We start from the raw sequence: 131201 nt of genomic DNA on the forward strand, positions 1-131201 counted from the left end.
AAGTATGAATGTGCACACACACACACACATGCATGCAGACCCATGATCTTTGATCGAGGCTGATGCCAATGTTGGTAGGGGCACATTCTTGACTTTCCAGGCTGGGCTTTTTTCTGACTGAAGACGATGTCAACAACAGGATCCTCCTAGATCTGTCAGTGTACAGGTACACAAACACACACACCCACACAAGCACGCACACACAGGCATTTGAGCGAAGTGACAAATGTTATTAAAGCTAGTAAACGTGTCTCATTGTGGCCTCCCACAGACACATGGACACCTCCTTGATGGATGTGGACGTGCAGCCAAAGTACGTCAGAGTCACCATCAAAGGAAAGGTACACCCTGCCACGGACCTGGACAAATTAAGGCCTGGGGGCCGCATGCGGCCCGTTGAACGTTTCAATCTGGCCCGCCGGACATTCCCAAATATTTTTTTTTAGATCTTTTAAGATGGAAACTGGAGCTGCCATTATGATGTGCAGTGATGTTTTAAAACTACTGCAAGTCTTGAACTATACAAAGTATTTTAATGGTTGTGCTTTTGCATTACTTGTTACTAAGGTAATCTAAGTCACAGCAGCTCAGACGAGGCACCTAAGCAGTGTGGGTGGAGAACATTTCCACAGAGTGTTTCCAGAGTGGCCAGCCTGAAATGCGGCTGTCAGGGACAGAAGCGGAAGGATATTTTTACAACCAAATTCTAAAGCTTAGTTATATATCAGTTACATGTATATCAGGTTGTAGGTGTTTTTTGTCTTTTTTTTTACACTTCGCGTTCATGTTTTGCTGTTTGTTGCATTTTTGTTGCATTTCGCCTGATTGTAAAATATGTCGATCGAGAGGGGGTGTGACGTTCATATGTTGTCAATATTCAGGTTTTTATCGTTAATAGGTAATATTGTAAATCCCACATTCTTTATTTCCATCTACATTCTCGGTGTAAGGCGGTCTGTCATAAGGTTTTTAACTCTCAATCAGACATTGAATGGGACATAGAATGGGACGGCGTGGCGCAGTGGGAGAGTGGCCGTGCGCAACCCGAGGGTCCCTGGTTCAATCCCCACCTAGAACCAACCTCGTCACGTCCGTTGTGTCCTGAGCAAGACACTTCACCCTTGCTCCTGATGGGTGCTGGTTAGCGCCTTGCATGGCAGCTCCCTCCATCAGTGTGTGAATGTTTGTGTGAATGGGTAAATGTGGAAGTAGTGTCAAAGTGCTTTGAGTACCTTGAAGGTAAAAAAAGCGCTATACTAGTACAACCCATTTAATTTATTTATTTACATTATTGTATTAATGTTCCTAAAAATAGGACCCGAGCACATATACTGTACAGCAGATTTTCACAGCTTATATATATATACCGTATATATAGAGAGATAGATAGATATACTGGCCCCCAGACAAATTTTTGTCTCTAAATTTGGCCGCCCGAGTCAAAATAATTGCCCATGCCTGCCATTCAATCAATCAATCAATGTTTACTTATATAGCCCTAAATCACTAGTGTCTCAAAGGGCTGCACAAACCACTAAGACATCCTCGGTAGGCCCACATAAGGGCAAGGAAAACTCACATCCAGTGGGACGTTGGTGACAATGATGACTATGAGAACCTTGGAGAAGAGGAAAGCAATGGATGTCGAGCGGGTCTAACATGATACTGTGAAAGTTCAATCTATAATGGATCCAACAATTGTATCATTATAATCATCATCACCATCAACATTTTCTTGGTGTAATGGCGATAAAGTTTCTCCAGCCACATCACTGTTGTCATAGAGATAAAGTTACCCCTGCAGCGTTACTGTTGTCATGGAGATATAGTTGCACCAAAAGCATTACTGTCGCCATGGAGATAGTTACCCCAACAGTATCCTATGTTACAAACCAAGAGCAGGCATGAGCAGGTATGCTAAGAGCCAAGTATACAGTAGAAACAGTTAGTCTCAAACAGAAGAAATTAGTGCCTAGTATAGTGTAGTTTAAGAAGATGGAACCACGTTACAACAGAAAAAAAGCGTCTAATAACAGGAATTTAACTTGTAGATTAGTAAGAGTCTAATATGAACAACATCTGTTGGTCTGTCAGCATTGTCACAGTCAGTAAGAGGAGGGCAGATCGATCCATAAACTGGAAGTGGTTACACCAAGGTAATACAGTATATGATCAATTCTAGAATGATTAGAATAGATCGATTTTTTAATTTTCTTAAAATAATTGTAATTGTTTTTGTTAATGTTTTATGAACTCAGAGACTTAAGTTCCTGTACACCGAAGGATTTTGAGGGCAAAATGAATACATCGAGTAATAGTTAGGTGTTTTTACTTTTGTTTAGTTATTTTGTAATATTAAACTTGTTTTGCTCAAACAATTGCATGTAATAAAAGAGAATAAGGAACTAGTTTGAATATTGTGTTGATATTGTTAATCCGTCAATAACACTTACTATAAATAAAGCTAACATTTTACAGTTAATACATATGATAATCACTAATCACTAATAGTGATTAGTATCCAAATTGGCAGCATGCCTAGTCATGGAGATAAAGTTCGTCCAGCCGCATCGCTGTCATCATGGACATAAAGTTACCCCAGTATTTTGTCATGGAGCTCAAGCTACCCCGGTAGCATCATTGTCGTCATGGAGATAAAGCTACCCCAGTAGGATCAATGTTGTCATGGAACTAAAGCTACCTCAATAGCATCACTGTCATCATGGAGATAAAGTTACTCCAGCAGCATCACTGTTGTCATGGAGATAAAGCTACCCCAATAGGACACTGTCATCATGGAGATAAAGTTACTCATGTAGCATCAACATAGTCATGGAGATAAAGCTACTCCGGTAGCATCAATGTCGTCATGGAGATAAAGCTAACCCGGTAGCATCACTGTCGTCATGGAGATAAAGCTACCCCAGTAGGAGCAATGTTGTCATGGAGATAGAGCTACCCCAGTAGCATCACAGTCCTCATGGAAATAGAGCTACCCCGGTAGCATCATTGTCATCATGGAGATGGAGCTACCCCAGTAAGATCACTGTCGTCATAGAGATAAAGCTACTCCATTAGCATCAATGTCATCATGGAGATTAAGCTACTCCAGTAGCATCACTGTTGTCATGGAGATAAAGCTACTGCAGTAGCATCACTGTCGCCATGGAGCTAAAGCTAACCCGGTAGCATCACTGTCCTCATTGAGATAAAGCTACCCCAGTAGCATCACTGTCGTCATGGAGATAAATCAGCATATCAATTGTCATGTGGACGATTGGTCACAGGTGAGGACACATCAGGGATTCACAAAAACGCCATGCAGCAGGTTTGGGTCCAGAACAATAGAAAACCAGATGGCTGGTGCTAAGTCATCAAGTTGGTCGCTGAGTCAGCAGACCAGGCCACAGTGATGGAGGGGTCTCAGCTGAGGTCATCCTTTCATGACACGGCAGTGATCGGGCACCTCACCTCCCTACCCGCCCCCAGCGACCTTCCCGCCTGATTAAACAGCTCATAAATTCAGCTGCTCTCGTTCATCCCGAGCAAATTATAAAGTCCTTAGCTTGCCAGTGTCATGCTACCGTAGGACAGACACATGCTTTATGGAGGGGGTCAGTACGGGGGCACTGGAGGGCTGATTTTAGCAGAGACAGACACAAATTTATGGAGGTTCCCCTTGAACCATTGGTCACTTCATCCTGCAAGTGGTCTCGCTCAGAGAAGTTCTATCATAAAAATTGTATTTAAAAAAAAAACGCTCAAAAATCGTCTTCTTCTGCAGATATTCCAGTTGCTTCTGCCCTCTGAGGTCAAACCTGACAGCTCCAAGGCTCAGAGGTCTCAAATTACGGGCCACCTGCTCATCGACATGCCAAAGGTGCGAACACACGCTCGTCACTCTGGGGGAGGGTGGGGCTTTTTGCAGGGTTAAGATGTTGTTTGACAAGGTTGTGTTATCACTTGTCATTTTCTGAGTTCATCTTATGTTAACATCGCTAGCTAACATGCGCTTCTTCTTTGGGACATGTAGGCTCAAGGGGAAATCAAGGCGCCAAAGGCCGCCGCACGTCCGTACAGAGACGACCACCGCCAGCGCAAATCGTCCGATGACAAAAAGAGGTAAAGCCATGCCGCCAACTCACCCTACACTGCTTGAAATTGTCTTTTTTTTTTTAACACAAACACACACTGATGGTGCAAATAAACACACATATTGAAAGTAAACAAACTAGTGATAGTGCAAGTAAACACAATTCATGATGAAATAAACACACCCATCATGAAAGTAAACAAACTGGTGATGGTGCAAGTAAACAAACTTTATGGTGAAAATAAACTCACCCACCATGAAAGTAAACAAACTGTGAATAGTGCAAGTAAACACATATTGACAGTGCAAATCAACACACTGATAGCGCAAATAAACACACACTTTGCAAATAAACACACATTGATGATGCACATAACACACCTTGCAAGTAAACACACACTGACTGTGAAAATAAACACACCTTGCAAGTAATTACATGCTGATAGTGCAAATAAACACACTGTGTAACACACACTAATAGTGTAATCAAACACACTTTGCAAGGAAACACAATTCATGATGAAATAAACACACCCATCGTGAAAGCAAACAAACTGGTGATGGTGCAAGTAAACAAACTTTATGGTGAAAATAAACTCACCCATCATGAAAGTAAACAAACTGTGAATAGTGCAAGTAAACACATATTGACAGTGCAAATCAACACACTGATAGTGCAAATAAACACACACTTTGCAAGTAAACACACACTGATGATGCACATAACACACCTTGCAAGTAAACACACACTGACTGTGAAAATAAACACACCTTGCAAGTAATTACATGCTGATGGTGCAAATAAACACACTGTGTAACACAAACTAATGGTGTAATCAAACACACTTTGCAAGGAAACACACTGATGGTGAAAATAAACACACATCTTGCAAGTAAACACACAATGATAGTGAAGAAAATACACACACACTTTGGATGTAAATATACACTGATAATGCAAGTAAACACACACTGATAGTGAAAATAAACACACAACTTGCAAGTAAACACAATGATAGTGAAGAAAATATACACACACTTTGGATGTAAATATACACTGATACTGCAAATAAACACACACTGATGGTAAGAATAAACACACCTTGCAAGTAAACACATGCTGATGGTGCAAATAAACACACACTGTGCAACACACACTGATGGTGCAATTAAACACACACTTTGCAAGGAAACACACACTGATGGTGAAAATAAACACACACTGTTCAAGTGAACACACTCTGATGGTGAAAATAAACACACAACATGCAAGTAAACACACAGTGAAAATATAGACGAAATTCGGATGTAAATATACATTGATGCTGCAAATAAACACACACTTTGCAAATAAACACACATTGATGATGCACATAACACACACCTTGCAAGTAAACACACACTGATTGTGAAAATAAACACACCTTGCAAGTAAACACATGCTTATGGTGCAAATAAACACACACAGCGCAACACACACTGAACAAGCACCTTGCAAGGAAACACACACTGATAGTGAAAATATACACACTGCAAGTAAACACACACTGATGGTGAAAATAAACACTCACTGTTAAAAGTGAACACACACTGATGCTGCAAATAAACACGCCCTGCAAGTAAACACCCACTGATAGTGAAAATAAACACACAACTTGCAAGTAAACACCCAATGACAGTGAAAATATACATACACTTTGGATGTAAATATACACTTATACACTGATGCTGCAAATAAGCACACACTGTGCAAGTAAAAAACATGGTGATAGGAGCATACGCGCGCGCGCACACACACACACACACACACACACACACACACACACACACACACACACACACACACACACACACACACACACACACACACACACACACAGAGAAGATGCAACTCAGCAGCATCACATGCCATCAACATGGCGGTGATGGGGTTGCACATGTTGACATTACATATTAGTTACATCAACTGATAGTGATGATGAGGCTTTGCCCCCTCTCCATGGCCCTGCCTTTATAAGCGTTTTACAAGCAGGACGGCTTCTCGTCCTTCAGCCGGGCTGCCTCCAGGGTTTAAATGAAACATTTGATCAAAAATTGGCGCTGGTCGAGGTGACGGCAGACTTATTTATAACAACCTTTGACCACGGCCTTATTCATATTCATACCCGTAGTGACCTTTCCACACAGGTCAAGAGCTTGTTTTTTATTTTTCACCAACAATAACCAGCGAGTCATCAATGGGTTGGGCGGGGCTAACTTTATCAGTGGTTCCTGGTAAGTGGGCATGAAATGGTATACCACTCATGAGGCCGTAAGTGTGAATGTTGTCATGGTGAAATGGGCCATTTACAGGCTTGCTAGGTTGCAACCACGTGACATACAAAAAGCATAATTTCTTTACGTCATGTTGGTATAAGAATCAAGCTCTTTGCAAAGCAAATGAACTGATGAAGGTCTATGTCTTTGTTTTAGGCATTATCTTTCTTAGTTGGGATATCATTTTTACATAACAATTGTAATAATTTTATTTTCCTATGTATTAACTACCTTTGGTTTCTGATGAGTAAATATTTTCTGAGGTTTTAATCCCCTCACAGTCCACCATATTATTTCTCCAGCACATGACGGTGTCCTTCGGGACTGATTAGGTGATGTTTGTTCACGCCATATTCATCCTTCAACCCCTGACCCCTTACCCCCTCTGCGCCCCCTGACCTCTGCAACCTTCTGACAAATGACTTTGTCAGTATTGCAGCGTCTGCACTCCATCAAGACAGACTAAACCTGTGTGATGTCATAATGCCTCAGTAGCTGCAGGACAAAACCAGCTTCTCAGGCAGCCATATTGTATTGATGACTTCATCCATTTCAGCATCATGCTATTATGCTGTCAAGCTACAACACATTATCACATGCACAAGCTACCATGCAGTGATGCTATCATGTTGTTGAGCTACCTTGCTATCATATGTTTGCATACATATTCTGTATATCTGTACACGTATGTATGTGTGTATGTGTGTGCAATAGGGTTGTACGATTTACCGCAATATTAATGAATCATATTCGCTACTATACCACCTCTATCTATTTGTATATCTGTACACATATATATGTGTGTATGTGTGTGTAATAGGCTTGTACTATATACCAGTATTAGTATACTACCGTGATATTAACCGCCTCTAAAAAGTACCAGTTTATGTGTGTGTAAATGTATGTATGTATATATGTGTATATATATACAAACCCCGTTTCCATATGAGTTGGGAAATTGTGTTAGATGTAAATACAAACAGAATACAATGATTTGCAAATCAATTTCAACCCATATTCAGTTGAATATGCTACAAAGACAACATATTTGATGTTCAAACTGATAAAACATTTTTTCGTTTGCAAATAATCATTAACTTCAGAATTTGATGCCAGCAACACGTGACAAAGAAGTTGGGAAAGGTGGCAATAAATACTGACAAAGTTGATGAATGCTCACCAAACACTTATTTGGAACATCCCACAGGTGTGCAGCCTAATTGGGAACGGGTGGGTTTCATGATTGGGTATAAAAACAGCTTCCCAAAAAATGCTCAGTCTTTCACAAGAAAGGATGGGGCGAGGTACACCCCTTTGTCCACAACTGCGTGAGCAAATAGTCAAACAGTTTAAGATATACGTTTCTCAAAGTGCAATTGCAAGAAATTTAGGGATTTCAGAATCTACGGGCCATAATATAATCAAATGGTTCAGAGAATCTGGAGAAATCACTCCACGTCAAACCAACATTTAATGACCGTGACCTTCGATCCCTCAGACGGCACTGTATCAAAAACAGACATCAATCTCTAAAGGATATCACCACATGGGCTCAGGAACACTTCAGAAAACCACTGTCACTAAATACAGTTTGTCGCTACATCCATAAGTGCAAGTTAAAGCTCTACTATGCAAAGTAAAAGCCATTTATCCACGACATCCAGAAATGCCGCCGGCTTCTCTGGGCCTGAAATCATCTAAGATGGACTGATGCTAAGTGGAAAAGTGTTCTGACGAGTCCACATTTCAAATTGTTTTTGGAAATATTCGACATCATGTCATCCGGACCAAAGGGGAAGCGAACTGTCCAGACTGTTATCGCTGCAAAGTTCAAAAGCCAGCATCTGTGATGGTTTGGGGGTGCATTAATGCCCAAGGCATCGGTAACTTACACATATGTGAAGGCACCATTAATGCTGAAAGGTACATACAGGTTTTGGAACAACATATGCTGCCATCTAAGCACTGTCTTTTTCATGGACGCCCCTGCTTATTTCAAGGAGACCATGCCAAGCCACATTCAGCACGTGTTACAACAGCGTGGCTCCGTTAAAAAAAGAGTGCGGGTACTTTCCTGGCCCGCCTGCAGTCCCGACCTGTCTCCCATCAAAAATGTGTGCCGCATTATGAATCGTAAAATACGACAGCGGAGACCCTGGACTGTTGAACGACTGAAGCTCTACATAAAACAAGAATGGGAAAGAATTCCACTTTCAAGGCTTCAACAATTAGTTTCCTCAGTTCTCATACGTTTATTAAGTACTGTTAAAAGAAAAGGTGATGTAACACAGTGGTGAACATGCCTTTTCCCAACTACTTTGGCATGTGTTGCAGCCACGAAATTCTAAGTTAATTATTATTTCCAAAAAATCAAAAATAAAGTTTATGTGTTAGAACATCAAATAGCTTGTCTTTGTAGTGCATTCAACTGAATATGGGTTGAAAAGGATTTGCAAATCATTGTATTCCGTTTATATTTACATTCACGGTCTGCCTCACAATACGAAGCTCCTGCAGTCCTGGGTTCAAATCCAGCCTCGGGATCTTTCTGTGTGGAGTTTGCATGTTCTCTCCGTGAATGCGTGGGTTCCCTCCGGGTACTCCGGCTTCCTCCCAGGCTTCCTCCCACTTCCAAAGACATGCACCTGGGGATAGGTTGATTGGCAACACTAAATTGGCCCTAGTCTGTGAATGTGAGTGTGAATGTTGTCTGTCTATCTGTGTTGGCCCTGTGATAAGGTGGCGACTTGTCCAGGGTGTGCCCCGCCTTCCGCCCGATTGTAGCTGAGATGGGCGCCAGCGCCCCCCGCGACCCCACAAGGGAATAAGCGGTAGAAAATGGATGGATGGACAATCTACCAATTCATATGGAAACTGGGTTTGTGTATATATATATATATATATATATATATATATGACAGCACGGTGGGTAAGTGATTAGTATGTGTGCCTCACAATACGAAGGTCATGGGTTCGATCCCCGAGTTCAGGGTCTTTATGTGTGGAGTTTGCATGCTCTCCCCGTGACTGCATGGGTCCCCTCCGGGTACTACGGCTTTTTTGAATTGGTCTTAGTATACGAATGTGAGTGTGAATGTGTCTGTCTGTTTGTGTTGGCCCTCCGGTGAGTTGGCGACTTGGCCAGGGTGTACCCCGCCATCCGCCCGAGTGCAGCTGGGATAGGTACCAGCAAGCACCGCGACTCTGAGCGGGACAAGCAGTAGAAAAAGGATGGACGGATAAATACATTAAATATGTGTGTATATGTATTTATGTATATGTGTGTGTGTATGTATGTATATATATATATATATATATATATATATATATATATATATATATATATATATATATATATATATATATATATATATATATATATATATATATATATATATATATAGTATACCTCCATGACGTGCAGCAGGTATACAGATGAGTCTTGGCCAAAAGAGTTAGCCCGTCTATGCTGTGCCATGCGTCGGCTTAGTGGTGGTTTTGTTTCTCCAATATACAAATATGCATTCATCATTTCACTGGATATCAAACACTAGATTGTTTTTGTGGGTGTGAGGTGTCCCTTCTTTAAGATGCACCAGGGTGGTTCCCGGTTTGAAGCGCACTGAGATGTTGTGTTGGTTAAATTTCTCCTGAGTTTCTCATATAGGCCTTATACGTATGATATGACCATATTTTTGCATTTGTCACTTTTTTCCTCTTCATCCACTCTGTTCTTGGTATTTCTGGAACACCAGCTGGGGTAACCACAGGTTTTGAGGGCTTCCCTCAAATGCTGGCTGGTGGCAACATTATCAGCTCTGTGGTGTAGGGTTCTGATAACGCTCAGTTTGTGTTCTAGTGGGTGGTGTGAGTCAAAAAGTAGGTATTGATCAGAACGCGTGGGTTTTCAGTAAACCCCAACATGGAGGCCCCTGTTCTCTCCAATGTGAACATCACAGTCTAAAAAAGGCAACTTGCTGTCTTGGACATCTTCACCTGTGAACTTGATGTTTTTGTCTTCTGAGTTTAAGTGCACAGTGATGGCTTGCACTTACTGGCTTATGATTTTAACCTATGTGTCATCCACATATCTGTATCATTGACCTGGTCCTGTTCCCTTAAATGAGCTCAGCACTCTCTTTTCAATGTCTTTCATGTAAAGATTTGCCATTATTGGGGAAACACATGATCCCATGGCATAACCATGTTTTTGTACACTACCATGCTATCATTCAAACACGTCATCATCCCATAATGTTATCACGCTCTTTTTTTAGGCTCTGACTTGTCCACATAAATACAATTTCACTCATTCACTTACAAACGTTTGTACTTCGACATTTTGTAGGAGACGTGAGCGGTGACCAGGTCATAACTTTCTGTTAGTCTGAGTTGAAGTCCCTTCCCTGGAACGCCTGCGGGGAGTTATCTGAATGTGTCCATCCGGCCGTGCAGAACATCTCATCCAGCACTGGCCTGTGATTGGTTTAGTTTGTTTCTTATCTGAGCGCGAGCAGATAGGATTAAGATGGGACCTGTGACATAACGCGATGTCCAGTCTTTGCAGAGTGGGTCCCCGGCGACCCGGCTGCAGACGCTAAGCAGAACAGGCTGATGCTGTCACAGAGGGCGCTTGCAACTCAATTAGCTCGCCAGGGCCAAGATCGCCCGCTTTAGGCCCCACCTCCACAAATGCACCAGCAACTTTTTTTAAGGCCACAAATGTCACCAGCATCACCATGTGACTGGTCTACGCCATGTGATGCCATCTTTAAACCATCAAACATCCTTCAACGTAGTCAACTGAAGGTTCTAGATGAAAAACAGCCATGTTTGAAATTATTTTTTGTTGTCTTTGTTGGCCATAATCGTCTGAATTATTACCATTCTCACCATGGAGATCCTTTATAGATAGAAATGCATTTTTAGCAATTTGAATATGTTCATGAAGCTGTCTGTCTGTTTGAGCTGCTCACATTGACACCATCCACCCCCACAGCTACACTAATGACTATTTTTGAGAAATACATGTATCTGCCTGCAATGGAAGTAATTTTTGTTGTTCTGTTGACATACTGTATGCTCATATGTTTGTTACATTGTTGCTTATTTGATGTGTATTTGAATTTTATAATGGAATTATATATACAGTACAGGCCAATGGTTTGGACACACCTTCTCATTCAATGTGTTTTCTTTATTTTCATGACTATTTACCATATAGATGTTCCGTCATCTATTAACATCAATTTCTGTCATCTATTATAATGATGTTCTGTCATCTATATTATTGATGTTCTGTCATCCGATGTGCTGTCATCTATAATATTAATGTACTGACATCTATTATGATGATGTTCTGTCATCTATAATATTCATGTTCTGTCATCTATTATAATGATGTTCTGTATGTATATACATACGTACCTATGTATATATATATATATATATATATATATGTATATGTGTGTGTATATATATGTATATATATATATATATATATATATATATATACACACATGTATGTATATATGTATGTATATGTGTGTGTGTGTGTGTATATATGTATGTATATGTGTGTGTGTATATATATGTATGTATATGTATATATATATGTGTATGTGTATATATATGTGTATATATAGCCATCCATCCATCCATTTCCTACCGCTTATTCTCTTTGGGGTCGCGCGGGGCGCTGGCGCCTATCTCAGCTACAATCGGGCAGTAGGCGGTGTACACCCTGGACAAGTCGCCACCTCATGGCAGGTATATATATATATATATGTATATGTATACATATGTGTGTGTGTGTATGTATATATATATATATATATATATATATATGTATGTATGTATGTATGTATGTATGTATGTATGTATGTATGTATGTATGTATGTATGTATGTATGTATGTGTGCGTGCGTGTATATATGTATACACGTGTGTGTGTGTGTGTATATATATATATATATATATACACATATATATATGTGTGTGTGTATGTATATATGTATATATATACACACTGTATGTGTGTGTATGTATGTATGTATGTATATCTATACATTGTATGTGTGTGTGTTTGTGTGTATGTGTGTATGTATGTATATATATGTATTTATATATATGTTTTTTAATTGTTGTGCTTGCTACCATATTTGATCTTTCCATGTATATATTGCCCTTTGGACCCCCTGTCAAAAGCTTCTTCTAGCTTATTTGGGGGACCCTTTCACATACCAACATATTTAAATGATGATCAGTTTACCCCAGGGCAGCTGTGGCTACTGATGTAGCTTACCACTACCAGGTGTGAATGAATGTTGAGTCCCACTTCTCTGTGAGCGCTTTGAGTGTTTAGAAAAGCGCGATATAAATCTAAGTTATTATTATTATTATTATGTATGTATGTGTATATATATGTTGAAAAATTAAAAAATAATTCAATTATAATTAAAGATTTCTACAGATAGAAGTAATCATCAACTTAAAGTGCCCTCTTTGGGGATTGTAATAGAGATCCATCTGGATTCATGAACTTAATTCTAAACATTTCTTCACAAAAAAAGAAATCTTTAACATCAATATTTATGGAACATGTCCACAAAAAATCTAGATGTCAACACTGAATATTGCATTGTTGCATTTCTTTTCACAGTTTATGAACTTACATTCATATTTTGTTGAAGTATTATTCATTAAATATATTTATAAAGGATTTTAGAAATGTTGCTATTTTTAGAATATTTTAAGAAATCTCACATACCCCTTGGCATACCTTCAAGTACCCCCAGGGGTACCCGTACCCCCATTTGAGAACAACTGGTCTGGTGTGACAGTGTTCATTGGAACCTTTTGACATTCCAGAGAGAAGAATGTTCCAGAGAGGCTGGAAGTGGATGCCAGCAAGGTATTGGACCTCGCCAACATTGTACCACGCCTCAATGCCACGGAAGGTCCGTTGGAAGCGACACCAAGGAAACAAATCCCTGTCCCCTCTGAGGACTTTGTGGACGATTTCGACGTGCCGCCACTCATTTAGCCCACTCCCTCCTGTGCAAACTTACTATTGTACAGTCATGCTATCATGCAAACATCCTAAATGCTATCATGCTTACTTACTACCACGCTAACATACTAAATGCTGTGATGCGTTCATGTTATCATGCACAAATGCTGTAATTCTGTCATGCTATCATCGTGTCCGTCTGTCAGGTTATCATACTAACGTCCTAAAAGCCATCATGTGTTCATGCAACCCCATCCATCCATCCATCCATTTTCTAGCCACGTTGCTATTTTGTAATGTTATCATGCTAACATCAGGGCTGCCAAGTTTCAGAAAATACACCCCAAAAAATGGGGCCTTTTTTAAAAAACGGATTTGGCCTGTTTTAACGTCCATTTATACCTTAAGACTGATGTTTCTCACCATGAACAGCTGTCCCTGCACTGTGCCCACTTAATCCATCCATCCATTTACTACCGCTTATTCCCTGTGGGGTCGCGGGGGACGCTGGTGCCTATCTCAGCTACAATCGGGCGGAAGGCGGAGTACACCCTGGACAAGTCGCCACCTCATCGCAGGGCCAACACAGATAGACAACATTCACACTCACATTCACACACTAGGGCCAATGCTAGACTTAATTAACCAGAAAGCGTCTGTTCTACATCTCCATCCTCAATCCCTTCTGATCTCTCTTCTTCTTCCAGTGTTGCCAACTCCTCAGTACGGACAGTAGTTATTGGCTGTCATTAAAGTGGGTAGAAGTTGATGGATGACATTGGCTTATTTGCATCATTGATGAACAATGCTCACTGTAAGAGAGGAAAAACGTGGTTGTAGACATCATTTATTTATTTGTACAATTTCTTTGACAGGGACAGTACAATTAAACATTGCTACTCGTAGGTAACCAATGTCAAAGTACATAAAGCTTCTTCCCACAAATATGCAACCCTTGTCCCTGGTTAGGTTTCTAAAGGAAAGGGAGTAAAAAAGTGAAAATTATGATAGGATGAATATTTTTTTTTCTGTTGATTCTTAGTTTAGTTGTATTTTCTGTTTTTCTTTGTTCTACATTATTAAATGTTAGGAGTATCAAATGTGACCAAAAGACTGATATTCACAAACAAACACAAACTGGCTCAATAGTTAACTTTTCCCCACCCCAAATGTGACAATGATGAGATATTCACATTAATCCCACTGTGTCAGAATAATTGTATCTTAAGTTATCACAAAACTTTGTGTTACATTGAGTTCATCTCTCCCTGCTAGAGGACAAAAGCTGTCTTTGATTCTATCAAAAAAAGGCTTGTAAAACTCCACTGTGTAGGATGGGAAGCAACATGATGATGTTCTGTTTCTTTGATGTACTGTAATCCATAGAAATATTTTGTCCTAACCCGAGAACTACAAAGAGAGGAAGCAAGACTAGACTCCCCTCCATGCGACATTTTCTTTGACTGTTTTACGACCTTTTCTTTGAACTGTTTTGTAATCAAAGGCGATGGCTGTTTACGATCCCCCTTAGAAACGCTGTTGCCATGTGATCAGGGAAAGTCCCCCAAAAAACGGGGGCGAACAATCTTTCATCAGAGTGTGGAACACTGTACAAGGGTACAGGCGTATGCGTTTCTCCTCATTGACCCAAATTTAATTCTGTCTCTGTTTATTTCTTTGCTTCTTGTCTTGTTTAATAGATGTCCTCAGTGTTTGAACCTGACACACTCCAATTAAGTTAATTGGAGTCAATTAAGTAACGTTTCTGACAACCTTTTTCCAAAACACCACATAGAATGTGGGACATAACAATACAATGCACACATTAATTTTTTCAAAATGATTACAAAAAAGTGGGACCCCAAAAATGTACTGTGGGACCCCATTTTCATGACTTGGTGGGGTTCCTGCGGTCAAACACTGATGGATCGTGAAAAACAGCAGCAGGCGGCTGTGGCCTGTGGGCCGTTTCTAATACTAATCAAATATCATCCCGAGTGCCATTGATCATTCATCCGCGGGCCAGATCTGACTTTGACACCCCAAGAGTAGCAAATTGGGAAACATTAGCGTGAGAAAAGCCAAGTATGGCATGTGGCGTGAGAAAGTGTTAAAATGCGTGACTCACACTCAAAGCGTGAGACCTGGCAGCCCTGCAACACACTATTGCACTGTCTTACTAGCATGTATCATACCATCATGCTATTCCATCATGCTGTTATGCTATCATGCCAAATGCTATCACGCTGTCACTATATCATGCTAAAGTACTACTGTAATGCCATGCTATCATGCTATCATACTGCAAGGTTGACAAGTTTCAAAAAAATGACGAGTGAAATTTTAGTGTCATGATGTGTTGAAATCTTTTTTTGCTGTTGCCTTTTTAACGTTGTTTTAAAATTGATTTATACCTTAAGACTGCTGTCCTCACCTCCAGCGGCTCTCCCTGCATTGTGGCCATTGTTTTGATTGAATACTATTTTTCATTGGTTCTCAAATTGGATTCCAGGGACTCAGGATTCCTTTATAGCGGTCTAAATTGGCCCTTACAAGGCATGTAAATCAGTGTTAGGTCCATTTGGTTCCATTTATACCTTGCAATTTAGAGTTTGAGAAATACTGCTGTTGGAGGTCTAAATTTATTTAAAAATCTTTAACACGCACGCACACATACAGATCGAGACTAATGTTGTAGTTTCATCCAAGTTAGTTGTAGTCTCTTTTTCAAGTGTGAACAGGCCAAGAGAAAAAGGCAAATAACTGTTACACAGCTTAGCAACCGATACAGGACAATGATAGATTTACGGCAGCAGACACACAACAGCACACATTCACTAGGAAACTCAAGGAGAAACAGTGAATCCAAATTGGGTAGTTGCTTTTTTTTTAGCACAGGAGAATGTTGAGTGGGTTTTAAATGTTGGCGGCGTTGTATGTGAAAGATAGTTTCAGATAATTTGAGATGCCAAGACCCGCCTTCTTTCTATGTGTCAGAATAATTGTATCTAAGTTATCACAAAACTTTGTGTTGCCATGAGTTCCGGACGAGAGGACAAAAGCTGTCTTTGATCCTACCAAGCATAAGGCTTGTAAAACTCCACAGTGTAGGATGGGAAGCGACATGAAGGCATGGGTTTCTTTGATGTATTGTAATCCACGAAAAGATTTTGTCTTGACCCTAGATCTACAAAGCGGAGAGGAAGCAGGGCCTGACCCTTTTCTTTGAATTGTTTTGTAACCAAAGGCAGCGGCTGTTTACGACCCCCTTCCTTTATAAGCAGCTGTTGCCATGTAATCAGGGAAAGTTCAAATAAAAGAGGAGGCCTACAATCTTTCATCAGAGCATGGTGGGAGACTGTCCAAGAGTACAGCCCCGACGTTTCTCCTCAATTGAGCTAAATATAATTATTTCTCTGTTTAATTCCTTGCTTCTTTGTCTGTTTAATAGATGTCATCAGGGTTTGAACCCGACACTATGCTTTCTATCTATACTGAAATGGAGTGTGAACTGAAATGGTGTAAATAGTAAATGGGTTATACTTGTATAGCGCTTTTCTATCTTCAAGGTACTCAAAGCACTTTGACACTATTTCCACATTCACCCATTCACACACCCATTCACACACTGATGGTGGGAGCTGCCATGCAAGGAGCAAGGGGGAAATGTTTTGTCCTAGGCCACAATGGATGTGACTAGGATGGCGGAAGCTGTTGATCGAACCAGGAACCTGTTTGTCATGACCTAATTCTTGCAATAATATATTCCTCTTACCTAGTTCCATCACCTTTTTGCACTTCTTTGTTTTTGTTTCCTTATTCCAATTATACTGCCATTTTCTTTTCATTGACTTCGATCTTAACTTTACTCTTCACTTCTGCTTTACTGTGAATCATTTCCATGTTTGTTTCAGTGTTAGTTGTTGCCTCTTTCTCATACCGATCTGTTAGATCAGGAATTCTCAAACTGTGTGGTACACGGGCTCCATCTAGTGGTACGCCAAATAATCACTTGACCAAAAAAACTGAAATGCTGACTATCGGTCCTGCTAGATACCGACCTCTATTTAATAATACAACTGTAACATTTGACAACCAAATAATTAAACAAGGTGACTCGGTAAAAAATCTGGGTATTTTCTTCGACCCAACTCTCTCCTTTGAGTCACACATTAAAAGCGTTACTAAAACGGCCTTCTATCATCTCCGTAATATCGCTAAAATTCGCTCCATTTTGTCCACTAACGACGCTGAGATCATTATCCATGCGTTTGTTACGTTTCGTCTCGATTACTGTAACGTATTATTTTCGGGTCTCCCCGTGTCTAGCATTAAAAGATTACAGTTGGTACAAAATGCGGCTGCTAGACTTTTGACAAGAACAAGAAAGTTTGATCACATTACGCCTGTACTGGCTCACCTGCACTGGCTTCCTGTGCACTTAAGATGTGACTTTAAGGTTTTACTACTTACGTATAAAATACTACACGTTCTAGCTCCATCCTATCTTGCCGATTGTATTGTAACATATGTCCTGGCAAGAAATCTGCATTCAAAAGACTCCGGCTTATTAGTGATTCCTAAAGCCCAAAACAAGTCTGCGGGCTATAGAGCGTTTTCCGTTCAGGCTCCAGTACTCTGGAATGCCCTCCGGTAACAGTTTGAGATGCTACCTCAGTACAAGCATTTAAGTCTCACCTTAAATTTATTTAAAAAATCTTTAACACGCAAACTCCATTTGTATACTCTAGCCTTTAAATAGACCTCCTTTTTAGACCAGTTGATCTGCCGCTTCTTTTCTTTTTCTCCTCTGCCCCCCCCCCCCCCCCCCCCCCCCTTGTGGAAGGGGTCCAGTCCGATGACCATGGATGAAGTACTGGCTGTCCAGAGTCGGGACCCAGGATGGACCGCTCGTCGGGACCCAGGATGGGCCGCTCGCCTGTGTATCGGTTGGGGACATCTCTACGCTGCTGATCCGACTCCGCTTGGGATGGTTTCCTGTGGACGGGACTCTCGCTGCTGTCTTGGATCCGCTTTGAACTGAACTCTCGCGGCTGTGTTGGAGCCACTACGGATTGAACTTTCACAGTATCATGTTAGACCCGCTTGACATCCATTGCTTTCGGTCCCCTAGACGGGGGGGTTGCCCACATTTGAGGTCCTCTCCAAGGTTCTCATAGTCATCATTGTCACTGGCGTCCCACTGGGTGTGAATTCTCCTTGCCTTTATGTGGGTTCTTCCGAGGATGTCATAGTCGTAGTGGTTTGTACAGTCCTTTGAGACATTTGTAATTTAGGGCTATATAAATAAACATTGATTGATTGATTGAGAGAGTAAAGTGTTTTATTTCCCTATATTCAAACGCAGTGTCACTGTTCAAACTGTGTGTAATGTTACAGTGGTCGAAAATATCAAATGTACTTGTTTGTAATGAATACTTAAACCTTTTAGGCTACTGCGTTTTAATATAGGCCATTATGGGGCTACATGGAAAGCCAAGTGTTTTCTTAGGTGGTACTTTGTTATGTACAGAGGAGGGAAGGAGGCGACAACCAGGGCACAACTGCGGTTCACAAGGTGTATTTAAACCTTTGATGAGACATGGCGTGTGTATGCTACTCTAAGTGAATGAGTGATGACTATGTGTAATAATAATAATGTAAATGTTACCAGGGGTTGTTGTCTGTGACTGTTGGTTGTATCCTTTGTCGAATCCAGAGGGGCAAGGCGAAGAGGCAGTTCGTGAGCAGGCAAGATGTCGGGGGCAGGAGCGAGGCAGCGTGGTCTGGGTCTGAGCAGGGAGGTCGTGGATCGAGGAAGGCAGTTAGGAATCCGGATGGATGTCGAGAGGCAAGGTACGATCACGGAAGACGGGAGTCACTGTGGAAAACACAAGGGACATGCACAAGGGAGACTCGGAGAGAGAAAAGAGCAAAACACAGGGGAGGGAATGCCAGACGTAATGCTTACTGAGAAGATAGCGACGTTCTGGCAAAGGTTCCTCGGGTCTGCTGGCTTTTATGCTGCTCCCTCTCATCAAACCCAGGTGTGTTGATTCTTGACCGGATGAAGGCTTGTTGCTGCTCGGGCGTACTGCACTCAGCACGAGTGAGGGCGAGTCTGAGTGCACTGTCAGCAGAGGCCTCTGTTGGCGCACTGCTAGCGGACACGCACGCAGCTCCAGCCGCAGAGGAAACGCGGGTTCGACTCCGCGTCGTGACAGTCTTATGCGAGGCCCCCGACGAGCGCCGGGAAGCATCAGGATTGGTATGGTAGAAATCCTCCAGAAGAGAGGGGTCGACAAGATAGGAGGCAGGAACCCAAGATCTGTCCTCTGATCCATATCCTTCCCAGTCAACCAGATAAACAAGCCCCCTACCTTGTCGACGGACCCTGAGGATCTCCTTGACTGTCCAAACCTGAGGTCCTTAGTGAGAAGCATCACTTGTTGTCCTGGTTTATAGGACGGGGCTGGAATGCGATGACGGTTGGCGTTGCGACACATTTTCTCGGATGCTCTTTCCAAAGCTGCACAAGCGAATCTCCACACCTTCTGACACCGTCTAATATGAGCTCTAGTAGAGGGAACAGCGATCTCCAGTTCCAGCACTCAAAAGGGGACATACCAGTAGCGGAGCTCTTAAATGAGTTATAAGAAAACTCCACCCATGGCAGAAACTTGCTCCAGGGCGTGGGTTGATGACTGGCGACACATCGGAGCATGGTCTCCAAGCTTTGATTAGCTCTTTCAGCCTGCCCGTTGCTCTGGGGATGGTATCCAGATATGAGGCTGACCGAGGCCCCGATACCCTTGCAGAAGGCTCTCCATACTTGCGACGTAAACTGAGGACCTCGGTCAGAAACGATATCCACCGGTATCCCATGTTTTTTGATGACATGCAGTGTGAGGAGGTCAGAAGTCTCTGATGCAGAAGGTAACTTTCGCAATGGAATAAAGTGGGCTGCCTTGGAGAAACGGTCAACAATAGTAAGGGTAGTGGTGTTACCTCTGGAAGCTGGAAATCCAGTGACAAAATCCAGGGCGATGTGCGACCAAGGACGGGCAGGAATGGTGAGCGGGTGAAGAAGACCAGCAGGAGGCCTGTGTGACATCTTACTACGGGCACAAGTTGAACAAGCAGCAATGAACTCACGAGTGTCCTTGGCCATGGATGGCCACCAAAAACGTCTTCGTAGTAGTGATAGTGATCGGTGAAAACCAGGATGGCATGAGAACAAGTTGGAATGTCCCCAATCCAGGACCCTGGATCGTAGCTCCCGATGGACGAACAGTTTGTTGGGAGGTCCACCTCCCGGTCCTGGATTGGAACGTAGTGCTGACTTAACCAGGTCCTCCACTTTCCAAGTAACCATCCCAACTAAGCGAGTGGAAGGAAGGATGGGTTCCGCCACTGCCGGACTGTTGGGTTCCTTCAGGAACAACCGGGACAATGCATCAGCCTTAGTGTTCTTGGATCCCGGTCTGAAAGAGAGCACGTAATCAAAGCGAGAAAAAAACTGCTGCCACCTTGCTTGGCGATTGTTGATTCTCTTGGCAGCCCGAATGTGTAGAAGGTTGCTGTGGTCAGTCAGAATCTGAAATTGGTGTCTAGCTCCTTCCAACCAGTGTCTCCATTCCCCCAGGGCCTCATGGACCGCCAATAATTCTCGGTTCCCAGCATCGTAGTTCTGTTCGGCTGGGGTCAGACGCCTGGAGAAGAAGGCAACAGGGTGAACCAAATTGTCAATCTTGGACCGTTGAGAAAGAATAGCCCCAATCCCCGAGTCTGAGGCGTCAACTTCCACCAAAAAGGGAGTATCAAGGTCGGGATGGATTAGTATGGGTGCAGAAACAAAACGCTCCTTTAACTCCTCAAAAGCCTTCCTCGCCAAAAGAGTCCAGGCAAAAGGTACCTTTGTAGATGTAAGAGAATGGAGTGGAGCAGCAACTCTACTAAAGTCTAGAATAAATCGACGGTAGAAGCCGGCGAAGCCAAGAAACCTCCGAAGTTCCGTCCTAGAATTAGGTCCTTTTTTTTTCTTTTTCTTCTTTGTCATGAAAAAGGGATTTTTTGTGGTTGGTGCACTATTTGTAAGTGTATATTGTGTTTTTTATGTTGATTTAATTAAAAAAAATGAAATATATATATATATATATATATATATATATATATATTTATTTTTCTTCTTTTTTTATATAAAAAATTCTTCTGCGGCCCGGTACCAATCGGGCCACTGCCCTAGAGAAATGTTATCACACTTCCAGCTTCATTTATTCTATAGATTACCTAAAGTGTTGAATATATTCAATTCCGTCTTGTTTCTGAAGCTATATTTTCTATGCTGATTAATGCATTGCTGCGGTCTGAGCACACATATTGTCAGGTACAAACACTGATGAAATCTATTATTCAGACAAGAAGCAAGGAACCATGCAGAGACAGAGTTCAATTTAGCTCATGAGGAGAAAGCATGGAGCTGCACACTTAGTCACAGCTCTAAGGTTCAGCTCCCTCGTCCCTCTATTTATTCAGGAGTTCCAGAGTCAACATCACTGAGGCCGCCTCTAAAAAGAGTGATCACAAATATTATGCAAAGCAGGTCCAATTCGCACAATACATGACGGAATGTGCTGGGGGGCCTTGTGATGTTGCCTTGTCTCCGCTTCGTCTGCGTTCTGTCGTCTTATCTTCGTTGAGGTCCTTGGATGTTAGTGGGCTAAAACCACGATAACATCTGCGGCTGAGGCCACCCCTCAGACAAGAAGTTTCGTCCTTGCATAGATTCGAGAGTCTAACTTGAGCACAATAACTAAAAACTATACAACGGACTTTAAGCATACTAAAGTTTGTGTGATAATATATACATGATTATTTTAACACATATTTACTCTGTCCAATTAACTGCCATGTTAATTGTTCTTAATTCATTGGTAAAAATTATAAATTGTCACTAATTATTGTATTCAAAACTATGTTTTCTTGTGGTATAATCTGCATTTTTTTTTTAAGTTTTAGATGCATCTGTGTATATTTTTACATATTCTGAATACTTTTCCTCAATACATTTTTCTATCTGATAAGGATTCAGACTTCCATTTTTTAATAATTGCATATCCATGTCTGGGATGTCGTACATCCACTGCGGCATTCGGAAATGGTCCAAGACCACATAATGCTGGCCCCACCATGGACTGGATTCTCACTATTATGTAGGATCCTCTATGGACTTGACTTTCAGAATATTATGCTAGACCCACTCGACGTCCATTGCATCCGGTCTCCCCTAGAGGGGGAAGGGTCACCCACATCTGCGGTCCTCTCCAAGGTTTCTCATAGTCATTCACATTGACATCCCACTGGGTCGTGAGTTTTTCTTTGCCCTAATGTGGGATCTGAACCGAGGATGTCGTTGTGGCTTGTGCAGCCCTTTGAGACACTTATGATTTAGGGCTATATAAATAAACATTGATTGATTGATTGATTGCTAATACCAATTTCTATTAGTCATCCAAAACTCTTTATCTTCTGTCTTCTTTTTCTTGGCAACTTAGTAGTACTTGATGATATCCTGCCACTATCCCTTTTCATCTCGATCCAGTCTTAAACGAGATGATGCATTACCGCCAAAATATTCAAGTTGACAACGGTAACGGATCGTCGCAAAGACAGTGTCCTCTGTACGTTAACAATGAGCTGGCAAAAACTCAGGCAAGACCGGCCTTATGGTGCTTCTGATTGGTTTATATTGCTGGTTGGTTAGATTCAGGCTGAAGGGACTGATGAGGTTGGTTAGCTTACTTAGTCACAGCAAGCCAAAGGCCAAAGTTTATTATCATGAAAAAAATAAATATCCAGGAGTGAATGGGGGAACAAGGCGGCACGGTGGAACAAGGTTGGTGCATGTGTCTCACAATACGAATGTACTGAGTTCAATCCCGGGCTCGGTATCCTTCTGTGTGGAGTTTGCATGTTTTCCCTGTGATGTACAGGGAATTCCTTCTTTAGCTGCCGTCTTGTTTGATCATATATTGCTGCCTTTGCACCTGTCAATGTTTACTTATGTATGCACATTAAATCAACAAAAAAAAGGACTTTGGAGCAATGTTCACAGACTCCAGTATTTGGCTTTCTAAGTTTTCAGGTTCTCCCCATGACTGCATGGTTACTCCAGCTTCCTCCCCCCTCCAAAGACATGCACCTGGGGATAGGTTAATTGGCAACACTAAATTGTGTGAATGTGAGTGTGAATGTTGTCTGTCTTCCGCACTTCTTGTCAGGATCCCCAGCAAGAACATTCAGAAGCTGCAGTACATACAGAATAGTGCTGCTAGGATCTTGATGAGAGTGCGGAAATATGACCATATCACACCAACTCTCAAAGTCCTTCGCTGGCTTCCTGTTCCACTCAGAATTGAATACAAAGTCTCCCTACTAACCCGCCAGTGCCTCCATGGAAATGACACCCTCTACCTCAAAGAACTACTCACCCCCAAATCCTCCACACGACACCCCCGCTCCAAACAGGCTAACCTCCTCTAATTTCCAAGGACAAAGCTGCGAACTACAGGAGACCGGGCTTTCTGCTCCGCTGCTCCCAGTCTGTGGAACGCTCTCCCTGACTACCTGAGGGCACCACAGACTGTGGATGCTTTTAAAAAAGGCTTAAAATCCCTTCTTTTTAAAAAAGCCTTTTGATAGATATATGCAGATTAATTCTAGCTATTACACTGTTCTAGTTTTTATTTCTATTTATTTGTATATCTTTTTATTATTAGTAATATTATCTTTTTTTTAATACAATGTAGCACTTTGACGTTGTGTGCTCAATGTAAAGTGCTTTTATTTTTACAAATAAAATATGTTATTGTTTTTGTCTATCTGTGCTGGCCCTGTGTGTGATGAGGTGGCGACTTGTCCACGGTGTACAACGCCTTCTGCCCGATTGCAGCTGTTATAGGCTCCAACTTCAATGCAGGTGAAGTTTCCTATATTCCTGTTATTTCATGTAAGACAATTGTGTATGAATGAATTATGGATACAAACAAGCAAGTAAAGAATTAATGGCCAATGCATTCACATCTTATTTTAATAAAGTGCAACCAGCACTTTCGCTTGAATTAACAAGAGGAAATATTTTCTGCTCACATTTTAAACATTAAAACAATTTTCTATAAAAGTACAGTAACCAACATTTTAACTGTAGATTATTTACCTGCTAAATAAAGTTCCCCGACGCCGCCATACAGTATCTACTCTCCACCCTGGTGTTGGCCCCTTGCTTCCTAACTTCCATGACCTCCTTCATCCATCTTGTCTATTTCTTTCTTCCTCATCAAAAGATTCTCCATGGCTGCCAGTTTCTTGCTGTGAGTCACACTTCATGTTGTTGTGTTGCGGAAGTTGTTGTGTCGCCTAATTCGCTTCACTGTCACTTTCCGCGCTGGCAGTCGCGTCTTTTGTAGCTTAATTTTCTGTTGTGGGCAGCACGGTGGTAGAGGGGTTAGTGCATCTGCCTCACAATGCGAAGGTCCTGAGTAGCTCTGGGTTCAATTCCGGGCTCTGGATATTTCTGTGTGGAGTTTGCATGTTCTCCCCGTGACTGCGTGGGTTCCCTCCGGGTACTCTGGCTTCCTCCCACCTCCAAAGACATGCACCTGGGGATAGGTTGATTGGCAACACTAAATTGGCCCTAGTGTGTGAATGTTGTCTGTCTATCTGTGTTGGCCCTGCGATGAGGTGGCGACTTGTCCAGGGTCAATATTCCCTCCAATTTTTTGTATGTGTGAGCAAACGCCAAAACTCCTTGAGCATTCAGTGGCGCACATGTGAGTGACGGCAGAGGTGCACACTGTTATGCACTTATCTTTTTATTCGATTTTGTGCGCGGCCTTGTTTTGCCGTGCGCAGAGGACGCGTGAGCAGTGTGCAATTGCACCGGCGTACCTTAGAGGGAACGTTGTCCAGGGTGTACCCTGCCTCCCACCCGAATGCAGCTGAGTTGGCTCCCTGCGACCCCGAAAGGGAAAAGCGGTAGTAAATGGATGGGATGGATGGAACATTGACATATTGCTGCATCGAAACACAATTCTACACGTCACAAAATGTTGCACTTTTCCGTAATTAAATGTTTTTGTCCAGCTTTTAAATTCTGCTTCATCTCTTCAGCATTCACGGAAATTTATACAACAAAAATACTTTTGTAGTGGTTGTTGTTATTTTGGTATTGTGTACATTGAGATGAAGTTGAGAATGAGTATTATTGTTAAAGTGTCAATAAGTGATTTCATGGTTCACCAACAGGACTTTATGCCAGGGCTTGATGGCCGTGCGATGACCCCACGTCAGTTTTTTCTTCCTCCAGCTCCCATCAGAAAAGTTTTCCAGCTGATTGAGAGCGCGCGCCCAGACCTTGTTGACGTGACCTCGGAGTCGTGAAGCGTGGCCTCGACAGGGCCATTAACAGAGATTTCCGGGTGATGAATAGATGCCCGTGACTTGTTCTGCAAATGATGAAGAGTCAAACCTTAGGATGGTTGCTGGGGGTGTGTTAAAGGCCTACTGAAATGAGATTTTCTTATTTAAACGGGGATAGCAGGTCCATTCTATGTGTCATACTTGATCATTTCGAGATATTGCCATATTTTTGCTGAAAGGGTTTAGCAGAAAGCATCGACGATAAAGTTTGCAACTTTTGGTCTCTAATAAAAAGCCTTGCCTGTACCGGAAGTAGGAGACGATGTGCGTGTGATGTCACCGGTGTGAGGGCTCCTCACATCCTCACATTGTTTATAATCATAGCCACCAGCAGTAAGAGCAATTCGGACCAAGACAGTGACGATTTCCCCATTAATTTGAGCGAGGATGAAAGATTTGTGGATGAGAAAAGTTAGACTGGAGCACTAAAAAAAAAAAAAAAAGGCGCCGGCTACAAGCGGCGGCAGTGGGAGAGTTTCAGATAAATTAGACACATTTACTAGGATAATTTCGGAAAATCCCTTATCTGCTTATTGTGTTACTAGTATTTTAGTGAGATTGTAAAGTCATACCTGAAAGTCAGATGGCTGCGGTGAACGCCAGTGTCTCTGAGAGAAGCCAAGGAGTCAAGATCACAGCTGCCTTGTTGAGCTGCAGGATGAGGTCGCGTAATCCACTCAAGTCTCCGGTAAGAGCGGACTAAAAATCACAATTTTCCCATCCAAAAACTTGCTGGTTGACGTAGAGGAACATGTTCGCTTGACCGCTCTTTGTTAAAGCTTCACAACAAACAAAGAAACACCGGCTGTGTTTCGGTTGCTAAAGGCAGCTGCAATCCACCGCTTTCCACCAACAGCATTCTTATTTGACGTTTCCATTATTAATTGAACAAATTGCAAAAGATTCAGCAACACAGATGTCCAAAATACTGTGTAAATGCAAGATGAAAAGAGACGACTTTTAGCCGTAAGTGGTGCTGGGCTAATATGTCCCCTCCAACCAATAACGTCACAAACACGCGTCATCATTCCGCGACGTTTTCAACAGGAAACTCCGCGGGAAATTTTAAAATTGTAATTTAGTAAACTAAAAAGGCCGTATTGGCATGTGTTGCAATGTTAATATTTCATCATTGATATATAAACTATCAGACTGCGTGGTCGGTAGTAGTGGGTTTCAGTAGGCCTTTAAGACCTGACTCTTTACCTTGTTTTTGGGATGAATAATTGAAGGAGAGGAAGTATCAGCCATCAACCTCCACAGCTCCCACACATCCTCCCATTTTCTGCATCTACTCTCATGCTAGAAAACGAATCCTTGATCATCTTCTTGTTCAGTCTGGCTTGCCAACAGCCAATTAAGGACTCCCCGTTCGGAATCAGACAAGTCGAAGCAACGAGCTGTTGTGTAATCGGAAGCTTCCACCAGAACTGACGCTGAGCTCAGCAATTCTTTTTCTGCTTGTCTACTTGAAACTGAAACTCTCCTCTTCCTCCTCCTCCTCCTCCTCCTCCTCCGTTACCAACGGGGTTATAGACTGTAGTGTGTCCACGTTTTAGCAGCTTGTCCATTCAGACATGTTGTGCATACAGGAATGACCAGCAGGTGACAGAGTGATGATTGACATGTCAGAGTCCAATATGGTATAAGTACACAACAGGCGCCATGTCTGCAACTAAGGACGGATGCATGGAATTGCTGTCAGGCGTTTATTTCGTGAATGTAGAATTTTGCGGCCGTATTTAACATGCTCTGCTGCTGCTTTCCTGCAGTGTTTAGTACCCTGTTACCCTCTGTGGAGAGGCGGTGCTGGCATTCCGACGACGAGGCAGGGCACGCCAAAGATGGAGGCGTTTACGGCGAGTGGCGGGGCGTGCCGGGAGCGACCCCACAATCGAGATCAGGTGCGTGGATCGCGCACCTGTACACAAGCAATGAATCTCCTCTTGCTGTATAAAAGGGCAGCAGCAGAGGAGAGTGAGGAGGAAGGAATTGGAGAGACGACAGAACAAGACGCAGCACATGCAACCCGGAAAAGAGCGGGAGGGAGAGCGAGAGGCAGACAACGCGGGCGACTGAAAAACAACCCGAAAAAGATTTTCCTTATTGAAAAATAAAGAAGTCTACACCTGCTCAAGCAAATGTCCTTCCTTGGTGGTCATGGGAACCCGCACGACGGCATGGGACTGTCACACCCTCATTTTGCAAAAAGCTTCACTAGCGTTGCACAAACAGTCACAGAGGAATTATGACTTTTGTGTGAATTATGTCAACTGTGGTTGCTGCCTCCAATGTATTTGTAATCACTGTATGTATCACTCACTAGGGGGTCTTTCTTTTTTGTAACATTCTAAGTGAATAAGTGTGCTTTTGTTTATTATTAATTAATCTATTCTAGTACCTGTATATCTTAGAAGAGTCCGTTCTAGAAGTGTAGAAAATCAACATTGTAGAAAAATATTTTCCGCCATATCCATTCTTAAAAAGTATAATAACCTATTCTGAAATTTGTCTGTTCAAGAGGAGTCTCTTCTGGAAGAATCTATTCTGGTATATGTCCGTTCTAGAAGGGTTTATTTTAGAACAATCTACAAACCCCGTTTCCATATGAGTTGGGAAATTGTGTTAGATGTAAATATAAACGGAATACAATGATTTGCAGATGTCAGGACTGTGACTTGGATTTATTTTGCTTCTTCTACGCAAAGGATGATTTGCACGGGCGAGACATGAATGTAAGTACATACTTTATTTATACACTATAATACAAAAAAGGCAAAACAAAGGTCGCGCTCAGTGGCGGATAATAATCTATACTAAAACCAAACAAAAACAGCACAAAGGCAGGACTATCTACAAACAAACAGAAGATACTATTAAAGGCACAAGGCAAACCAAAAAGTAGCACTGAGGCATAAATACAAAGAAGTCTTACGTGGCGTGGTCAAACAACAAACAGCGTGGCAAAGCATGAAAGTCCGGCAAGGAAAGGTAGGTGCGTGGTCATGAGGGTTCAACACAGTCCAGTAGGTAGTAGTTAAAGTAGCCAGGCCGAGGAAAAGAAAACAAATGACTTAAATACTGCTGTGGTAATTGGAAAACAGGTGTGAGAGGCTGAGGATCATGCAGGGCTTGACTAGGGGGACCAGGTGGAAACTAATGGGTTGGCATGGAAACAAACAAAACCAGGAAATGTAAAACGTGAAGAAAGAGTCCAAAAACAAAACAAAACATGATCAAACATAAAACTTTCTTCACAGGCATGACAGCAAATCATTTTCAACCCATATTCAGTTGAACATGCTACAAAGACAACATATTTGATGTTCAAACTGATAAACATTTTTTTTTTGTTTGCAAATAATCATTAACTTTAGAATTTGATGCCAGCAACACGTGACAAAGAAGTTCAGAAAGGTGGCAATATATAATGATAAAGTTGAGGAATGCTCACCAAACACTTATTTGGAACACCACACAGGTGTGCAGGCCAATTGGTAACAGGTTGGTGCCATGATTGGGTATAAAAACAGCTTCCAAAAAATGCTCAGTCTTTCACAAGAAAGAATGGGGCGAGGTACACCCCTTTGTCCACAACTGCGTGAGCAAATAGTCAAACAGTTTAAGAACAACATTTCTCAAAGTGCAAATGCAAGAAATTTAGGAATTTCAACATCTACGGTCCATAATATCATCAAAAGGTTCAGAGAATCTGGAGAAATCCCTCCACATAAGCGGCATGGCCGGACACCAACTTTAAATGACCGTGACCTTCGATCCCTCAGACGGCACTGTGTCAAGAACCAACTTCAATCTCTAAAGGATATCAGCACATGGGCTCAGGAACATTTTAGAAAAACCCTGTCACTAAATACATTTCGTCGCTACATCTGTAAGTGCAAGTTAAAGCTCTACTATACAAAGCGAAAGCCATTTATCAACAACATCCAGAAACGCCGCACGCTTCTCTGGCCCCGAAATCAGCTAAAACAGACTGATGCAAAGTGGAAAGATGTTCTGTGGTCTAATGAGTCCACATTTCAAATTGTTTTTGGAAATATTCGACATTGTGTCATCCGGACCAAAGGGGAAGCGAACCATTCAGACTGTTATTGACGCAAAGTTCAAAAGCCAACATCTGTGACGGTATGGGGGTGCATTAGTGCACAAGGCATGGGTAACTTACAAATCTGTGAAGGCACCATTAATGCTGAAAGGTACATACGGGTTTTGGAACAACATATGCTGCCATCTATGCACCGTCTTTTTCATGGACGCCCCTGCTTATTTCAGCAAGACAATGTCAAGCCACAATCAGCATGTGTTACAACAGCGTGGCCCCGTAAAAAAAGAGTGCGGGTACTTTCCGGGCCCGCCTGCAGTCCAGACCTGTCTCCCGTCAAAAATGCGTGGCGCATTATGAAGCGTAAAATACGACTGTTGAACGACTGAAGCTCTACATAAAACAAGAATGGGAAAGAGTTCCACTTTCAAAGCTTCACCAATTAGTTTCCTCAGTTCCCAAACGTTTATTGAGTGTTGTTAAAAGAAAAGGTGATGTAACACAGTGGTGAACATGCCCTTTCCCAACTACTTTGGCACATGTTGCAGCCATGAAATTCTAAGTTAATTATTATTTGCAAACGAAAAAAATAAAGTTTATGAGTTTGAACATCAAATATCTTGTCTTTGCAGTGCATTCAATTGAATATGGGTTGAAAATGATATGCAAATCATTGTATTCCGTTTATATTTACATCCAACACAATTTACCAACTCATATGGAAACGGCGTTTTTAGATGTGTCTATTTTTATGGTATTCTACCAAAGGCCATTATAAATTAATTCTTGTACTTATTTTTAGTAGAGGCCATTCTACAAGTTTTAACCTATTGTGCTGTATGTCTGTTCAAGAAGAGTCCATTCTGGAAGAATCTATTCCGGTATATGTCCGTTTTAGAAGTGTCTATTTTAGAATACCTATTCTGCTGTATGTCTGTTCCAGAAGAGTCCATTCTGGACTTGTTCTAGAAGAGGCCATTCAATTTGAACATCTCCATCATATCACAACGGATGTTTATTTAATTGAGCGGCAGTGTCTCAGGAGGTACAGCATGGGGTGCTCTAGTAACCGGAGGGTTCCAGGTTCGAATCTTGCTTCCTCCCTACCAGTTATTACTGTTGTGTCCCTGGGCCCAAACGTTGCACCCACTTTGCCTCCAATCGAGGCGAATGAACGTTTGGTGGTTAGAGGCCAATGACCAGAATCCGTCAGTACACCCTGGGCAGCTGTGGTTACAGATGTAGTTTACCACCACTCGTGTGTGAATGTGGGCTGAATAAATAATAGACTCTCCCAGTTAAGTGCTTTGAGTGTCCAGGAAGGCGCTATATAAATCCATCCATTGTTATTATTTACATTTATTGCAAACAAGACATAAGATATTACCTGACAAACATCTACCTCAACCCTTACTGTCCTCACACTTAACTCAGCATGTGTTTGTGTGTGCGTGTGTCTGTTTGTGTGTATGTGCGTGTGCGTGTGTGTTTGTGTGTGTGGCTGTGCAGTCGTCAATCACACAGAGAAGAATGTTTATTGATGAGGCAGTTGAACGCTCATTGCTATTTAACGCTAGCTTCTATTGGCTGTTAATCAATATTAGATTTATTGATCTGCTGGGCGGATGAGGACACAGGAGCTCAGAGGTTCACCTCAGCAGTTCTCATGTTGGCGTCATTCTATTGTTATTGTTTTCTCATGACCATATATTTTCATGTCGTAATGATAGTATACCAGCCGTGTCCAAACTACGGCCCGTGGGCCAGGTGCGGCCCGCCGGCATCTTCAGTTGGGCCCGCCAGATGTCGTAGGTGTAATAACGACTGTGGCTTGCAGGCATACTTGCCAACCTTGAGACCTCCGAATCTGGGAGATGAGGAAGGGTGTGGGGGTTGGGGGGGAGGTGGGAGAAGAAGTGTGCGGGGTTGAGGTTGAAGGGGGCAGAGGGTAGCGGGGGGTGTTTGTGCTGAAAGGGGTTCTGGGTATTTGTTCTGTTGTGTTTGCGTTGTGTTACGGTGCACATGTTCTCCCGAAATGTGTTTGTCATTCTTGTTTGGTGTGGGTTCACAGTGTGGCGCATATTTGTAACAGTGTTAAAGTTGTTTATACGTCCACCCTCTGTTTGACCTGTATGGCTGTTGACCAAGTATGCTTTGCATTCTCTTCCGTGTGTGTGAAAAGCCGTAGACTTTTTAAGATCCAATATTGTAGAACAACGCAGAAACGAATGAGTATAACAATAGCAGGGGTTAAAATAGGGAACTGTTTAAAGGATGAAATAAAACACAGAACCAACATAAACCAGTTTAAAAAGCTTTTTAAATCATTTATCATTAGTAAATATAAGAAAGAAGAGCAAACATTGTTTTAGAAAGACAATAATATATATGTATATAAATACAATTTATGATTTCATAATGATACATTTAGGTTATATTAAAATGTATATATTACCACTTTATATGGAATTTAAATAAATTGTGTATATATATATATATATATATTTAAGTGTACAAATGTATATGTTTGATTTAAATGTTAAACTGTGTATATGAGACGTGTGCTACATATATGTTGCTTATATATTGTTTAAAAAAAAAAAAGTAATATAAGTGAAGCATGTTTTAGATTTTATATATTTTGAACCTTGTTCTTGTTGTGATGGGGTAGGTTTATATAAGCGTTGCTTCAACCTACACCCTTTCGGCTCAATCATTGCTAAAATGAGTGTTTTGTTTTTTTTCTTTTCTTGTTATTGTTCTTTGTTTTATGTGAAGATTGCCGAAATAAAATACATTGATTGATTGATTGATGTTATGTGACTGCGCCGGCAAGCTGTTTGTAAGGAGGAAAAGTGGAAATGACGACAAGCTCTCCTCACTCAGCTCCACATGTCAAGGGGTGAAGGTGTCAGGTGAGAGAGGATGCTATAGGCAGTGCCTTAAAGGCAGTGGTCCCCTACCTTTTTGTAGCTGCGGACCGGTCAATGCTTGACAATTTGTCCTGCAGCCCGGGGGAGGGGGGGATTTTTTCTTTTATTTATTTATTTTGGAATTTTTGTCATGAAAAAGGGAGGTTTTTGGGTTGGTGCACTAATTGTAAGTGTAGCTTGTGTTTTTTATTTTCATTTAATTAAAAAAAATACATTAAAATTCTTCTGCGGCCCGGTACCAATCGAGCCGCGGCCCGGTGGTTGGGGACCACTGCTTTAAGGCACGCCCCCAATATTGTTATCTGGGTGGACATCAGGTGAAACTCGGGAGAATGGTTGCCCCGGGAGATTCTCGGGAGGGGCACTGAATTTCGTGAGTCTCCCGGGAAAATCGGGAGGGTTGGCAAGTATGCTTGCAGGGTGCCAACAGCTTCATTTTGAAATTTGGTCCGCCTAATTGCCGTAAATTTGCCACCATCTTGTGGACAACGTCAGTAAAGCAGGTCAATGACCATGAATTTAGGTGTGCACGGCAGAGCATTTACTTGCAAGACCCAATCCAAATAACCTTCCTTAGTCATGGCGCAAATTGCAACCAACAAAACAAGTCAACACACATGGTCAATCATCAATCAATCAATGTTTATTTATATAGCCCCAAATCACAAGTGTCTCAAAGGGCTGCACAAGCCACAACGACATCCTCGGTTCAGATCCCACATAAGGGCAAGGAAAAACTCACAACCCAGTGGGATGTCAATATGAATGACTATGAGAAACCTTGGAGAGGACTGCAGATGTGGGTGAGCCTCCCCCCTCTAGAGGAGACCGGATGCAATGGACGTCGAGTGGGTCTAGCATAATATTGTGTAAGTCCAGTCCACAGTGGATCTAACATAATAGTGAGAGTCCAGTCCATAGTGGGGCCAGCTGAAGACCATCCCGAGCGGAGACGGGTCAGCAGCGCAGAAATGCCCCCAACCGATGCACAGGCGAGCGGTCCACCCCCGGGTCCTGACTCTGGACTGCCAGCACTTCATCCATGGCCACCGGACCTGTGCCCCCCCATCCACAAGGGAGAGGGGGGCGGAGTAGAAAAGAAAACAAACGGCAGATCAACTGGTCTAAAAAGGGGGTCTATTTATGAGTTTTAAGATGGGACTTAAATGCTTCTACTTCTAATGGTCACACATAACACAAACTGCTCACTGAACTTTGTGGATGTTCTAAAAAAAATGTCCAATCACAACACATAATTCAAAATGACACCCATTTGAAGCAATTACAATGCATGATGGGAAAATGCAAAAACACTCTCCACACGTTTGATATTCCTGATTGATTACAAAATTCTAAGGTTGTCACGGGAGTAAACAAAGTAGGAGTCAAACTTTCACATACTCTTAATATCCAATTAGATTAATTATATATTCATTATATTAATATGTACACTACATTGGCAAAAGTATTTGGCCACCTGCCTTTAGTCACAAAATGTTTTGGTATCCTGGAGCATTCAAAGTTCCTTTCACTGGAACTAAGGGACCAAGCCCAACTCCTGAAAACCCAACCCCACAACATAATTCCTCCTCCACAAAATTTCACACTCGACACAATGCAGTTCGAAATGTACCGTTCTCCTGGCAACCTCCAAACCCAGACTGTTCAATCAGATTGCCAGATGGAAAAGCGTGACTCATCAGTCCAGACAACACATTTCCACTGCTCTAGAGTCTAGTGGCGACGTGCTTTACACCACTGCATCCCATGCTTTTTTCATTGGACTTGGTGATGTATGGCTTAGATGCAGCTGCACGGCCATGGAAACCCATTCCGTGAAGCTGTCTGCGTACTGTACGTGGGCTAAATGGAAGGGCACAAGAAGTTTGAAGCTCTGTAGCAACTGACTGTGCAGAACGTCTTTGCACTATGTGCTTCAGCATCCACTGACCCCTCCCTGTCAGTTTACATGGCCTACCACGTCGTGGCTGAGTTGCTGTTGTTCCCAAACTCTTCACTTTTCATATAATAAAGTGGATTTTGAAATATTTAGGAGCGAAAAAATTTCACGACTGGATTTGTTGCATTGGTGGCATCCTATGACAGTTCCACGCTGGAAATCACTGAGAGCGGCCCATTCTTTTACAGATGTTTGTAGAAACAGTCTCCATGCCCAAGTGCTTAATTTTTGGCACCTGATTCTCATCATTTGGATGGGTGGCCAAATATTTTTGGCAATATAGTGTACACAGTATGTATGTATATATGTTTGTATACATACAGTGGGGCAAAAAAGTATTTAGTCAGCCACCGATTGTGCAAGTTCTCCCACTTAAAATGATGACAGATGTCTGTAATTTTCATCATAGGTACACTTCAACTGTGAGAGACAGAATGTGAAAAAAAATCCAGGAAATCACCTTGTCGGAGGAATTTTAAAGAATTTATTTGTAAATTATGGTGGAAAATAAGTACTTGGTCAATCATTCAAAGCTCTCACTGATGGAAGGAGATTTTGGCTCAAAATCTCACGATACATGGCCCCATTCATTCTTTCCTTAATACAGATCAATCGTCCTGTCTCCTTAGCAGAAAAACAGCCCCAAAGCATGATGTTTCCACGCCCATGCTTCACAGTAGGTATGGTGTTCTTGGGATGCAACTCAGTATTCTTCTACCTCCAAACACAACGAGTTGAGATTATACCAGAAAGTTCTATTTTGGTTTCATCTGACCACATGACATTCTCCCATGTGCTCTCTGGCAAACTTCAGACGGGCCTGGACATGCACTGGCTTAAGCAGGGGGAGACGTCTGGCACTGCAGGATTTGATTCCCTGTCGGCGTAGTGTGTTACTGATGGTAACCTTTGTTACTTTGGTCTCAGCTCTCTGCAGGTCATTCACCAGGTCCACCCGTGTGGTTCTGGGATTTTTGCTCACCGTTTTCATAATCATTTTGACCCCACGGGATGAGATCTTGCGTGGAGCCCCAGATCGAGGGAGATTATCAGTGGTCTTGTATGTCTTCCATTTTCTGATAATTGCTCCCACTGTTGATTTTTTCACACCAAGCTGCTTGCCTATTGTAGATTCACTCTTCCCAGTCTGGTGCAGGTCTACAATTATTTTCCTGGTGTCCTTCGACAGCTCTTTGGTCTTGGCCATAGTGGAGTTTGGAGTCTGACTGTTTGAGGCTGTGGACAGGTGTCTTTTATACAGATAACGAGATCAGACAAGTGCCATTAATACAGGTAACAAGTGGAGGAGAGAAGAGCTTCTTAACCCTTGTGTAATGTTCATATTGTCGTTACTCAGCCAGCGTTTGTGGGTCTGATGGACCCGTTGCATTTTGTGGCTTTTAATGCCTCACATTCAAACACTTTTACGTTAAAATACTGAACAGATGTTAACCTTATCCTAATAAACATCTGTCCTAATAAACATCAGACCCATAAATGCTGGCTGAGTAACAACAATATGAACGTTGTACGGAAATTTTCTCTGTCAGCTTATGCATCCCATAGGGATTCTTCTTTTGTGTTTCTGCAGATGCGGTTCCCACACAAGGTTGCATCACTGTCTGCTCTCATTTTTTCGCACATTTGACCCTCTGATGTTCTGTGTACCTACAGTCTGTCCTCCTCCTGTCTAGGCCTGATGTGTGTGTGTGTGTGTGTGTGTGTGTGTGTGTGTGTGTGTGTGTGTGTGTGGTACACAGAACATACATTTTCACACTTGTATCAATCAATTTAAAGAAAGAAGGGGTTTTAAGCCTTTATAAAAGCATCCACAGTCTGTGGTGCCCTCGGGTGGTCAGGGAGAGCGTTCCACAGACTGGAAGCGGCAGAACAGCAAACCCGGTCTCTCATTGTTCGTAGCTTTGTCCTCGGAGGTTGGAGGAGGTTAGATTGTCTGGAGCGGAGGTGTCGTTTGGAGGATGGTGTTCCATCCATCTATTTTCTACCCCTTGTCCCTTTCTGTTTTGTTGAGTGTGCATTACATTGCTGGTAACTGTTACTAGGAACATAGTGGGTGAGTGGTTGTGTGTGGTATGCAGAACATCATTTTCCACACTTCTTTTAGCCCCGGGTCCAGTGGACCCGTACATCTTTTATGTAACAGAAATGTGAAGGGGGTGTATGGTGCGTGGTCATTGAATTTGTATTCTGATGTATGTTCTTCACAGAAAATGAGCCAAAGTCAGTGAGTCTCAGTTTGAAAAACTAATAAATTGTATAATTTTTCTTTTAATAAAAAATGAAAACGGGTGCCACAGACCCGAACACCACACAAGGGTTGAAGAAGAAGTTACAAGTCTGTGAGAGCCAGAGTTCTTCCTTGTTTGAAGTGACCAAATACTTATTTTCCACCATAATTTACAAATAAATTATTTAAAATTCCTACAACGTGAATCACTGGATTTTTTTTCACATTCTGTCTCTCACAGTTGAAGTGTACCTGGGATGAAAATTACAGACCTTTGTCATCATTTTAAGTGGGAGAACTTGCACAATCGGTGGCTGACTAAATACTTTTTTGCTCCATTGTATGTCCATCCATCTATTTTCTACCGCTTATTCCCTTTTGGGGTCGCGGGGGGCGCTGGTGCCTATCTCAGCTACAATCGGGCGGAAGGCGGGGTACACCCTGGAAAAGTCGCTACCTCATCGCAGGGCCAACACAGATAGACAGACAACATTCACACTCACATTCACACACTAGGGCCAATTTAGTGTTGCCAATCAACCTATCCCCAGGTGCATGTCTTTGGAAGTGGGAGGAAGCCGGAGTACCCGGAGGGAACCCACGCAGTCACGGGGAGAACATGCAAACTCCACACAGAAAGATCCCGAGCCTGGATTTGAACCCAGGACTGCAGGACCTTCGTATTGTGAGGCAGACGCACTAACCCCTCTTCCACCGTGAAGCCTCCATTGTATGTACATAGGCTATATGTGTGTGTGTGTGTGTGTGTGTGTGTGTGTGTGTGTGTGTGTGTGGTTACTTTACATGCAGTCGGCTTTTGGTCCGTGGCCAAATTTCTTTAGCCCAACGCGGCCCCCCCAAGTTAAAAAGTTTGGACACCCCTGTTACATTTTCACGACGTCACGATGTTCTCAAGTATGACTCTTGTCAAGATGATACCTTTATGTTCTCACCGCGCGTGAGGACATCGTCGTCATGGCAACCCACATCCATACATTGATGATGAGGATATTCTCGGGTCAGTAGTGTGATGATGAAGATGAGGATGTGATTGTCTGCTCTCTGCAGCTGAGAGGAGCTGAGCGCGCGCGTGCACGCCGCCTCTCCCACAAGGTGTAGCTCCCGCCCCCTCCCCCCCCTGTCTTGTGCACGAGCGTGCGTGCACACCACGCCGCGTCCACGGTGGAAGCTGCTTCACTTCCTCGTTATACCTCCTTCACGCAGCATCTTCGCTCTTCATCCTCCGCCTCCACCCTCCTCCTCCTCTTCTTTGCTTCCTTAGCAGCTTTGATGGATGACCAGAGTCCAGGAATCAGCAATCATGCACGCCGGTGAGCCTTTGTTTCCTCCTCTTTTATTTCGGCTTATTTATTGTGTCTTGCGCGTGCGTGTGTGGGTGTGTGTGTGTGTGTGTGTGTGTGCGTGTGTGTGTGTGTGTGTGTGTGTGTGTGTGTGTGTGTGTGTGTGCGAAAAAAGCGTAATCCCCAGGCTGCCGCGCGGCAGGTCTTTGTCTGATGCGCGTTCGTGTCAAATGTGTTTTTAAGAAGCCAATTCAGGACTTGATTGACAGGTGCGTTGGAATGCGCGTGGTCCGTCATTGAGTGGATTCCATAGTTTAAGTTGATCTCTTTCTCTCTCTCTCTCTCGGACTTTCCCACTGAAAGGACGGATTCCAGATCCCCGGGTCAGTTGAGGACTTGAGGAAAACCCTGTACATGAAGCCTAATCTTTCTCAATAACATGACGGAAAAAGGAAATAATGAAAATTGTGAAGAAATGTCAACTTAAGACCTGAGCTAAATGTAATGGGAATTGATACAGAAACAATAAGAAAAGTTTTTTGAGGAGATTCAATAACCTATAACAGTGGTTCTCAAATGGGGGCACGCGTACCCCTGGGGGTACTTGAAGGTACGCCAAGGGGTACGTGAGATTTTTTAAAAATGTTCTAAAAATAGCAACAATTCAAAAATCCTTTATAGATACATTTATTGAATGATACTTTAACAAAATATGAATGTAAGCTCATAAACTGTGAAAAGAAATGCAACGATGCAATATTCAGTGTTGACAGCTAGATTTTTTTTGTGGACATGTTCCATAAATATTGATGTTAAAGATTTCTTTTTTTGTGAAGAAATGTTTAGAATTAAGTTCATGAATCCAGATGGATTTCTATTACAATCCCCAAAGAGGGCTCTTTAAGTTGATGATTACTTCTGAGTAGAAATCTTTATTTATGATTGAATCACATGTTTAGTTTTCAACACGTTTTTAGTTATTTTTATATATATTTTTCCAAATAGTTCAAGAAAGACCACTACAAATGAGCAATATTTTGCACTCTTATACAATTTAATAAATCAGAAACTGATGACATAGTGCTGTATTTTACTTCTTTATCTCTTTTTTTCAACCAAAAATGCTTTGCTCTGATTAGGGGGTACTTGAATTAAAAAAAATGTTCACAGAGGGTACATCACTGAAAAAAGTTTGACAACCACTGACCTATAACATATAACAGGAATTGATCATTTCAAACAGGCAAATCCCCAAACAAAATGTAAATTGTAAAAGTTAATTGTTCTTGGTAGTGTTATCCCGATACCAATATTTTGGTACTGGTACCGGTACCAAATTTATTTTGTTACTTTTAATGAAACAAAACCAATTATATAAGCAGCACCCAAAGTAGTGTTGTCAATATTGTCAACAATATTTTGGTACCTGTACCAAAATGTATTTCGATACTTTTCGGTACATTTCGATACTTTTCAAAAATAACAGCCCAGGCCTGCGTTGGACGGACAAATAGAGACAAGAAGGAGTGGCATAAAACACGTCTTTTTATGGCAGCATCAAGGAAAGTTGTACATGCAAACAAACTATGGTGCGTTCAAGGACTGCCGAAATCATAAAATGACACTTGGCAAATGCTCTCATCAGTGAAGCATGTTTAATGTAAACAGTGGGATTTCGATCAATTAGGAAGGTTTGTGTCGTGCTTGTTCTCCTACAGAAACCAGATTAGCCTCTAAAGGCCTTAGTGGCCACATGCCTGGACAGCACCTTTTAGCTCTTATTTTCAAAATTGTGTATACTACTGAATTGGGGTCTTATGCTGACATATGGACACTTATACTGCTATCTGGTGGTGTCAGAAGAGTATAACATACATTGGAATTTGGGAAAAAAAAAGTGTAAACATTTAAATTATCACGTCACTACACATGAAGTACACGTTTGTTACTTATGGACAAAGTACATCACATAAAAATATTATTTAAAAAAAAAAAAATCTAATTAGGGTCCAATAAGCCGAAATAGCAAAGAAAAATAAAAAAAATTATTTGGGCCTTAAAGGCCTACTGAAACCCACTACTACCGACCACGCAGTCTGACAGTTTATATATCAATGATGAAATATTAACATTGCAACACATGCCAATACGGCCGGTTTAGTTTACTAAATTGCAATTTTAAATTTCCCGCGAATTATCCTGTTGAAAACGTCGCGGAATGATGACGCGTGACGTTACCGGTGGTAGTGGACATGTTCTTCCAGCAACGCTCACGGCTAAAAGTCGTCTCTTTTCATCGCATAATCACACAGTATTCTGGACATATGTGTTGCTGAATCTTTTGCAATTTGTTCAATTAATAACGGAGACAACAAAGAAGAATGCTGTTGGTGGAAAGCGGTGTATTGCAGCTGCCTTTAGCAACACAAACACAGCCGGTGTTTCCTAGTTTATATTCCCGAAGATGAAGCTTTACTACGGAACAGAGCGGTCAAGTGAACATGGTTCCCGACCACATGTCAACTGGCAGGTTTCGGTGAGAAAATTGTGGTAATAAGTCGGCTCTTACCGGAGACATGAGCGGAGCTTGCGTCCTCCTGCAGCTGCGTGGCTTCCCTCACCCGTGACCACACCCCTCTAATTTTCAGGTACCATATAATTTCACTAAAGCACTAGTAACCCATTAAGCAGATGTGGGATTTTCCAGAATTAATGTGTCTAATAACATCTGAATCGCTCCCACTGCCCTGTCTATTTTTTAGTTTTAATTTTTTTAACTAATTAATTAATTTTTTTCCCTTCACTCTCACTATCCTCATCCACAAATCTTTCATCCTCGCTCAAATTAATGGGGAAATCGTCGCTTTCTCGGTCCGAATCACTCTCGCTGCTGGTGGCTATGATTGTAAACAATGTGAGTATGTGAGGAGCCCTACAACCAGTGACGTCACGCGCACATCGTCTGCTACTTCAGGTACAGGCAAGGCTTTTTTATTAGCGACCAAAAGTTGCAAACTTTATCGTCGATGTTCTCCACTAAATCCTTTCAGCAAAAATATGGCAATCTCGCAAAATGATCAAGTATGACACATAGAATGGACCTGCTATCCCCGTTTAAATAAGAAAATCGCATTTCAGTAGGTCTTTAAGAGGTTAAAACAAAACTTTTTTTTTCCCTCATCTTTTTCCATTTTCATACATTTTTAAAAAAGCTCCAGGGAGCCACTAGGGCGGTGCTAAAGAGCCGCACCTTGCCGACCCCCAAGCTAGGCGAACATATGTCTACGGCGCGAATTATATCATGTGGTGTAACCTATAGAGATCAATACTGGGACTAAAACTGTTTAATCTATTAATAAACAATATTTGTAAAGTTAAAAAGGACTCAAAGTAAGTTTAATTTGCAAACAATAAAGGGGAGAACCCACAGAAGCTAAAACAAATAGTAACAGAACAAATGAACAAATTAAAAAGATGGTTTGACAAAAAACTGACTATATCCTTGAATTTGAGTAAAACTAAACTATTGCTATTCGGTCACAGTTTAAGAAAAAGTCAAACACAAATACAAACAGACGGAGTAGACATTGAAAGGGTAAAATATGCCACATTTTTGGGTGTAATTAAAGACGATAAAATGAACTAGAATACTCTACTGCTTGGTAGTGTGACCATATCTGAGTTATTGTTTGAAAAATATGGGGAAATAACTGCAAAAGTACACTTCATTCAATAATTGTGTTAAAAAAAAAGGTCCGATAGAATTACAGATGTCGGATAATGGCTTTTTTGCCGATATTCCGATATTGTCCAACTCTTACTTACCGATATCAACCGATACCGATATACACAGTCGTGGAATTAACACATTATTATGCCTAATTTAGTTGTGATGCCCCGCTGGATGCATTAAACAATGTAACAAGGTTTTCCAACATAAATCAACTCAAGTTATGGTAAAAAATGCCAACATGGCACAGCCATATTTATTATTGAAGTCACAAAGTGCATGAATTTTTTAACATGCCTTAAAACAGCAGTTTGGAATTTGGGACATGCATGAGGAGGTTGAGGTGGGCGGGGTTGAGGAGGGCGCGTTTTAGGTGGGGGGATGGGCGGGGGGGGGGGGGCGGGGGGTGTATTGTAGCGTCCCGGAAGCGTTAGTGCTGCAAGGGGTCCTGGGTATTTGTTCTGTTGTGTTTATGTTGTGTTACGGTGCGGATGTTCTCCCGAAATTAGTTTTCCATTGTTGTCTGGTGCGTGTTCACAGTGTGGCGCATATTTGTAACAGTGTTAAAGTTGTTTATACGGCCAGCCTAAGTGTGACATGTATGGCTGTTGACCAAGTATGGCTGGCATTCACTTGTGTGTGTGAAAACCCATAGATATTAAGTGACTGGGTCGGCACGCAAAGGTAGTGCCTTTAAGGTTTATAGGCGCTCAGTCCTCCTACCTACCTCCATGTACACAGCGACGTAAAAAGTTATAAATTTTACTTTAAAAAAAAAAAATATACCGATAATTTTGATACCGATAATGTCCGATACTACGAGCTAAAGCATTTATCGGACGATAATATCTCTAGTTGGAATAATACATAATGTTGGATATAGAGAACATCGCAAACTTATGTACAAAGCTAACTAGAACCTGCTACCCAAAAATGTAGAATTATTTATAAAAAAAAAAAGAAGAAATATAACCTTAGAGAAAAATGTAGTTTAAAACATTTGTATGTATGTACAACACTCAAAGGCCTACTGAAATGAGATTTTCTTATTTAAACGGGGATAGTAGGTCCATTCTATGTGTCATACTTGATCATTCCGCGATATTGCCATATTTTTGTTGAAAGGATTTAGTAGAGAACATTGACGATAAAGTTTGCAACTTTTGGTCCCTAATAAAAAAGCCTTGCCTGTACCGGAAGTAGCAGACGATGTGCGCGTGACGTCACGGGTTGTGGAGCTCCTCACATCTTCACATTGTTTACAATCATGGCCACCAGCAGCTAGAGTGATTCGGACCGAGAAAGCGACAATTTCCCTATTAATTTGAGCAAGGAGGAAAGATTTGTGGATGAGGAAAATTAGAGTGAAGGAATAGAAAAAAAAAAACCAAAAAAAAAAAAGGCGAGGGCAGTGGGAGCGATTCAGATGTTATGAGACACATTTACTAGGATAATTCTGGAAAACCCCTTATCTGCTTATTGTGTTACTAGTGTTTTAGTGAGATTATATGGTACCGGAGGGGTTTGGCCACGGGTGTGGCGACCACAAGTGTCTCTGAGGGAAGCCACATTTCTTGACGAGGCAAAGCGAAGGCAGCCATTGGGGCCAGGCTGAGCTTTTTTCCCCCCTCCTCCACGGTGGAAGCATCCCACGTTCGGGGGCGGCCGGTCGGAGGAGGCAAGAGAGTCCGCAGCTGCCTCCTTGACAGGTACACGAGGAATGACGTATGCTATCTGCTCATTTCTTCCCCTAAGAGCCGACTTATTACCACAATTTTCTCACCGAAACCTGCTGTTTGACATGTGGTAGGGATCCATGTTCGCTTGACTGCTCTGTTCCATAGTAAAGCTTCACCTTCATCTTTCGGGAATGTAAACAAGGAAACATCAGCTGTGTTTGTGTTGCTAAAGGCAGCCGCAATACACTGCTTCCCACCTACATCTTTCTTCTTTGACGTCTCCATTATTAATTGAATAAAATTGCAAAAGATTCAGCAACACAGATGTCCAGAATACTGTGTAATCATGCGATTAAAGCAGACGACTTATAGCTGGGATCGGGGCTGGAACAACATGTCCGCTACAATCCGTGACGTCACGCGTACGCGTCATCATACAGGATACTTCTCGCAAAATTAAAAAATGCAATATGGTAAACTAAAAAGGCCGTATTGGCATGTGTTGCAATGTAAATATTTCATCTTTGATATATAAACTATCAGACTGCGTGGTGGGTAGTAGTGGGTTTCAGTAGGCCTTTAAAACCTTTAGTATATCAGTATGTAGAATTAAATGAGTGAATGGATGAAGAAAATAAGCCAATGTACTAATATGATCCAGTTTGAGAAGCTTTTTGAACTCAAAGTGTTTACAAAGTGGGCTCCACGGTGGAACAGGGGTTAGTGCGTCTGCCTCACAATACGAAGGTCCTGCAGTCCTGGGTTCAAATCCAGGCTCGGGATCTTTCTGTGTGGAGTTTGCATGTTCTCCCCGTGAATGCGTGGGTTCCCTCCGGGTACTCCGGCTTCCTCCCACTTCCAAAGACATGCACCTGGGGATAGGTTGATTGGCAACACTAAATTGGCCCTAGTGTGTGAATGTGAGTGTGAATGTTGTCTGTCTATCTGTGTTGGCCCTGCGATGAGGTGGCGACTTGTCCAGGGTGTACCCCGCCTTCCGCCCGATTGTAGCTGAGATAGGCGCCAGTGCCCCCCGCGAACCCGAAAGGGAATAAGCGGTAGAAAATGGATGGATGGATGGATGTTTACAAAGTACAAAAAAAAGAATATTTTATTTAGAATGACATTTTATTCACCTAATTGTGTGAATCTTAACTGACTGAGCTATTTATTCAAGAGGACTGTGCTATTTAGAAATAATTGTGCAACAAAATGAGAGCAGGAAGTGAACAATTATGAATGCTTTGGTAAGAGAATAGGTACGATTAATTCAACTTTACTTCCTACTCCTTTTCACACGTGCCATGATGTAACTGTATCCATCTTGGAAATAAACTGACACCCTCTCTTCTTCTTCCTCTTCTCCCCGTTTTTGTTCTGGTCCTCCCTCTTGTGTTCTAGGTCCAGCGCCAAGCCCCTCCCTCCACATCCCTAAATGACCAGGGGCTGAGGAGGGGGGGAAGGGGGGCAGACCATGGCATGCGCCCCGCCGTGGCCATCCAGTACTGACCATGGGACTGCGGTCCAGGACTGTCGCTAGTGGCTCAGAGGAGCACAAGAAGGATTCTCTGGACCAGGGCGGCGGTGGCGTGGACAAGGATGGCGGTCTGTTGCTGGTCTCGGCCGCTCGGGAGGACTTCAAGCGGGCCTCGCAGGGCACGGCCATCGGGCTCCTGGCCAAGACCCCCCTGAACTACAGCCGGCCCGCCAAGAGGAATAACATCCGCAAGAGGAGGATCCAGAACCTGATCTACGACGCCTTGGAGAGACCGCGAGGATGGGCGCTGCTTTATCACGCCTTCGTGTGAGTACCGCCATCACTGCAACCGTCACACACCTGCAGGTTCCTGAAGATGGTGTCTCTGAATTTCTATGTGGACTGTTTGGCTCCACTTCCTGCTGGAAGTAAAGTCATGTGACAGAATGGCTAAAATCTCTCAGCATCAAGGGTTGGAATTGGGGGTTGGATCACCAAAAATGATTCCCGGGCGTGGCCACCGCTGCTGCTCACTGCTCCCCTCACCTACCAGGGGGTGATCAAGGGTGATGGGTCAAATGCAGAGACTAATTTCACCACACCTAGTGTGTGTGTGACTGTCATGAAGATAAAAAAAAATATATATATAGTTTTGTCGCTCCAACAAGGTTGTTCCTCTCCAGTCCTGTAGATCAGTGTTTTTCAACCACTGAGCCGTGGGAAATTATGCAACTTCATATAATTGATCCCAAAAATATTTTTTGCAATAATTATAATCTGCAAATAATGTGCCGTTGCTTAGTGTCTGTGCTGTGTAAAACTCGGCAGGGTGACCACGTAATACTCCATGTCAGTAGGTGGCAGCAGGTAGTTAATTGCTTTCTATAAGTCGGAATGTGTCGGGTGAGACGAGGATGGTTTGTTGTGATCCCACGATAAAGACCACATCGGGAGGAAGTGTGTAGGTGAAAAGGTATGTAATGCTTAAACCAAAAATGAACAAAAGGGAAAGGCAATGGCTATGCAAAGCGAAAGTAAAACTGAACTGGCTACAAAGTAAACGAAACAGAATGCTGGACGACAGCAAAAACTTACGGCGTCCCCAAAGTACATCCGTTTTTGACATGGCAATCAACAATGTCCACACAAAGGATAGCAGCAATGTAAATAGCCTAGGCTGACCATATTGTGAAATCCCAAAAAGAGGACACGTATATGCGTGCCAAGGCGGGCAGCACGCCAAGGCCCGGACTAGGTGAACGTTTGCCAATGATACTTGAACTTGCTTTATAAATTATATATTTATTTAAAAAAAACATTTATTCTCCTCTCATGACAGCAGTGTTGGCGCTAGGCATTTTCACAATGGGGTCCAAGTCATAAAAATGGGTTCCCACAGTAAATTTTTGGGGTCCCACTTTTTTGTAAGCGTTTTGAAAACAAATGATAAATGTATGCATTATCCTGTTATTACTCACATTCTATATTGTGTTTTGGAAAAAGGTTGTCATAAACGTTACTTAATTCATTAAAAGAAATAATAAAAAAAGGGGACAAATATGTAAATGTATTCAGTTATAAACATTCATTCACTTTCTTCTTTCCTTCATGGAACTAAACTTTACCGCTGCTGGTAATTTTGTCTATGTTTTTATTTAATAAATTGTAGGTGTATTTATTTCAGTATAAAAGTGTAAAAAGTGTTTTGCTTGGGTCGTGAAATGATGATAATGGTGTGCCAGGGCATACATAATTTATATTTAATGCTTAAATGTCTGGAGTCTACATCAACTTCACATCTATTCCTCGTTTCAATTTTTTTTAGTTTTTATGTTGTTTTTTTTGGTTGTTTGTTTTCCACCCTTTTTTGTCAAACAAAACTATGTTATTTTTTTTATGACAAACCCACAAAATATACAAAATCTTATTTCGCATATTTTGGTATATTTCAGCCTCCTGGAAGAGTTAGTGCTGCAAGGGTTTCCGAGTATTTGTTCTGTTTTGTTTATGCCGTGTTACGGTGCGGATGTTCTCCCGAAATGTGTTTTTCATTCCTGTTTGGTGTGGGTTGCAAGTGTGGCGCATATGGCTGAATGGCTGTTGACTAAGTATGCCTTGAGTATCAATCAATCTATTCTCTCTCTCTCTCTCTCTCTCTCTCTCTCTCTCTCTCTCTCTCTCTCTCTGTCTCTCACGAATGCTGCTGATTGCGCACACATTCACAATTTGTTTTGTTTTTAACCCCTTCTTAATCACTGGACGTACATTGAAAATACACGCAACCCTGACTCAAAATGTTGGACATTTGAGGCATTTAAGAAACCCCGCCCGGACAGCCCCGCAAAAGAGGGCTTGTCTGTGGAAAAGAGGACGTATGGTCAGTCTAAACTTGCCTTGCTTGCTAACACAAAGCATGTGTGCAGAATAGCGCTCAAAGGAAGACACGAAACTGCTACAGGAAGACACCAACAAAACAGGAAGGGCCACCAAAATAACAGCGCAAGACAGGAACTAAAGCACTACACACAGGAAAACACCAACAAACTCACAATAGGACACGACGACCTGGTGGAGTTTTATTTTTTGACGTTTCCTGCTGGTGGTGTGCCTCCGGATTTTTTAATGAGAAAAACGTGCCTTGCCTCAGGTTGAAAAACACTGCAGTAGATGGCAATCATGCTATTAATTCTGAATGGTCTGCAGCATGGTGCGACAGGGATTAGGATAGGATAGGATAGGTCTTTATTGTCATTGCGCAAGTAGAACAAAACTTTGTTTTCAGCACAAACCCGTTCAAGATTAGACAAACAGTGAACAGGGATACAGAACAGGAACGCTGATGGGTCGCCATAAGGCGCCCCATAAAAGATGGGAAAGAGGTAAACGCTGGGGAAGGATGAGTAAAAAAATAAAATTTTAGGAGCCCAGTCTGGAGTGGGAAAAAAACCTCCAAAGAAAAGCACATATACATATTACAACTTACATCTCGAGATATACCTGTATAGTAACAGAGGGAAGGTAGTGCATGTGCCTCACAATACGAAAGTCCTGAGTAGTCCTGAGTTCAATCCCGGGCTCGGGATCTTTCTGTGTGGAGTTTGCATGTTCTCCCCGTGACTGCGTGGGTTCCCTCCGGGTACTCCGGCTTCCTCCCACCTCCAAAGACATGCACCTGGGGATAGGTTGATTGGCAACACTAAATTGGCCCTAGTGTGTGAATGTGAGTGTGAATGTTGTCTGTCTATCTGTGTTGGCCCTCTGATGAGATGGAGACTTGTCCAGGGTGTACACTGCCTTCCGCCCGAATGCAGCCGAGATAGGCTGGACAAGTGGTATAAAATGGATTAATGGATGGATCTGCACATCACGCCCCACTCTCACTTCCTATCAGAGTCACGTGACCACACGTGCGCGGAGCTTTTGTCTGCGTGTTTCAATGTCTAGTGCGGCGCGTGCGTTCTTGTTGCATCCGACCAGGAACGCCGCCATCGCGGTAACACTGAGTCACCCGCCAACGACGCGTGCCGCTTTCAATATGACCGCCCCATATGTGCTAGTGTCAGCCTTTTGTTAGCCGCCACCTCGCACTGGAAAAGAACGTGCGACATCGCCATCATCATCATCGCCATCATCATCATCATCATAATCATCATCATCATCATCATCGCCATGTCAGCTGTCAACTTCTCGCAGCCATGCTGGTCGCCGTGGCGACAGTCAGTTTAAAGTACCAATGATTGTCACACACACACTAGGTGTGGCGAAATTTGTCCTCTGCATTTGACCCATCCCCTCGTTCACCCCCTGGGAGGTGAGGGGAGCAGTGAGCAGCAGCGGTGGCCGCGCCCGGCAATCATTTGTGGTGATTTAACCCCCAATTCCAACCCCTGATGCTGAGTAGACCGTGAACCAGAGAACTGATGGTCAACTTTGACCCCGGTCCAGGTATCCGCTCAAGCAAGTCGTCCTTCTTTGAGCAGATCACCTGATTGAAGCTGTTGATTGATGACTAGAAGATGTCTTTTTTTTTTTTTTGCTGAGTTTGCGTGAATAATTGTGTGATGACACGCAGCGATGCTAAGCAGTAGTTAGGGGCGGTGGTGGTGTGTGTGTGGGGGGCGTTTGACCACGAAGATGCTGATTGGTTGAAACCGAGCTGACCTGAGGCCCCTCAGGGAATGTCGCTCTTTCTGACACAAACGCGCTGAGCTCGACATTATTTACAATATTTTTCTGTCCACTCTTAGCCTTCGAGCCAAGATGGACGCCCCTCAGGGAGCCGCTGTCGCCGTCGCCGCCGATGAGTTTTGTTTCCCACTTCTAATCTGGCGTTTATCCGTCAATCACCGCCGTTGCTGGTCATGTGAGACGTGCACTGGTCATGTGATGGGGGGTGGGGAGGAGGTTCCTGATCAATCAGGAAGTGCTATCAGTGTTTAACAATGGCACTAATAAAGTACCAATGATTGTCACACACACACACAAAGTGTGGCGAAATTATTCTCTGCATTTGAAACATCACCCTTGATCACCCCCTGGGAGGTGAGGGGAGCAGTGAGCAGCAGCGGTGGCCGCGCCCGGCAATCATTTGTGGTGATTTAACCCCCAATTCCAACCCTTGATGCTGAGTGCCAAGCAGGGAGGTAATGGGTCCCATTTTTATAGTCTTTGGTATGACTCGGCCGGGGTTTGAACTCACAACCTACCGATCTCAGGGGGACACTCTAACCCAGGGGTCACCAACCTTTTTGAAACCAAGAGCTACTTCTTAGGTACTGATTAATGCGAAGGGCTACCAGTTTGATACACACTTAAATAATTTGCCAGAAATAGCCAATTTGCTCAATTTACCTTTAATATATATATATATATATATATATATATATATATATATACATATAAAAGGGTATTTCTGTCTGTCATTCCATTGTACTTTTTTTTTCCTTTTACGAAAGGTTTTTTGTGGAGAATAAATGATGAAAAAGACACTTAATTGAACGGTTTAAAAGAGGAGAAAACAGGAAAAAAAGAAAACTAAATTTTGAAACATAGTTTATGTTCAATTTTGACTCTTTAAAATTCTAAATTCAACCAAAAAAAAAGAAGAGAAAAACTAGCTACTTCAAATCTTTTTGAAAAAAATAAAAAAAAAATAATTTATGGAACATCATTAGTAAATTTCCCTGATTAAGATTAATTTTAGAATTTTGATGACATGTTTTAAATAGGCTGCGATGAGGTGTCGACTTGTCCAGGGTGTACCCCGCCTTCCGCCCGATTGTAGCTGAGATAGGCGCCAGCGCCCCCCGTGACCCCAAAAGGGAATAAGCGGTAGAAAATGGATGGATGGATGGATTTTTTAAATAGGTTAAAATCCAATCTGCATTTTGTTAGAATATATAACAAATTGGACCAAGCTATATTTCTAACAAAGACAAATCATTATTTCTTTTACATTTTCCAGAACAAAAATTTTAAAAGAAATTCAAAAGACTTTGAAATAAGATTGAAATTTGATTCTACAGATTTTCTAGATTTGCCAGAATAATTTTTTTGAATTTTAATCATAATAAGTTTGACGAAATATTTCACAAATATTCTTTGTCGAAAAAACAGAATCTAAAATGAAGAATAAAATTAAAATGTATTTATTATTCTTTACAATAAAAAAAAATAAATTTACTTGAACATTGATTTAAATTGTCAGGAAAGAAGAGAAAGGAATTTAACAGGTAAAAAGGTGCATGTGTTTAAAAATCCTAGAATCATTTTTAAGGTTGTGTTTTTTCTCTAAAATTGTCTTTCTGAAAGTTATAAGAAGCAAAGTAAAAAAAAAAAAAAAATTTATTTAAACAAGTGAGGACCGAGTCTTTAAAATATTTTCTTGGATCTCTTAGAATTAAAATGTCGAGCAAAGCGAGACCAGCTTACTAGTAAATAAATACAATTTAAAAAATAGAGGCAGCTCCCTGGTAAGTACTGCTATATGAGCTATTTTTAGAACAGGCCAGCGGGCTACTCATCTGGTCCTTACGGGCTACCTGGTGCCCGCGGGCACCGCGTTGGTGACCCCTGCTCTAACCACTAGGCCACCGAGTAGGCTATTGGTCACTCTGTGGTCGTTTAATGTAACGACATGTTTTTTTTGCGGATGGCGAAGTCGTCAACAAAGCATAATTAAACTTTTAACGTCCCCCCTCCTCCCACGGGGATATAGATTAAGTGGCGGCCCTTATGTGACCCCCGCTCTCATCCTGCTGTTGGACATGTAGGACTGGATGAAGGTAATCAGCCGCGTGTTTTCTTTTTGAACGTTGCACCGTGACTCGCCTGTAGAGAGGCGCTTGGGTCTTGATGGCGCACAGGAAAGGAGCAGCTGTCAAAAAGCACTTATGTGTGCGAGGAAGCCTCTCCAGGATGGAGCTTCAGGAGGCCATCAGCCACATTATGCGCAAGGTGTTAATGCAGCAGGAAGAACCTGCAGAGAATTAGCCACCATTAATAGTGCCTAATAGCTGCAGCAGATAGCTAGCTGTTAAAAAACATAACATTTGAAGCATTCTAAACATGCCAATACATATATACTGTTTGTTACATAAGCTAATGTTTAGTAGAATCCTGTATGCTAATAAACATTTACTGTTTGTTACAAATGTTAATATTAAGTAGCAACCATGCTGATAAAACATTTACTGTTTGTTACAAATGCTAAAGTTTACTAGTAATCTGCATGCTAATAAACATTTACTGTTTGTTACAAATGATAATATTTAGTAGCAACCATGCTAATAAACATTAACTGTTTATTGTGTATGCTAATGGTTACTAGTAACCTACATGCTAATAATTATTTACTGTTTTTTGCTTATGCCAATGTTTACGAGTAACCTGCATGCTAATAAACATTTACTGTTTGTTACAAATGCTAATATTTAGTAACAACCATGCTCTAACAAATATTTACTGTTTTTCGCATATGCTAACGTTTACTAGTAACCTGCATGCTAATAAACATTTACTGTTTGTTACGAATGCTAATATGTAGTAGCAACCATGCTAATAAACATTAGCTGTTTGTTGCGTATGCTAATGTTTACTAGTATGTTGCATGCTAATAAACATTTACTGTTTGTTACAAATGCTAATATTTAGTCGCCACCATGCTAATAAATATTTAATGTTCATTACAAATGCTAATATTTAGTAGCAACCATGCTAATAAACATTTACTGTTTGTTACAAATGCTAATATTTAGTAGCAACCATGCTAATAAACATTTACTGTTTGTTACAAATGTTAATATTTAGTAGCAACCATGCTAATAAACATTAACTGTTTGTTGTGTATGCTAATGGTTACTAGTAACCTACATGCTAATAATTATTTACTGTTTTTTGCGTATGCCAATGTTTACGAGTAACCTGCATGCTAATAAACATTTACTGTTTGTTACAAATGCAAATATTTAGTAACAACCATGCTCTAACAAATATTTACTGTTTTTTGCATATGCTAACGTTTACTAGTAACCTGCATGCTAATAAACATTTACTGTTTGTTACGAATGCTAATATGTAGTAGCAACCATGCTAATAAACATTAGCTGTTTGTTGCGTATGCTAATGTTTACTAGTATGTTGCATGCTAATAAACATTTACTGTTTGTTACAAATGCTAATATTTAGTCGCCACCATGCTAATAAATATTTAATGTTCATTACAAATGCTAATATTTAGTAGCAACCATGCTAATAAACATTTACTGTTTGTTACAAATGCTAATATTTAGTAGCAACCATGCTAATAAACATTTACTGTTTGTTACAAATGTTAATATTTAGTAGCAACCATGCTAATAAACATTAACTGTTTGTTGTGTATGCTAATGGTTACTAGTAACCTACATGCTAATAATTATTTACTGTTTTTTGCGTATGCCAATGTTTACGAGTAACCTGCATGCTAATAAACATTTACTGTTTGTTACAAATGCAAATATTTAGTAACAACCATGCTCTAACAAATATTTACTGTTTTTTGCATATGCTAACGTTTACTAGTAACCTGCATGCTAATAAACATTTACTGTTTGTTACGAATGCTAATATGTAGTAGCAACCATGCTAATAAACATTAGCTGTTTGTTGCGTATGCTAATGTTTACTAGTATGTTGCATGCTAATACAGATTTACTGTTTGTTACAAATGCTAATATTTAGTCGCCACCATGCTAATAAATATTTAATGTTCATTACAAATGCTAATATTTAGTAGCAACCATGCTAATAAACATTTACTGTTTGTTACAAATGCTAATATTTAGTAGCAACCATGCTAATAAACATTTACTGTTTGTTACAAATGATAATATTTAGTAGCAACCATGCTAATAAACATTAACTGTTTGTTGTGTATGCTAATGGTTACTAGTAACCTACAAGCTAATAATTATTTACTGTTTTTTGCGTATGCCAATGTTTACGAGTAACCTGCATGCTAATAAACATTTACTGTTTGTTACAAATGCTAATATTTAGTAACAACCATGCTCTAACAAATATTTACTGTTTTTCGCATATGCTAACGTTTACTAGTAACCTGCATGCTAATAAACATTTACTGTTTGTTACGAATGCTAATATGTAGTAGCAACCATGCTAATAAACATTAGCTGTTTGTTGCGTATGCTAATGTTTACTAGTATGTTGCATGCTAATAAACATTTACTGTTTGTTACAAATGCTAATATTTAGTCGCCACCATGCTAATAAATATTTAATGTTCATTACAAATGCTAATATTTAGTAGCAACCATGCTAATAAACATTTACTGTTTGTTACAAATGCTAATATTTAGTAGCAACCATGCTAATAAACATTTACTGTTTGTTACAAATGTTAATATTTAGTAGCAACCATGCTAATAAACATTAACTGTTTGTTGTGTATGCTAATGGTTACTAGTAACCTACATGCTAATAATTATTTACTGTTTTTTGCGTATGCCAATGTTTACGAGTAACATGCATGCTAATAAACATTTACTGTTTGTTACAAATGCTAATATTTAGTAACAACCATGCTCTAACAAATATTTACTGTTTTTTGCATATGCTAACGTTTACTAGTAACCTGCATGCTAATAAACATTTACTGTTTGTTATGAATGCTAATATGTAGTAGCAACCATGCTAATAAACATTAGCTGTTTGTTGCGTATGCTAATGTTTACTAGTATTTTGCATGCTAATAAACATTTACTGTTTGTTACAAATGCTAATATTTAGTCGCCACCCTGCTAATAAATATTCAATGTTCATTACAAATGCTAATATTTAGTATCAACCATGCTAATAAACATTTACTGTTTGTTACAAATGCTAATATTTAGTAGCAACCATGCTAATAAACATTTACTGTTTGTTACAAATGTTAATATTTAGTAGCAACCATGCTAATAAACATTAACTGTTTGTTGTGTATGCTAATGGTTACTAGTAACCTACATGCTAATAATTATTTACTGTTTTTTGCGTATGCCAATGTTTACGAGTAACCTGCATGCTAATAAACATTTACTGTTTGTTACAAATGCAAATATTTAGTAACAACCATGCTCTAACAAATATTTACTGTTTTTTGCATATGCTAACGTTTACTAGTAACCTGCATGCTAATAAACATTTACTGTTTGTTATGAATGCTAATATGTAGTAGCAACCATGCTAATAAACATTAGCTGTTTGTTGCGTATGCTAATGTTTACTAGTATTTTGCATGCTAATAAACATTTACTGTTTGTTACAAATGCTAATATTTAGTCGCCACCCTGCTAATAAATATTCAATGTTCATTACAAATGCTAATATTTAGTATCAACCATGCTAATAAACATTTACTGTTTTTTACAAATGCTAATATTTAGTAGCAACCATGCTAATAAACATTTACTGTTTGTTATAAATGTTAATATTTAGTAGCAAACATGCTAATAAACATTAACTGTTTGTTGTGTATGCTAATGGTTACTAGTAACCTACATGCTAATAAATATTTACTGTTTTCTGCGTATGCCAATGTTTACGAGTAACATGCATGCTAATAAACATTTACTGTTTGTTACAAATGCTAATATTTAGTAACAACAATGCTAACAAATATTTACTGTTTTTTGCATATGCTAATGTTTACTAGTAACCTGCGTGCTAATAAACATTTACTGTTTGTTACGAATGCTAATATGTAGTAGCAACCATGCCAATAAACATTTGCTGTTTGTCGCGTATGCTAATGTTTACTAGTATTCTGCATGCTAATAAACATTTACAACCATGCTAATACAGATTTACTGTTTGTTACAAATGCTGATATTTCGTAGCAACCATGCTAATACAGATTTACTGTTTGTTACAAATGCTAATATTTAGTAGCAACCATGCTAATAAACATGTACTGTTTGTTACAAACGCTAATATTTAATAGCAACCACGCTAGTACAAATTTACTGTTTGTTACAAATGCTAATATTTAGTAGAAACCATGCTAATAAACATTTACTGTTTGTTGTGAATGCTAATATTTAGTAGCAACCATGCTAATAAACATGTACTGTTTGTTACAAACGCTAATATTTAATAGCAACCACGCTAGTACAAATTTACTGTTTGTTACAAATGCTAATATTTAGTAGAAACCATGCTAATAAACATTTACTGTTTGTTGTGAATGCTAATATTTAGTAGCAACCATGCTAATAAACATGTACTGTTTGTTACAAACGCTAATATTTAATAGCAACCACGCTAGTACAAATTTACTGTTTGTTACAAATGCTAATATTTAGTAGAAACCATGCTAATGAACATTTACTGTTTGTTGTGAATGCTAATATTTAGTAGCAACCATACTAATAAACATTTACTGTTTGTTGAGTATGCTAATAAACATGCGTTTACAGATTTACTGTTGTCACGTATTAAGGAAAGGAGAAATAACAAAAGTTATTCAGATGTTTATATATATATATATATATATATATATATATATATATATATATATATATATATATATATATATATATATATATACCGGTATATTATATTTTTAGATTTATATAGCGCTTTTTTAATTTCCCCTCGGAGATTTATAAAGTATTTCTGATTCTGAGTCTCTAGTGACTCAAAGCGCTTTTACATAGTGAAACCCCATATCTAATTTACATTTAAACCAGTGTGGGTGGCACTGGGAGTAGGTGGGTAAAGTGTCTTGCCCAAGGACACAACGGCAGTGACTAGGATGGCGGGATCGAACCTGGAACCCTCAAGTTGCTGACACGGCTACTCCACCAAGCGAGCTATACCACCCCTACTTTATGATAGCACAACATGGCTAGCGCAACGTCTCAGCCTCGTTTGTGTGGGCTTTGCGGTAGAGAACAGAACGAGGGGATTGTGGGAAGCAGAGTCATTAGCGACATTAAAAGTCAAAGATGAGTCCACTTGGACTGTTACGGCTCTCGGAGGACGGCACTCCTGCACCGCGTGTCGTCATTAACGTGCCAACGCCAACCTTGACGGAGGACGTGAACTCCAAGCCACCATTACGTTCTCATTCCTGTGCAAAGATTTTACGCCACAAATCACAGTATTCGTCTCCACTTTATGAGGAGTATTACTACGATTGTACTTAATGCAGAACCGGCTGGAGTTGAATTACTACTACTTTCTGTTACTTTTACTAAATATTTCATTTGCCTAATGTAGTATTATTGTACTAATAACTGATACTGGTGATCAATATTAATAGTGAAACGTGTATTAATAGTAAAAGGCAATGGTAATATTTGAAGAGTTATAATACAAACCCTGTTTCCAGTTGGTAAATTGTGTTAGATGTAAATATAAACGGAATACAATGATTTGCAAATCCTTTTCAACCCATATTCAGTTGAATGCACTACAAAGACAAGATATTTGATGTTCAAACTCATAAACTTTTATTTTTTCTGTAAATAATAATTAACTTAGAATTTCATGGCTGCAACACGTGCCAAAGTAGTTGGGAAAAGGCATGTTTACCACTGTGTTACATCACTTTTATTTTTAACAACACTCAATAAATGTTTGGGAACTGAGGAAAATAATTATTGAAGCTTTGAAAGTGGAATTCTTTACCATTCTTGCTTGATGTACAGCTTAAGTTGTTCAACAGTCCGGGGTCTTGTTGTTGTATTTTAGGCTTATAATGCGTCACACATTTTCGATGGGAGACAGGTCTGGACTGCAGGCGGGCCAGGAAAGTACCTGCACTCTTTTACTATGAAGCCACGCTGTTGTAACACGTGGCTTGGCATTGTTTTGCTGAAATAAGCAGTTGTCTCCATGAAAACGTTGCTTGGATGACAACATATGTTGCTCCAAAACCTGTATGGACCTTTCAGCATTAATGGTGCCTTCACAGATGTGTAAATTACCCATGTCTTGGGCACTAATACACCACCATACCATCACAGATGCTGGCTTTTGAACTTTGCGCCTATAACAATCCGGATGGTTATTTTCCTCTTTGTTCCGGAGGACACCACGTCCACAGTTTCCAAATATAATTTGAAATGTGGACTCGTCAGACCACAGAACACTTTTCCACTTTGCATCAGTCCATCTTAGATGAGCTCGGGCCCAGCCAAGCCAGCGGCGTTCCTGGGTGTTGTTGATAAATGGCATTCGCTTTGCATAGTAGAGTTTTAACCTGCATTTACGGGATTCATTTATTTTTTTCTTATTTTTTTTTTTCTTTGTCATGAAAAAGGGAAGTTTTTGTCATGAAAAAGTGAGTTTTTATTGGGTTGGTGTACTCATAGTAGGTTTATCTTGTGTTTTTTATGTTGATTTAATAAAAAAAAAAAAAATCATAAATAATAAAAAATTCTTTTGTGGCCCGGTGATTGGGGACCACTGTTTTAACGCATTCAGCGTGGCATCACAACAAAATTAGGCTAAATAATTCCACGACTGTATATATCGGTATCGGTTGATATCGGAATCCGTATATAAGAGTTGGACAATATCAGCAAAAAAGCCATATTCGGACATCTCTACATATTAGTAATAATATAAAATACTAGTCGTATCAGAAATATTAGTAATAGTCATACCAACGTAGAAGATGTATTTGTAGAAGTTGTAGTAGTAGTTATACTGGAATCAATTGTTCGTTTAGTTCAGTTAAACAGAAACAGTGGAGCATGTGCACAGACTGCTATCGTGCACATTATCAGTGGCTGCTAACCTGATATGAGACACTAACGTACGCACACACACACACACACACACACACACACACACACACACACACACACACACACAGTAGCGCATCGATTGGTATGAGGGCCGGTCAGGAGAGGTGGGGTGTGGGACCCTAAGGAGGATGATCTTACTGGCGGCAGAAAGGAGATTCCCCGCCCCCAAACCTGGGCAGTGTGTAATGGTTAAAGTACTCTTTTATTGTCTTACTGTCACACACTAACAAGATTAAGTTCTATTAGTGAAGAATGTAAAAAAAAAAAAATAACATTGTCACACACATACTAGATGCGGCAAAATTATTCTCTGCATTTGACCCATCACCCTTGATCACCCCCTGGGAGGTGAGGGGAGCAGTGGGCAGCAGCAGTGCCGCGCCCAGGAATCATTTTTGGTGATTTAACCCCCAATTCCAACCCTTAATGCTGAGTGCCAAGCAGGGAGGTAATGGGTCCCATTTTTATAGTCTTTGGTATGACTCGGCCGGGATTTGAACGACCTACCTATGCAATGATTCATTGTTTAGCAGTCAGAATATTCAGCAACACGCACACACACACACACCCGCACACACACATGCTGACTGTGCAGTCACTCCAGCGTGAAGTCCACTCATCATTTATTCATGCTTTATTTTGCATCCTTCCTAATGGAGCCTCGCTTCCTCCATCCTTGAAACACTTCCTGCTTCTTGACTGTGAGAACACTTCTGATTGGCTGCCAGAAGGGACCGACATGTCGGTTTGTGCCTGCTGGACATGAAACGTACTGCTTCATTAGTCCTCATCTGTGTTGTAGTAAATGTTCTCCATGGTTCCATTGTTGACTTTCGGTCTCCATTTTTCAATTCACTGACTAAAGAGTTGACGTTGACAGCCGGCAGGGGGGGCGGACCAGTGGTTTGGCTTCCTGTGAGGGCGGGGCTAACACACTTTAAAAGCCAAATGACCGTCAGCGAAGCGGGGCCCACGGGTGGCATCTGAAGGGCGGGAGAGGACACAGCCGGGGGTCGGCAGAGGGATCGGGGAATGCTGACACCACGCGTTGGACTTTTCACTTTGGAACGTTTGCAAAGGACTCCAATGTTCCCTTTTTGACAGGAAAGCACTCTTGCGACTCCACAGTTCAACTTGTGTCTTTGCATCCGACAAAAAGTAAACACTCGACGCTCGCTCTCCTACAGATATACTATATTGTTAAAAGTGTTTGGCTACCTGCCTTGACTCAAAACCTGCTCAAAACTATTCCCACGAGGTTGGCAGCAACGTTCCCTCTAAGACATGGGTGTCAAACTCTGGTCCGCGGGCCAAAATTGGCCCGCCGTATAATTTCCCTTGGCCCTTTAGGCAATATCCAATTAAACATTAGAGCTGGCCTGCCGGTATTATACAGCGCGATGCCGCTCTAACACCGCTAATACTCATACTTGCCAACCCTCCCGAGACTCCCGAAGTTCAGTGCCCCTCCCGAAAATCTCCCGGGGGAACCATTCTCCCAAATTTCTCCCAATTTCCACCCTGACAACAAAATTGGTGGCGTGTTTTAATGGCACTTCCTTTAGCGTTCTCTACAACCTTGCATCACGTCCGCTTTTCCTACGTACAAACATTGTGCCGTCCTAGTCACACAATATAAGCGGATTTTACACACACATAAGTTAATGCAAGGATACTTGATCAGGTCACACTCAGGGTGGCTGAATAAACAACTTTAACGCTGTTACAAATATGCGCCACACCGTGAACCCACACCAAACAAGACTGAGAAACACATTTCGGGAGAACATCCGCACCGTAACATGACATAAACACAACAGAACAAATACTCAGAACCCCTTGCAGCACACCGTAACATGACATAAACACAACAGAACAAATACTCAGAACCGCTTGCAGCACTAACACTTCTGGGACACTATACTATATAATTTGATATGCCATTAATATATTTTTATTATTATTATTATGTTTATTTGAAACTCTATTTTGCATGTCTCTATACAGTTATATAAACCTTGCTTGTTCAATATTCAATGCAAAACTTGTTTGGGTCCCTATTAAAAGGTTAATTTGTTCAACCTTGGCCCGCGGCTTTGTGAGTTCAAACCCCGGCCGAGTCATACTAAAGACTATAAAAATGGGACCCATTACCTCCCTATTTGGCACTCAGCATTAAGGGTTGGAATTGGGGGTTAAAAGACCAAAAATGATTCCCGGGCGCGGCACCGCTGCTGCCCACTGTTCCCCTCACCTCCCAGGGGGTGATCAAGGGTGATGGGTCAAATGGAGAGAATAATTTCGCCACACCTAGTATGTGTGTGACAATCATTGGTACTTTAGCTTTAACTTTAACATATCCATTATATTAATATAATGTGTACACACACACACACACACACACACACACACACACACACACACACACACACACACACACACACACACACACACACACACACAAATGTATGTACACGTTTAGTTTGTTTACATGCAGTCGGCTTGTGGCATCCGACCAAATTTTTTTCAGCCCAATGCGGCCCCCCAAGACAAAAAGTTTGGACACCCCTGCTGTAAACCCACTACACTGGTAGTTTTTAGCGTTTCCAGAGCCAATTTATAGCTTTACGCCACTTTAAATTAGAAATGGCAACAGCAGAGGATAAATGTCCCATAACAAGAGAACAGAGAAAAAGAAGAAGCTTATCGATGACAGGATCTACACGGACTACAGTGGCGGACGTGCGCAAATTTTCAGGATTTATGCAGATCTTCTGTTCTTTATGAGCACACACACAAAACCATCACTTCCTTTTCAAATAACACTTTGATGAAGTCATCTCGCATGTGAAAATCCAGCCAAACCCGTTCCCTTTATTTATCTTTGTCTTTTCTTATCTTTGCTTACCGACCAATATCATTATCGGCAGAAAAACGATACCAATACGGTCCGATAATATAATCAGACGATCCCTAACAAAAACGTCTGCATGTTTAGAAACGTTTTTGATGGACGACATCCTGTCTTTAAATTGGATTACATCTGCTGGTCTCTCACACGTGCACGTGTCTCCCCTGGGCTGCTGTAGTGCTACGTGCACGAGGACGCATGGATGGGAAAAAGTCCGCTGACAAGAACGCTGGCTCACGCTTTGGTGGCGTGCACCGGTGTCATGTGACCTGCAGGCTTTAAGGGTCACAACTCAGGAGCGCACAACGTCCCCGTGAAGCAAAAGCCATTAGCCGTTAATTATTCGTCTGGTTATTGCTTTTAACCTCCACACACTCTGCGATGGGATTAGATTGGATGTCAATCTTAATCCATCTGAAACTTTGAGCACTTTGAGGCGCTCTAAAAGGGAAGTGAGCACGTGTGCCCCACCTGCTGGCAATTAGCAGCCGGCCGCGCCCGTCGATAATTGATCACAGAACCTTTCCTGTTCACACACTGCTCGACTTGTTGTCCTGGTGTGTGACATCATCACCGTGTTGTGATCTGGTTCCCGGATCACGTCTTTAGTCTGTGTTTTGAGTCCTTTTGTGTCTTTTGATTATTTTTGGACTCTTCCGATCCCTTTGTTTGAGCACTTCCTTGTTTGTATTCATCACCATGGCGACTTCATTTGCTCCACCTGCACTGACTTTCAGACACACACCTGTTTATGATTATTGTTTTAGTATTTTAACCGGCCTGCTACCTTAGTTCTGCCTGGATGTTTTGTTTGCTACTCACAACAGTCACGTTTGGTATTCTGCTTTGTATTTACCTGGCTAAGTCACACCTTAGCTTCGCATGCCGTTTCTTTGCTTTTTGTCAAGTCTTCTTTTTACCTTTTGTATATTAAACAAGCACCAACCTGCAATCCAGCCTTGTCCGAGACCTGCAGCATCCTGGGGTGGCAACTTCGCACATCAATATGCGTTCCAGACGTAACAGACCAGCTGTTTCTCATGTGGCGTTCACTGACCTCCGGTCCAATGGGCCAATACTGGAGCTGCGTTGTGTTCTACTGGTAACTCAGTCCATACTTGTTCTCCATTCACCACCTTTACCACCTGATCCACCCATGGCTTTTTACGGGCTTCTGATTGGCTGCAACAGTGCTACAGTGCGTTCGCGTTGTCGTGACGACCTGACAGTGTGTGGCTGTCGTCGGTCTCTCACAGGCACTATTCTTCTCCCCACCAGCGAGAGCGTCAACAAGTAAGCCTTCTTTCTGACAACCACTTTGCACCTAAGAGGCTCTCCCCCAGGCAACTGGAGCACCTGTTACCTGGGCAACCATGGGACACGTTGTCATGGTAACCACCGGGAATTACCAAGTGAGGGCGGTGCTTGTGGCGCTTAGGGTTTGGTTCTCCAAAGTGCTCAAATGTGTCGACCCCCACCAGTGTGCTGACTCCATCATGTGTGTGTGTGTGTGTGTGTGTATGTGTGTGTGTGTGTGTGTGTGTGTGTGTGTGTCTACAGCAGGATGACACTGCTATGTACAACAAAGAGTCTCAGTTGCCGGGCAACCAGGTCTAAAAATGCTCACTAACCAAAATATGTATACTGCAGCATCCTCTCTGCTTCTGGAAATGTCATCATTTTCATCAACCAAAAGCTCCATAACTAATGTTTGTGTGTGTGTGTGTGTGTGTGTGTGTGTGTGTGTGTGTGTGTGTGTATTCTGGCAATGCTCACTTGATGGGGACATCGCTCTGTTTACACAGTCACCTTTAGGGGACGGTATGGGGACAAAAAAACAGGTCCGCTAAGGGCAAACCTTTTTAAATGATAGTCAGATCCATTCTGAAGATGCCTAAGGGATGTTTAACCTGTGGCCCATAAAACATGTTTGCTGGTTAGTTTGAGTGTGAGAAATTTGCACAGCAGCCCCCTCATTGGGCTGCAGCTGGCTCGCTGCTCCGCTCACACTTCTTCCGTGTATAGTTAAAGGCCTACTGAAACCCACTACTACCGACCATGCAGTCTGATAGTTTTATGTATCAATGATGAAATATTAACATTGCAACACATGCCAAGACGGCCGGGTTAGTTTACTAAATTGCGATTTTAAATTTCGCGCTGAAATATCCTGCTGAAATATCCTGCTGAAATGTCTCGGTATGATGACGCGTGCACGTGACGTCACAGATTGTAGAGGACATTTTGTTCCAGCATCGTTCCCAGCTATTAAGTTGTCTGTTTTCATTGCAAAATTCCACAGTATTCTGGAAATCTGTGTTGCTCAATCTTATGCAATTTGTTCAATGAACAATGGAGACATCAAAGAAGAAACCTGTAGGTGGGAAGCGATGTATTGCGGCCGGCTTTAGCAACACAAACACAGCCAGTGTTTCCTTGTTTACATTCCCGAAGGTGAAGCTTTACTATGGATCAGAGCAGTCAAGCGAACATGGTTCCCTACCACATGTCAACCGGCAGGTTTCAGTGAGAAAATGGTGGTAATAAGTCGGCTCTTACCGTAGACATGAGTGGCGCTTGCGTCGTTCCTCATGCACCTGTCAAAGAGGCAGCTGCCGACTCTCTTGCCTCCTCCGACCGGCCGCCCCCGAACGTGGGATACTTCCACCATGGAGGAGGGCAAAAAAAAAGCTCAGCCCGGCCCGGCAGGCTGCCTTCGCTTCACCTCGTCGAGAAACGTGGCTTCCCTCAGAGACACTGGCGGTCACCACACCCGTGGCCACACCCCTCCGACTTTCAGGTACGACTATATAATCTCACTAAAACACTAGTAACACAATAAGCAGATAAGGGATTTTCCAGGATTATCCTAGTAAATGTGTTTAATAACATCTAAATCGCTCCCACTGCCCTGTCTTTTTTTTTCTTGTCCTTCACTCTCACTATCCTCATCCACAAATCGTTCATCCTCGCTCAAATTAATAGGGAAATCGTCGCTTTCTCGGTTCGAATCGCTCTCGCTGCTGGTAGCCATGATTATAAAAAATGTGAGTATGTGAGGAGCTCCACAACCCGTGACGTCACCCGCACATCGTCTGCTACTTCCCGTACAGGCAAGGCTTTTTTTATTAGCGACCAAAAGTTGCAAACTTTATCGTGGATGTTCTCTACCAAATCCTTTCAGAAAAAATATGGCAATATCGCGAAATGATCCAGTATGACACATAGAATGGACCTGCTACCCCCTTTTAAATAAGAAAATCTCATTTCGGTAGGCCTTTAACTCTTTTTCCCCAGGGTCCCCAGTAAGAATGATCAGCACATTACTTCATCAATCCAGAGGTTTAAAGACATGTATGAACTAACTGGGCAGTGGCCATTTTACCTCATTTATTTTTATGCCTCCACACCCTGTAGAAAAGGTTGTCCCCACAAGTGATGATCAAAAACTTGGTCCTCATTCCGAATGATAACCAGTATGTGTGTGTGTGTGTGTGCTTTGAGGGATTCTGTCAAATCATTTAAAGGAGGTCAGTCCGCCAATCAGAGCTCAGCTCACTAATTATTTCCTCTTAACGAGCCAGCTCATTTGCATATTGGCCCCTTTGAAGTGTCACCGTGACCTTTTGTGGGGATAAAGTGCTCCTCTAATAACCTTCGCCAGCTCACGTTGGAGCAGTTGGCACCAACTTGGCTAATGAGGCCGCAGCAGCCGATTGGCCCTCAAACCAGGAAGTTCATGTTGAACTTCGCTGAAGTTCAGTTACGACACGATTCTATGTCGGCACGTCCTTCCTTATCGATGTCTCTAGTAGGGTTGCCCCGATACCAATATTTTGGTACCAAAATGTATTGTGATACTCTTCGAAAGTTGTCAAATTAAAGGGGACCACAAAGACATTTCATTTCATTAAAGGATTTTTTTTTTAATCAGAACCGCTTATGATACATTAAACATACATTTATTATTGCAATCAAATTATAATTTTGTCAATAAATAAGATAGTGAACATACTAGACAACTTCTCTTTAAGTTGTAAGTAAACAAAGGCTCCTATTTAGCTGCTAGAGTATGCAGTAACATTTTGTCTCATTTTTTCATTCTATTATTTCGTCTAAATTATGAGGGATAAGCGGCACACATTTAATTTTTGTATTAAATTAAATCATTAAATTAATCATTAAAATGTGTAATTAAATTTATTTTAATACATGCTTCCTTTTTGTTTTACCATGTTCTGTCTACACTGCTGTTAAAATTTAACAATGACTTATTTTTCTGTTGTTTAATACTTAACATAAGTTTTGGGTGATACTACAAATTTTGGTATCAATCCGATACCAAGAAGTTACAGGATCATATATTAGTCATCATTTAGCTCAGAGCTGTCCAAAGTGCGGCCCGGGGGCTATTTGCGGCCCGCAGCTAATCGTTTAACGACCCGCCACGCATTCTGCAAAAATTGCAAAATTAATAGTATTGCAAAAATAAAAATTAAACTTTTAAAAAAAGTGGAATGAGGTGAAATCTAATGAGAAAAAGTGGCAATATTGACACAAAGCTTCCATGCGGGCAGTTTTTTTCCCCTTTTGTCTTTGTTTATTGTTTATTTTTTCAATTACTCAAAAAAAAATGAATTACTACTTAAAAATGATCCCTTCAAAATATTTTATGTGGAAAAAATATTGAATATGTTGTGTGGTGGCCATATAAAAACATCAAAGTTTTGACAAAAGAGCATAAAATAAACAAAATAATAGTTCAAACTTAAAATCAACAGATATATCGGAAGTTGATCTTGAAATCTAAGTGTTAAAAGTAAAAAAAATCTAATAAAAATGTATCACTTTATGAGTGGGGAACCTTTCGGATCTCAGATATATTTAGTAGGATATTATTTAACTTTTCATTGTGATTACTCAAAAACATTAAATAATTAAAATCAATGGTGTCCAGCATTATAAATCTTTGAGGGCTTTAATTGCTAAATAAAGGAACTCTCCTGAAGGAATCAATAAAGTACTATCTATCTATACATCTAAATACTACGTATTTCAGTTTTACTATAAAAAACAAAGTTGTCTTTGACAGAAAAGGCATAAAACCTTATTTGTTTTACTTTATATCAACCTCAAGTTGATATAGAGATTTACTGTAAGCGTTAAATAAAAAATAATAATAATAATTTGACTTATTTTTAACATTTTAGTGACTGAGACCCTCTATGCTCCCCAGGAGCCCTAAGGACATACTTGCCAACCCTCCCGGATTTTCTGGGAGACTCCCAAAATTCAGCGCCTCTCCCGAAAACCTCCCGGGACAAATTTTCTCCCGAAATTCAGGCGGAGCTGGAGGCCACGCGCCCTCCAGCTCCAAGTGGACCTGAGTGACATGTTGACAGTCTGTTGTCACGTCCGCTTTCCCACAGTATAAAGAGCGTGTCTGCCCAATGACCTTATAACTGTGGAATGATCGAGGGCGAGTTCTTGGTTTCTTATGTGGGTTTATTGTTAGGCAGTTTCATGAAAGTCCTCCCAGCTCGGTAATAACACACAACAACAGCAGTCACATTTTCGTCTACCGTAAAGCAGTTCGTCTGCCGTAATCTCCAATGTTGTGAACTTGTGACACTCTTAAACAGTACAATATTGCCATCTACTGTACATAGAATAGAATAGAATGTAGAATAGAATGTACTTTATTTATTTCAGCACCACAGTTTGCTCACAATAAACAATGATAATAATAAATAATATAATATATTATGTATAATATATGAATAATATAAATATACTCTACATATATTCTACATTTAAGTGCAGTCAAGGAACATATGCATTATACAGTCTGATGGCTGTCGGTATGAAGGACCTCCTGTGTCGTTCCGTGTTACATTTTGGAAGTCTGAGCCTTCCACTGAACGTGCTCATTCTCTCCGCAAGGTCCGAGTGTAGTGGGTGGGAGGTGTTGTCCATAATTGCTAGGAGTTTTGCTAGACTTCTTATCTGCAAGACGGTCTAGCTGTGGTTAGAAAAATAGTGACAGAGAATAGAACCCTCAACCCTTAACTCAACAATGAGTAGATGAGTGTTATGTGTGTGTATATGTGTAAATAAATGAACACGAAAAATCAAGTATTTATTGTATTTATATATATATACATATATATATATATATGTATGTATCTATGTATGTATATATACATATATAATAAAATAAATATATATATATATACAAATATATAGCTAGAATTCACTGAAAGTCAAGTATTATATATATATATACATATATATATATATATTTAATATATATATGTATTTAATATCTATATATTAAATATTTGACTCTTAAACACGCCCCCAACCATGCCCCGTGCTCCACCCCCGACCACGCCCCCCATTCCCCACCTCCCAAAATCGGAGGTCTCAAGGTTGGCAAGAATGCCTAAGGATTAAAAAAAAAAAAATCCATACATTTTATTATGTTTTTAACATGAAAAATATCAAAATGGCCCCCGCGTGCTTAAATTTTACCGTGTGCGGCCCTCTGTGGAAAAAGTTTAGACACCCCAGTTAGCTTCTCCTATGTCCAGAGATTAATTTCATGAGTTTATAAACAATAAAATAGACAGAAGATTTTATGATGATAACAAATAGTCATTGTAATATTGACTTTGTACGGATCTTGTTCTTGGTATCATTACAGTCGATGTCTGTGTGTGTTGATCCACTCATGGCATTTGTTTACATTTAGAAGCTATTAGCTATTGTATCCACCTGCCGTGTGTACTAAAGCATGTTTAACCATTCCAAGTCCTGCAGGGATGACGCTTGTAAGAAACTTACCTTATTTGTCAGCATGGAGGAGAGGATTAGTTATTTAGAAGTAGCTAAAACACTTGCTAACAAGAGAAAGAACTAAGCACCTTTTGCACAATATGGCTTCAACTTTAGAATAGAATAGAATAGATTAGAATAGAAAGTACTTTATTGATCCTTGGGTCATGAAATGATGATAATGGTGTGCCAGGGCATACATACATTTTATATTTAACGCTTAAATCTCTGGAGTCTACATCAACTTCAGATCTTTTCCTCATTTCAAAATGTTTTAGGTTTTTTTTTTATGTTGTTTTTTTGTTTGTTTCTTTTCGGCCCTTTTTTATCAAACAAAACTATGTTAGTTCTATGGTAAACACACGAAATATGCAGGTGTATATTGTAGTATCCCGGAAGAGTTAGTATATGTATATGTTCTGTTGTGTTACGGTGCAGATTTTCTCCCGAAATGTGTTTGTCATTCTTGTTTGGTGTGGGTTAACAGTGTGGCGCATATTTGTAACAGTGTTAAAGTTGTTTATACAGCCCCCCTCAGTGTGACCTGTATGGCTGTTAACCAAGTATGCCTTGATTGACAATCTAACTAGTACCCCACTCACTCTGTCGCTGCCCCTCCTTTACGAATTCTACTGCGTGCGCACACCTTGACAATTTTTATTGGATTTTAACCCGTTCTTAACCCTGTATGTACATTGAAATTACATGCAACCTTGATACAAAACACCGGACATTTGTGGCATTTAAGAAACCCCGCCCAGACACCCCGGACAGTCTTGCAAAAGAGGACATGTCCGGGGAAAAGAGGATGTATGGTCAGTCTAGTATAGTTGCTAGTTTTTAGGCCAAAATCAATCAATCATCCATCCATCCATTTTCTACCGCTTATTCCTTTTCGGAGTCACGGGGGGCGCTGGCGCCTATCTCAGCTACAATCAGGCGGAAGGCGGGGTACACCCTGGACAAGTCGCCACCTCATCGCAGCGCCTGGGTTCAAATCCAGGCTCGGGATCTTTCTGTGTGGAGTTTGCAAGTTCTCCCTGTGACTGCGTGGGTTCCCTCCGGGTACTCCGGCTTCCTCCCACTTCCAAAGACATGCACCTGGGGATAGGTTGATTGGCAACACTAAATTGGCCCTAGTGTGTGAATGTGAGTGTGAATGTTGTCTGTCTATCTGTGTTGGCCCTGCGATCAATCAATCAATGTTTACTTATTTAGCCCCAAAACCACGAGTGTCTCAAAGGGCTGCACAAGCCACAACGACATCCTCGGCTCAGATCCCACATCAGGCCAAGAAAAAACTCAACCCAATGGGATAACAATGAGAAACCTTGGAGGGGACCACAGATGTGGGGACCCTCTCACCTCAGGGCGACCGGTGCAATGGACGTCGAGTGGATCTAGCATAATATTGTGAGAGTCTAGTCCATAGTGGATCTAACATAATAGTGAGAGTCCAGTCCATAGTGGGGCCAGCAGGAGACCATCCCGAGCGGAGACAGGTCAGCAGCGCAGAGACGTCCCCAACCGATGCACAGACGAGTGGTCCACCCCGGGTCCCGATCCCCTGGACAGCCAGCGCTTCATCCGTGGGCACCAAACCTGTGCCCCCCTCCCCCCTCCCCTCCACGAAGGAGAGGGGGGCAGAGCAGAAAAGAAACGGCAGATCAACTGGTCTAAAAGGGGGGTGTATTTAAAGGCAAGAGTATACAAAATAGTGTTAAGATGGGACTTAAATGCTTCTACTGAGGTAGCATCTCCAACTGTTCTCAGGAAAGTATTCCAGGGTACTGGAGCGCGAATAGAAGCCCGCAGACTTTTTTTGGGCCCTGGGAATCACTAATAAGCCGGAGTTCTTTGAAAAATGCGTCCATTTTTCCTTTTCTTTCCCCACGTTAGCGCCTCTACTCGTTTTACCAGCAATGTCAGGACGTGTGTCCGGACAAAAAAAAAAAGTACCTGTATTTTTCACAAGCAGTATAGTACCGTTTTTTTATTCATTAGTCCTACCGTACTTTATTAGTAACCGAACACCCCAGTCTGTAGTCACTTTGTGTTTGGTGAGGCGTACATGTTTGTTCTTCCTGCATGTTTAAAGCTTTTGTGTCAGCTGAACCCGATCAGAGGATCAATGAAGAATCCATTGTGCTGGACCAGCCAGGTCCCTTCAAGGTGACAGGAAGTCTACGGCGTTTCCTGCTGGAGCTCTTTTTCTGGAATATGTTGTGGACTTCACGGCGGGTCACGCTAGGTCGTTCCTGTGACATTTTAAAAGCTTTGTTGCGTGAAGGCGAGTGCCTCGGACACGCAGGCCGACCTGAGATATGGTTTCATGTTTCATCTCTGAATCCAAACATTATCAAACGTCGTCATCATGTCTCCTAACAAAAAATGTATTCCTCTCCCCCCAGCGCGGCCGGCGAAGAGAGCAGTGCTCTTGTTATTTTGTGGCAGACATCTTTGTGTACTCTGTGGCGCCGCGGGCGTCCAATCACAGCACGGTGCGCCTGTCATTAGGCATCGCCATGGAAACACACGCCGACTAGGCCCAAATGGTGATCCCTGACGGCGGCGGCGGGTGGACGAGGAAAAGCGAGCGGTTGTCGCCATGGTGATATGCAGGGATACTCCAGTGAGAGTGCGGCGAGCAGCTGTTGCCATGGAGACGGGATGCATGTCAGCCAATGTGTGTCGCACAGTGGGTAAGAGGAAGGGGTGGGGGGGGGGGGGGGACGCAGGTTCAGAGCGAGGAGACACTTGATGACATCACGACTCTCTCCGGAGTAACACGGTGTCTTGTCTTCCTCGTTTTTAATAACGCTCATCATTTCCTGCGAGAGCCGCCATATTTCTGTCCAAGCCGTTCTTTTTAATGAGAATTCTGCTTTGCTGGGTCGAGGTGGAGCCGAGCGCCGCGAGAAAGAGAGCGGAGAGGCGGTGGGGGACAGGGGCACGGGATCTGATGACTGTCCGACCAATCAGAATCCCCGCTGTAAGACCCAGACGGCCCTCTTTGGGATTCCGTCACTCAACTTCATCAAAAGAACTCTGAAGCTCCGCATAGTAAAGTTAAAGTTAAAGTACCACTGATAGTCTCACACACACACACACACTGTGGTGAGGGGAGCAGTGAGCAGCAGCGTTGGCCACGCTAGGGAATCATTTATGGTGATTTAACCCCCAATTCCAACCCGTGATGCTGAGTGCCAAGCAGGGAGGTAATGGGTCCCATTTTTTTAAGTCTTTGGTATGACTCGGCCGGGGGTTTGAACTCACGACCTACCGATCTTAGGCCGGAAACTCTGACCTCAAGGCCACTGAGCAGGAAAGTTCTCTGAGTCAAAGTTGTCGAGCAGAGAAATGAACATGAGAGTGGGACGTCTCTTTACAACCTTTGTGCTGGCATGCAAATGGCGCTGACAAGGATTGGTTTTTGTGCACGTGACCACGATGGCGCCGCGTGACGAGACGGTCCTGGTCCAGTTCTGACTGACAAGCAGAGATGACCATCGACATCACGCTTGCACGATGCAGTTGAACTGGTCACCATTCTTTCTACTTAAACTGCTTTATTTCCTATTTCCGTCCCCACTACTTCCTTATTTTAATTCACTCTGGAAACTTTGATCGGCGACCTCATTTGATTTGACAATTCAGCAAAGACCAGGTCACTGCATTACTGTTCCCTACAGCCGCAGCCAGCTTTGTATGGGCCCATCTTGGCATTTTCCATCCATCCATTTTCTACCGCTTATTCCCTTTGGGATCGCGGGGGGCGCTGGTGCCTATCTCAGCTACAATTTGGCGGAAGGCGGTGTACACCCTGGACAAGTCGCCACCTCATCACAGGGCCAACACAGATAGACAGACAACAATCACACACTAAGGCCAATTTAGTGTGTGTGTGTTTGTGTGTGTGTGGTGGGGTGTATATTTCACACACACACACACATATATATATATATATATATATATATATATATATATAAATAATCCGTTCATGAATGAGTATATCCGTTCGGCCACCGTGTTCAATGGAGAAGTCTGATCTACAAAATTTGCAGGCAGCATACCCCTCCCCCTTCGAGCTGTCCTGGATGAACTGATTTTTTTTTTTTCCAATCATTTTGGAATTTGCAAGCGTACTTCTTTTTCTTACTCGTCGTTGCCATGTCTCTTCTTCGTTCTTCTGCTTCGTCTCTGTTATGTTTTTGGACATTACTGCTTGCTGTAGTTGTGAAGCAATGCATGATGGGAATCCAGATGTTGTGTGTCAGTGTATTAACGTGCCGGCTGGAATAAAAACACATTGAGAAATAGCTCCGTGCCTGCCTACTTTATGGGTTATAGATAAACCTAGGGATAACGCAGACATATATAATAGTCTCCTTTTCAGGTGAGAGAGGATGCTAAAGGCAGTGCCTTTAAGGCACGTTCACAATATAGTTGTCTGGGTGGAAATCGGGAGAAATTCGGGAGAATGGTTGCCCCGGGAGATTTTCGGGAGGGGCACTGAAATTCGGGAGTCTCCCGGTAAAATCCGGAGGGTTGGCAAGTCTGCCCCAGGTTGCTTCAAGGAGAATTGCCTAGCGACCCGCTGCCAACTCCTCCCTCCACGCTCCAGTGGACACTGTGGGGGGTTGTTTGGGGTATGGGATGGCTGTCTACGGTAATTTGTTAGTAATTTCACACATAAGTCGCTCCTACGAAAAAAAACTGCGACTTATATTCCGAAAAATACGGTAGTGTTCATCGTGTGAGGCAATGCAAATTAAACAATGAAAAAAAACGAATCACGGTTTGAATTGGTCCAGGTTATCGGGGACTGTTGTTACTGACGGACAGGTGTCGCGGTGTGACTGCAGCCAGGCACGTAAGAAAACCTTCGTCTCCCTGGCAACGTCTCTGTCGCTTTCATTCATTTGCTGCTTTTCCAGTAACACAGGGGTAGGCAACCCAGAACGTTGAAAGAGCCACTTTGGACACAAATAACTCAACGCTGTCAAACACCAATCATATAAAACTTGCGGGCCGCACTAACGTTAATCTTTCATATTAAGGTGGAGGCCACAAAATAATGTCTCACGGGCCGCAATTGGCTGAGACCCCTGATATACAGTATGTCCATGTAACCCTGCTAGTAGTTGTGGGATTTTTGCTCGCTTTGCAAGACTGTTTGTGTTTTGGCTTACATTAGCTTCTAAGTTTTTAAACTTTTGCCTTGCGAACAATTTAAATGATCTTACCTGCTGTTGCTGACGCTGCGTGTCCTTCTGCACCTTGAGAACACAACCATTGCTCCAATGCGACCCAAATCTGTCAAGTTTCCCTTAACTGTAAGGTGGATACTGTTTGATTTGAATAGGATTGTAATGTTTATGATTATAATACCAATCATAATAATAATCATTAGTAGTAGGGATGTTGCCGTGGAGTTTACAGTTATGGTATCACAATTAGCCCCAAATGGGCTAACGTCACGACTAATCTGTTACACGTCCGATTCGCCCAGCGACTCTCTGTCGGAGTATCAGCGCTGCACCACAGTTTTTTATTGTCACTCGGTCCTTCGGCGGAGTGCTTTGGAAGCTACTGGACCGCTCGTCACTCCGGCGCCGGGGGAGGGAGCGAGCGAAACACACACACACACAGTAACAGAGAGAGAGAGAGAGCGCAAGAAAGAGAGAGAGAGAGAGAGAGAGAGAGAGAGAGAGCAAGAGACAGAGAGAGAGAGAGCAGGCGGGCGAGCGAGGGAGGGACGGAGGGAGGAAGAGCTTGTGCGGGTCTAGTTGAAAAGCTGCAAAACGTTTCTCTGCTTGCATCATGCAAGTGACGTCAATGTTTGGACCTCAAGAGCCACATACAACACTATGATTGGTAGATTCCTTCAGCTCCTCACACAAAACTGTCAAGCGCCATTCATATAAAAGTTGCGGGCCGCATTTACATTAAACTTTCGTATTAAGGTGGGGGCCGCCAAATAACGCAATTGGCCCGCGTGTCTGGGACCGCTGATCTACGGCTTTTCACACACACACAAGTGAATGCAATCATATTTAGTCAACAGCCATACAGTTCACACTGAGGGTGGCCGTATAAACAACTTTAACACTGTTAAAAAATATGCGCCACACTGTGAACCCTCACCAAACAAGAATGACAAACGCATTTAGGGTGAACATCCGCACCGTAACACAACATAAACACAAGAGAACAAATACCCAGAACCCCTTGCAGAACTAACTCTTCCGGGATGCTACAATAAACACACTACCCCACACCTCAACCTCCTCATACTCTCTCAAGGAGAGCATGTCCCAAATTCCAAGCTGCTGTTTTGAAGCATGTTAAAAAAAAATACCGGTAATGCACTTGCAAGAGAAGCAGAACAGGACAAAAAAGATAAAATAATAATAATAATAATAATAATAATAATAATAATAATGGACTCTGTGACTTCAATAATAAATATGGCAGTGCTATGTTGGCATTTTTTTCCATAACTTGAGTTGATTTATTTTGGACCACCTTGTTACATTGTTTAATGCATCCAGCGGGGCATCACAACCAGAGTAGGCATAATAATGTGTTAATTCCACGACTGTCTATATAAGTATCGGTTGATATCGGTATCGGTAATTAAGAGTTGGACAATATCGGAATATCGGATATCGGCAAAAAAGCCATTATCGGACATCTCTAATTAGTAGTGTTAGTGCATCGACTGAAGTTAAGCCTCGCCTGTTTTAAAAATCGAGTGACGCCTCTGTTTCAAACTTGAATCTAGGTTCCTTGAACGCAAACACAATTATATACCATGAGACAGAAAAGTGAAAGTTAAACATAACTTTATCCTGTGCTGCCACCAATAGATTTATCATATTTTTACCGTTGGCGCCGTGTGCGCATGCATAAACGTGAGCTTTGTTGACGTTGTGACGTCTCTGTTGAGTGAACATTGCATTTTTGAACAGCAGAATAGAGTTCATCTTAACTTTTGTGACTTCACAGACTTTAATGGAAAAAAAAACAACAACCTTCAAATCTTTATAAAAGCAGGCCACTATCATGTGCCCCCCCTAGTGGTGGTGGCCCTAAACTGTCGTATAGTGGTAATGCTTTGTCATCATGACAACGATGTTAGCATGTTGTCATTAGTGTTGTGTCGTTCGCAAACGATTCGTTCGAACGAATTAATCTTTTGAGTGAACGTACTGAACCGAATGACTTCATGAACTGATTTGTTCCTTTCTCAGTTCAGTTAAGCTCCGCCGCGACCATGCCGGTATGAGTGCAACTGGCGCATTCTGTGACTCAATGAACCCTCGGCGCAGCCTGCTACTCATCATGGGGGCGGGGGGAGGGACTGAGCGAACGATTCGTTCACCGCGGATTAACGACATGAAATCACTCAGTGAACGATAACGCTCTCGCTCTCTGCTCTGCTTGCCCCAATGCTGCGAGTGATTCTCCTCCCGTCGCGGGGATATGTTTCATGCCATTGGCATCCCTTCTCCATTCATTCTGCAAGCCAACAGCTAATGTTGACTCAAGCCACATGAAAACAAGCTATTTATTTTCTTTTTTATTGTATATTTAAAGGCCTACTGAAACCCACTACTACCGACCACACAGTCTGATAGTTTATATATCAATGATGAAATATTAACATTGCAACACATGCCAATACGGCCTTTTTAGTTTACTAAATTACAATTTTAAATTTCCCGAGACTTTCGTCTTGGAAACGTCGTGTAATGATGACGTGTACGCAGGACGTCACGCGTTTTTAGGAAGTATGAGCGCTACGCACACACACAGGTAAAAGTCGTCTGCTTTAACGGCATAATTACACAGTATTTTGAAGATCTGTGTTGCTGAATCTTTTGCAATTTGTTCAATTAATATTGGAGAAGTCAAAGTAGAAAGATGGAGTTGGTAAGCTTTAGCCTTTAGCCACACAAACACACAGTGATTCCTTGTTTAAAATTCCCGGAGCTGAAACTTTACTATGGATCACATGGATCCCAACCACATGTCAACCAGCAGGTTTCGGTGAGAAAATTGTGGTTAAAAAGTCGCCTCTTACCGGATATCAGCTTAGCTTGTGTTGTCCGTACAGCTGCCGTCGACTCCCATGAGACACTGGCGTCAACACACCCGTGGACAAACCCCTCCGACTATCAGGTAATATTAAACTCATTAATCCAATCCAATCCACTTTATTTATATAGCACATTTAAACAACAATAACGTTTCCAAAGTGCTGCACAGCCATGTTAAAAACAATGTTATGCTCCACCAATGACTGTATAAAACAAAAAATGAATACAAATAAAACCAATAAAAACACTATAAAAACAAATATGATTAAAAACTATTTTAAAGGGTAAAATCAATTAAAACAGTAAAATAAAAATCAAAGTGTATAAAAAACACAGAGGACAGAGGACCACACAACTCACGTAGTGTTAAAAGCCAAAGAATAAAAGTGGGTCTTAAGACGAGACTTAAAACACTCCACTGTGGAAGCAGTTTGAACATGGAGCGGCAGAGTGTTCCAGAGCTTAGGGCCGACCACAGAGAAGGCCCTGTCTCCCCTGGTCTTAAGTCTGGTCTTGGGCACCATGAGCTGGAGCTGGCTCTCGGACCTCAGAGCGCGCGCAGGAATGTAAATTTGGATGAGGTCCGAGATATATTGAGGTGCCAGTCCATGTAAAGATTTAAAAACAAACAGCAATGTTTTAAAATCAATTCTAAAATGAACAGGGAGCCAGTGCAAACTCTGAAGAATTGGGGTTATATGCTGGCGTTTCCTGGCCCCTGTTAAAAGTCGTGCTGCCGCGTTCTGGACTAACTGCAACCGGGAGAGAGCTTTTTGGCTAATGCCAGCATAAAGTGCATTGCAGTAGTCCAGGCGACTTGAAATAAAAGCATGCACGACTTGTTCAAAAAGGTTAAAAGATAAAAACGGTTTAACCTTTACTAAAAGACGAAGGTGATAAAAACACGATTTTAAAACGCCATTGACTTGTTTGTCTAGTTTAAAATCACTGTCTATAGTGACGCCAAGGCTGGTGACTTTGGGACGCACATAATTTTCCAATGGTCCCAAGTCAGTGAGGGCCGGACCAAAAACTAAAATTTCCGTTTTTCCCTCATTCGTTATTAAAAAATTCTGGGCTAATCAAGCCTTGACGTCGCATAGACAGTTAAGAAGGGGTGTCAGGGGGCTGTGGCTTTTTGAAATCGGCATATACATTTGGCAGTCATCTGCATAAAAGTGATAAAACACTCCATGTTTCTTAAAAATATCTCCAAGAGGGAGGAGATAAAGAGCGAACAGGATGGGGCCTAAAATAGATCCTTGGGGGACACCACAGTAAAGCGGGGCAGAAGAGGAGGTGGCGTCCCCCAGCCTGACAGTGAAGGACCTCTCAGACAGGTAAGATCTGAACCACTCTAACTGTGTGGGTGTCCCCCTGACACCCACACAGTCTCTCAGGCGGTCTAAAAGAATTGTGTGGTCGACTGTGTCAAAGGCAGCTGTAAGATCTAAAAGCACTAAAATGGCAGAGCTGCCAGAATCAGACATTAAAAGCAAGTCATTAAAAACCTTTAAAAGTGCAGATTCAGTACTGTGCAAAGCTTTGTATCCAGACTGAAATGGATCTAAAGTGCTATTTTCATCTAAAAACACTAGCAACACAATAGAAAGATAAGGGATTTCCCAGAATTATCCTAGTAAATGTGTTTTAAAACATCGGAATACGTCCCAATGCTATCGCGTTTTTTTTTTAAACTCGTTTTTTTTGTCTTTTTTTTTTTCTAGTCCGTCGCTATCAATATCCTCAAACACGAATCTTTCATCCTCGCTCAAATTAATGGGGAAATTGTTGTTTTCTCGGTCCGAATCACTGTTTTTGTTGGAGGCTCCCATTAAAATCAATGTGAATATGTGAGGAGCCCCCACACTTGCGACGTCATCGTCTGCGACTTCCGGTAAAGGCGAGGCTTTTTCAGGAAGTACCAAAAGTGGCAAACTTTATCGTCGATTTTCTCGACTAAATCCTTTCAGCAAAAATATGGCAATATCGCGAAATGATCAAGTATGACACATAGAATGGACCTGCTATCCCCGTTTGGATAAGAAAATCTCATTTCAGTAGGCCTTTAAGTTGATATTTCCATTTTTATATTTTTAAATGTAAGCTACAGAAATTTTTGTTTTAATGTTGGCATTTCTGGCTCTTAATTTATTTGTTCTATTTTGAAGGTATTTATTTTCTTTTTTGTTTGCATATTTAAGTTTAAATTTTCTTTGCTACAGAACATTTAGTTTTTATGTTGGCATTTGTTAAGGCAGGGGTAGGGAACGTATGGCTCTAGAGCCAGATGTGTCTCTTTTGATGACTGCATCTGGCTCTCAGATAAATCTTAGCTGACATCGCTTAACACGATAAGTAATGAATAATTCAGCTGGTAATCATAGTGTTAAAAATGACGTTTGAAATATAAAACATTCTCATGTATTTTTAATCCATCCATTTGTTTTCTACCGCACCCGTTTAAGAATTCGCATTAATGGTAAAAAGTATTTTATTTATTATTGTAACTGAACACAAACATTATGTTAAAATGTTATAATCATATTTATTACTACAAACACACATTTTTAAGTGCAAATAATTGTGCAGAGACATCCACTGTTTCAAGCAAATATTATAAAAAAAAACCTTACAATTCAGTGTCTTTAAAGGGAAAAACATTGAGTGTAAAAAAATGTTCACCAATGTTAATTTTGACAGGTTTTTAAATTACTTTTGTTAATCTTTTAACCAAAATGTGTTTTAGTATTGGGTTAGTCATCTAAATTAAATTAGATTTAGTCGACGAAATTCCTCAACATCGGCCTTGAAAGGATTTTATCAATTATAATTGCAGAGCATCTCAAAAACTGAATTCACAGCAAGACCTGGACTCCATCAATATTTCAATAATAACATTTCAAACACACACTATTATGGACAGCACAGTAGGACAGGGGTTAGTGCGTGTGCCTCACAATACAAAGGTCCTGAGTTCAATGAAATGAAAATAAGAAATAAATAAAAGCGGCAACTAAAATGCTTGAAATCAACAGTTAAATAAATAGGCCTCGTTTGTTTAGTGCAAAAACAAATATTAAATTAAGAAACCCTTAATTTAAGAAACCCTCGAGATCTTTCTGTGTGGAGTTTGCATGTTCTCCCTGTGACTGTACGGGTTCCCTCCGGGTACGGGACAGACGGTACAAATGGATGGATGGATGGTTAGCTTCAGAATAACAATGTTATTAAGAAGAATAAGAGACTTATTATACTCTAAAAATGTTGGTCTTACTTAAAAATCCATCCATCCATTTTCTACTGCTTCTTTGTTAATGCATGCATTTAGTTGTATTCAGTGTAAAAAATATTATATGGCTCTCATGGAAATACATTTTAAAATATGTGGCTTTCATGGCTCTCCCAGCCAAAAAGGTTCCCGACCCCTGTGTTAAGGGTTTCTTAATTTAATATTTGTTTTGGCACTAAACAAACGAGGCCTATTTATTTAACTGTTGATTTCAAGCATTTTAGTAGGCTATTACTATTTTTTTTATTTGCCACTTTTATTTATTTCTTATTTTCATTTCAGTGCAATAAAACATATTTAACAACCAAGAAATTTAGTCACACTTTGTTTATTGGACAGGCCGGAAACGCACACACAGTGTTTTTAAAAGTAACAGAATCTCTACTACAGCTGCAATGTCTGTTTGCGAACGTCAAGGGGAGTCTGTCAGGGCAGAGAGCGATTCACGTCTGTCGCCCTCTGGCCCACAGAACTGTAGCTGAGTGATTCAGGTTCGCGTCACGAACCTTGGTTGTCGCTGAGGACGCGATTCAGGTTCGCGCTGCACTCACTCACTCATTCAGAATCAGGACTCGCGAACCTACTGACACAGAGAACTGACTGTGTTGCGGAGGAGGACGTCACATTGAGGCTCTCGTTCAGTCGCTGCGTGCGTCGTTCATTGGGTGCTGAGGGCTTGTGTCGTTTCGCGAACTGACACACAGCGAGATCTGCCGCTGGGGAAGCTGTTACTGACTGACTCATGATTCGCCGACCTGCACACAGAACTGATGCTGCAGAAGTGATTCAGGTTCACGTCTGCCTGGTGTATACTGCATGCACAGAGCTATTTGCTGCTTCTCCCGCGAATGTCTGCACTTTACTGTACTATGCACATCCCCCCCTATTTTTTTTTTTGTGTGTGGGGAGGGGGGGCGGGGGGGGGGTTTGGTGAACACATTTTTTGAACGACTCAATTTAAGGAACTGATTCTAGTGATTCAGTACAGTCAAAAGAACGGCCGATCCCATCACTAGTTGTCATAAAATTGACCGTTGATCCCGCCTCCGCTTGGCTCCTCCCCCAAAGGCGAGAAGCTGAAAGTGGATGCTGTGAATGTTTTAGTGACCTCGTGAGGGAACCAATTAGCTGCTGCGAGCTCCAATTAACAAAAGGCTCCCTAATGGGCTCTAATGGATCCAATTAGCGGCGCTAATCAGCTCCTTTGTTGTCTCCCCACATCAGCCAGACTAGAAAAGTCCTGGCGCTCTTGTCAGAACTCCTCTCATGCGCTAATCTCTCTGGCAGCTTTGTCAGCAGAACCAGAACCAGCGTGTAGATCCAGAGATAAAGACCCGCGTCAGCAATGTCCTGCACTAAACTTTGCTCAAATGTCTCGCAGGAAAGAGTCGAAATGAGGGAGGGTGACGGAACCATGGCGGCGACACCGTCATTTTTTCCTGTCAGGCGCCGGTCCGAGAAAACCCATTCTGTGGTTCTGCTCTCGTCTGTGGTGGCTCGTGGAGAGACGGCCCCGCCTGTCACTCAAAACATGATTTTCTTCTCTTCTACCTTTTAATCCCTTGGTCATTAGCGAAGTTCTGATTCTGTCCTTTCTCACCGGGTCAGCCAGCAAACGATGTGTGAGACTGGCAGCGTCTGCAATTTCCTTATTGAATCGTCACAGCTAATTGCTTGCCAGCGATCCTCTGAGGCGCTATGTGCCTGAGAGGCCCTCAAGGGGCCGGGGCCTCCTGCAGGTCCATGGATCCTGGTGGATTAACGGCTCTTTGTCAAATCTTTATTCGCACCACCTTCCAAAAACATCAAGATTCTTTTGATGTTATTTAACCATTTTTTAACTACATTTTTGTTGAATCATAATAATGTGCTTAGTGTCAACTTTCTACTAGAGCTAAAAACTCTGTTTCTTTCAGTCCTGTTGCTTAAATAGTTTTTTGACCTTATTCAACCATTTTGAAACACATTTTTTGTTGAATCGTAATAATGTGCATAGTGTCAACATCATGTTACAGGTAAAAACTCACTCCTGTTACTTTCAGTTATCTAACCAAAATGTGTTTTTTTAATGTTATTTAAACTTATTAAACTAAACTTTTTAGTGTCAACATGCTATTACAGCTAAAAACTCACTCCTGTTACTTTCAGTCGTGTTGCTTAAATCGTTTTTTGATGTTATTTAACCATTTTCAAACTACATTTTTGTTGAATCATAACAATGTGCTCAGTGTCAACTTTCTACTAGAGCTAAAAACTAACTCCTGTTTCTTTCAGTCCTGTTGCTTAAATTGTTTTTTAAACTTATTAAACCATTTTTGTTGTTGAATCGTGATAATGTGATTAGTGTGAACATTATATTACAGGTAAAAACTCACTCCTGTTACTTTCAGTTATCTAACCAAAATGTGTTTTTTTAATGTTATTTAAACATATAAAACTAAACTTTTTACTGTCAACATGCTATTACAGCTAAAAACTCACTCCTGTTACTTTCAGTCGTGTTGCTTAAATAGTTTTTTGATGTTATTTAACCATTTTCAAACTACATTTTTGTTGAATCATAACAATGTGCTCAGTCTCAACTTTCTACTAGAGCTAAAAATTCACCCCTGTTTCTTTCAGTCCTCTTGCTTAAATTGTTTTTTAAACTTATTAAACCATTTTTAAACCATTTTTGTTGTTGTTGAATCGTGATAATGTGATTAGTGTCAACATTATATTACAGGTAAAAACTCACTCCTGTTACTTTCAGTTATGTAACCCTCAACATTTTTTTTGATGCTATTTAAACATATTAAATTAAACTGTTTAGTGTCAACATGCTATTACAGCTAAAAACTCACTCCTGTTACTTTCAGTCGTGTTGCTTGAATAGTTTTTTGATGTTATTTAACCATTTTCAAACTTTATTTTTGTTGAATCATAATAATGTGCTTAGTGTCAAATTTCTACTAGAGCTAAAAACTCACTCCTGTTTCTTTCAGTCTTCTTGCTTAAATTGTTTTTTAAACTCATTAAACCATTTTTAAACAATTTTTGTTGTTGTTGAATCGTGATAATGTGATTAGTGTCAACATTATGTTACAGGTAAAAACTCACTCCTGTTACTTTCAGTTATGTAACCCCAAAAAATGTTGTTGATGCTATTCAAACATATTAAATTAAACTTTTTAGTGTCAACATGTTATTACAGCTAAAAACTCACTCCTGTTACTTTCAGTCGTGTTGCTTGAATAGGTTTTTGATGTTATTTAACCACTTTCAAACTTTATTTTTGTTGAATCATAATAATGTGCTTAGTGTCAAGTTTCTACAAGAGCTAAAAACTCACTCTTGTTTCTTTCAGTCCTCTTGCTTAGATTGTTTTTTGACCTTATTTAATGATATTTAAACATATTTTGTTGAATCCTAATAATATGCTTAGTGTCAACATTATATTACAGGTAAAAAATCACTCCTGTTACTTTCAGTTATGTGACCAAAATGTTTTTTTTAATGTTATTTAAACATATTAAACTATACTTTTTAGTGTCAACATGCTATTACAGCTAAAAACTCAGTCCTGTTACTTTCAGTCTTGTTGCTTGAATATTTTTTTGATGTTATTTAACCATTTTAAAAGTACATTTTTGTTGAATCATAATAATGTGCTCAGTGTCAACTTTCTACAAGAGCTAAAACCTCACTCCTGTTTCTTTCAGTCCTGTTGCTTAAATTGTTTTTTGACCTAATTTAACCATTTTTAAACACATTTTTGTTGAATCATTATAATGTGCTTAGTGTCAACATTATGTTACAGGTAAAAACTCACTCCTGTTACTTTCAGTTATGTAATCAAAATGGTTTTTGTATGTTATTTAAACATATTAAACTAAACTTTTTAGTGTCAATATGCTATAACAGCTAAAAAACTCACTCATGTTACGTTCAGTCAGGTTGAATTAAATAGTTTTTTTTATGTTATTTAATGATTTTCAAACTACATTTTTGTTAAATCATATTAATGTGCTTAGTGTCAACTTTCTACTAGAGCTAAAAACTCTGTTTCTTTCAGTCCTGTTGCTGAAATAGTTTTTTGACCTTATTTAATCATTTTTAAACAATTTTTTTGTTGAATCGTTATAATATGCTTAGTGTCAACATTATGTTACAGGTAAAAAATCACTCCTGTTACTTTCAGTTATGTGACCAAAATGTTTTTTTTAATGTTATTTAAACATATTAAACTATACGTTTTAGTGTCAACATGCTATTACAGCTAAAAACTCAATCCTGTTACTTTCAGTCTTGTTGCTTAAATATTTTTTGATGTTATTTAACCATTTTAAAACAACATTTTTGTTGAATCATAATAATCTGCTCAGTGTCAACTTTCTACAAGAGCTAAAAACTCACTCCTGTTTCTTTCAGTTCTGTTGCTTAAATTATTTTTTGACCTAATTTAACCATTTTTATACACATTTTTTGTCAAATCGTTATAATGTGCTTAGTGTCAACATTATGTTACAGGTAAAAACTCACTCCTGTTACTTTCAGTTATGTAACCAAAATGTTTTTTTTTGTAGGTTATTTAAACATATTAAACTCAACTTTTTAGTGTCAATATGCTATCACAGCTAAAAACTCACTCCTGTTACTTTCAGTCAGGTTGAATTAAATAGTTTTTTTATGTTATTTAACGATTTTCAAACTACATTTTTGTTAAATCATAATAATGTGCTTAGTGTCAACTTTCTACTAGAGATAAAAACTCTGTTTATTTCAGTCCTGTTGCTGAAATAGTTTTTTGACCTTATTTAATCATTTTTAAACAAATGTTTTGTTGAATCGTTAAAATATGCTTAGTGTCAACATTATATTACAGGTAAAACCTCATTCCTGTTACTTTCAGTTATGTAACCAAAATGTTTTTTTAATGTTATTTAAACATATTAAACTAAACTTTTTTCGTGTCAATATGCTATTACAGCTAAAAACTCACTCCTGGTACTTTCAGTCGTGTTGCTTGAATAGTTTTTTTTAATGTCATTTAACCATTTTCAAACTACATTTTGTTGAATCATAATAATGTGCTCAGTGTCAACTTTCTACTAAAGCTAAAACTCACTCCTGTTTCTGTCAGTCCTGTTGCTTGAATTGTTTTTTGACCTTATTTAACCATTAAAAAAAAAATGTTGTTGAATCGTAGTAATGTGCTTAGTGTCAGCATTATATTACAGGTAAAAACTCACTCCTGTTACTTTCAGTTAAGTAACCGGAATGTTTTTTTTAAATGTTATTTAAACATATTAAACTAAACTTTTTAGTGTCAACATGCTATTACAGCTAAAAACTCACTCCTGTTACTTTCAGTCGTGTTGCTTAAATAGTTTTTTGATATTTAACAATTTTCAAACTACATTTTTGTTGAATCATAACAATGTGCTCAGTGTCAACTTTCTACTAGAGCTAAAAACTCACTCCTGTTACTTTCAGTCATGTTGCTTAAATAGTGTTTTGATGTTATTTAACCATTTTCAAACTACATTTTTATTGAATCATAACAATGTGCTCAGTGTCAACTTTCTACTAGACCTAAAAACTCACTCTTGTTTCTTTCAGTCCTCTTGCTTAGATTGTTTGTTGACCTTATTTAATGATATTTAAACACATTTTTTGTTGAATCCTAATAATATGCTTGGTGTCAACATTATATTACAGGTAAAAAAATCACTCCTGTTACTTTCAGTTATGTGACCAAAATGTTTTTTTTAATGTTATTTAAACATATTAAACTATACTTTTTAGTGTCAACATGCTATTGCGGCTAAAAACTCACTCCTGTTACTTTCAGTCCTGTTGCTTAAATTGTTTTTTATCCTTAATCAACCATTTTTAAACAAATGTTTTGTTGAATCGTAATAATGTGCTTAGTGTCAAATTTCTACTAGAGCTAAAAACCCACTCCTGTTTCTTTCAGTCCTGTTGCTTGAATTGTTTTTTGACCTTATTTAACCATTTTTATACACTTTTTTTTTGTCGAATCGTTATAATGTGCTTAGTGTCAACATTATGTTACAGATAAAAACTCAATCTTGTTACTTTCAGTTATGTAACCAAAATGTTTTTTTTAATGTTATTTAAACATATTAAACTAAAGTTTTTAGTGTCAACATGCTATTGCAGCTAAAAACTCACTCCTGTTACTTTCAGTCGTGTTGCTTAAATCGTTTTTTTAATGTTACTTAACCGTTTTAAAACTACATTTTGTTGAATCATAATAATGTGCTTCGTGTCAAATTTCTACTAGAGCTAAAAACCCACTCCTGTTTCTTTCAGTCCTGTTGCTTGAATTGTTTTTTGACCTTATTTAACCATTTTTAAACAAACGTTTTTTTTTTTTATCGTAATAATGTGCTTAGTGTCAACATTATATTACAGGTAAAAACTCACTCCTGTTACTTTCAGTCATGTGACCAAAATGTTTTTTTTAATGTTATTTAAACACATTAAACTAAACTATTTAGTGTCAACATGCTATTGCAGCTAAAAACTCACTCCTGTTACTTTCAGTCCTGTTGCTTAAATTGTTTTTTATCCTTAATCAACCATTTTTAAACAAATGTTTTGTTGAATCGTAATAATGTGCTTAGTGTCAACATTATGTTACAGGTAAAAACTCATTCCTGTTACTTTCAGTTATGTAACCAAAATGTTTTTTAATGTTATTTAACCATATTACACTAAACTTTTTAGTGTCAACATGCTATTACACTAAATTGGCCCTAGTGTGTGAATGTGAGTGTGAATGTTGTCTGTCTATCCGTGTTGGCCCTGCGATGAGGTGGCGACTTGTCCAGGGTGTACCCCGCCTTCCGCCCGATTGTAGCTGAGATAGGCGCCAGCGCCCCCCGCGACCCCGAAAGGGACTAAGCGGTAGAAAATGGATGGATGGGATGGATGCTATTACAGCTAAAATCTCACTCCTGTTACTTTCAATCGTGTTGCTTAAATATTTTTTTGATGTTATTTAACCATATTCAAACTACATTTTTGTTGAATCATAATAATGTGCTTAGTGTCAACATTATATTACAGTTAAAAACTCAATCCTGTTAGTTTCAGTCATGTTACCGAAATGTTTTTTATGTAATTTAAACATATTAAACTAAACGTTTTAGTGTCAACACTCTTATTTATTAGAGCTAAAACAAAGTCCTGTTATTTTCAAACTTGTTGCCTTATTTGCTTTCTGATGTTATTTAACCATTTTTTAATTACATTTTTGTTTAATCGTAATAATGTGCGGAGTGTCAACATTTTATTACAGTTAAAAACTCACTCCTGTTACTTCCAGTCCTGTTGCTTAAATTGTTATTTGATGTTATTTAACCATTTATTTTTAACTACATTTTTGATGAATTGTAATAATGTGCTTAGTGTCAACATTCTATTACAGCTAAAAACCCATTCCTGTTACTTTCAGTCAATTTACTTAAATGTTTTTTATGTTATTTGATCATATTAAACTAAACTTTTTAGTATCAACATGCTCTTACAGCTAAAACAAAGTCCTGTTATTTCCAAGCCTGTTACCTAAATAGTTTTTGATGTTATTTATCTATTTTTAATCATCATTATGTGCTTGCACTGTTTGCATTAATGCACTTTTTGAGTCTTTTTACGCATTGAAATCAGAAAGGACGCGCATTTCCGGAAGCCGACAGGTGAAATGTAATTTAGAAAAAGTTGCAATGTTAACTAATAAAACAAAGCTGTTCTTTTTCTTTCAAACTGTCATTGCTCAAAACATAATATTGAATCAAAATCAAAAATGTTTTTGAATTATTGACCTATCCAAAGCTCTGATTACTTTACATCAAATTTACCACTTTTATATATATATATATATATATATATATATATATATATATATATATATATTACTGTTACTATTACTGACACCTTGTGGCGATGGGAAATGCTGCGCGTCATTAGTTTAGGCACTTCCGGTTTAGTTTAGGCACTTCCGGCTTACGCTGTTAGTTCAGTTCACAAACAATGAGAAGTAGACGAGTTGTGTTAACACTTACAAGCCTTGAAAAGATAAGTCTGTAAGTAAACTGTTTAACTTGTTTACGTAACTCAATACTAAGGTGGGAAGTGGCTAAATTTGATAGTAAGATGTGCATTGAAAAACGATTTTTGTGCACTATTTTAATGAATGTTTGAGGATTTAAAATGGCTGCCGGTTGCATATTTCCACCATCGAAATCGTTTCAACACTCAGCAGTATTTGTTTGGTAATAATGCTGTATATTTGTGTAAAGCTAATGTTTTTCATATTGTGTATTACATTTCAGTTTGTCAATTGAATCATACAGCTTATACATTGTCATCGTGTGTATTTCAGTTTTACAATAATAATAATAATATAAATAAAAATCCAGTACAAGACAAAGCAAGATCAACAACAATAAAGAGCCTAAATGGATTCATCTGCTTTGGAACTTTATTAGAACGTCCTGGATTGGTTGTTAGCTGTCTCCCAAGCTGTATAACCTCAACACATTCAGTGAGGGCAGAACAATATATATATATATATATATATATATATATATATATATATATATATATATATATATATATATATATATATATATGTATGTATGTATGTATATATATAAATTCCACAAATATATTTTGTGGAAGATATTGCATATTTTGTTTGTTTGCCATTAAAAAAAACATAGTTTTCTTTGACAAAAAGGGCAGAAAAAAAAAAAAACTACTTCGAATTTATGGATAGACCTAAAGTTGATGTAGACTCTAGAGATTTAAGCGTTCTATAAATAAAGTATGTATCCACCGGCGCACCATTATCATCATTTCATGGCTGAAGCAAACAACTTTTTATAATTTAATACTGAAATAAATACACCTATATCTTGTAAAATTAAAATATACAAAAAAATACCAGTGGCGGTAAAGATTAGATCCATGAAGGAAAGAAGAAAGTGAATGAAAATATTTACATATGCATAAAAATTATGTTCTTTTGTGACACTTTTTTTTTTTATGAATTAAGTAATGTTTATGACAAAAATTTTCCAAAACACAATACAGACTGTGAGATATAAGGGGATAATGCATACATTTATCATTTATTTTCAAAACGCTTACAAAAAAGTGGTACCCCAAAAATGTACTGTGGGACCCCGTTTTCATGACTTGACCCTCTTTTGGAAATTCCTTGCAACAGTGTGCGTAGTGTTAACATGCTAATGAGTCATTCATGTGACTTTCAGTCCTGTTACTCAATTATATCATATTTGGTTAAGAATGTTGTACAACAAATAAATACAGTTGTCTGAAATGCAACAGCACACATTTTGATTAGCTCAATGTGTGCAATATCCAATTTAGAGATATTATTTTATTCAGAGCAGGGGTCTCCAACCTTAGAAAGCTACTTTTACAAATGTGTCATTTTCATATCTTACCTTAACCCAAAACAATACTGAATAAGCTTGATTTGTCAGAACATGGAAAAAATGTTGCTATCCACAACTCAGAATTTTTTATCAAAACTTTTAAAAATAATTAGTTTTATCTCCATCTTGTATTCTCATATAGAGACGTGAAAACACAAATGCTGTGAAATGATGCTCAATATTACATATTTTATTTACTGATTTATTTACAGCAGATCAGTCACACACGTGCAGAGGTGGGCAGTGACCCAAAAATTGTACCCAAGTAAGAGTACAGTTACCAAAAAGTTCTATTTTGGTTTCATCTGACCACATGACATTCTCCCAATCCTCTGCTAGAAGAAGAATACTGAGTTGCATCCCAAGAACACCATACCTACTGTGAAGCATGGGGGTGGAAACATCATGCGTTGGGGCTGTTTTTCTGCTAAGGGGACAGGACGATTGATCCGTGTTAAGGAAACAATGAATGGGGCCATGTATCGTGAGATTTTGAGCCAATATCTCCTTCCATCAGTGAGACCTTTGAATGGTTGACCAAATACTTATTTTCCGCCATAATTTACAAAAAAAATATTTAAAATTCCTGGATTTTTTTTCACATTCTGTCTCTCACAGTTGAAGTGTACCTATGATGAAAATTACAGACCTCTGTCATCATTTTAAGTGGGAGAACTTGCACAATCGGTGGCTGACTAAATACTTTTTTGCCCCACTGTAGTTCATCAAGAGGACATACGAGCAATATGCTGATGCTGAAACATTGTTGGCCCTGTGATGAGGTGGCAACTTGTCCAGAGTGTACTGCGCTTTCTGCCTGATTGTAGCTGAGATAGCCTCCAGCGCCCCCCGAAACCCCGCAGGGAATAAACGGTAGAAAATGGATGGATTTGAACACACAGCATGCAATAATTATAAATGAAAGTCACATTTTTAACCGCCGTAACGACAAAGACATTTCGGGAGAAAATCTGCACTGTAACACAACATAAACACAACAGAACAAATACCCTGAAGCCCTTGCAGCACTAACTCGCCGAAATCGGAGGTTTCAAGGTTGGCAAGTATGCAGTACACTGGGATCTGGTTCTCGTTCAGGACCGGTTTTCATTTCCCATCCCTAATAGTCACAAATAGGAATCGCGATTCATTCTAAAATCGATTATTTTTGACACCCCTATTGATGGCAACTTGGCAGAGGACATTGAAGACTTCCAGTGTGTGTTTGTGTGTTTATTGACACGCCTCTGATGCTGACATGGTCAAGAACACGATCGAATGGCGTGTGAACGCTAACAAGCATCGATGCTGCATTGAGCAAAGACAAACATCCTGCTCACCTGCGACTTTCAGGTCTTTAGGGGTTGGAAAGGACGTGAGGACGCTCGATTAGAACATATCCTTACAAACTTGGACAGCACAAAATGTTTCCATTTAATTACTGTCCTTTTATATTTGTTGTAGTTTTTTTTAGTTTTCATTGTCTTATCTTTACTTCCTGCATCCAATAGTTTTGTCCACATTGTATCTTTTTGGATGTCAAAATGATTGACAGGTTGACTTTTGATGTTTGTGTTGTGTCCCTCTAAGTGCAGGGGCGGGCCGTGCATTTCACCCAGTGCTGTCCTATGTAGTCCATCCATCCATCCATCTTCTTCCGCTTATCTGAGGTCGGGTCGCGGGGGCAGCAGCCTAAGCAGAGAAGCCCAGACTTCCCTCTCCCCAGCCACTTCGTCCAGCTCTTCCCTGGGGATCCCAAGGCGTTCCCAGGCCAGCCGGGAGACATAGTCTTCCCAACGTGTCCTGGGTCTTCCCCGTGGCCTCCTACCGGTCGGACGTTCCAGATGCCCGAACCACCTCATCTGGCTCCTCTTGATTTGGAGGAGCAGCGGCTTTACTTTGAGCTCCTCCCGGATGACAGAGCTTCTCACCCTATCTTTAAGGGAGCGCGCCGCCACACGGTGGAGGAAACTCGTTGTACCCGCTTGTACCCGTGATCTTGTCCTTTCGGTCATGACCCAAAGCTCATGACCATAGGTGAGGATGGGAACGTAGATCGACCGGTAAATTGAGAGCTTTGCCTTCCGGCTCAGCTCCTTCTTCACCACAACGGATCGATACAGCGTCCGCATTACTGAAGACGCCGCACCGATCCGCCTGTCGATCTCACGATCCACTCTTCCCTCACTCGTGAACAAGACTCCTAGGTACTTGAACTCCTCCACTTGGGGCAAGATCTCCTCCCCGACCAGGAGATGGCACTCCACCCTTTTCCGGGCGAGAACCATGGACTCGGACTAAGAGGTGCTGATTCTCATCCCAGCCGCTTCACACTCCGCTGCGAACCGATCAAATGAGAGCTGAAGATCTTGGCCAGATGAAGCCTTCAGGACCACATCATCTGCAAAAAGCAGAGACCTAATCCTGCAGCCACCAACCAGATCCCTGCACCGCCCTGACTGCGCCTAGAAATTCTGTCCATAAAAGTTATGAACAGAATCGGTGACAATGGGCAGCCTTGGCGGAGTTCAACCCTCACTGGAAACGTGTCCGACTTACTGCCGGCAATGCGGAGCAAGCTCTGACACTGATCATACAGGGAGCGGACCGCCACAATCACACAGTCCGTTACCCCATACTCTCTGAGCACTCCCCACAGGACTTCCCGAGTTACACGGTCGAATGCCTTCTCCAAGTCCAAAAAGCACATGTAGACTGGTTGGGCAAACTCCCATGCACCCTCAAGGACCCTGCCGAGAGTATAGAGCTGGTACACAGTTCCATGACCAGGACGAAAACCACACTGTTCCTTTCGAATCCGAGGTTCGACTATCTGGCGTAGCTTCCTCTCCAGTACACCTGAATAGATCTTACCGGGAAAGCTCAGGAGTGTGATCCCACGATAGTTGGAACACACCCTCCGGTCCCCCTTCTTATAGAGAGGAACCACCACCCCGGTCTGCCAATCCAGAGGTACCGCCCCCGATGTCCACGCGATGCTGCAGAGTCTTGTCAACCAAGACAGCCCTACAGCATCCAGAGCCTTAAGGAACTCCGGGCGGATCTCATCCACCCCCGGGGCCTTGCCACCGAGGAGCTATGTCCCACTTAGATAAATACCTCTCATAACACCATCATTTGTGTTGCCACCGACCACGGCTGGAAAAATACGACACAGAAACAAACCTGCAAATTAGTGGCCATAATGAACCACCTCCAGTCAACTGCGTGCAAAACAGGCTACTTTCTGGCGCAATACACAAAGCAATACACCCACATCTGCGATTAAAACATAACTCCATGTGGTACTGTCAACATTATAATAATTGTATAAACATAACAAACGTGAAAAAAAGTAATACAATATTTGAACTCATAATTTTCAGCCTTCCTCAGAAGCCAGGAGCCAGGGTTACTGCACCTGTGTAAAATAACCCCCCCCATCTTGTCCAAATCAGCCCAAACTTGATACATTAATTTGTGATGCAAACATGTTTTGTCTTGCTATTATAGTTTTTAAGTTATCAAGTTATTGGGGACGGCGTGGCGCGGTTGGGAGAGTGGCCGTGCCAGCAACCTGAGGGTTCCCGGTTCAAACCCCACCTTCTACCAACATCGTCATGTCCGTTGTGTCCTTGAGAAGACACTTCACCCTTGCTCCTGATGGGTCGTGGTTAGGGCCTTGCATGGCAGCTCCCGCCATCAGTGTGTGAATGTGTGTGTGAATGGGTGAATGTGGAAATAGTGTCAAATCGCTTTGAACACCTGGAAGGTAGAAAAGCGCTATACAAGTATAACCCTTTTAATACTTTAAAGTTAAGTTAAAGTACCAATGATTGTCACACACACACACACTAGGTGTGGTGATATTTGTCCTCTGCATTTGACCCATCCCCTTGTTCACGCCCTGGGAAGTGAGGGGAGCAGTGGGCAGCAGCGGTGCCACGCCCGGGAATCGTTTATGGTGATTTAACCCCCAATTCCGAAGCCTTGATTATGAGTGCCAAGCAGGGAGGCAACGGGTTCCATTTTTATAGTCTTTGGTATGACTCGGCCGGGGTTTGAACTCACGACCTACCGATCTCAGTGCGGACATTCTAACCACTAGTTCACTGAGTAGGTCAATGCAATCGTTTGTGCTACAATTGTGCTGGTTGTTTTTTTGGTCTAACTATTCTATACTATTTTTAATGTATTAATGTTTTATGGTTATATGTCATCAACGTGTAATTAATGTGTTAATTATTATAACTAGACCCCACCTTGTCAAAAGCACCCCAAACATTCCCCATTTGTTTGTGCTACGTCTGTGCTTGTTTGTGCATCAAAAAATATTTTGTCATAACTATTATAATTTTGTAGTTACTATTGTTTTGTGTTACATCTGCGTAAAGTTCGCCCATCTTATTCAAATCTCCCCAAACTGGTCTCAATTGTTTGTGCTACGTTTGTGCTGGTGTGTGATGCAAACATTTTTGTTCTAACTATTATAGTTTCTAGGTAATTCTTGTTTTTATGGTATTTAAGCATTTATTATATAGTACCAACCTGTCAACCTGAATAATTTAAAATCTTAAAAATGTTTGCAGCACAAAAGTTTGGGGTGGTTGGGACATCACAAGTTACAAGTATTTTAGAACAACTTAAAGAACGTTATGGCACTAACAAAACATTTTGCAGCACAAACGATTGGGACAAGTTTGGTGAGATTTGGACAAGGTGGGGGGGACTTCACACAGGTGGTTACCGCTCATGGTTGGTTTGATTTGAAGTGGCAGACAAACAGGATAAGGGGACGGCCGACATCGTCTTACGAGATCTAGCTCAGTGCTTCTCAAATGGGGGTATTTGAAGGTATGCCAAAGGGTACGTAAGAGTTTTAAAAAATATTCTAAAAATAGCAACAATTAAAAAATCCTATATAGATATATGTATTAAATAATACTTCAACAAAATATGAATGTAAGTTCATAAACATGCCTACTCATTGGACTAGTGGTTAGAGTGTCCGCCCTGAGATCGGTAGGTCGTGAGTTCAAATCCCAGCCGAGTTATACCAAAGACTGTAAAAATGGGAGCCATTACCTCCCTGCTTGGCACACAGCATCAAGGGTTGGAATTGGGGGTTAAATCACCAAAAATGATTCCCGGGCGCGGCACCGCTGCTGCTCACTGCTCCCGTCACCTCCCAGGGGGTGATCAAGGGTGATGGATCAAATGCAGAGAATAATTTCCCCACACCTAGTGTGTGTGTGACAATCATTGGTACTTTAACTTTTTAACTTAACTGGGAAAATAAATGCAACAAAGCAATATTCAATGTTGACAGCTAGATTTTTTGTGGACACGTTCCATAAATACTGATGTTAGAGATTTTTTTTTTTTTTTTTTTTTTGGTGAAGGAATGTTTAGAATTAAGTTGATGAATCCAAATGGATCTCTATTACAATCCCTAAAGAGGGCACTTTAAGTTGATGATTACTTCTATGTGTAGAAATCTTTATTTATAATTGAATCACTTGTTTATTTTTCAACAAGTTTTTAGTTAATTGTATATCTTTTTTCCCAAAATAGTTCAAGAAAGACCACTACAAATGAGCAATATTTTGCACTGTTATACAATTTAATAAATCAGAAACTGATGACATAGTGCTGTATTTTACTTCATTATCTCTTTTTTTCAAACAAAAATGCTTTGCGCTGATTAGGGGATACTTTAATTAAAAAAAAATGTTCACAGGGGGTACAACACTGAAAAAAGGTTGAGAACCACTGATCTAGCTTATCTTGAAATGTCCTCAAAAATGGCCTGGCAAACATTTATCTTCAACCCAATCAAGTCTAAGTTTTGCTCTCCTTCGGCCATCGTGGGTTAAAAAAACATTTCGCTGCTAGCCAAGTGTGGGTCGTTTGTGTGTGCTCAGCCCTTCCTGGTTTTGCAATTGACAACTTGTGATTGGATACTCTGTAGCGAGTATCCAATCACAGGAGACGTGAATGTCACAATCATTGTTTCAACGTGAAGCCGCCTAGATGGGCTACTGTCAACAACTTGTGATGCGATTGGCTATTGCAACTGTCTATCAACTGTATGTGCCTCGCTCGCATACACTGCACAGACTGCCACGGTGTTGATTCAGAAGCCCTCAGGCAGATTTCACACACCTCTGGCAAAAAGCTAGCTGAATTCTGACTAGATAATAGCTCTAATGTAACAGCAGCAACACTGCCTGATATGACATGAAGACAATATAATGAATAATTGTTTCTATATTTATGGAAAGTGAATTGAAAATAAAATTAACTTTTGTTAATGTATGGTCATGACTCATGTAAACGCAGCAGAGAAGGCCTTGCTGGCCCTGACCACTGTCCCAACTTCTTACACTTGCTGAGTCAGCTGTAAGGCCTGCTTTGTTGTTGTTGTTCAGCAGGTATGTGGCGCCCTCTAGCGGTCAAATCTTTGTCTTCCACGTCTTGTCCTCACGTCGTCTTGGTGTCTTGCAGGTTCCTGATCGTTCTGGGATGTTTGATTCTGGCAGTGCTGACCACCTTCCGAGAACACGAGAAGACATCTGCTCATTGGCTGGTGGTCCTGGTGAGCGTTCATGCACGCACACGCACAGACTTTTTGAAGGGCAGGGACAAAGTGGGAAAAAAAAGGTCACAAACAGCACGTCTTTGCCACTGAAGAGGGCACCTTAAAGTGAAGTGAATTGATATTTATATAGCGCTTTTCTCTCGTGACTCAATGTGCTTTACATAGTGAATTGGATTATCTAAGTTACATTTAAACAAACATGTTTTTATGTTGTTTAAAGCGCACCTTATATGTAAAACACTAACAGACTAGTTAGGTTAGTTTGTTGTTAGGATCAAAATCCACAAGAATAGTGTGGACTCAGTGGTGGACTGTAAAGAACACACACAGACATTATATTTGATGGGAAAAAAGCTGTTAAATTTGGCAGAGTCTTAAAGAGGAACATTATCACAATTTCAGAAGGGTTAAAACCAATAAAAAACAGTTCGCAATGGCTTATTTTATTTTTTTCAAAATTTTACCCATCATGGAATATCCCGAAAAAAGGCTCTAAAGTGCCTGATTTTCGCTATCTGTAAATCCACCCGTCCATTTTCCTCTGACGTCACTGCGTGACGCCAATACAAACAAACATGGCGGATAGAACAGCAAGATATAGCGACATTAGCTCGGATTCAGACTCGGATTTCAGCGGCTTAAGCGATTAAACAGATTAAGCATGTATTGAAACGGATGGTTGGAGTGTGGAGGCAGATAGCGAAAACGAAATTGAAGAAGAAACTGAAGCTATTGAGCGAATAGCTATTGAAGCTATTCGGTGATCGCCTTCTAACCAACGATTGCATCTTTTGACCACTGGAGCAACTTAAATCCGTCGATTGGTAAGTGTTTGTTTGGCATTAAATGTGGGTGGAGGGAAAGGCTGGATGCAAATATAGCTACAAATGTACATACAGCTAGCCTAAATAGCATGTTAGGTTAGCATCGATTAGCTGGCAGTCATGCCGTGACCAAATACGTCTGATTAGCACATAAGTCAATAACATCAACAAAACTCACCTTTATGATTTTGTTGACTTTATTGTTGGAAATGCATCTGCTTTGAGTGTCGCAGGATATCCACACATATCTGTCGTCGCATCGCTATTGTTGGTAAAATGTGGAGAACAAACGACGGACTTTTGCATCTTTTGACACTGGTGCAACTTGAATCCGTCGATTGGTTTGTGTTTGTTTGGCATTAAATCTGGGTGGAGGGAAAGGCTGGATGCAAATATAGCTACAAATGAGGCATAACGATGCAATATGTACATACAGCTAGCCTGAATAGCTTGTTCGCATCGATTAGCATGCCATGCTAATAGATGCACACTCCACGTAAGTCAACTTGAATCTGTCCCTGATCGTGTTGTTACACACTCCGACAACACACCGGCGAGGCATGATGTCTCCAAGGTATGGAAAACAGTCGAAAAATCGGAAAATAACAGAGCTGATTTGACTTGTGTGTGTAATGTGTTTGAGAAAATGGCGAATTGCTTCCTATTGTAACATCACAGGTCAAAGGTCATCGCTCCAACAGCGAACAATTGAAAGGCGTTTAAATCGCCAAATTCACCTGTGGAAGTCTGCTGCTTCCGGGTTCTCGGGACCACCAAGGACTGACATGACAAGCTTCCAAGTTCGACAATATTTACTTTCTTCAATAATATTTCCTGCTTTACAGCAATTGTCTCACTTCCCAATGTCACTCTCTGCCTTTCGGCATTGTCGTCTGTCCAACTCTTTCTCCCGCCGCCTCCCGCTTGCGGCCTTTTAACAGAACGACAGGTGATTAGATGAACACTTTCAGCTGTCATCCACTCACCTGTCGCCAACCTCGAAGCCGGCCCTGCCACACCCCGCTTCCCAGCAGGCGCGCAGGCCACGCCCACCACATACCTCCACCGCCCGACTCAGGCCGGGACGCTGTCCGGCCGCCCCCCCCCCCCCCCCCCCCCCCCCCTTACTGGAAGAGAGCGGGACAGGAAGTCAGCCACGGCCATCTGTGCACCCGTTCTGTGGATCACTCTGAAGTTGTAGGGTTGCAACGCCAGATGCCAACGGGTGATCCGCGCGTTAGCATCCTTCATGCGGTGGAGCCACTGGAGGGGTTTGTGGTCCGAGCAGAGGCTGAATGAGCGCCCCAGGAGGTAGTATCGGAGGGCCCCGACCGCCCATCGAATGGCGAGGCACTCCCTCTCCACTGTGCTGTACCTCACCTCCCTTTCAGATAGCTTTCGGCTGATGTAAAAGATGGGTCGGTCGACGCCCTCCACCTGCTGGGACAAAACAGCTCCCAGTCCTCTGCCCGACGCGTCCGCCTGCAGACAAAACGGGAGAGAAAAATCAGGCATTTGCAGGACCGGCTCCTCGCAGAGGGCCTTCTTAACCCTCTCAAACGTCTGCTGGCACTGCTCCGTCCACTGGACCAGATCTGGGGCACCCTTTCGGGTGAGGTCAGTTATTGGGCTGGTCAGGTCCGCAAACCGGGGGATAAACCTCCAGTAGTACCCTGCCAGACCCAAAAACTGCCTCACCTCTTTTTTCGTCTTGGGGTTTGGGCAGGCCGCAATCGCCGCTGTTTTATCTACCTGCGGCCGCACCAGCCCCCCTCCCAAGTGGCACCCCAAATACTGTACTTCCCTCCGGCCAACTGCACACTTCGCCGGGTTGGCGGTGAGCCCCGCCTGCCTCAGGGACTCGAGCACTGCCCCCACCCGCTGCATGTGTTGTTCCCAGCCGCTACTCTGGATGATGACATCATCCAGGTAGTCGGCCGCGTATGCAGCGTGGGGTCGCAGCACCCGGTCCAAGCCAAACGGGAGTGTGACAACTTGGTACAAACCTTCCGGAGTGGAAAAGGCAGTTTTTTCCTTGGACTCTGGTGACAAGGGAATCTGCCAGTAGCCCTTGGTCAAATCCAGTGTCGTGAAAAAACGAGCAGTGCCCAGCCGGTCTAGGAGCACGTCGACTCGGGGCATTGAGTACGCATCAAATCGTGACACTTCATTCACCTTGCGGTAATCCACACAGAACCGTACAGACCCATCTTTCTTCCCTACAAGAACAATGGGGCTACACCACGCACTGTGGGATTTTTCTATTACTCCTAATTCCAGCATGGATTTTAATTCCTCCCAAACTATTTTACGCTTGTGTTCGGGGAGCCTGTATGGCCGAGAGCGCACCGTAATCCCCGGGCTGGTCGATATGATGCTGAATGAGGTTCGTGCGGCCGGGCCGAGGGGAGAACACGTCAGAGAAGCACTGCTGCAACATCCGCCTTCTGCGCTAATGTGAGCTGGTTATCACAGGGGAGAGGAGAGGGAGGGACAGAGCGGGGGATCTCTGGTCCCAACTCCTCCTCCTCTCTCACTACCGTTACCATGGAGACAGGCTGCGCCTCCCTCCATGCCTTTAACAGGTTAAGATGGTAGATTTGCATGTCTCCGCCCCGGTCCGAGCGTCGAACCTCGTAATCCACATCACCCACTTGCCGCGTGACTTCAAAGAGTCCTTGCCACTTTGCAAGTAATTTTGAGCTGGATGTTGTGGGTAATACAAGGACTTTTTCTCCCGGTGAACATTTTCTTAGCTTGGTTCCCTTGTTGTACGTGCGCTGTTGTCGTTCCTGGGCACGGAGCAAATTCTCACGTGATAATTGCGCCACGGTGTGGAGTTTTGCTCGCATGTCCAGAACGTACTGCACTTCATTTTTGCTGGAGCTTGGACTTTCCTCCCAACTTTCTTTAATTACGTCCAACACCCCGCGTGGTTTTCTGCCGTATAACAACTCAAAAGGCGTAAAGCCAGTGGAGGATTGGGGTACCTCCCGCATCGCAAATATGAGGGGATCAAGCCATTTATACCAATGTGGTTTGTCCTTGTGCGTAAACTTACGGATCATGGTTTTTAGCGTTTTGTTTAGTCGCTCCACCAGCCCATCCGTTTGTGGATGGTACACGCTGGTGCGGATCGCTTTAATTCCCAATAATCCGTACAGTTCCTTTATCGTGCGTGACATAAAGGACATGCCCTGGTCAGTCAAAATCTCTTTCGGGATTCCAACTCGGGAAATTACCTGAAATAGCGCTTGCGCCACACTCTTTGCAGAGATGGAGCGCAGCGGCACTGCTTCGGGGTAGCACGTTGCGTAATCCACCAGAACAAACACAAAGCGATACCCCCGTGAGCTCGGGTGAAATGGTTCGATGAGGTCCATCCCAATTCTGTCGAATGGGACCTCCATGAGCGGCAATGGGCGCAAAGGGGCCTTCGGTGGGCCGCTGGGTTCACCAGCTGGCAGTCCGGACAGGCGGCGCACCAGCGGCGCACGTCTGCCCGGATGCCTGGCCAATAGAATCGGACCATGACCCGATTCAGTGTTTTATCATACCCCAAATGTCCGGCCATAAGATTAATATGCGCCGCCTGGAAAACCATTTCCTGGCGGCGTTTCGGCACCAACAACTGGGTGATTTCCTCTCCTGTTTGAGTGTCACAGCTCACTCGGTACAATCTATCTCTCATAATGGAGAAGTGAGGGAATACCCGCGCTGTTCCCGGGCGCATCGACTGACCGTCTATATAATCTACTTGGTCCCAGGCCGCGCGCAAAGTTTCGTCTCGAGACTGCTCGAGGGGAAAATCCTCCTTAGGATGCCAATAGGGGGCTTCCCGCGAAGCCTCCGCCGGTTCCCGCTTGGCAGTGTCGGATGGCCCCGCCTCGCCACTGAGAACTGCGCGGACATTCCCTTTTCCTACCGTCCGTGAACGCACCCCTACGTATTGTGTCAGTAAGCGCCTAAACCCCGGCCAATTTGTGCCCAAAATTACGGGGTGCGAGAGGTGCGTACTTACAGCAACCTCAACCTTATGCTTTTGTCCCTCATACCAAATTTCTATTGGAACCATTGGGTACTCGTGCACATCCCATGCACACACCTAATTTTTAGCCGTGTTGCATGCCTCAAAACCCCGGGTCGAACCAGGTTCTGGTGGATCATGGTCTGCCCGCAGCCTGAATCCACCGTCGCTCGGTATGTACTCCCTTGTATCAATACCTTGATACCGTACGTCTCACCCGGGTCGAGGGAGGGCACTGAAGGGCCGGCCACCACGCCACGCGCTCCACCTCCACCTGCTGAGTGCTGAGGTCCCGTACGCGCGCGACTGGGCCGCCCACGCCTGCCCAGGCGTTTGAGGGTCCGTCTGCGCGGGAGATGTTCTGGAGACAGCAGCCGGGACCTGCGGGAAAAAAACAGAAGGGGAGACACGCGGGTTATGGTGGGGAATGCGCACTGTTCTCTCCTTTTGCCGTGCGCTCTGTCCGTGCGCCATTGGTGCAGGTTGCTCCTCGCGGTGGACGGCCAGGTGGCCTTCAGCGAGGGTCACCGCAGCTGCCAGGTCACGTGGCTGGTGGTACCGGACCCAGTCGGCCGTCTTCTTCGGGATCGCCTCCAAAAACTGCTCCCGGATGACCTGGTCCACCTCCTCTCCTGGCTGCAGCCAGCGCGTCGCTGCCTCTTGTAGCCGCTGGCCAAAGGTGAATGGCCGGTCCTCCTTTCCCAGACGCGTGGACCGGAACCGACGTCGGTAGTGTTCGGCGGTGCCTTCCGTCCGGTCCAGCACCGCCCTCCTCAGGTCGGTGAAGCGCACCCTGGCTGCCGCTGGCAGGCTGAGCGCTGCCCGCTGCGCTTCCCCTGTCAGGAGCGGCAAGAGCCGCACGCCCCACTCTTCCTCCGGCCAAGCACACGCTTTTGCAGTGGCGGGAAAAATGTCCAAAAAAAGAATGGGGATCTTCTCTTTCCCCCATGCGGTGCATGACGACGGCCGCTGGCTCCGGCCTTGCGCCGCCCATCCTGTCCACCAACACCCGCAGTATCTGGCACTGTTGGCGGCTGCTTGCTGTCACCTCTGTGAGCACCCGCTAGCCCCATCCAGGGGACGTCTTCCTCTGTCTCCGGTGGTTCGGCTAAGTTGGGCGCCAAATTTTGGAAGTCTGCTGCTTCCGGGTTCTCGGGACCACCAAGGACTGATATGACAAGCTTCCAAGTTCGACAATATTTATTTTCTTCAATAATATTTCCTGCATTACAGCAATTGTCTCACTTCCCAATGTCACTCTCTGCCTTTCGACATTGTCGTCTGTCCAACTCTCTCTCCCGCCGCCTCCCGCTTGCGGCCTTTTAACAGAACGACAGGTGATTAGATGAACCCTTTCAGCTGTCATCCACTCACCTGTCGCCAACCTCGAAGCCGGCCCTGCCACACCCCGCTTCCCCGCAGGCGCGCAGGCCACGCCCACCAGATCACCCTTTTAGAGTTCGGAAATCGGTTAAAAAAACATATGGTCTTTTTTCTGCAACATCAAGGTATATATTGACGCTTACATGGGTCTGGTGATAATGTTCCCCTTTAAATCGTGCCATCTAAAGGGAACTTTAGCACGCATTCTGGCACATAGACAAAACAAAATCTATCCCCCCCACCTGTTCGCACCGCTGTGCGCGCACACACACACACACACACACACACACACACACACACACACACGCACACACATGTTGATATGTTTGATGTTTCCCAGGAAACCTTTGCCATCTTCATCTTCGGGGCAGAGTTTGCGTTGCGCATCTGGGCGGCGGGCTGCTGCTGTCGCTACAAAGGATGGCGAGGGAGGCTAAAGTTTGCCCGCAAGCCGCTGTGCATGCTGGGTGAGGTCAAAGGCGAACTGTCTTGTCCCGATGAGGTGGGTTTATGATGGGATACTGTTCCCGGCAGACATCTTTGTGTTGATGGCGTCGGTGCCGGTGGTGGCGGTGCGTAACCAAGGCAACGTGCTGGCCACGTCCCTGCGCAGCCTGCGCTTCCTGCAGATCTTGCGCATGCTACGTATGGACCGCCGAGGAGGAACATGGAAGCTGCTGGGCTCTGCCATCTACGCTCACAGTAAAGTAAGACAGGAGGGGGTGGTGCTGGGCGGGGCTTAACACTGTAACATTGTTGCCATGGTGACTGTCTTGTGTACGTGTCAGGTTAGTTTTAGTCAAATGAAAGTGTTCTTTTACTCGTAGGAGCTGATCACAGCCTGGTACATTGGCTTCCTGTCACTCATCCTGGCGTCCTTCCTGGTCTACCTGGTGGAGAAGGACGACGTGTCGGTGGACATGTCCAACCAAGACGACCCCACGGCTCAGCCCAGCGCTCAGGACTTTGACACCTACGCTGACGCCCTGTGGTGGGGGCTGGTACGTCACTGGCTGTGGGCATCTTTGTCTCCATCAAAATATATTGACTCTGCTCAACAATGTGGACAAAAACTGAGGAGTACAATGTAGGACTCAGTAGGACAATGTAGACCTCAGTAAGACAATGTAGACCTCAGTAAGACAATGTAGACATCAGTAGGACAATGTAGACTTCAGCAAGACAATGTAGACATCGGTAGGACAATGTAGACCTCAGTAGGACAATGTACACCTCAGTCAGACAATGTAGGACTCACTAAGACATTGTAGGACTCAGTAAGACAATGTAGGTCTCAGTAAGATAGTGTAGACTTCAGTAGGACAATGTAGACCTCGGTTGGACAATGTAGACATCAGTAGGACAATGTAGACATCAGTAAGACAATGTAGGACTCAGTAAGACAATGTAGACCTCAGTAGGACAATGTAGGACTCACTAAGACAATGTAGGACTCACTAAGACATTGTAGGACTCAGTAAGACAATGTTGGTCTCAGTAAGATAGTGTAGACCTCAGTAGGACAATGTAGAAATCAGTAGGACAATGTAGACCTCAGTAAGACAATGTAGACCTCAGTAGGACAATGTAGGACTCACTAAGACAATGTAGGACTCACTAAGACATTGTAGGACTCAGTAAGACAATGTTGGTCTCAGTAAGATAGTGTAGACCTCAGTAGGACAATGTAGACCTCGGTTGGACAATGTAGAAATCAGTAGGACAATGTAGACCTCAGTAAGACAATGTAGGACTCAGTAGGACAATGTAGGCCTCAGTAGGACAATGTAGACCTCAGTAGGACAATGTAGGACTCACTAAGACAATGTAGGACTCACTAAGACAATGTAGGACTCAGTAAGACAATGTAGGTCTCAGTAAGACAGTGTAGACCTCAGTAGGGCAATGTAGACTTCGGTTGGACAATGTAGAGATCAGTAGGACAATGGATACCTCAGTACGACAATAGAGACCTCAGTAGGACAATGTAGACCTTAGTAAGACAATGTAGGACTCACTAAGACAATGTAGACCTCAGTAAGACAATGTAGACATCCGTAGGACAATGCAGACATCCGTAGGACAATGTAGACATCCGTAGGACAATGTAGACATCAGTAAGACAATGTAGACATCAGTAGGACAATGTAAACCTCAGTAGGACAATGTAGACCTCAGTCAGACAATGTAGGGGCTCACTAAGACAATGTAGGACTCAGTAAGACAATGTAGGACTCAGTAAGACAATGTAGGTCTCAGTAAGTCAGTGTAGACCTCAGTAGGACAATGTGGACCTCGGTTGGACAATGTAGACATCAGTAGGACAATGGATACCTCAGTACGACAATAGAGACCTCAGTAGGACAATGTAGACCTTAGTAAGACAATGTAGGACTCACTAAGACAATGTAGACCTCAGTAGGACAATGCAGACATCCGTAGGACAATGCAGACATCCGTAGGACAATGTAGACATCAGTAAGACAATGTAGACCTCAGTAGGACAATGTAGACCTCAGTCAGACAATGTAAGACTCACTAAGACAATGTAGGACTCACTAATACAATGTAGGACTCAGTAAGACAATGTAAGTCTCAGTAAGTCAATGTAGACCTCAGTAAGACAATGTAGACCTCAGTAGGACTATGGAGACCTCAGTAGGACAATGTAGGACTCACTAAGACAATGTAGGACTCAGTAAGACAATGTAAGACTCAGTAAGACAATGTCGACTTCAGTAAGACAATGTAGGTCTCAGTAAGACAGTGTAGACCTTAGAAAGACAATGTAGACCTCAGTAGGACAATGAAGACCTCAGTAAGAAAATGTAGGACTCAGTAAGACAATGTAGACCTCAGTAGGACAACGCGGGACATTAGTCAAAGTGTCTCAGGACTGTTTGTCTCTTGCAGATCACACTGACCACCATCGGCTACGGGGACAAGACACCAAAGACTTGGGCGGGTAGACTTTTAGCCGGGACCTTCGCTCTGATCGGCGTGTCGTTCTTCGCGCTCCCTGCAGTACGTGTCCCAGCAGGCGTCCTCAGAATATGAACAGTGCTTGATGTCCACGTCTTTCTCTGCAGGGCATTCTGGGTTCAGGTCTGGCTCTGAAGGTCCAGGAGCAGCACAGACAGAAGCACTTTGAGAAACGCAGACATCCTGCTGCCGGACTCATCCAAGTGAGGCCCCGCCCACCCGCTCGCTGCCTGAGTCTGATTGGACGGTTGTTGACGATGCTGCTGTGTGTGTCTGTGCTGCAGTCGGCGTGGCGCTACTACTCCACCAATCCAATCAGGGAAGACCTCATTGCCACGTGGAGGTTTTATGAAACCGTTATTTCGCTTCCGTGCTTCAGGCGAGTCACGTGCGCACATGTCGTCACATGACACTTGTCATGTTTGATTGACAGGTTTGTGTTTTGGTCACGCAGGAAGGAGCACCTGGAGGTCATAGCCAGGTAGAGCACCTTATGATATCTTGAGAGTGTTTAGTTGAACGTTGTGTCCAATAGGAACATCTTACAGGGTCCAGCATCTAGTTCAGTGGATCTTCTAACTATCAGACCCGCAGAATATTCTGGACTTATAGGAAGACGTGAAGAGAAATCGTGAAAACTAATAAAAGTTCTGGTTCTCCCTGTCCACAGACCAAAGCAGGAGATAATCATGTTTCATCTCGGACTCTTTTCCGTCCTCGTCTCTGCTGAGTCCTTGTTGTCTTTGGACTCGCAGGATGCGCAATAGAGACAATACGTGATAAAGCAATTATATACATTTGGTCAACAATAGAGCATTTAATACTATCCATGTATCGTGATAACGCATATTTGTGACACATTCTCGCTGTGTCCCGCAAACTTGACAGCAAGACGCAAACAAAGGCATCCACAACACAATGCAGCGTCCTTGCTAATGTCAGCAATTCTTCCCTCCAAGGCAGAAAGTAAAGTAAATGTACTATTATCACTGGAGGATGAGGAGTAGCAAAACATGCTACACTACACGACGTAGGAGGATACAATTAGTCCCTGCTAAGCAAAACAAAGGTAGGCTGTTCATACCAAAAAGTATAGTATCAGTAGTTTATGGTCGATACTACATTGGTTGTATCGATATGTTATATTATCACAAAATATTTTGTTATCAGAATCGAAATTAGCTTTATTGGCCAAGTACTTCATGTTTGAATTTAAATCTCTTCCATCCATCCATTTCCTACCGCTTATTCGCGAGGGGTGCCTGTGCCTATCTCAGATACAATCGGGCGGAAGGCGGTGTACACCCTGGACAAGTCGCCACCTCATCGCAGGGCCAACACAGACAATTTGACTCTCTTGTTCATTGTAAGAAACAAATACTAACAATGGACTAAAAATATATATAAAAAACATAAATAACTAATATGTGCAAAGCTAATAAATAATAGTGCAGTGGTGAATAGAGCAAAACAAAAAGTAATACGTTCACAGCGACAGATTAGATTCAGAGTTGTTTCACAGCATTCATCAGATTGGTAGCTCCAGGGAAGAAACTCTCCAAAAATGGGTTGTTTTGGCAAACTGTAATTTGTAATGTCTGCCACAGAGGAAGACTTTTGGACAGTTTATTTACAAACTCAGGACATAAGTCCATGGACACAAGAGGGCTTTAAAGGAGAACTGCCCTCTTATTTTAATTTTGTTTATCATTCACAATCCTTATGTAAGACAAGCACACATATGTTGTTTTTTTTTGGATGCATTCTAACTTGTAAATAAAGACTAGTGAAAGTCAGGTAACAATGAAGCTAATGGGATTTGCTTGATTTTGCCTATAACACGCTCTAAAAAAAAAAACATCTAAAGGCCTCCGTCCTCATTTTATATAAACACTAAACATATTTGTAATGTAGTAACACCTACATTAATTTTGCTCATTTTAAGCATATAGCAGCATATTAATTTCACAGATGCATCACAACAACACTACTAATCATGGCAGACTTCATGACAGCAAAGACTGAGACAAATAATTCCAGGACGGTATATTTTTGAGCCTGAATATAATGAAGATGAGCTACAAGTTTTAGAAACGGTACTGGTGGTTGTGGACCACTGACATAAAGTACCAAACAACAGAAGAATAAGTGATTATTACCTTTTCACAGAAGTGTAGATATAAACATGATATAACAGAAAGTAAGGAAATATTAACCGTTAATTATCAGGTAGATTAAAAAGTGTTTTGACAAAATAATGCAACAGGAAATTACAATATGTTACTGCATTGGTCATCTGCCAAATTAGCAGCACTTCAACCCATTTTGAAATACTTCAATTAGCATTTTTATACCAAATATTATAATGTAATATATATCGTTCTAGGAAGCTGCAATATATATTTTTATAACAATACATATTTATCCTTAATGTAGGTCTTTAGAAGACACGTCAATGTCTCTCAATCAAGTGTGCCAAAGTGCTAACATTAACGTGAACAGAACATCTTTTGTGGCATTTTCAAAAAAAAAGACCACAAAGTTAGTCTTCTCAAGGTATTTAATAGTTCTTCCCCTTTGCTCCTTTCAGCCAGAAAATGACGCTGCTGGAGCGCGTTCGCCTTCCCAACGCCCGGCCGACAATGGCCGCCGTGGCGGTGGCGGCGAGCAGGAAGCTGGCGGCCAACACGGAGTCCGTGGAGGACAGTCCTTCCAAGGAACCCAAACCAGCCGGCTTCAGCAACCGCGAACGTTTCCGCACCGCCTTCCGCATGAAGACGACCACGCTGCGACAGAGCTCTGAAGGTAGGAGCATCGCCACGGTAACAGCCAGCTGGTGCTTTTACTTCCCAGCAGGCACAAGACATTGAACGGGAACATTATCACAATTTCTGAAGGGTTAAAACCACAAAAAATTAGCTCCCAGTGGCTTATTTTATTTTTCAAAGTTTTTCTCAAAATTTTACTCATCACGCAATATTCCGAAAAACGGCTTCAAAGTGCCTGATTTTAACCGTCGTTATATCCACCCGTCCATTATCCTGTGACGTCACAGTGACCACACAGAAACAAACATGGTGGATAGCACAGAAAGGTATAGCGATATTAGCTCGGATTCAGACTCGGATTTCAGCGCCGTAAGCGAATCAACAGATTACGCATGTATTGAAACGGATGGTTGGAGTGTGGAGGCAGGTAGCCAAAACTAAATTGAAGAAAAAACTGAAGCTATTGAGCCATATCACGACAGACAGCGGCACGGGAGGAAGCGAGGACGAATTTGGCGATCGCCTTCTAACCAAGGATTGGTATGAGTTTGTTTGGCATTAAATGTGGGTGGAGGGAAAGGCTGGATGCAAATATAGCTATGACACGGGTCTTAAATGGCACTTTGAATGGCAAAGGATACCGATCCCAGAACCATGTATATCAAATATTTCCGGATGGTTCAACCGCCACCCGCCCGAATCTAATTAAAATCTATTTTTTCGTCATGTCACCCGCCCGACCCGTGGTTTATCCGCGGACTCCGCGGATGAGACCGCAAACCACGCATCTCTACTAGGGCCAATTTAGTGTTGCCAATCAACCTATCCCCAGGTGCATGTCTTTGGAGGTGGGAGGAAGCCGGAGTACCCGGAGGGAACCCACGCAGTCACGGGGAGAACATGCAAACTCCACACAGAAAGATCCCGAGCCAGGGATTGAACTCGGGACTACTCAGGACCTTTGTATTGTGAGGCAGATGCACAAACCCCTGTTCCACCGTGAAGCCCTTTATATATATAATTTATATTCATTTATTTATAATAGAGATGTTTTTGTTAACACGTCAAAGGTGTTTAATGATAATACAAACATGTTTAATGCATATAGATTCCTTTCTGTCATGAAGACAAGAATATCAGTTGGTGTATTACCTGATTCTGATGACTTGTATTGATTGGAATCATACAGTAGTAGGGATGATGTTTGATAAGGAATTATCGAGTTCGAGCCTATTATCGAATCCTCTTCTCGAACCGATTCCTTATCGATTCTCTTATCGAGTCCAGACAGGTTGTTGTACATGGAAAAAAAAACACACCGTATTTGGTTTAACAAAAGCTCACTTTTATTATATAAGAAAAAGATGTAATCTAATAAATAAATAAATATTGACTGTTACCCTCCTAAAAAAATAAAATAAAATAAATAAATATTGTTCATGATATGTAACTGTGATGTATTATACTGTAAGTGTGTTCATGTTCCAAATAAACTAAAGAAATAAAGAAAGCAATAGTTTATTAGACAGACTTGCAAACTCTGTCGTAGTGTAGATTACAAGATAACGTTATCAGACACTTACAAAAAGGCTCACGTTAACGTTATCGTTAGCCACTGACTATGCTTAGGTAATGTTAGACTAGCTAACATTACTGCTGTCCTGGTTGACATAAGAGGTAACGTGACTACAAGTGAGCAGATGTGGAAATTAACCGGCAACAGTTAACGTTAGTTACTCACCGGCGTCACCGCCACTGTAGCTGGGACTTGGGCAACTGGCAGAAGAGGGGCGTTCTTCGTCATCTCTGCCGCTGTTTCTCCACGTGTCGAAGACACGACACGGTTCTCAAACTTTCAGGTTATGCGCAGCCTGCTTCTTTGTTTTTTTCTTTGTGAAATGAAGCCATGCCTTAGAGCGCTTTTTCCGGTCCATTTTTGCTGCTTTTCCTATCTGCGCCTAATGACTGAGCTACGTGACGTCATTTCTTGTGATGTCAAACGGGGCATTTCTTGTCGGAATGGGATTCGTTCCTAGTGACTCGAATAAAGGACCAACTCTTTGTCTTTACTATAGTGGTCTCGATAACGGGTACCGGTTTTCAAAAAGGGGATTCGAGTCCGAGGACTCGGTTCTTTTCTTATCGAACAACTTGTGGTGTCCCCCAAGGATCTATTTTAGGCCCCATCCTGTTCGCTCTTTATCTCCTCCCTCTTGGAGATATTTTTAAGAAACATGGAGTGTTTTATCACTTTTATGCAGATGACTGCCAAATTTATATGCCGATTTCAAAAAGCCACGGCCCCCTTACACCCCTTCTTAACTGTCTATGCGACGTCAAGGCTTGGTTAGCCCAGAATTTTTTAATAACGAATGAGGGAAAAACGGAAATTTTAGTTTTTGGTCCGGCCCTCACTGACTTGGGACCATTGCAAAATTATGTGCGTCCCAAAGTCACCAGCCTTTGCGTCACTATAGACAGCGATTTTAAACTAGATAAACAAGTCAATGGCGTTTTAAAATCGTGTTTTTATCACCTTCGCCTTTTAGTAAAGGTTAAACCGTTTTTATCTTTTAACCTTTTTGAACAAGTCGTGCATGCTTTTATTTCAAGTCGCCTGGACTACTGCAATGCACTTTATGCTGGCATTAGCCAAAAAGCTCTCTCCCGGTTGCAGTTAGTCCAGAACGCGGCAGCACGACTTTTAACAGGGGCCAGGAAACGCCAGCATATAACCCCAATTCTTCAGAGTTTGCACTGGCTCCCTGTTCATTTTAGAATTGATTTTAAAACATTGCTGTTTGTTTTTAAATCTTTACATGGACTGGCACCTCAATATATCTCGGACCTTATCCAAATTTACATTCCTGCGCGCGCTCTGAGGTCTGAGAGCCAGCTCCAGCTCGTGGTGCCCAAGACCAGGGGAGACAGGGCCTTCTCTGTGGTCGGCCCTAAGCTCTGGAACACTCTGCCGCTCCATGTTCAAACTGCTTCCACAGTGGAGTGTTTTAAGTCTCGTCTTAAGACCCACTTTTATTCTTTGGCTTTTAACGCTACGTGAGTTGTGTGGTCCTCTGTCCTCTGTTGTCCTCTGTGTTTTTTACACACTTTGATTTTTATTTTACTGTTCTAATTGCTTTTACCCTTTAAAATAGTTTTTAATCATATTTGTTTTTATATTGGTTTTATTTGTATTTATTTTTTGTTTTATTCAGTCATTGGTGGAGCATAACATTGTTTTTAACATGGCTGTGCAGCACTTTGGAAACATTATTGTTGTTTAAATGTGCTATATAAATAAAGTTGATTGGATTGAACAACCGGGAAAACCGGTTTCGAGTATCATCCCCATACAGTAGTGATGAAAACGTCCACATTTTTAAAAAGAGAAATAAAGTCCTCCTTTCTGTCCAATACCACATGAATGTGGTTGTTTTTTGGCATCTTATTTGTCCAGCTTCCTTACTCCTTTTTATACATTGACGGCAAACTCCATGGCTTGCTAGCTTGTGCACGCCAGTTTTCTGAGAGTCTTATTTTGTTAGCGCAGGCAGGATGAAGCAGCGCTTTTATTGTGAAGACAGGAACTGTGCTGTCAGTCTTTAGAGTTTTGATGGCAGGGACAACGCAAGAGTCTGTTTAAATAAAAAGCGTTGCTCGCCTTCCTGTCGGTGACGAAAGTGAAGATTGATGATCGCTAATTTTTAGGTGTATTTTTTTAATGCCTGACCGACACACCTTCCGCCATCAACCGGTAACACGCGGTCAACGTATCGGGCACCCTTGATTTAAAGGCTTGAGTATGCAAATTAGTTTTAAGATGGGACCTAAATGCTTATACAGTGTCTCAATTTACAAATGCAACTATTTTGCAATGTTGTTTTAAAGGACACGTATGTATAATCAACCTTGTCTTGTGCCTGCTTAGTTCCTGTTTAATTAAAGGTTCTAATGATACACTATATTGCCAAAAGTGTTTGGCCACCTGCCTTGACTCACATATGAACTTGAAGTGCCATCCCACTCCTAACCCATAGGGTTCAATATGATGTCGGTCCACCTTTTTCAGCTATTACAGCTTCAACTCTTCTGGGAAGGCTGTCCACAAGGTTGCGGAGTGTGTTTATTGGAATTTTCGACCATTCGTCCAAAAGCGTGTTGGTGAGGTCACGCACTGATGTTGGTCGGGAAGGCCTGGCTCTCAGTCTCCGTTCAAATTCATCCCAAAGGTGTTCTATCGGGTTCAGGGCAGGACTCTGTGCAGGCCAGTCAAGTTCATCCACACCAGACTCTGTCATCCATGTCTTTATGGACCTTGCTTTGGTGCATAGTCATGTTGGAAGAGGAAGGGGCCAGCTCCAAACTGTTTCCACAATGTTGGGAGCTTGGAACTGTCCAAAATGTTTTGGTATCCTGGAGCATCTAGAACAGTGGTCTCAAACACGCGGCCCGCGAGACATTATTTTGCGGCCCGCACCTTAATATGAAAATTTTATGTTGGTGCGGCCCGCAAGTTTTATATGAATGGCGCTTTACAGCGTCATACTTGCATACCCTCGAATTTTCCGGGAGACTCTCAATCTTCAGTTCCCCTCCAGGGGTAATCATTCTCCCGAATTTCACTCAAATACCATTATTAAAGGAGCACCATGGAGGTACTGTCTTTAGCGTCCTCTATAACCTGTACAAACAACGTGCCAGCCCAGTTACATGTTGTATTTGGCTTCTGTAGATGCAGTAGGTGACTGCAAGACATAGTTGATCAACAGCCATACAGGTCACACTGAGGGTGGCTGTACAAACAACTTTAACACTGTTAAAAATATGCGCAACACTATGAACCCACACCAAACAAGGATGACAAACACATTTTGGGAGAACATCCGCACCGCAACACAACAGAACAAATACCCAGAATCCCATGCAGCCCTAACTCTTCTGGGCTACAATATACAGAAGCCTCATACAATGTGTGACTGGGCCGGCACACTGTTTGTATGGTGGAAAAAGCGGAAGAGACGGCAGGTTATAGAGGACGTTAAAGACAGTGCCATCAAGGCACGCCCTTAATATTGTTGTCCGGGTCAAAACCGGGAGAATGATTATATTGTTGTCCGGGGTGAAAACCGGGAGAATGATTGCCCAGAGAGATTGTCGGGATGGGCACTGATATTTGGGTGTTTCTGGGAAAGATCACGAGAGTTGGCAAGCATGTTGCTAGGGCGGGAATTCATTAAAAAGTTCATGTTAGATTTATTTAAGAAATCTTTTTTTGCGGCCCAGCCTCACCCAGTTTCTGCATCCATTGGCCCCCAAGTAAATTGAGTTTGAGACCCCTGATCTAGAACGCGTCTCCACTGTTTTAGAATCCAGTGGCGACGTGCTTTACACCACTGCATCCGACGCTTTGCATTGGACTTGGTGATATGTATGGCTAAGATGCAGCTGCGCAGCCATGGAAACCCATTCCATTAAGCTTTCTGCATACTGTACGTGGGCTAATTGGAAGGTTACATGAAGTTTGGAGCTCTGTAGCAACTGACTGTTTAGAAAGTCTCTTTGCACTATTTTCTTCAGCCTCCTCTGACCCCTCTCTGTCAGTTTACGTGACCTACCAGTTCGTGGCTGAATTGCTGTTGTTCCCAAACGCTTCCATTTTCTTATAATAAAGCCGACAGTTGACTTTGGAATATTTAGAAACGAGGAAATTTCCCGAGTGGATTTGTTGCACAGGTGGGCATCCTATGACAGTTTCAATGCTGGAAATCACTGAGAGCGGCCCATTCTTTCACAAATGTTTGTAGAAACGGTCTCCATGTCTAAGTGCTTGATTTTATACACCAGTGGCCGGGCCAAATGATTAGGACTAGAGATGTCCGATAATATCGGCAGTCCGATATTATCGGCCGATAAATGGTTTAAAATGTAATATCGGAAATTATCGGTATCTGTTTCAAAAAGTAAAATTTCTGACTTTTTAAAACGCAGCTGTGTACAACCCTCATAGGGAGAAGTACAGAGCGCCAATAAACCTTATAGGCACTGCCTTTGCGTGTCGGCCCAATCACATAATATCTACGGCTTTTCACACACACACACAAGTAAATGCAAAGCATACTTGGTCAACAGCCATACAGGTCACACTGAGGGTGGCCGTATAAACAACTTTAACACTGTTACAAATATGCGCCACACTGTGTACCCACACCAAACAAGAATGACAAACACATTTCGGGAGAACATCTGCACCGTAACGCAACAGAACAAATACCCAGAACCCCTTGCAGCACTAACTCTTGCGGGACACTAACCCTCCCCCTACCACAACCACCCCCCCCCCCCCCCACACACACACACCTGAACCTCCTCATGCTCTCTCAGAGAGCATGTCCCAAATTTCAAGCTGCTGTTTTGAGGCATGTTAAAAAAAAATAATGCACTTTGTGACTTCAATAATAAATATGGCAGTGCCATGTTGGCATTTTTCTCCATAACTTGAGTTGATTTATTTTGTTACATTGTTTAATGCATCCATCACAACAAAATTAGGCATATCGGAATGTCAGATATCGGCAAAAAAGCCATTATTGGACATTTCTAATTAGGACACCTGATTCTGATCATTTGGATGGGTGGCCAAATACTTTTGGCAATATAGTGTACGTTCGAAGGAGATGACAGAACAATGTCCTCCGGCAGATGCAGCAGCGCTCCCGGAACCTGTCCCAGAGGAACGAGGCTTCCCGGCCGACATCTTGCTGGAGGAGATGATTCCCACACTCAAGATGGTCATCAGGGCCGTGAGGTGGGATGCTCTAACACTTCCACCGCGAAGTTGTAACGAGACGCAACGTGTGTGTGTGTGTGTGTGTGTGTGTGTGTGTGTCAGGATCATGCAGTTCTTGTTGAACAAGAAGCGTTTCAAGGAGACGTTGAGGCCGTACGATGTGAAGGATGTGATCGAGCAGTACTCTGCAGGTCACCTGGACATGCTGTGCAGGATCAAGTACCTGCAGACCAGGTGAGTCAAAGCTTCTAGAAGCTTGTTGCTCTTTAAAGGCCTACTGAAATGAGATTTTCTTAATTAAACTGGGATAGCAGGTCCCTTCTATGTGTCATACTTGATCATTGCGCGATATTGCCATATTTTTGCTGAAAGGATTTAGTAGAGAACATTGACGATAAAGTTCGCAACTTTCGGTCGCTAACAGAAAAGCCCTGCCTCTACCGGAAGTCGCAGACGATGACGTCACACGTGTGGGAGCTCCTCACATATTCACATTGTTTTTAATGGGAGCCTCCGACAAAAACAGCTATTCGGACCGAGAAAACGACAATTTCCCCATTAATTTGAGCGAGGATGAAAGATTCGTGTTTGGGGATATTGATAGCGAAGGACTAGGACAAAAAAAAAAAAAAAACGCGATTACATTGGGACAGATTAAGATGTTTTTAGACACATTTACTAGGATAATTCTGGGAAATCCCTTATCTTTCTATTGTGTTGCTAGTGTTTTAGTGAGTTTAACAGTACCTGATAGTTGGAGGTGTGTGTCGACGGGTTTCTTGACGCCAGTGTCTCAGGGAAGTCGACGGTAAGCTCAGCTGATCTCCGGTAAGAAGCGACTTTTTACCAAAAATTTCTCACCAAAACCTGCTGGTTGACATTCGGTCGGGATTCATGTTCGCTTGACCGCGCTCTGATCCATAGTAAAGTTTCACCTCTGGGAATTTTAAACAAGGAATCACAGTGTGTTTGTGTGGCTAAAGGCTAAAGCTTACCAAGTCCATCTTTCTACTTTGACTTCTCCAATATTAATTGAACAAATTGCAAAAGATTCAGCAGCAAAGATGTCCAAAAAACTGTGTAATTATGCCGTTAAAGCAGACGACTTTTAGCTGTGTGTGTGTGCAGCGCTCATATTACATAACAGCCTGAGACGTCACGCGTACGTACATAATTACGCGACGTTTTCAAGAAGAAACTCCCGGGAAATTTAAAATTGCAATATAGTAAACTAAAAAGGCTGTATTGGCATGTGTTGCAATGTTAATATTTCATCATTGATATATAAACTATCAGACTGTGTGGTCCGTAGTAGTGGGTTTCAGTAGACCTTTAACCCCATGGCTCATTTCTTCTCTGCAGGATTGACGTGATTCTGGCCCCTGGACCTCTCCTGACCCCCAAACAGAAGAAACCTTCTAAACCGCCCTTTAATAACCCCCTCAACCAGTCCCCCAGGTAGTGACCTCTGACCATTACCTCTACAGCAAGAACTATGTGAAAGGTCACTGGTGTGTGTGTTGCAGTGTTGCCTACTTCTCTAAGAATGTGTCCATGGCTGACGCTGAGGACCAGAGCATGATGGGGAGATTCGTCAGGGTGGAGAGACAGGTGAGGTCATACCTTTCACCTTACCCACACACAGCATGTGTGTACATGTGTGTGTGTGTGTGAGACAGGTTGAAGACATGGAGAAGAAGTTGGACTTCCTGGTGGACATGCACATCCAGCACAGTGAGCACCTACAGGTGGACTCTGCCGGCGCCGCCCACATGACCCTGGAAGCCCCGCCCACAGGGGCCGGGGACATTCGCGGGGTCTTCCTCAACTACGCTGAGGCCTTCCCTCACATGTCCTACCAGGGGCCGCTTGGCAAGGTGGGCTCCTACTACGGGAGAGGAGGCGAGGAGGGGGCGCGGTCAGGCCGCACCTCTCACATCCAAGCGCGTCCACCGCCGCCCTCTGTGCCCACTTACGCCGAGCGTCCCACCGTCTTGCCCATCAGCTCGTTGCAGAACATGCCGGGCAGGACCATGAGGGGGGCCGGGGGCGACTCGCCGCTGTCGATGTTGTCGGTGAATCACGAGGAGCTCGAGCGCTCGCCAAGCGGCTTCAGCATCTCTGGCGAGCGGGGGGGCGAGGACGTGGAGGGGGCGGGGGCGGGGGGCTCCGTGACAGCCAGGGCGGCCACGGAGGAGGGCGGCCGGACCCGACCCAGACCCGCCTACCTAGCGGAGGGTGAGACGGACTCAGACACGGACCCCTTCACGCCCAGCGGGGGTCCGTTACCGCTCTCTGCCACGGGGGAGGGGCTCGGCGACGCCGTGTGGAGCACGCCGCCCTGAGCCGGCCCCCGTCTCAACTTGACCTTTAATCCAAGTCACGCCTCCAAGCCACGCCTCCACACTTGAAGCACTCAGAGAAGGTTGTCAGTGATGTCAACACGGCCGTGTGCTAAGACGGCGTGGCCGCCAAGTGCATGTGACGCATGACTAGCGTAGCCGCCGCCCCTGCTACATCGTTTTCTACATCCACCTTTCTTTTGCATGAAGCGCATGACGCCATCTACTGGCCAACCACAACTCACTGATGCGTGTGTCTTTCGGAAAAGTGGGCGGTGCTTCATTGTCAGAGTGCGGGATGATTGAAAGCATCACAACATCATCGACGTGCCAAAAATATTTTTTGGTTGTCCTTAACGACCCGACACCTCCGATTGGTCCTGGCGGAGCGTCGCCGTGACGACAAGCCATCTACGTTTGTAGCAGCGGCCTGTTAACCCGTCAATCAAACAATGGCGAGATTTTGTCAAGATTTTGTAACAAAACTTATTTTCTAAGACGACGTTTGTACAACAAATTCTACTCCTAACACAAAATGACCGTTCACCTTTCCCAAGACAGGACGTGAGAGGCGGGCCCTCACTCGGTAGCCTTCATACTAATAACGATAATCATCTTTTTAGCAGCTTAATAAAGTAGAAATGCATCAATACTTTAGATTAGCACACTTCTTGTGGTCATGTGTGGGTCACATGACACCTCAGGCTTTCACTGATTGACACTGGCCACTTGATTAGGCACACCGGTTAAACCGTTTTACAATGATTAGAATCAACAGCTGGCGTCCCTAATGAAGAGACCGCTAATTGACAGAGAGAGCAAGTAAGCTCGCTCCCAGCATGCATCATGTTTACTCCTTTTTAAAAAAAAAAAAAAAAACATTTCTAGTACAAAGTAGAACTTCCGTTTTCTAGAGTCACTTTGCGTTGTCACGACGACATGTATGGACGCGTATAGTGAGGTCCTATTTAACGTGTAATCCAGTATTTACAATGGCAGAGGCTCTAAAGGCGAGCCCTGCGGAACACCTGCACTTTTTCCATGAAGGGATCCCAAGGGGAGTGTTTTGTTTGTTAGCATGCTGCAAGCTAACGCGCTACTGACTTCATCGCGTCCGTCCGTCTTCATCGTCGTCATCACGCCTGACTTGCTTTTCACATTCAAGTGGACCTTCGGAACCAAAATGTTGACAGTGACGTGTGGTCAGGTTCATGCTTGCTGAGGCACTGACTTATTGTGTTCCAATACAGCTTGTTCAGTAAGAAGATAGCAAGATAAAAAGGAAGGAAATTATGTTTGGAATTTTTTTTCATTTTTTATTCTTAACTGAAATAATTATGGTATAAAACTAAAAACCATTGGTGGTCTTAACTTCATTTGTATATGATGTCAATGCACTTTTGTTTTTCTAGGAAGTTGCCTTATTTTCTTATCGGCAGATGGCAGCGACAAGCCCCTGCTAGCTCACTGACGCCCCCTCAAGGTGAACCAGCGCAGTGTTAGAGACTCACAATTCAAATCTATTTTGATTCTCGGGGTAACAATTCGATTCAGAATTCCATCCATTCATTTTCCAACGCTTTATAAGATCATCTTATCACTAAACTACACCAAATTGATGGTAATTCACCTTATTGTTCTCTTTTTTTTTTTTTTATACAAGTAAGAATCGATAAAGAATCGAATTGTTAAGCAGAATCGGAACCTGGAAACGTCTTAATTAGTATCCCTGCTGGCAAGCCATGATTTTTTTGTTATATTATAAATCATACCACAACCCTTTCAGAACAGGTTACTAGAAACTATGTAAACGACGACATAGGAACCATCCATCCATCCATTTTCTACCGCTTGTCCCTTTTGGGGTCGCGGGAGGTGCTGGAGTCTATCTCAGCTGCATTCGGGCGGAAGACAGGGTACACCCTGGACCAGTCGCCACCTCATCACAGGGCCAACACAGATAGACAGACAACATTCACACTCACATTCACACACTAAAATTGATTCTCGATTCAAACCAATGCTTGCAATTATGGATGGCAATGGAGAAAGTTTTCTTGTTCAGAGCCAGAACCTAGTCTATCAATTCCTTCATACCACTTCCCATTTTTTATTTTTTTATTTTAGTTTATTAAACCTTTATTTATAATATGCAACATTTACAAACAATTAAGAAATAATAATAATAATCAAAACAAGTACCAAAACAGCGGCAGGGGGTTGTAAACTCAATACAGTAACTAAAATAGAATGCAATATATATATATATATATATATATATGTAACAAAGTGTAAAGCCATAGGCTCACACAAGTTCCGTAAATAATTACAATTTGTAACACAGCATCATCCTTTTCACAGCTTTTTGGTTGTTAGAGGTGGAAAGTGTTTTAAAGTAGAGTTCGCTTTCCATTTTTTTTTTAAAAACAATTCGTGCGGGCGGCAGTGACGTCAGACAGCAACATGGCGCCCATGGCGGCGGAAACGCTCCAACATTTTACAAGAAGAAATTGCAACATTGCGACATGTAAAAATTTCAAGGCTGCATTTCATCACAAGGCGGACATACGAGCAATATGTTGGAACGCTTGAACACAAAGCGTGCGATAATGATAAAATAATGTCGTGTTTTTGAACCACTCCAATGTCATTGCAAGCACGGTATCTGAATACATGTACTGATTAACACCGCCTACCATGTTAGCACTACTTCCTGTTGAATTAAAATGAATACCTTTTCATGTACAAAACCCAAAACCAGTGAAGGTGTCACGTTGTGTAAAGAGTAAATAAAAACAGAATACAATGATTGGCAAATCCTTTTCAACCTATATTCAACTGAATAGACTGCAAAGACTTTTTTGAACATCCCACAGGTGAACAGGCTAATTGGGAACAGGTGGGTGCCATGATTGGGTTAAAAGCAGTTTCCATGAAATGCTCAGTCATTCACAAACAAGGATGGGGTGAGGGTCACCACTTTGTGAACAAATGTGTCAGCAAATTGTTTAAGAACAACATTTTTCAACAAGCTATTGCAAGGAATTTAGGGATTTTACCATCTATGGTCTGTAATATCATCAAAAGGTTTAGAGAATCTGGAGAAATCACTTCACGTTAGCAGCAACTGTGAAAACCAACATTGAATGCCCATGACCTGTGATCCCTCAGGCGGTACTGCATCAAAAAGCGACATCAGTGTGTAAAGGATATCACCACATGGGCTCAGGAACACTTCAGAAAACCACTGTCAGTAACTACAGTTTGTCACTTTGCAAGTTAAAACTCGAAGCGAAGGCCATTTATCAACAACACCCAGAAATGCCACCAGCTTCGCTGGACTGATACAGAGTGGAAAATGTTTCTTTTTTGCAATCTGTTGCTGCCATTAAATTCTAAGTTAATGATTATTTGCAAATATAAATTAAGTTTCTCAGTTCGAACATCAAACATGTTGTCTTTGCAGTCCATTCAAATGAATATAAGTTGAAAACGATTTGCAATTCATTGTATTCTGTTTTTATTTACCATTTACACAACATGCCGACTTCACTGGGTTTTGTTTTTGCAGGTGAGCATTACGAGAGACAGATTCTGAGCAATTCTCGCTCCAATCCACGTCTGCCGCTAGATGAATGTCAGCGAACACGTTATGGAAATACATAAATATATATACATATATGTATATATATACATAAATATATATACATATATGTGTATATATATATGTATACCTTTGTATATTTATATATGTATATATATTTATATGTATATATATATATACATACATCTAGACATGTATACATACATATATACACATGTATATATACATATACAGATATATGTATATATATGTATATATACATACATACATATACATACATATGCATATATATACATATACATACGTATATATACATGTACATACATATATATATATATACATATATATATATATACACACATATATACTGTATATATATATATATATATATATATATATATATACTGTGTATATGTGTATATATATATACTATGGACTGGACTGGGGTTCACGGTGGCAGAGGGGTTAGTGCGTCTGCCTCACAATACGAAGTTCCTGCAGTCCTGGGTTCAAATCCAGTCTCGGGATCTTTCTGTGTGGAGTTTGCATGTTCTCCCCGTGAATGCGTGGGTTCCCTCCGGGTACTCCGGCTTCCTCCCACTTCCAAAGACATGCACCTGGGGATAGGTTGATTGGCAACACTAAATTGGCCCTAGTGTGTGAATGTGAGTGTGAATGTTGTCTGTCTATCTGTGTTGGCCCTGCGATGAGGTGGCGACTTGTCCAGGGTGTACCCCGCCTTCCGCCCGATTGTAGCTGAGATAGGCGCCAGCGCCCCCCGCAACACCGAAAGGGAATAGGCGGTAGAAAATGGATGGATGGATGGATGGATGGACTGGACTTTCACGATATTATGTTAGACCCACTCGACGTCTGTTGCATCCGGTCTCCCCGAGAGGGGGTTCCATCCACATTTGCGGTCCTCTCCAAAGTTTCTCAGTCATTCACATTGACATCCCACTGGGTTGTGAGGTTTTCCTTGCCCTTATGTGGGCTCTGAACCGAGGATGTTGTTGTGGCTTGTGCAGCCCTTTGAGACACTTGTGATTTAAGGCTCTATAAATAAACATGATTAATTGATTTGACCTGGAAATGTGTCAATTCAGCAAATCTTAAAACAAAACATATTACTCATATATTTGATGTCACTGCCTCCCCTGACTGCACGCCACTGCTTGCTCGTCCACGATGTTGCACATGCTTGTTGTCACCACAAATGACCTTTAACATCACTTCCTTCAACACTAAATAAGCATTTAGTGTGTCTGTCCTAACACGCCAACACTCAGTTGTCATGAGCTGCTTTCTTGGTCATTCTTTTTAACCATCAATTAGTGGACTTACCTGAAGGTTCCAGAGTAATTTGATGTACTGTACCAGCACGCATGCACGCACACACACACGCACACACTTTTGTATTTCTTACCTTATTGAGGCCTCTGAAAAATGCCGACCTCTTTTGGACTGCCCTTTCAAGATATAAGATTTACAAAATTAATAACAAACACATACTATGCAAATATTAAAAAAAGCCTGTTGCGAACAATGAGTTGGAACTTCACAAGAAAAAGGTCACAGTTACACAAGAAAAACTTCGAATGTTGGCAATATTTTAATAAAAGTCGTCATTATACTCAACACAAGTCAAAATTTGACAAGAAAACATTTGTCCAATATTACGATAAAAGGGGGAATTTTACTCAATAATATTCACGCTTTTACAAGAAAAAGTTAACATTTTGGCAATTTCATGAAAAAGTCACAATTTTATAGGAAAACTTAAACATAATAATAATCTGAATTTTAATTGGCAGAATTAAGACAAAAGTCATAATTTGACTCAAAAAAGGTCACTATTCAAGAACAACAACAAAATTGGCAACATTGGGATAAAAGTCAGAATTTTATATGACAAGCGTCGCCCTTTTGCATGAAAAAAGTAATAATTTTGCATGAAAAAAATAATTTTGCATGAAAAAAGTTATAATTTTACATAAAAAAGAAATACTTTTACATAAAAAGTAATAACTTTTCAAGGAAATATTGCAATATTACGGAAACAGAAAGAATATCAATAATTGTTCCCAATTTTATAAGGAAAAAGTCGACACATTGTGAGAAAAAGACTGCTTTTAGTTAATTTTTTTTTTTTTATAATTTGTTTTTAATTTTCATTATTTACTTCAAGTTATTACAGTATGTCTCTATATCCATATTTATTTTTATTATTTTTAAATTTTTGGCCAAAAGGGGACTGCGTGGCGCACTTTAGAGAGTGGCTGTGCCAGCAACCTGAGGGTTCCTGGTTCAATCCCCACCTTCTACCATCCTAGTCACGTTTGTTGTGTCCTTGAGCAAGACACTTCACCCTTGCTCCTGATGGGTTTCTGGTGAGGGCCTTGCATGGCAGCTCCTGCCATCAGTGTGTGAATGTGTGTGTGAATGGGTGAATGTGGAAATAGTGTCAAAGCACTTTGAGTTCCTTAAAAAAGGTAGAAAAGCGCGATACAAGTATAACCCATTTACCAAAGGGGGCACATTTCAATTTGTTACACACACTTGTTATTATATATGTTAGCCAGGGGGGAGCACCTGGAATTTTTACACTCACTTGTTTTTCCATATGTTGACCAGAGGGGGAGCACTTTTAAAACCGACAATTTGAAAAATCCTTACTTTTTGGGACCACCCCATTTTGATAGATTTCACCAAACGAGACATTCTCTATCAGATGCAATGGTTTTCCGTATTGGGACCATGATTTATGTCCTAACTTGTTCACCGGTCCTCATATGGAAGGTACTTTTCCTGGTTGGTATCTCAAGAAGGGCAGAAATACAATAACACACACACACACGTTCCAGAAGGTTCTTGAAGGCTGCACAGGTTCTGCTGAAGAACAACAAAAAGTCCAACTTGTCTTTTCTTCTCGCAAAAAAGCCATAAATTGATTCGAGAGTGAGCCGACGGTCAGTCTGGTTTGTTGTGTTTGTGTTCTGATCCAAACATTTTACACCTTTTGATCGCTACCAATGATTTGTGCCTTGGCTTTTTACACTTTCTTGTATTCCTGTCACTCTCTGCCGTCTACAACATCAAGGTCGTGTAGGAATTAATACACACACCCTGCTGCTAAGCTAAGCTAAGTTAAGAATCAGCAACCTTGATATCCAACATACTGACAAATACTGGAATGTCACGTTTGCTTAGCGACATAGTTAGCGAGCTAGCCTCTCTTGGATCACGAGACTTAGCCACATTAGCATGAACAACCAGCTTGTTGTAAGACGGCAGGGAATGTTCTACAAGGGTCGTGAGCCGCAGTTTGTTTAGTTTTTGACATCTTCAGACAAGAAGTGACCTTCCCTGTCATCACCAACATTTCTTTTGATGATATAATATGCAAATGTACTCCACTTGTTGATAATAAAGGACTGAAGTGACACAGATTCAGTGTCTTCTTGTCACTGGCTGGCACCCCGACAAACTGCCAAGTGGTCCAGTCAGCCGCAGCGAACTGGGGATTTTGTATAAAGACCCCACGGCTTTTGTTTTTCTTGTCATTTAGATATGTGATATGTAAATAAAAAAGACATCATAAATGTTAATAATAATATATATAAACATGAAAGTTCAATAATAAGGTTGTTTGAATTAAATTACGAACGTCGTTTAACACTAAATTCCTACACCCTATCAAAAATACTAAATTGTTTGTTCCACATTATATATATATATATTAGGGCTGTGAATCTTTGGGTGTCCCACGATTCGATTCAATATCGATTCTTGGGGTCACGATTCGATAATATATCGATTTTTTCGATTCTCGATTCAAAAACGATATTTTTCCGATTCAAAACGATTCTGTATTCATTCAACACATATGATTTCAGCAGGATCTACCCCAGTCTGCTGACATGCTAGCAGAGTAGTAGATTTAAAAAAAAAAAGAAAAAGCTTTTATAATTGTAAAAGACAATGTTTTATCAACTGATTGCAATAATGTAAATTTGTTTGAACTATTAAACGAACCAAAAATATGACTTATTTTATCTTTGTGAAAACATTGGACACAGTGTGTTGTCAAGCTAGTGAGATGCGATGCAAGTGTAAGCCACTGTGACACTATTGTTCTTTTTTATTATTTTTATAAATGTCTAATGATAATGTCAGTGAGGGATTTTTAATCACTGCTATGCTGAAATTATAATTAATATTGATACTGTTGTTGATAATATTCATTTTTGTTTCACTACTTTTGGTTTGTTCCGTGTCGTGTTTGTGTCTCCTCAATTGTTCTGTTTATTGCAGTTCTGAGTGTTGCTGGGTCAGGTTTGGTTTTGGAATTGGATTGCATTGTTATGGTATTGCTGTGTAGTGGTTTGTTGGATTGATAAAAACAAAAATTCAATTTAAAAAAAAATCGATTAAAAAAAAAAAAGAGAATCGATTCTGAATCGCACAATGTAAATGATTCGATTCGTATGCGAATCGATTTTTTCCCACACCCCTAATATATATATATATATATATATATACACACACACACACACACACAGTCATCAAAAGATTACAAAATGATTGTAAGATACATCCTCAAATGCACTGGGACACATCCTCAGTGATGTGCCTGAGATCACTGGGGGTTTCGGGTCTTTCAACATCATACCCCCTCCTTCAGGTGACCCAGCCAGGGTATAAACAACTTTAAGACTGTTACAAATATGCGCCACACTGTGAACCAACACTAAACGAGAATGACAAGCAAATTTCGGGAGAACATCCGCACCGTAACACAACATAAAAACAAAACAGGACAAATACGCAGAACCCCTTGCAGCACTACCTCTTCCTGGACGCTACAATACATAAATGTATTATCAGCCTGTGGGAAAAGTTTATTTTGATATTTACCAGAGAAGGCTGCAAATAGAAAAGAGGCATTCAATTTCTATTTAAATTTGATTTGATATGCAATTGCTATTTTTAAATTATTAGTATTATTTGAAACTCGATTTTGCATGTCACTATAAAGTTATATAAGTCTCGCTTGTTCAATATTCAATGCAAAACTTGTTTGGGTCCCAATTAAAAGGTTAATGTGTTCAACTTTGGCCCGCAGCTTTGTTCAGTTTTAAATTTTGGCGCATTCTGTATTTGAGTTTGACACCCCTGCCTTACACCGTGAGCGGCCAGCAAAGCCTCTACACCCCACCTCAAAAGGGCTCACAGCGTGCCTTCCAGCCTCCTCTGCAGCATTGCTCGACTAGTCCCTGGTACTTTGACCGCTTCCGCTCGTTTGCCTCCTCTATGTGATCCTCCCAAGGAACTGTCAGCTCTATCAGTCTAGCACCTGCCGTGAAGATACTGATGTCAGCAAGATGTCTGGCCTCAACCAACTTGTTGTGACGTATTCTGGAGACTTGAGCTGCTTGCCCAAGTCCCAGTCCAATGCTGAGGTAAGGAGACCGGCTGCTGGTTTGGGCTGTGACTGTGGATGCTCTCCAGCCCTGACAAAGGCAATTCTCCTCTTGCCAAGTTGTTGTTTGCTGCTGTTGTTTTTGGCCACGGCTTCAGCCACGGTCTTCAATCAATCAATCAATGTTTACTTATATAGCCCTAAATCACTAGTGTCTCAAAGGGTTGCACAAACCACTACGACATCCTCGGTAGGCCCACATAGGACTCCGGCTTATTAGTGATCCCCAAAGCCCAAAAAAAGTCTGCGGGCTGTAGAGCTTTTTCATTTCGGGCTCCAGTACTCTGGAATGCCCTCCCGGTAACAGTTCGAGATGCCACCTCAGTAGAAGCATTTAAGTCTCACCTTAAAACTCATTTGTATACTCTAGCCTTTAAATAGACTCTCTTTTTAGACCAGTTGATCTGCCGTTTCTCTTCTTTTTCTTCTATGTCCCACTCTCCTTTGTGGAGGGAGTCCGGTCCGATCCGGTGGCCATGTACTTCTTCAGCACTTGGTCGTGCCGCCAGCGATAGCGGTCCTCCCCCAGAGCTTTGGAGCAGCTGCTTAGGATGTGCTCCAGCGAGCCTTTCCTGGGGCACAGCACACAGGCTGGAGAGTCATTCATGCCCCAGAGATGGAGATTGGCTGGGCTGGGTAGGACGTCGTAGACAGCTTGAACCAAGAACTTAATGTGCTGGGGTTCAGCCAACCTGATCTCAGACCAGGTCACCCTCCTTTCCAGTGCACCATTCCACCTCGTCCATGCTCCTTGCTGCCGGATACCCACCATCCTGCTGGTTCGCTCCTCCTCAACCTCTGCACGCACCTCCTTCAGGACTAGCTGGCGTTTGTCTTTACCCCGTGCCTTCTTATAGTGAGGTTGGGAGAAGGATCCCAGCCCAGCATGGCCTGTAGCCACCGTGCCCACCAGGGCTCTGTATCTCAGCCGAGACTCAGCCAGCTCCAGACTTTCCTGAGCCCTCCACTTCCTGTCAGTTCGCACCACCATGCCTGCTGATGCCAGTTTAGAGTCCTTGAAGTCACGATAGAGCAAAGCCTCTCGAGTGTCAGAGACCCTGAACTCCTCGTCCAGGCTACTAAAAGGGAGCTGGAGCTTGTTGGTCTTACCATACAGTGCTGTACTGCACAGGCTGCGTGGAAAGCTCATCCATCGGCGGAGGTAGCTGCTGATCTTCCTCTCTAGAGTCTCCACTTATAATGAACATAATGTCATGGCTGTCTTGAGTTTCCATTACTTTCTACAACTCTTATTTTTTTGTGATTGAGTGATTGGAGCACATACTTGTTTGTCACAAAGAACATTAACGAAGTTTGGTTGTTTTATGAATTTATTATGAGTCTACTGAAAACGTGACCAAAGCTGCGTAAAATCATCAAAAAGTTCAGAGAATCTGGAGAAATCACTGCACGTAAGCAGTGATATTATGGACTTTTGATCCCTCAGAGGGTACTGCATCAAAAACCGACATCAGTGTGGAAAGGATATCACCACATGGGCTCAGGAACACTTCATAAAACCACAGTCAGTAACTATAGACGGTTGCTACATCTGTAAGTGCAAGTTACAACTCTACTATGCAAAGCCAAACCCATTTATCAACAATACCCTGAAACGCCGCCGGCTTCTCTGGGCCCGAGCTCACCTAAGATGGACTGTTGCAAAGTGGAAAGGTGTTCTGTGGTCTGACGAGTCCACATTTCAAATTATATTTGGAAATAGAGGACGTGGTGTCTTCCAGAACCAAGAGGAAAATAACCATCTGGATTGTTATAGGCGCAAAGTTCAAAAGCCAGCATCTGTGATGGTATGGGGGTGTATTAGTGCCCAAGGCATGGGTAACTTACACATCTGTGAAGGCACCATTAATGCTGAATGGTCCATACAGGTTTTGGAGCAACATATGTTGTCATCCAAGCAACGTTATCATGGACGCCCCTGCTTATTTCAGCAAGACAAGTGTTACAACAGCATGGCTTCATTAAAATAAAAAGAGTGTGGGTACCTTCCTGGCCCACCTGCACTCCAGACCTGTCTCCCATCGAAAATGTCTGGCGCATTATGATGCGTAAAATACGACAGCGGAGACCCATGACTGTTGAATGACTGAAACTCTTCATAAAACAAGAATGGGAAAGAATTCCACTTTCAAAGCTTCAACAATTAGTTTCCTCAGTTCCCAAACGTTTATTGAGTGTTGTTTAAAGAAACGGAAATGTAACACAGTGGTGAACATGCCTTTTCCCAACTACTTGGGCATGTGTTGCCGCCATGAAATTCTAAGTTGATTATTATTTGCAAAAAAAAATAAAGTTTCTTAGTTTGAACATCAAATATCTTGTCTTTGTAGTGCATTCAACTGAATATGGGTTGAAAAGGATTTGCAAATAATTGTATTCCGTTTATATTTACATCGAACACAATTTCCCAACTCATATGGAAACGGGGTTTGTACATACATACATACATATATACATATACATATATATATATATATATATATATATATGTATATCAGGGTTTCCCACACATTCATTTATTTGTGGCGGCCCGCACGAAAGAATTACGGCCGCCACAAAAAAGATGAGAGAGGTCTGTAATTTTCATCATAGGTACACTTCAACTGTCAGAGACAGAATGTGGGAAAAAAATCCAGGAATTCACATTGTAGCATTTTTAAAGAATTTATTTGTAAATTATGGTGGAAAATAAGTATTTGGTCTCTTCAAACAAGGGAGATCTCTGGCTCTCACAGACCTGTCCTCCAATCGTTACCTGTATTAATGGCACTTGTTTGAACTCGTTATCTGTATAAAAGACACCTGTCCACTGCCTCAAACAGTCAGACACCAAACTCCACTATGGCCAGGACCAAAGAGCTGTCGAAGGACATCAGGAAAATAATTGTAAACCTGCACCAGACTGGGAAGAGTGAATCTACAATAGGCAAGCAGCTTGGTGTGAAAAAAATCAACTGTGGGAGAAATCATCAGAAAATGGAAGACATACAAGACCACTGATAATCTCCCTCGATCTGGGGCTCCACACAAGATCTCATCCCGTGGGGTCAAAATGATCATGAGAACGGAGGGCAAAAATCCCAGAACCACACGGGGGGACCAGGTGAATGACCTGCAGAGAGCTGGAACCAAAGTAACAAAGGTTACCATCAGTAACACACTACGCCGACAGGGAATCAAACCCTGCAGTGCCAGACGTGTCCCCCTGCTTAAGCCAGTGCATGTCCAGGCCCGTCTGAAGTTTGCCAGAGAGCACATGGATGATACAGCAGAGGATTGGGAGAATGTCATGTGGTCAGATGAAACCAAAATAGAACTTTTTGGTATAAACTCAACTTGTCGTGTTTGGAGGAAGAAGAATACTAAGTTGCATCCCAAGAACACCATAACTACTGTGAAGCATGGGGGTGGAAACATTATGCCTCGAGGCTGTTTTTCTGCAAAGGGGACAGGACGATTGATCCGTGTTAAGGAAAGAATGAATGGGGCCATGTATCGTGAGATCTTGAGCCAAAACCTCCCTCCATCAGTGAGAGCTTTGAATGGTTGACCAAATACTTATTTTCCACCATAATTTACAAATAATTTTTTTTTAATTCCTACAATGTGTATACCTGGATTTGGCTGACTAAATACTTTTTTGCCCCACTGTGTGTGTGTGTGTGTGTGTGTGTGTGTGTGTATATATATATATATATATATATATATATATATATATATATATATATATATATCAATCAATCAATGTTTACTTATATAGCCCTAAATCACTAGTGTCTCAAAGGGCTGCACAAACCACCGCGACATCCTCGGTAGGCCCACATAAGGGCAAGGAAAACTCACACCCAGTGGGACATTGGTGACAATAATGACCCAGTGGGACGTCGGTGACAATGATGACTATGAGAACCTTAGAGAGGAGGAAAGCAATGGATGTCGAGCGGATCTAACATGATACTGTGAAAGATCAATCCACAATGGATACAACACAGTCGCGAGAGTCCAGTCCAAAGAGGATCCAAGACACAGCAGCGAGAGTCCCGTTCACAGCGGAGCCAGCAGGAAACCATCCCAAGCGGAGGCGGACCAGCAGCGCAGAGATGTCCCCAGCCGATACACAGGCGAGCAGTACATGGCCACCGGATCGGACCGGACCCCCTCCACACGGGAGAGTGGGACATAGATGAAAAAGAAAAGAAACGGCAGATCAACTGGTCTAAAAAGGGAGTCTATTTAAAGGCTAGAGTATACAAATGAGTTTTAAGGTGAGACTTAAATGCTTCTACTGAGGTGGCATCGCGAACTGTTACCGGGAGGGCATTCCAGAGTACTGGAGCCCGAACGGAAAATGCTCTATAGCCCGCAGACTTTTTTTGGGCTTTGGGAATCACTAATAAGCCGGAGTCCTTTGAACGCAGATTTCTTGCCGGGACATATGGTAAAATACAATCGGCAAGATAAGATGGAGCTAGACCGTGTAGTATTTTATACGTAAGTAGTAAAACCTTAAAGTCACATCTTAAGTGCACAGGAAGCCAGTGCAGGTGAGCCAGTACAGGCGTAATGTGATCAAACTTTCTTGTTCTTGTCAAAAGTCTAGCAGCCGCATTTTGTACCAACTGTAATCTTTTAATGCTAGACATGGGGAGACCCGAAAATAATACGTTACAGTAGTCGAGGCGAGACGTAACAAACGCATGAATAATGATCTCAGCGTCTTTAGTGGACCGAATGGAGCGAATTTTAGCGATGTTACGGAGATGAAAGAAGGCCGTTTTAGTAACGCTTTTAATGTGTGCCTCAAAGGAGAGAGTTGGGTCGAAGATAATACCCAGATTCTTTACCGTGTCGCCTTGTTTAATTGTTTGGTTGTCAAATGTTAGAGTTGTATTATTAAATAGAGTTCGGTGTCTAGCAGGACCGATAATCAGCATTTCCGTTTTTTTGGCGTTGAGTTGCAAAAAGTTAGCGGACATCCATTGTTTAATTTCATTAAGACACGCCTCCAGCTGACTACAATCCGGCGTGTTGGTCAGCTTTAGGGGCATGTAGAGTTGGGTGTCATCAGCATAACAGTGAAAGCTAATACCGTATTTGCGTATGATGTCACCTAGCGGCAGCATGTAGATGCTGAAGAGTGCAGGGCCAAGGACCGAACCCTGGGGAACTCCACAC

General features: G+C 41.8%; 2 protein-coding genes across 2 annotated transcripts in view; both read left to right on the top strand.

Annotated features, from left to right (window-relative positions):
• Positions 1–15730, top strand: part of dnaaf11 (dynein axonemal assembly factor 11) — a 23540-nt gene extending 7810 nt beyond the window's left edge. Inside the window, exons 7-12 of the mRNA XM_061920703.1 lie at positions 1–2; positions 101–166; positions 272–341; positions 3785–3880; positions 4034–4122; positions 13280–15730. The exon at positions 1–2 is cut by the window's left edge and continues 76 nt beyond it. Coding sequence (XP_061776687.1) covers positions 1–2; positions 101–166; positions 272–341; positions 3785–3880; positions 4034–4122; positions 13280–13454 — 498 coding nt within the window. The 3' untranslated portion in view covers positions 13455–15730. The remainder of the gene's footprint in view (positions 3–100; positions 167–271; positions 342–3784; positions 3881–4033; positions 4123–13279) is intronic.
• A 22581-nt stretch (positions 15731–38311) lies between these two features.
• kcnq3 (potassium voltage-gated channel, KQT-like subfamily, member 3) lies at positions 38312–119459 on the top strand. The gene is made up of 16 exons (XM_061920710.1): positions 38312–38433; positions 45214–45616; positions 95713–95803; positions 102381–102507; positions 102575–102747; positions 102868–103041; positions 104954–105064; positions 105130–105225; positions 105307–105405; positions 105481–105503; positions 107613–107827; positions 114490–114595; positions 114680–114811; positions 115940–116035; positions 116104–116188; positions 116257–119459. Exons 2-16 carry the CDS (start codon positions 45324–45326, stop codon positions 116920–116922), a joined length of 2487 nt encoding a protein of 828 aa, XP_061776694.1. The 5' UTR covers positions 38312–38433; positions 45214–45323; the 3' UTR covers positions 116923–119459.
• The last annotated feature ends 11742 nt before the right edge of the window (positions 119460–131201 follow it).

Source organism: Nerophis ophidion, linkage group LG14 (genome assembly GCF_033978795.1).
Source record: "Nerophis ophidion isolate RoL-2023_Sa linkage group LG14, RoL_Noph_v1.0, whole genome shotgun sequence".
Classification (NCBI taxonomy): Eukaryota; Metazoa; Chordata; class Actinopteri; order Syngnathiformes; family Syngnathidae; genus Nerophis; species Nerophis ophidion.

What these genes read in the sequence shown, in the direction of transcription:
- kcnq3 (XM_061920710.1), top strand. Translation starts at nt 45,324, where the DNA reads ATGGGACTGCGGTCCAGGACTGTCGCTAGTGGCTCAGAGGAGCACAAG. An exon ending in CAAGCCGCTGTGCATGCTGG is followed by an intron (nt 102,508 to 102,574) that starts GTGAGGTCAAAG and finishes TGTTCCCGGCAG; the next exon opens with ACATCTTTGTGTTGATGGCG. An exon ending in CCATCTACGCTCACAGTAAA is followed by an intron (nt 102,748 to 102,867) that starts GTAAGACAGGAG and finishes TTTTACTCGTAG; the next exon opens with GAGCTGATCACAGCCTGGTA.